The 144,179-nt window shown below is 46.0% G+C and overlaps 1 protein-coding gene, 1 long non-coding RNA gene and 1 pseudogene across 5 annotated transcripts in view; 2 read left to right on the forward strand and 1 right to left on the reverse strand.

Annotated features, from left to right (window-relative positions):
* Nucleotides 1–15,046: 15,046 nt before the first annotated feature.
* Nucleotides 15,047–18,152, reverse strand: LOC125513518 (10 kDa chaperonin 1, chloroplastic). Its single transcript, XM_048678651.2, has 6 exons — nucleotides 17,835–18,152; nucleotides 17,664–17,714; nucleotides 16,916–16,981; nucleotides 16,789–16,836; nucleotides 15,487–15,516; nucleotides 15,047–15,375 (listed from the first exon to the last, which is right to left on the reverse strand). The coding sequence occupies exons 1-6, from the start codon at nucleotides 17,985–17,987 to the stop codon at nucleotides 15,307–15,309; spliced, it is 417 nt and encodes a 138-aa protein (XP_048534608.1). The 5' UTR covers nucleotides 17,988–18,152; the 3' UTR covers nucleotides 15,047–15,306.
* Nucleotides 18,153–19,507: 1,355 nt separating this feature from the next.
* On the forward strand, nucleotides 19,508–94,061 carry LOC125532873 (UDP-glucose 6-dehydrogenase 2-like; annotated as a pseudogene).
* A 49,362-nt stretch (nucleotides 94,062–143,423) lies between these two features.
* The window catches only part of LOC125513525 (uncharacterized), a 4,383-nt gene continuing 3,627 nt past the window's right edge, over nucleotides 143,424–144,179 (forward strand). For all 4 annotated transcript variants that reach the window (XR_007285973.2, XR_007285995.2, XR_007285988.2 and 1 more), the window contains exons 1-2: nucleotides 143,424–143,714; nucleotides 144,160–144,179. The exon at nucleotides 144,160–144,179 is cut by the window's right edge. This is a non-coding gene — a long non-coding RNA (uncharacterized LOC125513525). The remainder of the gene's footprint in view (nucleotides 143,715–144,159) is intronic.

Below are 144,179 nucleotides of genomic sequence, written 5' to 3' on the forward strand. Positions count from 1 at the left end.
CCTCCGGTGGTCCCGGTACATTACCGGTGACGCCCGAAACACTTCTGGTGGTCGAAACCTTACTTTCTATATATTATACTTTACCTTCGGACTATTCTAAAACTCCTCGTGACGTCCGGGATCTCATCCGGGACTCCGAACAACATTCGGTAACCACGTACAAACTTTCCCTATAACCCTAGCGTCATCGAACCTTAAGTGTGTAGACCCTACGGGTTCGGGAGGCATGCAGACATGACCGAGACATCTCTCTGGTCAATAACCAATAGCGGGATCTGGATACCCATGTTGGCTCCTACATGTTCCACGATGATCTTATCGGATGAACCACGATGTCGAGGATTCAATCAATCCCGTATACAATTCCCTTTGTCTACCGGTATGATACTTGCCTGAGATTCGATCGTCGGTATTCCTATACCTTGTTCAATCTCGTTACCGGCAAGTCTCCTTTTCTCGATCCATAACACATCATCCCGTGATCAACTCCTTGATCACATTGAGCTCATTATGATGATGTCCTACCGAGTGGGCCCAGAGATACCTCTCCGTCACACGGAGCGACAAATCCCAGTCTCGATTCGTACCAACCCAACAGACACTTTCGGAGATACCCGTAGCGCACCTTTATAGCCACCCAGTTACGTTGTGATGTTTGGCACACCCAAAGCATCCCTACGGTATCCGGGAGTTGCACAATCTCATCGTCTAAGTAAATGATACTTGACATTAGAAAAGCTTTAGCAGACGAACTACACGATCTTGTGCTATGCTTAGGATTGGGTCTTTTCCATCACATCATTCTCCTAATGATGTGATCCCTTTATCAATGACATCCAATGTCCATGGTCAGGAAACCGTAACCATCTATTGATCAACGAGCTAGTCAACTAGAGGCTCACTAGGGACATGTTGTGGTCTATGTATTCACACATGTATTACGATTTCCGGATAACACAATTATAGCATGAACAATAGACAATTATCATGAACAAGGAAATATAATAATAACCATTTTATTATTGCCTCTAGAGCATATTTCCAACAGTCTCCCACTTGCACTAGAGTCAATAATCTAGTTACATTGTGATGAATCGAACACCCATAGAGTTCTGGTGTTGATCATGTTTTGCTCGTGGAAGAGGTTTAGTCGACGGATCTGCGACATTCAGGTCCGTATGCACTTTACAAATATCTATGTCTCCATCTTGAACATTTTCACGAATGGAGTTGAAGAGACGCTTGATATGCCTGGTCTTCTTGTGAAACCTGGGCTCCTTGGTAAGGGCAATGGCTCCAGTGTTGTCACAGAAGAGAGTCATCAGGCCCGACGCATTGGGAATAACTCCTAGGTCGGTACTGAACTCCTTCATCCAGATTGCTTCATGTGCTGCCTCCGAGGCTGCCATGTACTCCGCTTCACATGTAGATCCCGCCACGACGCTTTGCTTGCAACTGCACCAGTTGACTGCCCCACCATTCAAAATATACACGTATCCGGTTTGTGACTTGGAGTCATCCAGATCTATGTCGAAGCTAGCATCAACATAACCCTTTACGACGAGCTCTTCGTCACCTCCATAAACGAGAAACATATCCTTAGTCCTTTTCAGGTACTTCAGGATGTTCTTGACCGATGTCCAGTGTTCCATGCCAGGATTACTTTGGTACCTTCCTACCAAACTTACGGCAAGGTTCACATCAGGTCTGGTACACAGCATGGCATACATAATAGACCTTATGGCTGAGGCATAGGGGGTGACACTCATCTTTTCTCTATCTTCTGTCATGGCCGGGCATTGAGCCGTGCTCAATCTCACACCTTGCAATACAGGCAAGAACCCCTTCTTGGACTGATCCATATTGAACTTCTTCAATATCTTGTCAAGGTATGTGCTTTGTGAAAGACCAATGAGGCGTCTCGATCTATCTCTATAGATCTTGATGCCTAATATGTAAGCAGCTTCTCCAAGGTCATTCATTGAAAAACATTTATTCAAGTAGGCCTTTATGCTTTGAATTCTATATCATTTCCCATCAATAGTATGTCATCCACATATAATATGAGAAATGCCACAGAGCTCCCACTCACTTTCTTGTAAACACAGGCTTCTCCATAAGTCTATGTAAACCCAAACGCTTTGATCATCTCATCAAAGCGAATGTTCCAACTCCGAGATGCTTGCACCAGCCCATAGATTGAGCGCTGGAGCTTGCACACCTTGTCAGCATTCTTAGGATCGACAAAACCTTCCGGCTACATCATATATAATTATTCCTTAAGGAAACCATTAAGGAATGCCGTTTTGACGTCCATCTGCCATATCTCATAATCACAGAATGCAGCAATTGCTAACATGATCCGCACGGACTTCAGCTTCGCTACGGGTGAGAAGGTCTCATCGTAGTCAACCCCTTGAACTTGTCAGTAACCCTTAGCAACAAGCCAAGCCTTATAGATGGTCACATTACCATCCGTGTCTGTCTTCTTCTTAAAGATCCATTTATTTTCTATGGCTCGCCGATCATCGGGCAAGTCAGTCAAAGTCCACACTTTGTTTTCATACATGGATCCTATCTCAGACTTCATGGCTTCAAGCCATTTGTTGGAATCCGGGCCCGCCATCGCTTCTTCATAGTACGAAGGTTCACCGTTGTCTATCAACATGATTTCCAGGACAGGGTTGTCGTACCACTCTAGTGCGGAATGTGTCCTCGTGGACCTACGAAGTTCAGTAGTACCTTGATCCGAAGTTTCATGATCATTATCATTAAATCCCTCTCTAATCGGTGCAGGCACCACAGAAACATTTTCTTGAGCTGCGCTACTTTCCGGTTCAAGAGGCAATAACTCATCAAGTTCTACTTTCCTCCCACTTACTTCTTTCGAGAGAAACTCTTTCTCTAGAAAGGATCCATTCTTGGCAACAAAGATCTTTCCTTCGGATCTGAGGTAGAAGGTATACCCAATAGTTTCCTTAGGGTATCCTATCAAGACGCAGTTTTCCGACTTGGGTTCGAGCTTTTCAGGTTGAAGTTTCTTGACATAAGCATCACATCCCCAAACTTTCAGAAACGGCAGCTTAGGTTTCTTTCCAAACCATAATTCATACGGTGTCATCTCAACGGATTTCGATGAAGCCCTATTTAAAGTGAATGCGGCAGTCTCTAAACCATAACCCCAAAATGATAGCGGTAGATCGGTAAGAGACATCATAGATCACACCATATCCAATAGAGTGCCATTATGACGTTCGGACACACCATTACGCTGAGGTGTTCCAGGCGGCGTGAGTTGTGAAACAATTCCACATTTCCTTAAGTGCGTACCAAATTCGTGACTCAAATATTCTCCCCCACGATCTGATCGTAAGAACTTTATTTTCCTGTCACGTTGATTCTCTACCTTATTCTGAAATTCCTTGAACTTTTCAAAGGTCTCAGACTTGTGTTTCATTAAGTAGACATACCCATATCTACTCAAACCATCAGATAGGGTGAGAACATAACGATAGCCACCGCGAGCCTCAACGCTCATTGGACCGCACACATCAGTATGTATGATTTCCAATAAGTTGGTTGCTTTCTCCATTGTTCCGGAGAACGGAGTCTTGGTCTTTTTGCCCATGAGGCATGGTTCGCACGTGTCAAATGATTCATAATCAAGAGACTCCAAAAGTCCATCTGCATGGAGTTTCTTCATGCGTTTGACACCAATGTGACCAAGGCGACAGTGCCACAAGTATGTGGGACTATCATTATCAACCTTACACTTCTTGGCACTCACACTGTGAATATGTGTAACATCACGTTCGAGATTCAATAAGAATAAACCACTGACCAGCGGGGCATGACCATAAAACATATCTCTCATATAAATAGAACAACCATTATTCTCAGATTTAAATGAGTAGCCATCTCGCATTAAACGAGATCCAGATACAATGTTCATGCTCAAAGCTGGCACTAAATAACAATTATTGAGGTTTAAAACTAATCTCGTAGGTAAATGTAGAGGTAGCGTGTCGATGGCGATCACATCGACCTTGGAACCATTCCCGACGCGCATCGTCACCTCGTCCTTCGCCAGTCTCCGCTTATTCCGCAGCTCCTATTTTGAGTTACAAATATGAGCAACCGCACCGGTATCAAATACCCAGGATCTACTACGAGTGATGGTTAGGTACACATCAATAACATGTATATCACATATACCTTTGGTATTGCCGGCCTTCTTATCCGCTACATACTTGGGGCAGTTCCGCTTCCAGTGACTGTTTCCCTTGCAATAAAAGCACTCAGTCTCATGCTTGGGTCCATTTTTTGGCTTCTTCCCAGCAGCTTGCTCACCGGGCGCGGCAACTCCCTTGCCGTCCTTCTTGAAGTTCTTTTTACCCTTGCCTTTCTTGAACTTAGTGGTTTTATTCACCATCAACACTTGATGTTCCTTTTTGATCTCCACCTCCGCTGATTTCAGCATTGAATATACCTCAGGAATGGTCTTTTCCATCCCCCGCATATTGAAGTTCATCACCAAGCTCTTGTACCTAGGTGGAAGCGACTGAAGGATTCTGTCAACGACCGCGTCATCCGGGAGATTGACTCCCAGCTGAGAAAAGCGGTTGTGCAACCCAGACATTTTGAGTATGTGCTCACTGACAGAACTGTTCTCCTCCATCTTACAACTGTAGAACTTGTCGGAGACTTCATATCTCTCGACTTGGGCATGAGCTTGGAAAACCATTTTCAGCTCTTGCAACATCTCATATGCTCCGTGTTGCTCAAAACGCTTTTGGAACCTCGGTTCTAAGCTGTAAAGCATGCCGCACTGAACCAGGGAGTAATCATCACTACGCGACTGCCAGGCGTTCATAACGTCTTGAGTTGCTGGGAAAACAGGTGCGTCACCTAGCGGTGCTTCAAAGACATATGCTTTCTTGGCAGCTATGAGGATAATCCTCAGGTTACGGACCCAGTCCGTGTAGTTGCTGCCATTGCCTTTCAGCTTGGTTTTCTCTAGGAACGCATTGAAGTTGAGGGCAACATTAGCGTGGGCCATTTGATCTACAAGACATATTATAAAGATTTTAGACTAAGTTCATGATAATTAAGTTCATCTAATCAAATTATTCAATGAACTCCCACTCAGATAGACATCCCTCTAGTCATCTAAGTGATACATGATCCGAGTCAACTAGGTCGTGTCCGATAATCACGTGAGACAGACTAGTCATCATCGGTGAACATCTTCATGTTGATCATATCTTCTATACGACTCATGCTCTACCTTTTGGTCTTCTGTGTTCCGAGGCCATGTCTGTACATGCTAGGCTCGTCAAGTCAACCTAAGTGTATTGCATGTGTAAATCTAGCTTACACCCGTTGTATGCGAACGTTAGAATCTATCACACCCAATCATCATGTGGTGCTTCGAAACAACGAACCTTTGCAACGGTGCACAGTTAGGGGGAACATTTTCTTGAAATTATAGTGAGGGATCATCTTATTTAAGCTACCGTCGTTCTAAGCAAATAAGATGTAAAAACATGATAAACATCACATGCAATCAAATAGTGACATGATATGGCCAATATCATTTTGCTCCTTTTGATCTCCATCTTCGGGGCGCCATGTGTTGGGGAACGTAGTAATTTCAAAAAAATTCCTACACACATGCAAGATCATGGTGATGCACAACAACGAGAGGGGAGAGTGTTGTCTACGTACCCTCATAGACCGGAAGCGGAAGCGTTATAACAACGCGGTTGATGTAGTCGTACGTCTTCACGGCCCGACCGATCAAGCACCGAAACTACGGCACCTCCGAGTTTTTGCACACGTTCAGCTCGATGACGATCCCCGGACTCCGATCCAGCAAAGTGTCGGGGATGAGTTCCGTCAGCACGACGGCGTGGTGACGATCTTGATGTTCTACTGTCGCAGGGATTCGCCTAAGCACCGCTACAATATTATCGAGGATTATCGTGGAGGGGGCACCGCACATGGCTAAGAGATCAATGATCAATTGTTGTGTCTCTGGGGTGCCCCCCTGCCCCCGTATATAAAGGAGTGGAGGAGGGGGCCGGCCAAGGAGGGTGGCGCGCCCACCGGGAGTAGGACTCCCCTTTTTCCTATTAGGAGTAGGAGAGGGAAGGAAGAGGAAGGAGGGAGGAAGGAAAGGGGGGCCGGCCCCCCTCCCAATTCGGATTGGGCTTGTGGGGGGGGCGCCCTCTCCCTTGCTCCTTTCCCCTCCTTTCCACTAAGGCCCAATAAGGCCCATATACCTCCCGGGGGGTTCCGATAACCTCCCGGTGATCCGGTATTGTCCCAATCTTACCCAGAACCTTTCCGGTGTCCAAATATAGTCGTCCAATATATTGATCTTTATGTCTCGACCATTTCGAGACTCCTCGTCAAGTCCGTGATCACATCCGGGACTCCGAACAACTTTCGGTACATCAAAATATATAAACTCATAATGAAACTGTCATCGTAACGTTAAGCGTGCGGACCCTACGGGTTCGAGAACAATGTAGACATGACCGAGACACATCTCCGGTCAATAACCAATAGTGGAACCTGGATGCTCATATTGGCTCCTACATATTCTACGAAGATCTTTATCGGTTAGACCGCATAACAACATATGTTGTTCCCTTTGTCATTGGTATGTTACTTGCCCGAGATTCGATCGTCGGTATCTCAATACCTAGTTCAATATCGTTACCGGCAAGTCTCTTTACTCGTTCCGTAATACATCATCTTGCAACTAACTTATTAGTTGCATTGCTTGCAAGGCTTAAGTGATGTGTATTACCGAGAGGGCCCAGAGATACCTCTCCGACAATCGGAGCGACAAATCCTAATCTCGAAATACGCCAACCCAACATGTACCTTTGGAGACACCTGTAGAGCACCTTTATAATCACCCAGTTACGTTGTGACGTTTGGTAGCACAAAAAGTGTTCCTCCGGTAAACGGGAGTTGCATAATCTCATAGTCATAAGAACATGTATAAGTCATGAAGAAAGCAATAGCAACATACTAAACGATCGGGTGCTAAGCTAATGGAATGGGTCATGTCAATCACATCATTCTCCTAATGATGTGATCCCGTTAATCAAATGACAACTCATGTCTATGGTTAGGAAACATAACCATCTTCGATTAACGAGCTAGTCAAGTAGAGGCATACTAGTGACACTTTGTTTGTCTATGTATTCACACAAGTATTACGTTTCCGGTTAATACAATTCTAGCATGAATAATAAACATTTATCATGATATAAGGAAATAAATAATAACTTTATTATTGCCTCTAGGGCATATTTCCTTCACCATGATCATCATCGTCACCGGCATGACACCATGATCTCCATCATCGTGTCTTCATGAAGTTGCCTCGCCAACTATTACTTCTACTACTATGGCTAACGGTTAGCAATAAAGTAAAGTAATTACATGGCATTTTCATTGACACGCAGGTCATATAATAAATTAAGACAACTCCTATGGCCCCTGCCGGTTGTCATACTCATCAACATGCAAGTCGTGATTCCTATTACAAGAACATGATCAATCTCATACATCACATATATCATTCATCAGATCCTTTTGGCCATATCACATCACACGGCATATGCTGCAAGAACAAGTTAGACGTCCTCTAATTGTTGTTGCAAGTTTTTACGTGGCTGCTATAGGTCTCTAGCAAGAACGTTTCTTACCTACGCCAAAACCACAACGTGATATGCCAATTTCTATTTACCCTTCATAAGGACCCTTTTCATCGAATCCGATCCGACTAAAGTGGGAGAGATATACACCCACTAGCCACCTTATGCAACCAGTGCATGTCAGTCGGTGGAACCAGACTCATGTAAGCGTACGTGTAAGGTCGGTCTGGGCCGCTTCATCCCACGATGCCACCGAATCAAGATAAGAGTAGTAACGGAAAGTAAATTGACAAAGTCAACGGCCACATCATCTTGTGTTCTACTCGTGCATAGAAACTACGCATAGACCTAGCTCATGATGCCACTGTTGGGGATCGTTGCAGAAATTAAAAAAATTCTACGCATCACCAAGATCAATCTATGGAGAGACTAGCAACGAGAGAGAGGGGAGTGCATCTTCATACCCTTGAAGATCGCGATGCGGAAGCGTTGAAAGAACGCGGTTGGAGGAGTCGTACACGCATCGATTTAGATCGCTGTCGATTCCGATCTAAGCGCCGAACAACGGCGCCTCCGCGTTCAACACACGTGCAGCCCGGTGACGTCTCCCGCGCCTTGATCCAGTAAGGAGAAGGGAGAGGTTGGGGAAGACAACTCTAGCAGCAGCACGACGTCGTGGTGGTGGTGGAGCAGCTTGGTTTCCAGTAGGGCTTCGCCAAGCACTACGGAGAACGAGGATGTGGAGAGGTAGGGCTGCGCCGAGAGAGAGAGAGAGACTCGCGTCTTTGGCAGCCCCCAAAACCCCACTATTTATAGGAGGAGGGGAGGAGGGTGTGCCCCCTCTAGGGTTCCCACCCCTAGGGGGCAGCAGCCTTAGATGGGATGGAGGGGGCGGCCAAGAGGGGGAGAGAGGGGGCGCCCTAGGATGGGCCTTAGGCCCATCTGCGCCTAGGGTTTCCCCCTTTCCCCTCCTAGCTGCACCTTGGGCCCTGGTGGGAGGCGCACCAGCCCACTCAGGGGCTGGTCCCTTCCCACTCTTGGCCCATGCAAGCCTCCGGGGCTAGTGGCCCCTCCCGATGGACCCCCGGAACCCTCCGGTGGTCCCGGTACATTACCGGTGACGCCCGAAACACTTCCGGTGGTCAAAACCTCACTTTCTATATATTATTTTTTACCTCTGGACCATTCTGGAACTCCTCGTGACGTCCGGAATCTCATCCGGGACTCCAAACAACATTCGGTAACCACGTACAAACTTTCCCTATAACCCTAGCGTCATCGAACCTTAAGTGTGTAGACCCTACGGGTTCGGGAGGCATGCAGACATGACCGAGACATCTCTCTGGTCAATAACCAACAGCGTGATCTGGATACCTATGTTAGCTCCTACATGTTCCACGATGATCTTATCGGATGAACCACGATGTCAAGGATTCAATCAATCCCGTATACAATTCCCTTTGTCTACCGGTATGATACTTGCCTGAGATTCGATCGTCGGTATTCCTATACCTTGTTCAATCTCATTACCGGCAAGTCTCCTTTTCTTGATCCATAACACATCATCCCGTGATCAACTCCTTGATCACATTGAGCTCATTATGATGATGTCCTACCGAGTGGGCCCAGAGATACCTCTCCGTCACACGGAGCGACAAATCCCAGTCTCGATTCGTACCAACCCAACAGACACTTTCGGAGATACCCGTAGCGCACCTTTATAGCCACCCAGTTACGTTGTGACGTTTGGCACACCAAAGCATCCCTATGGTATCCGGGAGTTGCACAATCTCATGGTCTAAGGAAATGATACTTGACATTAGAAAAGCTTTAGCAGACGAACTACACGATTTTGTGCTATGCTTAGGATTGGGTCTTGTCCATCACATCATTCTCCTAATGATGTGATCCCGTTATCAATGACATCCAATGTCCATGGTCAGGAAACCGTAACCATCTATTGATCAATGAGCTAGTCAACTAGAGGCTCACTAGGGACATGTTGTGGTCTATGTATTCACACATGTATTACGATTTCCGGATAACACAATTATAGCATGAACAATAGCCAATTATCATGAACAAGGAAATATAATAATAACCATTTTATTATTGCCTCTAGGGCATATTTCCAACATTTAGCTCCCTCCTCTCACCGCGCAAAGTCCGGTCACCCTTCTCCCCCCTTTCGAGCTTTCCCGCCGACGCACATCGGCACTGACGAGCAGGTAAGCGGCGCTCCTTCACCGGCCTGCGGTCCACGACGGTAGCGACTCCTATCCTCAACTTCTCTGACCATTCCCGCATCCACCTCGAGTTGCAACCATGGCCTCTGTGGGTTAAATCACCCTCTTCTCTCTATTCGTTGTAGCTAGATCTGAGAGCATGTGATCATAGGGTTTGATGTGCAAGCATGTGGTAAGGTTGATTCGTCCAGTTCGTGTGCTATGCTTACTGTAAATGCGGTAGATTGTGATGTTGCATTAGATATTGGTGGTGGATTTTTAGCACGGTAGAGTAGTATGATAGTGATGAACACAATGGATTCATAGATAGTTGTCATGTGTGCTCCTCCTTTCATAGATCGTTCGGTACTGTGTGTGTTATGCTCACTGTCAATGTGTGCTACGATTATAAGACATGACCATGCAGACCCAAGATCTTAGTCAGGCCCTTGTTCTGTCTGACAACCAGTACGGTACGTCATATGTCAAGGACTCCTAGCCCTCCCTCGATGGGCAGATGCCTCCCGATTCAGATGTGTTCGAGGTATCACCTGCTGGTTTTCTTTTTGTACCCGTTGTGCTCGTTGAGCCAACTGTTGATGCCACTACATTGACGGCAGCCACAAAGGCAAAGAAGGATGATATGGGGAACAATATGAAGTGGCAGCCGTTCATGTCCACGTTCATGCTGAACAAGATATGTGAGCTCATCTCTAGTGGGGTTAGGACTGACAAGGGCTTCAAGGAGGTGCGCTTGAACACGGTTGCGAACAGGTGTTCGAGTTCTGTGGCCAGGAGGTGACTAACACCCAGGTGTACAACCACCTCAAGAAGTGGAGAGCTCGATGGATCCAAGTGTCCAAGCTCAAAGACCTTAGCGGCGCCTCATGGAATCAGAACACTTGCTCGATCGTTCTGGAGATAGAGCACTACACCAGCCATGTCACGGTTAGCTCACCGCCCCCTTGTTTTTCACACTGACTAGCATTGCCTACTCGCAACTGACAACATTTGTGCTTCTTTCTTAGGACCATCCCAAAGACGCTGAGCTCCTCAACACACCCATCCAGAACTACAACTAGATGCAACACATCTTCTCCTTCGGGCTGACAACTGGCAAGCATGCCATGGGCTCCGGTGAGCCTCTCGGTTCTCCCATGCAGGAGTTCCCAGAAACCACGGACGTAGAGGCAGTATTTGATGGCCCTGGCAAGCCATTTGAGCATGTCCCTATGCTCGATAGGAAGAGGAAGAGGGTCGGCCTGATGGAGAAGGAGATCAGTGTCTTCACCAGCATGACTGAAGCCGTGAAGAAGGTGGAAAAAACCATCAGGGAGAGCAAGTCCATCGACGTCCACTCTGACCTGTATAGTACTGTCATGGAGCAAGGTGGCTTCACTGATGAGGCGCTCATGGCAGCTCTAAGCCACCTACTGGACAACAAGGCCCAGGGTGTTGGTTTTGTTCCCATGGCAGACGCCCACAGGGTGCTCTGGCTCAGGAGCTGGCTGGGCAAGCACTACTACTAGAGCTTGCTGCTTGGTTACCGCGTGCATGATCCTCGACGACGATGGCGATAGCGATGGCGACAAGGACGATGATGACGATGACGATGTATATTTTGTGTAGCTAGGGCTTGAAAACAATTTGATGGTCTGTATATTTTGGTGAGGTGGTATATACTAACCCCTCACGGTGATCCTCGGGGTGATCAAGAACTTACGGTGGTAGAACGACACCCTCTTTTGGATGTGGTGGTGGTAGGATGACACCATAGTAGTGCTAGGTTGAACTTGCTATGCCATATGATCATGCATGCTTACTAGTTCTCTACTTCTACATTGCTTGTTGTTTGTGTGCTTCATTGCTTGATGCTTGAACTCTTGCTCTCCGTGCACTGCTAGGACAAGTGGTATGCGGTGTTTGTCGAGAGGGCACCAGGGGTTTACGGTTCATGGAAAGCTTGCAACCAACACGTTTCAGGGTCCAGCGACAACAGCCACAGAGGGTTTAAGACTAGGCAGGCGGAAAAAAAATGCTTACACCAAGTTTGTGCGAAAGCAGGCATGCAAGGTTGAAGTTGGCAAGGCGGCGCCACACTTTGGGGTGAAGACTTTGATCATCATCGTGCAGTTCGTCGCCATTGCAGTGTTGTGGTGTTGGTGTGGTAGCTGTGATCGTGTGTAAGGTAACCTCGCCACATAGGGTACAAGGTTAGCACACCTTGCACCCTATGTGCAACCCAACATCATGCTTATGTGTGAGTTGAGACAATGCAGGCAACCAAACAACTTGCGCAAAGCTATCCCCTAATGCAGGTAAGCAAGATGCACGCAACCAAACAAGTTATAGATGTTGGTTTTTAGGCTGTTTCTACTAAGCCGGGCTTCATTGAGTCAGGCTGGGGTGGAACGGCAATCAAACATGCCCTATGCACACATTGAGTCTCTACATCACTAAGATGCATGTAATCAATGATCACGTTGTAACGAGTAAAGTCGCCTAAGACCAAAGTTATGTCTAGGCGGAAGAAAAAGGGTAGGGAAAAGGAAAAAAGTTTACAATGATCCACCCTAGTAGTTGCAAACCCAATGGCGATGATGCAAGCAAACACGATCTAGAAGTGGACATAACAAAAACCGTGCACACTCCAGGTAAGCAGCCTACCACCAAGAGTCGTCTATGAAGCCAAGAACATTTGTCAAGGATCAAACTGGCAAGAAAAGACGATACCACCAAAATCTCATATTGGAGACGCTTCGGCGATCCCACTCCTCTGACTCAAGTGTATGTCGGTGGTAAATCTAGCATTGTCCACCAGTCCTAGCCAATACACCACGAGCCGTCACTGCGCTACCAGGTCCATGATCTATCGCCACAAATGACATCCGGGCATCCATGGCCTGACCATCTACACCACCTTGTCAACGCCACACCAGCGTGATGGATCGCCACTACCCACCACCTCCATGCCTCAAACACCCAAAGTAGGGAAACATCTAGACAAGGCATCGGCGTCTGCAACTTCAGCCTCACAACCAACGTGCATCCATAAGCCCTGACACCATCACCGCCATCTTCACAAGTTGTCTTACCGACGCCCCCAAGGAGATAGACGATGTGAAAGAGTCTCCATCGTCTGATCGCGTGGATCTAAGGTTACCCTCGAAGATGCAAAGGAGAGCATCGCCTCGATGATACCATCAAGAAGGGAACGATACTCGAGAACGTCATCGTCACTAGCGCCGGCAACGGCTAGATGCTAGAATAGCACACAACAAGAGCTGCCTGGAAGGTCGCAGCCAACCAGGCCGAACACTACCTAGTCTCCTTGCCGCAAAAAATGCCTTTCCCACGTCTGCGCCATGCTAGAAGTTGAAGCTATCATAGTCCACCACACACCATCCACCACGGGGGCGTGCACCACAGTGAGGTCACATGAGGCCTAGTCCTGCCGCTGTCCGGCTTCGCCCGCAATGGGGGGGGGGGGGGGGGGGGACATGGTTAGTTATGTGCCTCCTGGCTTACCCGAACCCTTTAGAATATGGGCACTACTTCATCATACACCAAATTTGATCCTCGGGGAAAAAAATAGGAAAACTCCCGCGCATGGGTCCTTATGGCAATTGAACCCTGGTAGGCATGGGTCAAGCCATTGTTCGCTAGTTCTAATACTATGCTCTGTAGTAATAGTACTTTATCGTTTTTTAATGTTGTTAACCGCTTGTTGCCTGTTACTTGCCTCAAAAAAAAACTTGTTACCTGTTACTCACACCTCTATTTACATATCTCTACGATTTGATCTACTCGATCGAGGTACTTCACATCAGCCAGTTATCACTGGAGTACAAGACAACTGACCGGCGTCAGTTCATCCAAAGGCTTGAGTTTTATTATGCAAATCAGCAGCAAGTAAACCCAATGTCAGCAAGCACACTGGAAAAACTAGGAAACTGACTAAACAGGCTGCAGGTCAATTAGATGGGCCACACACCGTTTCAATGAACTTGATCTCCTGTTGCCGGATATGCATATGCCATGCCCATGCCCATCATTGACCACTTTCTCCACAGTATGTTACTTACCCATGCTTCTCTCTTTTTTTGTTGGGGTTACTTATGCTTCTTAATCAAGGAAGACTGTATTCACTTTTCAATCACCGGCCTCATTGGTTGAAACCAATTCAACTAGCTAAAATGAGCTAATCATTTGACCCATGTACGCGTAAGATCCGCAAATGAAGGAATGCCGAATTGATGATAACAGCGTGCGCCCTCGGCATAATTCCCCAGCAAGATCTACAGCCAGTTCATCAAATCAGGCAGAAACATGTGCACCGCCTCTGAAATCCGCAGGCTTTGGTGGTGGGCGTAGTACTTGGCTCAATAGATTAAACGGAACACTTGGCTAAACTATTCGGCCGAGTCAAATGGTTACATGCGCGCGCCGATGGATTCCGCGCCCCGGGTGCAACATGTGGTGAAACGGTGGCTGGGCATGTGCCCGGATTCGAACACGAACTGGACTTTCCCATGCAACAACCCCTTACAGTATGTGCATCCCAAAGAGTCTAGGGCAGGCCTGCCTCCCTGTATCTGTCACTGCTATTTGTTGCGGTGAGTTAAGGCTTGGTCAGTTCGTCCTCTGCAGTTCAGCTGTTCAACGTGCCAAGGTCACCAGCCACATCCATACTCCATAGGATGCTGAAGTAGCTGCAACAAACTATGATGTATGTGAGACCACGTTTGGAACACTATGATTTAAATTTTTTGCCACTTGCTGTCGTTTGAGACGCTGTAATTTGATTTTGCGCAGAAGTTTGGCTCATCCGGGTTATGCCTGCCATGTTTTCTGGCCGGGTGGTTTCTACTGCGTGAATTGACTTGCGACATGCCTAAAGCTAACCAAACATTCCAGTCCTTAGGTCAGACGAGATCGTGAGCACATCTGGACTGCACACGGTCATGTGCCCATGATGATGCCTCAGCCCACTGAACTTCCGGATCTGGCTAGAAAGTCACAAGTCAATCCATGAGCCAATTAGCATGGCAAGCTAGCTTAGCTAGGAAAAAGGCTTCATGTGCAGCCATGGCACGGGGTCTCACACTCACATGCCAAGGTATTACGTACCAGCAACGCATCTCGTCTCACATTCCAAATATCGTTTTGCATTAAGGTCAGGGTTTCAGGGTACCATTACTAGAGGGAAAATGCACGTGGGTATGAGTAAAATTAAATCACCGTGCCCCCGGTCTTTTGGCAACAAATGAAGCACCTGTATCTAAAACTCATCAATCACTCAACCCATGATCATCAAAAGAAAGAGTTCAAGCTAGCAAAAGCTTGCGCAACTGAGATAAGGCATTTGGAGCATGTGTGCACCACACTAGAATTTAAGAGTAGGCTCATGCGACGACAGCCAAGAGATCCGACTCCCGGCAGAAGCAGTGCTTCTCTTCTGTTCCCAGGTCCACCTGTAGGAATGGATCAACACAATGAACAGTCACATAACAATGAACCAGGAGGCGTTGCCGCCATGACAAACCCACAAAAAACATTCAGTTACACGGGAGACACTAGTTTACCTCGTAAGCGTTTATGTCAGAGAAGAGAACCTGCACCAATCACAAGCAGAACATGGTCAGAAAATCGCAGGTGCTAAATACTAATATTAGTATAAAGGAATATATACATGAAACACCTATGTTAGCCATCGAAGCTGATAGAAGAAAATTGTAAGTAACGTGTGGCAAGTGTGAGAGCAGGAAGCATTGCAGATACTCCCTCCGTTCCTAAATATTTGTCTTTTTAGAGATTTCAAATGCACTACCACATACGGATGTATATGGACATACTTTAGAGTGTAGATTCACTCATTTTGCTCCGTATGTAGTCACTTGTTGAAATCTCTAGAAAGACAAATATTTAGGAACGGAGGGAGTACATAATAATAAACTAACAGACAGAAAATTGAACAACCAAGCAGAGGTGTTATCAGATATATGCAGCATACTGTTTTCATATCATCTCACAGGAGGATAAAAACAGCAAAAAAGAACAACATGCACTGCTGTATTTCTTCAAAACCATACTTAGTTTAACATGACATTGATCAGAAAACATAAACACGTTTGGCATTCAAAGCATCCCTGTTCAATGCACACACAAAAAATATGCATGTCAGTTTCTTTCCTAGAAGGCTCAACACACCTTGTCCTATAATATAGGCAAACCTTGCATGTGCTAGTTGCGTAACTAAAGAAAGATATGCATACACCACCAAGTCAATAAAAGGAAAGCGAATTTCTCATGTAGGAAGCTTTGAGAAGGCTTCACTGATCATGGAGGTCATTTTCAGCTAATTTGAGGCAACTATTCTTCACGGTATATGGTGTTGAACATAAAAATATAGTGTGATTGCTTGGTGGTTGCGCCTTGCAGGTTACCATGAGCGCTTTTTTCAGACAACAAGCCTTGTTTATATTTCAACATGGTTATGCTAGCCCAGCAATGGCCACTAGCTCACTTTTTAGCCACTAAAGGGCAGTATCTAGACATGGAGCGCATTTTCTTATAGATGAAGTGTGTTGTCACATCTATAACTTGTGTTGGTAAATACAGGCAAAAGCAAGCAACCCAAACTGAAAATAACCACCATTCGTTTTATGCAACACTAACATCCCAACTCCCAATTTTCATTAACATAATTCCAGAATCCAAAAGAAGCAGCACTGCAGGAAGATTATATGGATGCTATATTAACAGCACAAGGACCAACGTGCAAAGCATACACTTGCTTCGTGTGCAAGCATTCGGTGCTCCTTTGTTTGTGAAAAGCTTGGACAGGCATTAAAAGGAGGCCCTTGAGAGAAAAAAAATCCGCTCACCTTCTTTCCAGCTTCAACTTCACTAACATCAACACCGACCGATAAAATCTGCCTCAACAGAGAAAGATTGTGAGTGTAACCTGATAAAGTTACTACAGCAGAAGCTTATAGTGACCTAAAATGTTACCTCGCCCATCAAATATCTCTCGAATTTAACAGCAGATTTTGGTAGCAGGACTCCCCCAGCAGATTTCTGCAGTTCAAACAGTTCCCTTAAAACAATCAGCCAGACGTGGAAAAAAAATCTCCTATAAACTTTACTCGTAACATAAAATAGAAAGCACGTTAAATCACCAAAATATGCAGTGATATAGCCTAGGCAAAGAAAATATTGCTTCTATACAAGTAGACAAACAGTGATACTGATTTAGTGCTACTCTCTAAGAAATGGAATTTTCCAGCCTACTGGATCCACAGCATGTCCAACTACTTACACGTACGTATAAGCATTACGAAACACCCGATTATTATTTCTTACTATCCCAAGGGTATAGGGCTCGATGGTCGTATCACCACAAGGTTATGTATTTTTGTATAAGCTCCGTGCATATACGATCCAAGTTCCAGCTTAACTGAATTGAAACAAGTTCAGAAGTGGGGAAACACTACAAATTGTGAAGGATATAGCTGGAGCCCAAATTTAGCGTTTCACTATCTCAAAGCGTGACCACTTATGACAGCTTTTTTTTTACAATTTCGGTGTCATTTGTTCACCAGTGTGCAGCGCTATAGTTGGAAGGATTCATTCGACTAGAAATCTAGAAGCACTGCAGGTGGGAAATACACACCACCAACCAGCAAGCAACCAATGGGAACAAACAAATAAACAAAGTAAATTCGGCAAACCAAAAGACACTGGTTCGCAGCGGAGAGACCTCTGGGATAGTCTCGAGACGGACGAGCACCCGGTCGGACTGCGGCTCCACCTGACAAAACGAAGACCAGGAGAATCAGCAGAGGGTCAGACCTCTGAACCACAGATCCTACCAGAAAGGTAAATGATTAGTTGAGCAGACGCGACTCCACGGCGGCGCGGCGGCGTTCACCTTGGAAGGGTCGCACTTGATGGCGGCGTGCACGCGCACGGAGGATGCGGCGCGGCGACCGGAGGCGACCGGCCTGCGGCTGGCGCTTCCGGCGGCGCCGTGGAGGAGGAAGGGCGAGGCGGAGGCGGCGGCGGCGAGGAGGGAGGGGGCCATTGGGAGGAGGATGCTGGTGGATGCGCCCGGAAGGTTCTAGGGGGGGAAGGGGAGGGTTTTGCTCGGTTGCTTCGCTCAGCGGGGAGATGGGGGAGAGGTTCCTCTTATCTGCTTTCCTTTCGCAGGAGGAAGACGGCAACGGATGGGTTGTTTCTTCTCGACGGTTCCGCCGAGGTTTAACGGGCCGTCGTGTTAAGTATCGTTCCTATCAGATTCATGGCCCTTGTGCTGAAAAAGATCAAATTCATGGCCCGGTTGTAGCACCAGGATTCGAACTGGGTCTCCCCGATCCCGATGGCAATCCTATTTGAGCTGCAGGCGCCGGTTATCACTGTTTCTGCAATCCGGGGTCCTCACGGTGATTAGCGTGATGCACTAACCACCCCACCGTCTAGTCTAAGTTGCTCAGCTACAGCTTCTTCACCTTTTCTACTTACGTCCTTTTTTTTCTATTTCTTTTTTCGTCTTTCTTTTTTTTAATCTGAACGGTCTTGTTCTTTTTTATTCTTTTTCCTTTTTTGTTTTTTCTTTGGAATGGTTTTGTTTGGTTTTTTATTCTTTTTACTTCTTTCAATTGCTAATTTGAACGATTTTTTTTAAAATTGATGAACCTTTTTCCAAATCGATGAACTTTTTTCACAATCGTTGAACTCTTTTCATAGTTCATAAACTCTTTTAAAATTCGATGAACTCTTTCCAAAATCGATGAACTTTTTTTCAAAAATAATTACTTTTTTTCCAAAATCAGTGAAATATTTTTAAAATTCAATGAACTTTTCTAAAATGAATGATCTTATTTTCAAATTTACCTTTTCAAAGTAATTTATATTGATTATACATTGGGCAGTTTTCTTGTAGTATACAAGAGTTAGGATGGTCTAGTCATTATTGCGTTAGGCCTCGGATGTTGAGGTGTTGGGTTTGAATCCCAACGATGCCATATTTTGATTAGTTCCCTTTTTTCGCGTTTCCTTATTGAGTAGTTGGTGGGCCGGCCCACTAGGCGTCGCTTGCGAGCGCCGGTAGTGCCATCAGGCGCCTGCAGAGCTCCCCTGGCATTCGGTTCCCCCGAACCGATCGGTTCGGTGCTTCGGGTTGTCTAAAGATTCGATTTTCAGATTTTGTTGACCGAACGGTTTCCTAGAAAAATACTAACCGAGAGTTTCGGTACTGTAGACTTCGGTTCCGGTCTCAGTTATGACCGATAAGCGCCAGACTTGAGATTTGGCTCAAAAACAAAACAGAATCAGTCTCGAGCACAACTGACAAAAAGAAAATTGTGCAAGCAACAGAGATCCAGGCGGCCAGCACATATGACATCGCCGAATATCGATTATAGGAAAAATACACTCTAATTACAAGCAGCAATTCATGCGCCGCCTCCGTTACCTCATCCATATCTGCCCCTGCTCTTGAAAATCAGATCCCCAAATCTGTGAGACCGTGCGGCTCCCCGCTCTCGTCTTTCCACCGTCCGTCACATACATCTCGAATCTGCACATCGGGCTTCAATTGAGGAGATGGTCGGCGCCTCGCCGGTCATCTTCCATCTTCACGAGCAGCAGTACCGCTGTCGTCAGCGGGGTGGAGAGGCCAAGAGGTGGATGTGGAGCACGCCGTCGGCCGCGGGGATGTGTAGAAGTAGAAGGTAGGGGGCGGCGGTGGAGAGAGTAGCGAGCGGCAGCTAGGTTACGGTCGTGGCCTCGTGGGTCGAGGTGCCAATGCGGAATTGCGGTGCTACAGGGATTGCGAGAAAGATTTATCATTCTCCAGGCCCAGTAGTTGGGCTGTGTGGGCTGTTGCTACGTGGGTTTCTCAAGAGTCGATTGATTTCTTCGGTACTTCGGTGTATTCGGTTACTCAATACGTACTCCCAAATTGACCTAAGGAAGTTCGGTTTTCCAAATTGGCTGACGAATTTATGACTAAAGAATTCGGTTCGGTGCCTTCGGGTTCGGTCACAGTTATTTCGGTTCGGTACTTCGGTCATCGGTTTATATGCCCATCCCTACCCGATGGTGTGTATTGAGGCGTTCACGTTTAGTACCAGGGTGCAATCTAATTATAGGGAAAAAAGTCGGTTTTTTATTTCTTTTTCCAGGGTTTTTGTTTTCCTTTTTTTCATTGTTTATTCTTCATTTCATTCTACATTTTTACTGATTTGTTCTTTCTTTCATTTTCTCCATTTCTTATGTTTTCTTCGGTTTCTATTTCCTTTGTTTTTTTTCTCTTCTCCATTTTTTCTGTTTTATTCAGTTTTCTCCACTTTTTTTGTTTCTATTTTTTCCTTTTCTTGCACTTGTTTCTTCAGTTTTTTTGTTTTATTTTGTTTCTTTTTCATTTTTCATTTCTTTGGTTTTCTTGGGCTTTTGGTTTTCATTATACATTTTTTGTATATGTCAACAACAATGTTCTAATACAAGTTTAACACTTTTTCAATAGAAATTTAACATTTTTCTAATATGTGATCAACATTTTTCCTATACACGTTTTTCAAATGCTTAACTAACATTTTTCAAATAGAAGATTAACATTTTTTTCAATACACAATCAATATTTTTTCTTTGGATTATTTTGTTTATTTTTTGTCTTTCTATTTTTCTTTGATTTTTTGTTTCTCATTCTACATTCTTATATACTTGTTCAGCATTTTTCAAATACCTGTTCAACATGTTCTCAAATACTTTTTCAATATTTTTATATACATAATCAACATTTTTTAAATATTTTTTCAACATTTTTCAAAAAAATTATACATGATCAACATTTTTTTGAAATAACATTTTTTCATATACTTGTTCAATATTTTTCGAGTACTTGTTCAACATGTTTCAAATTTTTTTTGAAGATTATTTTTGTGATATATATATTTAAAATATTTTAAAGTATGAACACAATTAAAAAAGAAAGCAAAAAAGGTGAAAAAAAACAGGGAACAGGCTGGTGTTTTCCGCGTGCGTGACCTGGCCCAACTGGCTGTTCCCTTCAGCGATGGGTTCGCTCCTGGGTGCTTGCCCTAATCTTTCACCGTCGCGTAATCTTTCATAACGTTTGCGTGTTGTGTCCACTTCGTTTTTTGTTCCTTCTGTTCATCTTGGTCTTTCCCGGTACGTGGAAGTCCCCTCTCAACGTGGCCTTTTAGACTAGTCACAATGGGTAACTTAGACTAGTAACATGCATATGTTACTAGTCTATGTTACTACCTCTGTAGTGGAGAGTAACATATGTGTGTTGTTATGCAACACTTCTTTTATTAGGTTATAAATTTATCTTGTCTTGATATGTGTGATACAGTAACTAGCTATGTTACCACATACCTTTCTTTTTTCATTAATTACTTGTCACATCATCTGTTTTGTCTAGAGATGTGTGATGTTACCATCTATATTACTCCCACTGTGGATAGTCTTAGTGTAGTCCAACTAATAATTGTAGTCCAACTCTTCGTCCCACGCCTCCTCTAATTTCTCTCGTAAACATCGGTTTAATACACATCTCCAAGGCACAAATCGCCGGCTGCAATAGTGACAGGCTCCCCATCTACGCCCCCGACCTTCATGACATCGCCAAGTAGTGTCGCGACCGCAACCTCTTCTTCATCACCGGAGTGCAGCACAACGTCGGTGAGGCGGACCAGACTGGACGACATCATCAAGCAGTGCCGCGGCCGCAACCTATTCTTCAGCACCGACGTAGGCGAGGCGGATTTCGTCTCCGTCTCCATCAACACCCCTCCCCCTCCCACCAAAAGTCGCGGCCTCGGCACCGGCAAGGCCAATGATCTCACCTGTTGGGTGAGCGCCGCACGCATGATCAGCAACATCTCCCACTCCAACAAGATCATGTTCAAGAAGTTCACCGTGCCCGTCAAGACCGCCAAGGCCATCGAGAAGATCCTCGCCCACACTGGCCGTGGCGTCCTGTCCAGCCCGGAGTTCCTCGCTGAGAGTACCGCAGTGTAGGATCTACACGCGCTCCACCTCTTCCTCATCGGTGACCGGGAGAAGCCCGACGGGGCAGGCCGCCGGGAAGGTCCTCAAGGACGTATACGCTCACAGGGGGCCCGAGGACCGCATCATCACCACCAACCTCTGGTCGTCCGATCTGTTCAAGCTCGCTGCCAATGCCTTCCTCGCGCAGCGCATCCCCTCGGTGAGCGCCATCTCCGCATTGTGCGAGGCCATCAGCACCGACGTCACGGAGGTGGCCTAGTCCATCGGAAGGACTCGCGCATCGGCTCGCGCTTCCTGCCTTCCTCTCGGCCTGTGTCGGCTTGAGCAGCTCGTGCTTCCTGAAGGACATCCTCAACCTCGTCTACATCTACGAGTGCTACGGCCTCCCCTAGGTGGCGGATTACTAGAGGCAGGTCATCGGCATCAACGATTGCCAGAAGAGCTGGTTCATCAACCGCGTCATCTCCTCCATGTTCAACACCGTGCCAGAGGATCCCGTCGAACAAGAGCGTTTTCAATGCAGGCTTATGGCCACGGCAAGAAGCCTCAAGAAAAAACAGCAACAGCTTAAAGCTGATCAAGATCGGCTAGTCGATAGATGGACTGAAGTCCTTGCGGCCGAAGAGCATAAACCCTAACGCCCCTCCAAGTGCTACCCAAAGCGTAGGTTGCTATCCCGATTAGAGGAGGAAGCACTCGACGCGGTCAACAGGCCACCTCGTGGCCGCGACGGAGAGGCCTCATGGCCCTCCACCCAAGCCGCACCTCGTACCAAGGCACGGGAATATGCGCCGGACTTGCGCGACATGTTGGAGGACAAGGCAAGGCAAACAAGATCGATCTATGGATCGCGTGGGCGCCCCACGGCTCGAGACGGTAACCGTCACGCCGGCCACAAATTCGGCAGGGCCGAACTCAGTAGACAAAGCTCATTGGAGCTACGTCATGATATAGCCCAGTACAGAGGGGCCGCACACCCATTGTGCTTCACAGACGAAATAATGGATCATCAAATCCCCGAGGGTTTCAAACCCGTAAACATCGAATCATATGATGGCTCAACAGATCCCGCGGTATGGATCGAGGATTATCTCCTTCGTATCCACATGGCCCGCGGCGATGATTTCCACGCCATCAAATACCTCCCACTCAAGCTTAAAGGACCAACCCGGCAGTGGCTTACCAGCCTGCCAACAGGGTCAATCAACTGTTGGGAGGACCTGGAAGACGCATTCCTCGACAATTTCCAGGGCACTTATGTGCGACCCCCAGAGCTGACGACCTAAGCCACGTAATTCAGCAGCCAGACGAATCGGCCAGGCAATTCTGGACACGATTCCTAACAAAGAAAAATCAAATACTCGACTGTCCGGACGCAGAGGCCTTAGCAGCCTTCAAGCATAATATCCGTGACGAGTGCTTGCCCGGCACCTAGGACAAGAGAAGCCGAAATCTATGGCAGCACTCACGGCACTCATGACCCGCTTTTGCGCGGGAGAAGACAGCTGGCTTGCTCGTAGCAACAATATGACCAAGAACCCTGGTCGTTCGGACACCAGGGACATTAGTGGCAGGTCGCGTTGCAACCAGCAGAAGCGCCGCATCAACGGCGACAATGCTAAGGATACGGCAGTTAATGCCGGATTCAGAGGCTCTAAATCCGGTCAGCGGAAAAAGTCATTCAAAAGGAATCCTAGGGGCCCGTCCATCTTGGACCGAATACTCGACCGCTTGTGCCAAATACATGGCACCCCCGAAAAGCCGGCCAATCACACCAACAGGGACTGTTGGGTGTTCAAGCAGGCAGGCAGATTAAGCGCCGACAACGAAGACAAGGGGTTGCATAGCGATGACGACGAGGAGCCCCGGCCGCCGAACAACAATGGACAGAAGGGTTTTCCCCCACAAGTGCGGACGGTGAACATGATATACGCCACCCACGTCCCCAAAAGGGAGCGGAAGCGCGCGTTAAGGGACGTATACGCGGTAGAGCCAGTCGCCCCAAAGTTCAACCCATGGTCCTCCTGCCCGATCACCTTTGATCGAAGAGACCATCCCACTAGCATCCGTCATGGAGGATTCGCCGCATTGGTTCTCGACCCAATTATTGATGGATTTCATCTCACCAGAGTCCTTATGGACAGCGGCAGTAGCCTGAACCTGCTTTACCAGGATACAGTGCGGAAAATGGGCATAGATCCCTCAAGGATTAAGCCCACCAAAACGACCTTTAAAGGCGTAATACCAGGTGTAGAGGCCAGCTGCACAGGCTCAGTCACACTTGAAGTGGTCTTTGGATCTCCGGATAATTTCTGAAGCGAGGAGTTAATCTTCAACATAGTCCCGTTCCGCAGTGGTTATCATGCACTGCTCGGGCGAACCGCATTCGCCAAGTTCAATGCGGTCCCGCACTATGCATACGTTAAGCTCAAGATGCCAGGCCCTCAAGGAGTAATTACGGTCAATGGAAACACCGAACGCTCCCTCCAAACGGAGAAGCACACGGCGGCCCTTGTAGCGGAAGTACAAAGCAGCCTCTCCAGGCAATTCCCCAGTCCGGCCATTAAACGTCCGGACACCGTCAAGCGCGCCCGGAGTAATCTACAACAAGACCGCCTGGCACGTCCCGAGCAGGCGTAGCAATGCGGCCCCAACCCCAACCCTCGCAAAAAGGCGACGCCAGTACTTCGCGTCCATAACTACGCTCTGGAAATACCATGGGCATAGGGGGAGGGGCACCATCACGGCACGCCCAAAACACGGCTTAAACCCCACCAGGGGCTGCCGATTTTTTACTTTTCTCTTACTTTCAGGACTCTACTCTTCGGAAGGCCTGTTCGGTAGTGCAACTGCCGCACAAAACGATGCAAGAACCAGAGAAGCAGACGAGCCATGCCGCATTACGGAAATCCCAGGTGGTCTCTATCACGAGCAGTATACCTGTTCCGCATACTATTCCGTAGCTTGCCCCTGGAGCAGACATGTTAAATAGTCCAACTTTTCGTTTATCACATTACTTGTATCGCTCTGCTTTGATCGCAGCTATTTTAATGACCAATGCATAGATTTTGTCCATTTTTTGCATTACCTTTATATATATATATATGTTCCCTAATGACATGTCGCACCCGTACACTTGGGTACGGGCAAAATACGCCAGGGGCTTCAGTACCCCTCAACATGGTGTGAGAAGTCCGAACACTTTCACAAGTGCGGCACCCAGAACTTATAGCATTATATGCATCGGCTCCGAATCATGTCTTGGGTCAATAGTTGGGTTTGCCCGACTCCTATGTTTTGGTGCCTTACATTCCGCTATATCGGCTAAGGTAGCACTAGGAGAACCATTGCGATTGTGCCCAGTTGAGCTGGGCCGAGCACCTCAGTGGAGAAAGCTAAAATTGACCGTCATGATGAGGCGAGAGCTGGTCGCTGTTCGAGAGGTCTTTTCGAGTCCTTAAAGACTTATGCCGCTTAGGGCGAGGAGTCGGCTCTGTCCGGCCAAGGCGTGGATAGCGCCCCGAACTCGGTCTTCCGAATACTAGGGGCTTCGCCGAAATTTAAAATTATAGAATTCTATGGCTAAGTGAGAGTGTTCACGCATTATAGTCCGATTGCCTCGTTCGTTGGGCTGAGCGCCTCCCTCGAATGACCCAAATATGGGAAAAAGAGCACCCAGGTTTATCCCCGAACACCCCAGCACTAGCGGCAAGGGGGCAGAAGCCGACGACTCGCCATCTCTTAGTATTGATAAACAGCCGCACAGAAGGTAATATTTTAAATTCAAGCAGCATTGCTTAGCGCATATGAACAAGTTTTCAGCGCACAGGATAACACGAGCGGGTTTTACTCAAAAAATACATCCTTGGTACATTCATCCGCAACAAGGCGGGCACCCTTCAGAACATCCTTATAATAATTCTCGGGCTTGTGATGCTCTTTCCCCGTCGGTGGCCCGTCCTTCACAAGCTTCTCCGCATCCAGCTTGCCCCGGTGCACCTTAGCACGGGCAAGGGCTCTACGGGCACCTTCAATGCAGACGGAGCGCTTGATGTCTTCAAGCCTTGGACAGGCCACCACCAGCCGCCGCACCAGCCTGAAATAGCTCCCAAGCAGGGCCTCTCCAGGCCACAGCCGAACTAGGAGGCCCTTCATGGCCAGTTCGGCCGCCTTGTGGAGCTCGAGCAGTTGCTTCAGCTGGTCGCTCAGGGGCACAGGGTGTCCGGCCTCAGCATACTAAGACCAGAACACCTTCTTCGTCGAGCTGCCCTCCTCGGCTCGATAGAATGCGGCTGCATCGGATACACTCTGGGGAAGATCTGCAAATGCCCCTGGAGAGCTCCGGATTCGGGTAAGTATCAAGTAACTCATGTTTATATGTTTACTTTGCATAAAAAATGCCTTACCCGTCGCTATCTTCTTCACCTCATCCAACTCCTGGAGGGTCTTCTGGGACTCGGTCTTGGCAGACTTGGCATTTTCTATAGCTGCCGCGAGCTCGGACGCTCGCATCTTCGAGTCAAGCTCCAAACTCTCATGTTTCTTCATGAGAACCTGGAGCTCTTGCCGCACCTTGCCAACCTCAGCCTCATACCTCTCCCACTCGGTGCGCTCCGCGGCCGCACTCTTCTCGGCCTCGAGCAGCGCTTGCTTAAGGGTCACCACCTCGGACGTGGCCCCTACAATAGCCATGTCAATCCTGTCATTTTTTGCAATTGCGCCTTTTTTATATACATATTCAAACAGGGTATTTCTTACCTTCCTTCTCCTCGAGCTGCTTCTTGGCATGCCCGAGCTCTTGCTCGGACTTCTCGGGGCTCTGCTTCAGCATGTCCACTTCCGCAGTCAGTGCGGCAGACGCTAGCAGAGAAGCCTGCATACGCATATTGACTCCTTTTGTTAGACTCCTGCGAATTCTTTGATCCTCTATTCGGCTTTTCTTCCCGAAAGCCCAACAGAGCATCACGGGCTACTGTCTATGCGGCAACATTATTTAAACATCATTTACTTACCTCAAAGCCTGTTAAAAGGCTAGTGCAAGCTTCAGTCAGTCCGCTCTTGGCGGATTGAACCTTTTGGATCACCGCACTCATAATAGTGCGGTGCCCCTCGTCGATGGAGGCACCTTGGAGCGCCTCCAACATATTGTCCGGCGCCTCCGGTTGGACGGGGGTCACAGGCACGGTGGGCTTGCTCCTCTTGGAAGGAGGTCGCCCGCCGGACTCTAGAACCTTTGAAGGTTCCGGAGCGGCGTCCGGCCTTGAGCCGGACTTAGAGCCCTGGGGGGTTTCATCCCCTTTACTCCTGGAGTCCGGGAGGTCGCCTTGCGACGCCTCCAGGACCACCTCCTCCCGGCTTGGAACCTGTTGGGACAACACTTCGGTGTCGTCCGCAGGGCAGGGGGATGAAGCCGTCGGAAGCGAGTTCACCTCCGACGGGTCCAGTGAGCCGCTCGATGATGCGTCGAGCCGGTCTTTGGGTGGGCTGCATAAACATATTCGACATAAGGGAAAGCTGTGCAAAAAACAAATACTATGAATTACTCCGGTATCCGGACACTTACGATTTCGCCAAGGGCTTGGCCCTGGGCTGCCACTCCTCTTCGTCGTCGTCGACGTCGGTGGAGCAGTCTGGAGGAAGGGTTTTCCCCTTCTTGGACCCTCCGACCTCCTTAGAGAGGGCGGCCTTCCTTTTCTTCTCTCCTCCCGCTGGAGGGGGAGAGGTCTCTTCTTCTTCCTCCTCGTCCTCACAAGAGGAAGGCGCTTCGGGACCGTCGGATGACGAATCCGACACCTCCTGGCGCCGGGCACTCCTTCGAGTCCCCGCGGCCTTCTTGTCCTTCTTCTCCGACACCACGTAGGGTGCCGGAACCAGTAGCTTCGCCAAATGGGCGTCCGCTGGGCCTTCGGGCAAAGGAGCCGGATAGTTGATATGTCCGGACGTCACCTCCCAATCCTATCAAAGATAAGGGAACTCAGATCCCGCATAGAGTCAAACTATGAAAAACTGATACCCTGTAAAAGGACAAAAACAGCTTACCGCATGAGCATGATGCTGAGTACTGAATCCGCGATCCTCGGCAGCGGATGCGGGAGCCTCGGCGCCCTTGAAAAGCATCCTCTAGGCATCTTCATACGTCATGTCGAAGAGCCTGTTAAGAGTTTGATGCTGCGCCGGGTCGAACTCCCAAAGGTTGAAGGCCCGTCGTTGACACGGGAGGATCAGGCGGACGAGCATAACCTGGACTACGTTGACAAGCTTGAGCTTCTTGTCCACTAGGGTTTGGATGCATGTTTGGAGTCCGGTCAGCTCTCCTTTTTTACCCCAAGATAGGCCTGTCTCCTTCCAGGAGGTGAGCCGCGTGGGGGGGGGGGCCGGATCGGAACTCAGCGGGTGCGACCCATTCGGCGTCGCGCGGCTCGGTGATGTAAAACCACCCTGATTGCCAGCCCTTCAGGGTCTCCACAAAGGAGCCCTCGAGCCACATGACGTTGGCCATCTTGCCAACCATGGCGCCGCCGCACTCTGCCTGGCTGCCGCGCACCACGTTCGGCTTGACGTTGAAGGTCTTTAGCCATAAGCCGAAATGGGGGCGGATGCGGAGGAAAGCCTCGCACACGATGATAAACGCCGAGATGTTGAGGACGAAGTTCGGGGCCAGATCGTGGAAATCCAGGCCATAGTAGAACATGAGCCCCTGGACAAATGGATGCAGAGGGAAGCCCAGTCCGCGAAGGAAATGGGGGAGAAATACCACCCTCTCATGGGGCCTAGGAGTGGGGATGAGCTGCCCCTTTTCGGGGAGCCGGTGCGCGATGTCACTGGCCAGATATCCGACCTTCCTCAGCTTTTATGTGTCCCTCTGTGGCGGAGGAGACCATCCACTTGCCTCCCGCTCCGGACATGACTGGAGAAGGTTGAGGTGGTAGTGCGGACTTGGGCGCTGGAGCTCGGGTGCGCAAGAATGGATAGGCAGAGGAGGAAGAAGGCATGGGTGAAAAGGTGGATCCTTATCCCCTTATATGGGTGGACGCGACTACATGTCCCCACCAGCCTGGTAAAACTTGCTTATCTCCAAGCACCGTAATCAAAGGCGTGGTTGGGTTACCCATGCCCGTATTGATGAGAATCCCGAAATGAGGGGACACGATCTCTGCTTCAACAAGACGTGCCAAGGAAACCGCCTCGCACAACGCGCTGAGGTGGGATAATTAAATGGATAAAGGCTTGGCCGTAGCGTGTCGCACCACGGAATACGTCAGCAGATTAGATTTGTGTTAATATTATTATTCTCTCTATGGCAATATGTGGAAACTTATTTTGCAGAGCTGGACACTATCTTTGTGTTCAAAATCTTCTATGAAGTACTTGGAGGAGGAACCCGCCTTGCAATGCCGAAGACAATCTGCGCGCCGTACTCGTCGTCATTGAAGCCTGGTTCAGGGGCTACTGAGGGAGTCCTGGATTAGGGGGTGTTCGGATAGCCGAACTATACTTTCAAGCCGGACTCCTGGACTATGAAGATACAAGATTGAAGACTCCGTCCCGTGTCCGGAAGGGACTTTCCTTGGCGTGGAAGGCAAGCTTGGCGATACGGATGTTCAGATCTCCTACCATTGTAACCGACTCTATGTAACCCTAACCCTCTCCGGTGTCTATATAAACCGGAGGGTTCTAGTCCGTAGGACAACATACACATCAACAATCATACCATAGGCTAGCTTCTAGGGTTTAGCCTCTCTGATCTCGTGGTAGATCAACTCTTGTAATACCCATATCATCAATATTAATCAAGCAGGACGTAGGGTTTTACCTCCCTCGAGAGGGCCCGAACCTGGGTAAAACTTCGTGTCCCCTGCCTCTTGTTACCATCCGGCCTAGACGCACAGTTCGGGACCCCCTACCCGAGATCCGCCGGTTTTGACACCAACAGGTTGGATGAGATTTATCATGTAATCGAGTTGGTTTTGTTAGGTTTTGATCCCTAGTATCCATTATGTTCTGAGATTAGTATTGCTATGACTTTGCTATGCTTAATGCTTGTCACTAGGGCCCGAGTGCCATGATTTCAGATCTGAACCTATTATGTTTTCATGAATATATGTGAGTTCTTGATCCTATCTTGTGATACGTCCATTTTGCATCATGCTTTTATATCGATATTTATTGCATTATGGACGTTATTACACATTATGTCACAATACTTATGCCTATTCTCTCTTATTTTACAAGGTTTACATGAAGAGGGGGAATGCTAGCAGCTGGAATTCTAGGATGGAAACAGAGAAAATATTAGAGACCTATTCTGCACATATCCAAAAGTCCTAAAACTCCACGGGAGTTATTTCCAGAATCTAAAAAAAATATTGAGCGAAGAAAATACCAGAGGGGGCCCACACCCTGGCCACGAGGGTGGGGGGCGCACCCCCCTGCCTCGTGGGCCCCCTGGTGGCCCTCTGATGCCCATCTGCTACTATATGAGGTCTTTCGTTCGAGAAAAAATCACAAGCAAGCTTTCGGGGAGAAACTCCGCCTCCACGAGGCGGAACCAATCTAGGGCTCCGGCGGAGCTGTTCTGTCAGGGAAACTTCCCTCCGGGAGGGGAAATCATCACCAACGTCATCACCAATGATCCTCTCATCGGGAGGGGATCAATCTCCATCAACATCTTCACCAGCACCATCTCATCTCAAACCCTAGTTCATCTCTTGTATCCAATCTTTGTATCCAAACCTCAGATTGGTACCTGTGGGTTGTCAGTAGTGTTGATTACTCCTTGTAGTTGATGCTAGTTGGTTTACTTGGTGGAAGATCATATGTTCAAATCCATTATTCATATTAATACCCCTCTGATTATGAACATGAATATGCTTTGTGAGTAGTTACGTTTTTTCCTGAGGACATGTGAGAAGTCTTGCTATTAGTAGTCATGTGAATTTGGTATTCGTTCGATATTTTGATGAGATGTATGTTGTATTTCCTCTAGTGGTTTCATGTGAACGTCAACTACATGACACTTCACCATTGTTTGGGCCTAGAGGAGGGCATTGGGAAGTAATAAGTAGATGATGGGTTGCTAGAGTGACAGAAGCTTAAACCCTAGTTTATGCGTTGCTTCGTAAGGGGCTGATTTGGATCCATATGTTTCATGCTATGGTTAGGTTTACCTTAATACTTCTGTTGTAGTTGCGGATGCTTGCAATAGGGGTTAATCATAAGTGGGATGCTTTTCCAAGTAAGGACAGCACCCAAACACCGGTCCACCCACATATCAAATTATCGAAGTACCGAACGCAAATCATATGATCATGATGAAAACTAGCTTGACGATAATTCCCACGTGTCCTCGGGAGAACTTTCCTTCATATAAGAGTTTTCCAGGCTTGTCCTTTGCTACAAAAAGGATTGGGCCATCTTGCTGCACCTTATTTACTTTCATTACTTGTTACCCGTTACATATTACCTTATCACAAAACTATCTGTTACCGGTAATTTCTGTGCTTGCAGAGAATACCTTGCTGAAAACCGCTTATCATTTCCTTCTGCTCCTCGTTGGATTCGACACTCTTACTTATCGAAAGGACTACGATAGATCCCCTATACTTGTGGGTCATCAAGACTCTTTGCTGGCGCCGTTTCCGGGGAGCGAAGCGCCTTTGGTAGGTGGAATTTGGTAAGGAAAAATGTATATAGTGTGCTGAAATTTACTGTCACTTGTTACTATGGAACATAAACCTTTGAGGGGCTTGTTCGGGGTATCTTAGCCCGACCAGTAGAGCAAAGAGTTGCTCCTCAACCTACTGAACCTACTGAAAATGTTTACTTTGAAATTCCTTCGGGTATGATAGAGAAACTGCTAGCTAATCCTTTTACAGGAGATGGAACATTGCATCCTGATTTACACTTAATCTATGTGGATGAAGTTTGTGGATTATTTTAGCTTGCAGGTATGCCCGATGATGTTATCAAGAAGAAGGTCTTCCCTTTATATTTGATGAAGGGAGATGCATTGACATGGTATAGGCTATGTGATGATATGGGATCATGGGACTAAAAGCGATTGAAATTGGAATTTCACCAGAAGTTTTATCCTATGCATTTTGTTCATCGTGATCGTAATTATATATATAATTTTTGGCCTCGCGAAGGAGAAAGCATCGCTCAAGCTTGGGGGAGGCTTAAGTCAATGTTATATTCATGCCCCAATCATGAGCTCTCAAGATAAATGATTATTCAAAAAATTTATGCTCGGCTTTCTCGTAATAATCAAACCATGCTCGATACTTCTTGCACTGGCTCTTTTATGACGAAGACTATTGAATGCAAATGGGATTTATTGGAAATAATTAAACGCAACTCTGAAGATTGGGACCTCGACGAAGGTAAGGAGTCAGGTATGACACCTAAGTTTGATTGTGTTAAATCTTTTATGGATACCGATGTTTTCCGTGAATTTAGCACTAAATATGGACTTGACTCTGAGATAGTAGCTTCTTTCTGTGAATCCTTTGCTACTCATGTTGATCTCCCTAAGGAGAAGTGGTTTAAATATAATCCTCCGATTGAAGTAAAAGTAGTTGCACCTATTAAAGTTGAAGAAAAGACTATCACTTATGATGATCATGTTGTTCCTACTGCTTATGTTGAGAAACCACCTTTCCCAATTAGAATAAAGGATCATGCTAAAGCTTCAACTGTTGTCAAGAAAAGTAATATTAGGACACACAAACCCCCTGAGAAAGTTAAAGTTGAACCTAATATTGCTATGGTTAAAGATCTCTTGGCTGATAATATCGATGGGCATGTTATTTACTTCTACGATGAGACTGCTAGAATTGCTAAACCTGGTGCTAAAGGTAAACATAGACCTGTGGTAGGCATGCCTGTTATTTCTGTTGAAATAGGAGATCATTGTTATCATGGCTTATGTGATATGGGTGCCAGTGCTAGTGCAATACCTCATACCTTATACAAAGAAATTATGCATGATATTGCACCTGCTGAGATAAAAGATATAGATGTTACAATTAAACTTGGCAATAGAGATACTATATCACCGATTGGGACTGTTAGAGATGTTGAAGTCTTGTGTGGGAAGGTTAAATATCCTGCTGATTTTCTTGTTCTTGGTTCCTCACAAGATAGCTTTTGTCCCATTATATTTGGTAGACCCTTCTTGAATACTGTCAATGCTAGGATAGACTACGAAAAGGATGTTGTTACTATTGGATTGGGTGATATGTCTCATGAGTTTAATTTGTCTAAATTTCGTAGACAACCCCACGATGAGGAATTGCCTAGTAAGGATGAAATTATTGGTCTAGCTTCTATTGCCGTGCCTCCTAATGATCCTTTAGAACAATATTTGCTAGACCATGAAAATGATATGTTTATGAATGAAAGAAGGGAAATAGATGAAGTATTCTTTAAACAGGGACCTATTATGAAACACAACTTGCCTGTTGAAATCCTAGGGGATCCTCCTCCACCCAAGGGTGATCCCGTGTTTGAGCTTAAACCATTGCCTGATACTCTTAAATATGCTTATCTTGATGAAAAGAAGATATGTCCTGTTATTATTAGTGCTAACCTTTCAGAGCATGAAGAAGAGAAATTATTGAAAACTCTGAAGAAGCACCGTGCTGCTATTGGATATACTCTTGATGATCTTAAGGGCATTAGTCCCACTCCATGTCAACACAAAATAAATTTGGAGAAAGATGCCAAACCAGTTATTGATCACCAACGACGGCTAAATCCTAAGATGAAAGAAGTGGTAAGAAAGGAAATATTAAAGCTCCTTGAAGCAGGTATAATTAATCCCTTTGCTGATAGTCAGTGGGTAAGTCCTATTCATTGTGTCTCTATGAAGGGGGGGTATTACTGTCGTACCTAATGATAAAGATGAATTGATCCCACAAAGAATTATTACAGGTTATAGGATGGTAATTGATTTCCACAAATTAAATAAAGCTACTAAAAAAGATCATTACCCTTTGCCTTTCATTGATCAAATGCTAGAAAGATTATCCAAACATACACATTTTTGCTTTCTAGATGGTTACTCTGGTTTCTCTCAAATACCTGTGTGAGCTGATGATCAAGAGAGGACCACTTTTACTTGCCCTTTCGGTACCTTTGCTTATAGACATATGCCTTTTGGTTTATGTAATGCTCCTGCTACCTTCCAAAGATGCATGATGGCTATATTCTCTGATTTTTGTGAAAAGATTTGTGAGGTTTTCATGGATGATTTCTCCGTTTATGGATCCTCTTTTGAGGATTGCTTGAGCAACCTTGCTCAAGTTTTGCAGAGATGTGTAGAAACTAACCTTGTCTTGAACTGGGAGAAATGCCGGCCACTTTATGGTTAATGAAGGTATTGTCTTGGGGCATAAAATTTCTGAAAGAGGTATTGAAGTTGATAAAGCTAAAGTTGATGCTATTGAAATATGCCGTGTCCCAAGGACATCAAAGGTATAAGAAGTTTCCGTGGCCATGCCGGTTTTTATAGGAGGTTCATTAAGGACTTCTCAAAAATTTCTTGGCCTCTGACTAATCTCTTATAAAAATATATTCCTTTTGTCTTTGATGATGATTGTGTAGAAGCATTTGAAATACTTAAGAAAGCTTTGATTTCTGCACCTATCGTTCAGCCACCTGATTGGAATTTACCTTTTGAAATTATGTGTGATGCTAGTGATTATGCTGTAGGTGCTGTTCTAGGAAAAAGAGTTGATAAGAAATTAAATGTTATCCAATATGCTAGTAAAACTCTAGACAATGCCCAGAGAAATTATGCTATTATTGAAAAAGAATTTTTAGCGGTTGTATTTGCTTGTGATAAGTTCAGACCTTATATTGTTGATACTAAAGTAACTATTCACACTGATCATGCTGCTATTAAATATCTTATGGAAAAGAAAGATGTTAAACCTACACTTATTAGATGGGATCTCTTTGCTACAAAAATTTGATTTGCATATTATTGATAGAAAGGGAGCTGAGAACCCCGTTGTAGACAACTTGTCTAGGTTAGAGAATGTTCTTGATGAACCACTACCTATTGATGATAGCTTTCCTGATGAACAATTAGCTATCATATATTCTTCTCGTACTGCTCCATGGTATGGTGATTATGCTAATTACATTGTTGCTAAATTTATACCACCTAGTTTCACATACCAGCAAAAGAAAAAGTTATTCTATGATTTAAGACATTAGTTCTGGGATGACCCACATCTTTATAAAGAAGGAGTAGATGGTGTTATTAGATGTTGTGTACCTGAGCATGAATAGGAACAGATCCTATGCAAGTGTCACTCCGAGGCTTATGGAGGACACCATGCTGGAGATAGAACTGCACATAAGGTATTGCAATCCGGTTTTTATTGGCCTACTCTCTTCAAAGATGCCCGTAAGTTTGTCTTATCCTGTGATGAATGTCAAAGAATTGGCAATATTAGTAGACGTCAAGAAATGCCTATGAATTATTCACTTGTTATTGAACCATTTGATGTTTGGGGCTTTGATTATATGGGACCGTTTCCTTCCTCTAATGGGTATACACATATTCTAGTTGCTGTTGATTACGTTACTCAGTGGGTAGAAGCTATTCCAAGTAGTAGTGCTGATTATAACACCTCTATCAAGATTCTTAAAGAAGTTATTTTTCAGAGGTTTGGAGTCACTAGATATTTAATGACTGATGGTGGTTCATATTTTATTCATGGTGCCTTTCGTAAAATGCTTGCTAAGTATGATGTTAATCATAGAATTGCATCTCCATATCACCCACGGTCTAGTGGTCAAGTAGAACTTAGTAATAGAGAGCTCAAATTAATTTTGCAAAAGACTGTTAATAGATCTAGAAAGAATTGGTCCAAGAAACTTGATGATGCATTATGGGCTTATAGAACTGCATATAAAAACCCTATGGGTATGTCTCCGTATAAAATGGTTTACGGAAAAGCATGTCACTTACCTCTCGAATTAGAACATAAGGCATATTGGGCTATTAAAGAGCTCAATTATGATTTCAAACTTGCCGGTGAGAAGAGGCTTTTTGACATTAGCTCACTTGACGAATGGAGAACCAAGGCCTATGAAAATGCCAAACTGTTTAAGGAAAAAAATTAAAAGATGGCATGACAAAAGGATACAAAAGCGTGAGTTTAATGTAGGTGATTATGTATTGCTATACAACTCTCGTTTAAGATTTTTTGCAGGAAAAATTCTCTCTAAATGGGAAGGTCCTTACGTTATCGAGGAGGTCTATCATTCCGGTGCCATAAAAATCAACAACTTCGAAGGCACAAATCCGAGGGTAGTGAACGGTCAAAGAATCAAACATTATATCTCAGGTAACCCCATAAATGTTGAAACCAACGTTATTGAAACCGTGACCCCGGAGGAATACATAAGGGATATGTCGGTGTCAAAACCGACGGATCTCGGGTAGGGGGTCCCGAACTGTGCGTCTAAGGCGGATGGTAACAGGAGGTAGGGGACACGATGTTTTACCCAGGTTCGGGCCCTCTCGATAGAGGTAAAACCCTACGTCCTGCTTGATTGTTCTTGATGATATGAGTATTACAAGAGTAGATCTACCATGAGATCAGAGAAGCTAAACCCTAGAAGCTAGCCTATGGTATGATTGTATGTTGTCCTACGGACTAAAACCCTCTGGTTTATATAGACACCGGAGGAGGCTAGGGTTACACAAGGTCGGTTACAAAGGAGGAGATATACATATCTGTATTGCCTAGCTTGCCTTCCACGCCAAGTAGAGTCCCATCCGGACACGGGACGAAGTCTTCAATCTTGTATCTTCATAGTCCAACAGTCCGGCCAAAGGATATAGTCCGGCTGTCCGGAGACCCCCTAATCTAGGACTCCCTCAGTAGCCCCTGAACCAGGCTTCAATGACGATGATTCCGGCGCGCACTATTGTCTTCGGCATTGCAAGGCGGGTTCCTCCTCCGAATACACCACGGAAGAGTTTGAATACAAGGATAGTGTCCGACCCTGCAAAATAAGTTCCACATACCACCGTAGAGAGAATAATATTTCCACAAATCCGATCTGCTGACACATTTTGATAGTATGACATCACTTCATGGTCCGGTTATTATTTGAATCGCTTTTCTCAACCAGCTCCGCACACATCACGAGGCGGTTTTCTCGATACGTCTTGTCAAAGCAGAGACCGTGTTCCCCTTATCACGGGATTCTCATCAATACGTACGTGGGTAACCCAACCGCGCCATCAATTACGGCGCCTGGGGAATAAGAGGTTTTGCCAGGCAAGTGGGGAGATCTGTTGGAAATATGCCCTAGAGGCAATAATAAAATGATTATTATTATATTTCCTTGTTCATGATAATTGTCTATTATTCATGCTATAATTGTGTTATCCGGAAATCATAATACATGTGTGAATACATAGACCATAACATGTCCCTAGTGAGCCTCTAGTTAACTAGCTCGTTGATCAATATATAGTCATGGTTTCCTGACTATGGACATTGGATGTCATTGATAACGGGATCACATCATTAGGAGAATGATGCGATGGAAAAGACCCAATCCTAAGCATAGCACAAGATCGTGTACTTCGTTTGCTAGAGCTTTTCCAATGTCAAGTATCATTTCCTTAGACCATGAGATCGTGTAACTCCCGGATGCCGTAGGAGTGCTTTGGGTGTACCAAACGTCACATGGGTGACTATAAAGGTATACTACAGGTATCCCCGAAAGTATCTGTTGGGTTGACACGGATCGAGACTGGAATTTGTCACTCCGTATGACGGAGAGGTATCTCTGGGCCCACTCGGTAATGCATCATCATAATGAGCTCAATGTGACCAAGTGTTTGGTCACGGGATCATGCATTACGGTACGAGTAAAGTGACTTGCCGGTAACGAGATTGAACGAGGTATTGGGATACCGACTATCAAATCTTGGGCAAGTAACGTACCGATTGACAAAGGGAATTGAATACGGGATTGATTGAATCCTCGACATCGTGGTTCATCCGATGAGATCATCGTGGAACATGTGGGAGCCAACATGGGTATTCAGATCCTACTCTTGGTTATTGACCGGAGAGTCGTCTCGGTCATGTCTGTGTGTCTCCCGAACCCGTAGGGTCTACACACTTAATGTTCGGTGACGCTAGGGTTGTAGAGATATTAGTATGCGGTAACCTGAAAGTAGTTCGGAGTCCCGATGAGATCCTGGACGTCACGAGGAGTTCCGGAATGGTCCGAAGGTGAAGATTTATATATAGGAAGTCCAGTTTCGGCCATCGGGAAGGTTTCGGGGGTAATCGGTATTGTACCGGGACCACCTGAAGGGTCCCGGGGGTCCACCAGGTGGGGCCACCTATCCCGGAGGGCCCCATGGGCTGAAGTGGGAGGGGAACCAGCCCCTGGTGGGCTGGTGCACCCCCCATGGGCCTCCCCCTACGCCTAGGGTTGGAAACCCTAGGGGTGGGGGCGCCCCACTTGACTTGGGGGGCAAGTCCCCCCTTGGCCGCCGCCCCCCTTTGGAGATGGGATCTCCTAGGGCCGGCGCCCCCCTAGGGGCCCTATATATAGTGGGGGGAGGGAGGGCAGCCGTACGCAAGTCCCTGGCGCCTCCCTCTCCCCTCGTAACACCTCTCCCTCTCATTGGAGCTTGGCGAAGCCCTGCCGAGATCACCGCTGTTTCCACCACCACGCCGTTGTGCTGCTGGATCTCCATCAACCTCTCCTTCCCTTTGCTGGATCAAGAAGGAGGAGACGTCTTCCCCAACCATACGTGTGTTGAACGCGGAGGTGCCGTCCGTTCGGCGCTCGGTCATCGGTGAATTGGATCACGGCGAGTACGACTCCATCAACCCCGTTCTCTTGAACGCTTCCGCTCGCGATCTACAAGGGTATGTAGATGCACTCCCCTCTCCCTCGTTGTTAGATGACTCCATAGATTGATCTTGGTGATGCGTAGAAAATTTTAAAATTCTGCTACGTTCCCCAACAGTGGTATCAGAGCTAGGTCTATGCGTAGTTTCTATGCACGAGTAGAACACAAGTTGTTGTGGGCGTTGATTTTGTCAATTTGCTTGCCGTTACTAGTCTTGTCTTGATTCGGCGGCATCGTGGGATGAAGCGACCCGGACCGACCTTACACGTACGCTTACGTGAGACTGGTTCCACCGACTGACATGCACTAGTTGCATAAGGTGGCTAGCGGGTGTCTGTCTCTCCCACTTTAGTCGGATCGGATTCGATGAAAAGGGTCCTTATGAAGGGTAAATAGAAATTGGCATATCACGTTGTGGTTTTGGTGTAGGTAAGAAACATTCTTGCTAAGAAACCTATAGCAGCCACGTAAAAATTTGCAACAACAATTAGAGGACGTCTAACTTGTTTTTGCAGCATGTGCCGTGTGATGTGATATGGCCAAAAGGATGTGATGAATGATATATGTGATGTATGAGACTGATCATGTTCTTGTAATAGGAATCACGACTTGCATGTCGATGAGTATGAAAACCGGTAGGAGCCGTAGGAGTTGTCTTAATTTATTTATGACCTGCGTGTCAACATAAACGTCATGTAATTACTTTACTTTATTGCTAAACCATTAGCCATAGTAGTAGAAGTAATAGATGACGAGACAACTTCATGAAGACACGATGATGGAGATCATGGTGTCATGCCGGTGACGATGATGATCATGGCGCCCCGAAGATGGAGATCAAAAGGAGCAAAATGATATTGGCCATATCATGTCACTTTTTGATTGCATGTGATGTTTATCATGTTTTACACATTATTTGCTTAGAACGACGGTAGCTTAAATAAGATGATCCCTCACAATAATTTCAAGAAAGTGTTCCCCCTAACTGTGCACCGTTGCGAAGGTTCGTTGTTTCGAAGCACCACGTGATGATCGGGTGTGATAGATTCTAATGTTCGAATACAACGGGTGTAAGCCAGATTTACACATGCAATACACTTAGGTTGACTTGACGAGCCTAGCATGTACAGACATGGCCTCGGAACACGGAAGACCGAAAGGTCGAACATGAGTCGTATAGAAGATACGATCAACATGAAGATGTTCACCGATGATGACTAGTCCGTCTCACGTGATGATCGGACACGACCTAGTTGACTCGGATCATGTATCACTTAGATGACTAGAGGGATCGATGTCTGTCTGAGTGGGAGTTCATTAAATAATTTGATTAGATGAACTTAATTATCATGAACTTAGTCTAAAAACCTTTGCAAAGTGTCTTGTAGATCAAATGGCCAATGCTCATGTCAACCTCAACTTCAACATGTTCCTAGAGAAAACCAAGATGGAAGATGATGGCAGCAACTATACGGACCGGGTCCGGAACCTGAGGATCATCCTCATAGCTGCCAAGAGAGCATATGTCCTAGAAGCACCGCTAGGTGAAGCACCCATCCCAGAGAACCAAGACGTTATGAACGCTTGGTAGTCGCGTGCTCATGATTACTCCCTCGTTCAGTGCGGCATGCTTTACAGCTTAGAACCGGGGCTCCAAAAGCGTTTTGAGCAACACGGAGCATATGAGATGTTCGAAGAGCTGAAAATGGTTTTCCAAGCTCATGCCCGGGTCGAGAGATATGAAGTCTCCGACAAGTTCTACAGTTGTAAGATGGAGGAAAATAGTTTTGTCAGTGAGCAAATACTCAAAATGTCTGGGCACAACCGCTTGTCCCAGCTGGACTTTAACCTCCCGGACGAGGCGGTCATTGACAGAATCCTTCAGTCGCTCCCACCTAGCTACAAGAGCTTTGTGATGAACTACAATATGCAGGGGATGGTGAAAACTATTCCTGAAGTATTTTCAATGCTGAAATCAGCGGAGGTGGAAATCAAAAAGGAACATCAAGTGTTGATGGTTAATAAAACCACTAGTTTCAAGAAAGGCAAGGGTAAGAAGAACTTCAAGAAGGACGGCAAGGGAGTTGCCAAGGCCAGTAAATCAGTTGCCGGGAAGAAGCCAAAGAATGGACCCAAACCTGAGGCTGAGTGCTTTTATTGCAAGGGAAAGGGACACTGGAAGCGGAACTGCCCCAAATACTTAGCGGACAAGAAGGCCGGCAACACTAAAGGTATATGTGATATACATGTAATTGATGTGTACCTTACCAGTACTCTTAGTAGCTCCTGGGTATTTGATACCGGTGCGGTTGCTCATATTTGTAACTCAAAACAGGAGCTGCGGAATAAGCGGAGACTGGCGAAGGACGAGGTGACGATGCGCGTCGGGAATGGTTCCAAGGTCGATGTGATCGCCATCGGCACGCTACCTCTACATTTACCTACGGGATTAGTTTTAAACCTCAATAATTGTTATTTAGTGCCAGCTTTGAGCATGAACATTGTATCTGGATCTCGTTTAATACGAGATGGCTACTCATTTAAATCCAAGAATAATGGTTGTTCTATTTATATGATAGATATGTTTTATGGTCATGCCCCGCTGGTCAATGGTTTATTCTTAATGAATCTCGAACGTGATGTTACACATATTCATAGTGTGAATACCAAAACATGTAAGATTGATAATTATAGTCCCACATATCTGTGGCACTGCCGCCTTGGTCACATCGGTGTCAAACGCATGAAGAAGCTCCATACAGATGGTCTTTTGGAGTCTCTTGATTTTGAATCATTTGACACGTGCGAACCATGCCTCATGGGTAAAAGGACCAAGACTCCATTCTCCGGAACAATGGAGCGAGCAACCAACTGATTGGAAATTATACATACTGATGTGTGCGGTCCAATGAGCATTGAGGCTCGCGGTGGCTATCGTCATGTTCTCACTCTCGCTGATGACTTAAGTAGATATGGTTATGTCTATTTGATGAAACACAAGTCTAAGACCTTTGAAAAGTTCAAGGAATTTTAGAATGAGGTAGAGAATCAACATGACCGAAAGATAAAATTCTTACGATCAGATCATGGGGGAGAATATTTAAGTCACAAATTTGGTACGCACTTAAGGAAATGTGGAATCGTTTCACAACTCACGCCGCCTGGAACACCTCAGCGTAACGGTGTGTCCGAACGTCGTAATCGCACTCTATTGGATATGGTGCGATCTATGATGTCACTCACTGATTTACCGCTATCATTTTGGGGATACGCTCTAGAGACAGCTACATTCACTTTAAATAGGGCACCGTCTAAATCCGTTGAGACGACACCATATGAATTATGGTTTGGGAAGAAACCTAAGCTGTCGTTTCTAAAAGTTTGGGGATGCGATGCTTATGTCAAGAAACTTCAACCTGAAAAGCTCGAACCCAAGTCGGAAAAATGCGTCTTCATAGGATACCCTAAGGAAACCATTGGGTATACCTTCTACCTCAGATCCGAAGGCAAGATCTTTGTTGCCAAGAACGGGTCCTTTCTGGAGAAAGAGTTTCTCTCGAGAGAAGTAAGTGGGAGGAAAGTAGAACTCGATGAAGTACTGCCTCTTGAACCGGAAAGTCGCGCAGCTCAGGAAGATGTTCCTGTGGTGCCTGCACCGACTAGATAGGAAGTTAATGATGATGATCAAGGTACTTCGGATCAAGTTGCTACTGAACTTCGAAGGTCCACAAGGACACGTTCCACACCAGAATGGTATGGCAACCCTGTCCTGGAAATCATGTTGTTAGACAATGGTGAACCTTCGAGCTATGAAGAAGCAATGGCGGGCCCAGATTCCAACAAATGGCTTGAAGCCATGCAATCCGAGATAGGATCCATGTATGAAAACAAAGTATGGACTTTGACAGACTTGCCCGATGATCGGCGAGCGATAGAGAATAAATGGATCTTTAAGAAGAAGACGGACGTGGATGGTAATGTTACCATCTATAAGGCTCGACTTGTCGCTAAGGGTTATCGACAAGTTCAAGGGGTTGACTATGATGAGACCTTCTCACCCGTAGCGAAGCTGAAGTCCGTTCGAATCATGTTAGCAATTGTCGCATACTATGATTATGAGATATGGCAAATGGACGTCAAAACGGCATTCCTTGACGGCTTTCTTAAGGAAGAATTGTATATGATGCAGCCAGAAGGTTTTGTTGATCCTAAGAATGCTAACAAGGTATGCAAGCTCCAGCGCTCCATCTATGGGTTGGTGCAAGCATCTCGGAGTTGGAACATTCGCTTTCATGAAATGATCAAAGCGTTTGGGTTTATGCAGACTTATGGAGAAGCCTACGTTTACAAGAAAGTGAGTGGGAGCTTTGTAGCATTTCTCATATTATATGTGGATGACATACTTTTGATGGGAAATGATATAGAACTTTTGGACAGTATTAAGGCCTACTTGAATAAGTGTTTTTCAATGAAGGACCTTGGAGAAGCTGCTTACATATTAGGCATCAAGATCTATAGAGATAGATCGAGACGCCTCATAGGTCTTTCACAAAGCACATACCTTGATAAGATATTGAAGAAGTTCAGTATGGATCAGTCCAAGAAGGGGTTCTTGCCTATGTTGCAAGGTGTGAAATTGAGCTCAGCTCAATGTCCGACCACGGGAGAAGATAGAGAAAAGATGAGTGTCGTCCCCTATGCCTCAGCCATAGGGTCTGTCATGTATGCCATGCTGTGTACCAGACCTGATGTAAACCTTGCTGTGAGTTTGGTAGGAAGGTACCAAAGTAATCCCGACATGGAACACTGGACAGCGGTCAAGAACATCCTGAAGTACCTGAAAAGGACCAAGGATATGTTTCTCGTATATGGAGGTGACGAGGATCTCGTCGTAAAGGGTTACGTCGATGCTAGCTTCGACACATATCTGGATGACTCTAAGTCACAAACTGGATACGTGTATATTTTGAATGGTAGGGTAGTCAGCTGGTGCAGTTGCAAGCAAAGCGTCGTGGCGGGATCTACATGTGAAGCGGAGTACATGGCAGCCTCTTAGGCAGCGCATGAAGCAATCTGGATGAAGGAGTTCATCACCGACCTAGGAGTCATACCCAATGCGTCGGGGCCGATCACTCTCTTCTGTGATAACACTGGAGCTATTTCCCTTGCCAAGGAGCCCAGGTTTCACAAGAAGACCGGGCACATCAAGCGTCGCTTCAACTCCATTCGTGAAAATGTTCAAGATGGAGACATAGATATTTGCAAAGTACATACGGATCTGAATGTCGCAGATCCGTTGGCTAAACCTCTTCCGCGAGCAAAACATGATCAACACCAGAACTCTATGGGTGTTCGATTCATCACAATGTAACTAGATTATTGACTCTAGTGCAAGTGGGAGACTATTGGAAATATGCCCTTAGAGGCAATAATAAAATGATTATTATTATATTTCCTTGTTCATGATAATTGTCTAGTATTCATGCTATAATTGTGTTATCCAGAAATCATAATACATGTGTGAATACATAGACCATAACATGCCCCTAGTGAGCCTCTAGTTAACTAGCTCGTTGATCAATAGATAGTCATGGTTTCCTGACTATGGACATTGGATGTCATTGATAACGGGATCACATCATTAGGAGAATGATGTGATGGACAAGACCCAATCCTAAGCATAGCACAAGATTGTGTAGTTCGTTTGCTAGAGCTTTTCCAATGTCAAGTATCATTTCCTTAGACCATGAGATCGTGTAACTCCCGGATGCCGTAGGAGTGCTTTGGGTGTACCAAATGTCACAACGTAACTGGGTGACTATAAAGGTATACTACAGGTATCCCCGAAAGTATCTGTTGGGTTGACACAGATCGAGACTGGAATTTGTCACTCCGTATGACGGAGAGGTATCTCTGGGCCCACTCGGTAATGCATCATCATAATGAGCTCAATGTGACCAAGTGTTTGGTCACGGGATCATGCATTACGGTACGAGTAAAGTGACTTGCTGGTAACAAGATTGAACAAGGTATTGGGATACCGACGATCGAATCTCGGGCAAGTAACGTACCGATTGACAAAGGGAATTGAATACGGGATTGATTGAATCCTCGACATCGTGGTTCATCCGATGAGGTCATCGTGGAACATGTGGGAGCCAACATGGGTATCCAGATCCGGTTGTTGGTTATTGACCAGAGAGTCGTCTCGGTCATGTCTGCGTGTCTCTCGAACCCGTAGGGTCTACACACTTAAGGTTCGGTGACGCTAGGGTTGTAGAGATATTAGTATGCGGTAACCCGAAAGTTGTTCGGAGTCCCGGATGAGATCCCGGACGTCACGAGGAGTTCCGAAATGGTCTGGAGGTGAAGATTTATATATAGGAAGTCTAGTTTCGGCCATCGGGAAGGTTTCGAGGGTAATCGGTATTGTACCGGGACCACCAGAAGGGTCCCGGGGGTCCACCGGGTGCGGCCACCTATCCCGGAGGGCCCCATGGGCTGAAGTGGGAGGGGAACCAGACCTTGGTGGGCTGGTGCGCCCCCCATGGGCCTCCCCCTGCGCCTAGGGTTGGAAACCCTAGGGGTGGGGGGCGCCCCACCTGACTTGGGGGGCAAGTCCCCCCCCCTTGGCCGCCGCCCCCCTTTGGAGATGGGATCTCCTAGGGCTGGCGCCCCACCTAGGGGCCCTATATATAGTGGGGGGAGGGCAGACGCATCCAAGTCCCCGGCGCCTCCCTCTCCCCTCGTAACACCTCTCCCTCTCGTTGGAGCTTGGCGAAGCCCTGCCGAGATCACCGCTGCTTCCACCACCACGCCGTCGTGCTGCTGGATCTCCATCAACCTCTCCTTCCCTTTGCTGGATCAAGAAGGAGGTGACGTCTTCCCCAACCATACGTGTGTTGAACATGGAGGTGCCGTCCGTTCGGCGCTCGGTCATCAGTGATTTGGATCACGACGAGTACAACTCCATCAACCCCGTTCTCTTGAACGCTTCTGCTCGCGATCTACTAGGGTATGTAGATGCACTCCCCTCTCCCTTGTTGCTAGATGACTCCATAGATTGATCTTGGTGATGCATAGAAAATTTTAAAATTCTGCTACGTTCCCCAACAGACTCATCGCCTCCTCCGCCCTTATAAAAGGGACAAAGATCTACTTTTTTCACCTACGCCTTCTTCCTTCTCGCTTTCCCATTCCCGCACGCTCGAGCTCCAACGCCCAAGCTCGCGTTCTTCTTCTCAAACCACTCCACGCATGTTGGGAGCAGGAGGCAAGTGGATGGTCTCACCCGTCATGAAGGAGAACGTCAAAAAATTACGGGAAGCCGGATATCTGGCCGCGAATATCGCGCACCGGCTGCCCGATGTGGGGCAGATCGTCCCAACGCCCGAACCCCGTGAGAGGGTAGTTTTTCTTACCCATTTCATCCGTGGACTGGGATTTCCTCTCCACCCGTTTGTCCGCAGGCTCATGTTCTACTACGGGCTGGATTTCCATGATCTGGCCCCCAACTTTATCCTCAACATCTCGGCGTTTATCGTCGTGTTCGAGGCCTTCCTCCGCATCAGGCCCCACTTTGGCCTATGGCTGAAAACCTTCAATGTCAAACCGAAGGTGGTGGGAGGCCAGCAAGCAGAATGCGGAGGCGCCATGGTGGGCAAGATGCCCAATGTCATCTGGCTCGAGGGAACCTACGTGGATACCGTAAAGGGGTGGCAATCGGGGTGGTTCTACATCAGCGAGCCGCACGACTCCAACTGGGTGGCGGCCCCCAAATTTCGATCCGGAATCCCCACGCGGCTCACCTCCTGGAAAAAGAAGGGCCTGTCCTGGGGTTCTTCAGCAGAGCTAACCGGACTCCAGACCTGTATCCAGAACATGATGAACAAGAAAGTCAAACTTGTCAACATGGTCCAGGTTATGCTCGTCCGCTGGATCCTTTCGTGCCAATGACGAGCATTCAATTTGCGGGAGTTCGACTCGGCCAAGCACCAGATGCTGCGAGAGCTCTACGACATGACGCACAAGGACGTCTGGAGGGTGCTATTCAAGAGCGCCGAGATCCCTCCCCCTCTTACCGAAGACCGCGGACTCAGCGCAAAGCGCCATGCCGGTCCGGTAAGCATTTATATTTCTCGGGGTATTTATTTGCCCAGGTTTAGTTATGTGTAGGATCTAAGCTCCCATGTCACTAACAGGACTGGATAAAGACAGCGGAGCAGCTTGATTGCCCAGCCCCCCTGCCGGAAGATCTAGCAAATGCTCTTTTGACGAAGATGCTCACCCCGGCACCTTACGAGGTGCTGGAAAAGACGGCCAAGAAGAAGGCCGCGGGGACCCGAAAGGGTCTGCGGCGCAAGATGGTTCTGTTGGACTCGTCATCCGATGAGTCCGACGCGCCCTCCTCCCACAGAAATGAGGGGGAGGAGAAAAGTTCTCCCCCCAGCCGGGGAAGACAAGAAAAGGAAGGATGACCGTTCGGGGAGGCCGAAGGGTCCAAGAAGGGAAATACCCTCCCTCCGGACTATGCCATGACGGCCCGACAGTGGTGACGAGTGGCTACCCAGGGACAAGCCCCTGGCGAAATTGTAAGTGTCCGAACACCATAGTATTTCATGGTATGTTTTATTGTTCTGTCGTTGCTCATGCCGAACCTGATTATGCAGTCCGGCCCGAGCTCATCTCGACGTACCCTCGTTGAGCGGCTCTTTGAGCTCGTCGGATATAAACAACGGTTCTCCTCCGACGGCTTGCACCCCTCGCCCTATGGACAAGGGGAGGCGGTCCTGGGGGTGCCTCACGACGACCTCCCGGACCCTGGATACCAAGGGTGCGAGGCTCCTACGGGCTTCGAGTTCGGGCCCCAGCCAGACACCGCGCCGGAGCCTTCAGTGGTTCCGGACTTCAGCAGGCGGTCCCCCATTAAGGGGGGCCAACCATCTGTGCCGGTGTCGTCTGTCCAACCAGAGGCACCGGACAACTTGCTGGAAGCGCTTCACAGCGCTTCCCTTGATGAAGAACACCGCACTATCATGAGTGCGGTGGTTAAGAAGGTTCAGTCCGCCAAGAACGGGCTGACCGAAGCTTGCACCAGCCTCCTAACAGGCTTTGAGGTAAGCATTCGAAATATAAAGATATTACCGCATAGATAGTATCCCCTGATGCTCTGTTCGGTGTTCGCGAAGAAAAGCCGAATAGAGTATCAAATGATAACTCAGGAGTCTAATCAGAGTATGTCTATGTGTATGTGCAGGCTTCCCTGCTGGCCGCTGCAGCACGTACTGCAGAGTTCTCTGCGCTGAAGCAGGCCCTGAAGCGGTCTGAGGACGAGCTCGGCCTTACCAAGGGGCAGCTCGAAGAGAGCAAAGGTAAGATATACCCCATTTTATATAGTTAAAAAAGGTACTATGCAAAGTAATAGGATCATCATGAATTTGTCAGGGGCCACGGCTGAGGTGGAGACCCCGAGGAAGGCGTTGTCTGCGGCCGAAGACAAAACGGCCAAAGAACGTATTGAGCGTGAGAAACAAGAAGCCCGAGTGGGCGAGGTGCAGCAAGAGCTCGAGGCTCTTGCCAAGAAGCATGAGTCCTTGGAGCTTGACTCCAAGACGCGGGAGTCCGAGCTCACGCAGGCGCTTGAAAGCGTCCGGAGCGCTAAGGCTGAAGCCCACAAGGCCCTCCAGGAGATTGATGCGGTAAAGAAGATAGCAGCGGGTAAGGCATTCAATATGCAAAGCAAGCATGTGAAGGAGACTTTCCTTTTTCTTACCTGAGTTCGGAGCTCTCCAGGAGCGTTTGCAGATCTTCCCCGCAGCGTGCTGGATGCTGCAGAGTTTTACCAGGCTGAGGAGGGGAGCTCAGCGAGAAGTTGTTCTGGTCTCAGTATACGGGGACCAAACACCCCGTAGCCTTGAGCGACCAGCTGAAGCAGTTGGTCGAACTTCACAAGGCGGCCGAACAGGCCATGAGGGGCCTTATAGTCTGGATGTGGCCTGGCGAGCCCCTATCCGGCAGCTACTTCGGTCTGGTGCGACGGCTGGTGGAAGCCTGCCCACGGCTTGAGGTCATCAAGCGGTCCGTCTGCATCGAAGGTGCGCGCAGGGCTTTTGCCCTGGCGAAGGTGCACTGGGCGAAGCTGGACGTTGTGAAGCTTGTGAAGGAGGGGCCGCCGGAGGGCAAGGAACATCGCCGCCCCGAGAATTATTATGAGGGTCTCCTGGAGGGATCCTGCCTAGTGGCAGATGAGTGTGCCAAGGATGTAATTTTTGAATGAACATGCTCATGTGATCCTGTAATGTGAAACGAGTTTATTTGCGCCATGCGACACTTTCTTAATTTAAAATATTACCTTCTATGCGGACGTTTATAAAATCTGAGAGTTGGCCAGTCGTCGGCTTCTGCCTCCATGTAACTAGTACCGGGGTGTTCGGGATAAACCTAAACACTCTTTACCCCAATTTTGGGTCCTCCAAGGGAGGTGTTCAGCACAACGAACCAGGCAATCGGACTATAATGCTTTATCACTCTCACTTAGCCATAGAAGTCTATGATTTCAAATTTTTGGCGAAGCCCCTGGTATTCGGAGGGCCGAATTTGGGGCGCTATACACGCCTAAGCCGGGGAAGGCCGAATCCTCGCCCGAAGCGGAAAAAGTCTTTAAGGACTTGAGACCTCTCGAACAGCGTCCAGTCTCTCGCCTTATCATGACAGTCAGTTTTTGGATTTCTCTACTGAGGTGCTCGTCCGGAAGAACCGGGGCACAATCGCAGTAGTTCTCCCACCGCTACCTTAGCCGATATAGCGGAACGTAAGGTACCAAAGCATGGGAGCCGGGCAACCCAACATTTGACCCAAGACATGATTCGGAGCTGATGCATATAATGCTATAAGTTCGGGGTGCCGCATTATCGAAAGTGTTCGGACTTCTTGCGCCGTATTACGGGGTGAACGAGAGCCCCTGGCGTACCGACCGTACCCGAGCGTGCAAGTGCGGAATGTCGTAAATGGACATATAAGAGAAAGAGAAAAACTTAAATAATGCAATAACAGATTAATAATATGCATTGTTATTTGAGTAATGCGTCGAAGCGCACTGGTACAAGTAGTGCAATAAGTGTAAGGTAGGACAATTCGAAATGTTCTATCCAAGGCAAGCTACGCAATAATAGTGAAAAACGGGTATATCAAGTATTACTAGAGACCACCTGGCGGTTCCTGTGTTCATCTTAGCTTCTTGCCGCCTTGGTTGTTGCTTCCGGAATGTGTCCGGCTGTCGAATTGCCGGAAAGGCCTTCCAAAGAATTATGCCATGAAAGAGAGAGGGAATGTCAAAGGAATACAACCCTGGTGTGGTTAAGCCACAATGCGGGGCGTGTCCTGATTGTGTCCCTGCCTGTGTCCATGGTATTTTCAATGCGTAGTTATGTATGTGCGGCACGAATTTCGTCGCTGCACTGGGACTGGGACGGGGGCCGAATTGCTAGGCGAGCGTAGATCACGCCAGGCGATCCTGTTGCAGATTATTCCGGTCGCGCTTGAAGGTGTCCGGGGGCTGTAACACCGAATGAGTGGTCTGTGTGAACAGGCTGCTTTGTGCCTCCGCTGCAAGGGCCACAGTGTGCTCTTCCATACGGAGCGAGCGTTCTGTGTTTCCATTTACTATTATGACCCCGTGAGGTCCTGGCATCTTGAGCTTGAGGTATGCGTAATGCGGCACTGCATTGAATTTTGCAAATGCTATCCGTCCGAGAGTGCGTGATAGCCACTGCGAAACGGGACGATGTCGAAGATTAACTCTTCGCTTCGGAAGTTATCCGGTGATTCGAAGACCACTTCCAGTGTGATTGAGCCTGTGCAATGGGCCTCTACACCTGGGATGACACCTTTGAAGGTGGTTTTGCTGGGTTTGATCCTTGAGGGATCGATACCCATTTTTTGCACTATATCATGATAAAGCAGGTTCAGGCTGCTGCCGCCGTCCATAAGGACTCAAGTGAGATGAAATCCGTCAATGATGGGGTCTAGGACCAGTGCGGCAGATCCGCCATGACGGATGCTAGTGGGGTGGTCCCTGCGATCGAAGGTGATCGGACAAGCAGACCATGGGTTGAATTTCGAGGCGATGGGCTCCATCGCGTAGACGTCCCTTAGTGCGCGCTTCCGCTCCCTCTTGGGAATGTGGGTTGCGTATATCATGTTTACTGTCTTTACTTGTGGAGGAAACCCCTTCTGTCCCCCTAGGTTCTGCGGCCCGGGCTCCTCCTCGTCATCGCTATGCAGCCCCTTGTCTTTATTTTTGGCATTTAACTTGCCGACCTGCTTGAACACCCAGCATTCTCTGTTGGTGTGATTGGCTAGCTTTTCAGGGGTGCCGTGGATTTGACACGAGCGATCTAGTATGCGATCCAGACTGGACGGAGCCGGAGTGTTTCTTTTCAATGGCTTTTTCCGCTGACCGGATCTAGAGCCTTTGAATCCGATGTTGACTGTCGTATCTTCGTTGTTATCGCTGTTATTGCGGCGCTTTGGTCTATTACGACGCTGCCTACCGTTAACGTCTTTGGTATCCGAGGTATCCGGATTCCTTGATGTATTGTTGCTGCGAGCCAGCCAGTTGTCCTCGCCCGCGCAAAAGCGGGTCATGAGTGTTGTGAGGGCTGCCATAGATTTCGGCTTCTCCTGGCCGAGGTGGCGGGCGAGCCACTCGTCGTGGATGTTATGTTTGAATTCCGCTAGGGCTTCTGCATCCGAACAGTCTACGATTTGGTTTTTCATGGTCAGGAACCGTGTCCAGAATTGTCTGGTCAATTCCCCTGGCTACTGGGTTATGTGGCTCAAGTCATCAGCATCCGGTGGCTGCACATAAGTGCCCTGGAAGTTGTCAAGAAATGCATCTTCTAAATCCTCCCAACTGCCGACAGAATCTACTGGCAAGCTATTCAGCCAATGCCGAGCTAGTCCTTTGAGTTTTAGTGGGAGGTACTTGATGGCATGTAGATCGTCACCGCGAGCCATGTGGATATGAAGGAGGAAATCCTCAATCCATACAGCGGGATCTGTTGTGCCGTCATATGATTCGATATTTATGGGTTTAAAACCCTCCGGGAATTCATGATTCATAACTTCATCAGTGAAGCATAAGGGGTGTGCGGCGCCTCTGTGCCGGGCTATATCCCGACGTAGTTCGTATGAGTCTTGTCTGTTGTATTCGGCCCGGCCGGGTTTACTCTTGGTGTATCCGATGCGACGATCATCGTCCCGTGTGGGCGCACGTGTTCGTGTCCCATATATTGAACTTGCGATTTTTGCCTTGCTGTCCAAGATGTCTCGCAGGTCCTCTCTGTTGCCCCGGGCCTTAGTATCTTTGACTGAGTGGCGACAGGGTGCGGGCTGAACTTTGGGCTGAAACGCCTCTCTGGCTCGGCCGCGTAGTGGCCGGTCAGCCGCATTGTACACTGGTGAATGAGGTTTGAATGCTTCCTCCTCGAGGTGAGGTAGCAACCTGCGTTTTGGGTAACACTTGGACGGGCGCTCGAGTTCATGTTCCTTGGCCGCAAGGACTTCGGTCCACCTGTCTGCTAGCAAGTCTTGATCAGCTTGAAGTTGTTGCTGTTTCGTCTTTAGGCTATTTGCCGTGGCTATAAGCCGGCGCTTGAAGCGCTCTTGCTCGACGGGGTCCTCAGGCACGATGAATTCGTCGTCACCGAGGCTCGCTTCGTCTTTGGAGAGAGGCATGTAATTGTCCTCCTCTGGTTCTCCATTTGTTGCCTGCTCTGGGGGACTAGCTTGTTCGTCCTCCAGCTCTTCGCCGTGCTGGAGGGGATTGTTGTTGTCTTCGGCGCTATCCGGAGTGTTATTATCTCCTGTGCCGGTATCACTGCTCTTACTGTGGCGGGACTTAGAGCGGCGCCGCTGACGTCGGCGCTTGGGTTGCTTCTTGGAGGGGTCATCCTCCGCTTTCTCCTCGCCATTGGCTTCTTTGGGGGTGTCCACCATATATATATATATATCATATGATGAGGTGGCAGTCCAGTGCCCCGAGGGCAGTGGATCCTGTTCATCTCCGGCTTCGTCGTCTATACCGTCGAAGTGTTTAGAGCCGAAGTCGAGCATGTCGGTTAAGTAATCGACAGTGGCTACTAAGTGGGTGGTGGGTGGACAGCGAATTTCTTCGTCGTCAGCATCCCATTCTAGCCGGACATAGTTCGGCCAAGGTTCTGCTGACAGGGAGAGATACCTTAATGATTTTAGCACATCTCCAAAAGGTGAGTGCTGAAAGATATCCGCGTAGGTAAACTCCATGATCGGCACCCAGTCGGACTCGACGGGCACGGATACGAGCGGCTCGGAGTCCATGGCCGAGGATGAATCCAGTGGTTTGGCAACACGGCTCTCGTAAGGGGTGAAGTCAGTATCCGAATCCATCGCCACTGAGAGTGCGGCCTCCATGGCGGGGTCCATCCCTCCGCTCTCGGATGGCGTGACTTGCTCCGGATTAAAGGCCGGAGTAGCTGCGGACGCGATCTCCCAAACACTGTCCGACGGCAGAGTTACGTCATGCTCATCGCGACTACGTAGCATGTCCGTCATGGGCTCGAATCCGTCGAAGATCAAGTCTCCGCGGATATCGGCCATGTAGTTCAAATTTCCGAATCTTACCTGATGGCCAGGGGCGTAGCTCTCAACCTGCTCCAGATGGCCAAGCGAATTGGCCCGCATTGCAAAGCCGCCGAATATGAAGATCTGTCCGGGGAGGAAAACCTCACCCTGGACCGCATCGCTAGCGATGATCGAAGGAGCCATCGAGCCTTATGGTGACGACATAGTGGAACTCTCAATGAAAGCACCAATGTCGGTGTCAAAACCAGCGGATCTCGGGTAGGGGGTCCTGAATTGTACGTCTAAGGCGGATGGTAACAGGAGGCAGGGGACACAATGTTTTACCCACATTCGGGCCCTCTTGATAGAGTTAAAACCCTATGTCCTGCTTGATTGTTCTTGATGATATGAGTATTACAAGAGTAGATCTACCACGAGATCAGAGAGGCTAAACCCTAGAAGCTAGCCTATGGAATGATTGTATGTTGTCTTATGGACTAAAACCCTCCAGTTTATATAGACACTGGAGGGGGCTAGGGTTACACAAGGTCGGTTACAAAGGAGGAGATATACATATCCGTATTGCCTAGATTGCCTTCCACACCAAGTAGAGTCCCATCCGTACATGGGACGAAGTCTTCAATCTTGTATATTCATAGTCCAACAGTCCGGCTGTCCGGAGACCCCCTAATCCAGGACTCCCTCAGGATACTTTCCAGAATGTTTCAGACTCCGAAAAGGAATAGGTACGTGGTACGATAAGTAAACCGACTCCAAAACAGTTCTAATGGAAATTTTTCTCCGTTTTGGAATATATAAGAAAATAGGAAAATAAGAAGCAGACCGGAAAGGACATGAGGCTTCCACAAGGGTGGAGGGCGCGCCCCCTGCCTCGTGGGCACCTCGTGTGCTCTCCGGACTCTGTTTTCGTGCATGATACTCCTTTTGGTCGGTAAAAATTCATTATATAATCTCGTGAAGGTTTTGACCCCTGTATCACGCAAATATCTCCTGTCTTTGTTTCGAGCTATTTTTCTGACAGATCTAGATCGCCATGGTCTCTTCAAGTGCCCCCAAGGACAAGTTCTTCGAGAAGGTCATCAACCCTACCTCGCGGAAGTGCTGCAACACCCTCAAACCATTAAGATGCCTGATGGGTTGTTGCACATCCGCGATGTGGAGGGACCGAGGAGGATCGGAAGCGTGGAGACAAGGCTCGAGGCGGTGGAGCAACAAGTTTTCAAGTGTCGGGAGATGGTGGAGCGTGGACTCAACTCCAATCACATAATGATCACGGAGTTCACCAACAACCACAAGTTGGACGCCAAGGACATTGGGGAGGCCATCTTCAAACTTCACGAGAAAATCGAGCGCCTCCAAGCCCAGATCTATGACCTGCAAAACCAAAACTATGAGTATGAATATAGATTCAAGAGGATGAGTTTGGCTACAGATTTGAGGATTCCGGAGACTCGATCATACTTCTATGATGGTGAGCCTATGCCTTGGAAGATGGATGACAAGCCTACATCATCAACAACTCCTTCATCACCACCTCAGAGGAAGGAGACATAATCACATGGGTATGGGCACTCCCCTTGGCAACTGCCAAGCTTGGGGGTGTGCCCCGGTATCGTATCACTATCGCAACTTTTATCTTTACCGTTTTTCCTAGTTCGATCCTTTTGTTAATATCTTGATCTAGTAGCATAAAGTTTTAGTATGATCTAGTTGTGAGTTTTGCTTTTATGATCCTTCTATGTAATTGAGTCCGTGAGCTATATAATAAAGATTAGTCTTGAGTCAAGGGCTTGATTACCTTGCTATGATCTTGAGGGAATAAAATAAAAGAGAAAGAATAAAAATAAATAAAGAGATCATATGGATCTTATGGAGAGTAATGAATTCACTTATAAAGAGTATGATGAATAAAAGTTGTTGAAACTTGACAAACATAGTTTTGGTCATCGTTGCAATTAATAGGAAGTAATAAAGAAAGAGAGGTTTTCACATATAGATATACTATCTTGGACATCTTTTAAGATTGTGAGCACTCATTAAAATATGACATGCTAAAGAGTTGACGTTGGATAAGGAAGACAACATAATGGGTTATGTTTTCTTACATCTGAGATAAATTACATTGTCATGGATCATCCAACATGTTGAGCTTGCCTTTCCCTCTAATGCTAGCCAAGTTCTTTGCACCAAGCAGAAATACTACTTGTGCTTCCAAATATCCTTACAGTTTTGCCATGAGATTCCACCATACCTGCCTATGGATTGAGTAAGATCCTTCAAGTAAGTTGTCATCGGTGCATGCAATAAAAATTGCTCTGTAAATATGTATGACTTATTAATGTGGAGAAAATAAGCTTTATACGATCTTGTGATGTGGAAGAAATAAAAGCGACGGACTGCATAATAAAGGTCCATATCACAAGTGGCAATATAAAGTGACGTTCTTTTGCATTAAGATTTTGTGCATCCAACCATAAAAGTGCATGACAACCTCTGCTTCCCTCTACGAAGGGCCTATCTTTTACTTTTATCTTCTACCTTATATAAGAGTCATGGTGATCTTCACCTTTCCTTTTTTACATTTTATCCTTTGGCAAGCACAATGTGTTGGAAAGATCCATATTATATATATATATATATAGGGAAAAGCCATCCTACCACCTAGTGGTAGTTACCCCACATGTCTCATATACTACCTTATGGTATTATATATATTACTTTATCATTTTAAATATGTTCATATACAATATATAAGATAATTCAAAGTGAGTTACATGGAAAAATTGTAAGTTGACCCATTGTTTTTCTTATATTTGTGAAATACATATATATTTGTATGTAAAATGAAGCATACTGAAAATACGATGGATACTACCTAAAAAGTACTATATATACTACTTAAACTTTCTTATATACTACATACTACGCGTACATATTCTCCGATTTGATAGATACTACATACAACATACAAATCTCAAGTGGTGGTAACTACCACTGGTGGTAGATAAAATTTGTCCTATATATATAGCTAATTGGATGTGAGTTTTCATGAACTATTATTGTTGACATTACCCTTGAGGTAAAAGGTTGGGAGGCAAAACCATAAGCCCCTATCTTTCTCTGTGTCGGGCTAAAACTTTATAACCATAAGTATCGCGTGAGTCTTAGCAATTGCGGAAGACTAAATGATAGTTGAGTATGTGGACTTGCTGAAAAGCTCTTATTGACTCTTTCTGATGTTATGATAAATTGCAATTGCTTCAATGACTGATATTGTAGTTTGTTAGTTTTCAATGAAGTTTATGATTCATACTTGAAATTGTGATTGAATTGTTACTTTAGCATAAGAGATCATATGACAATATATATATATATATATGTTGCTGTTCTAAGAATGATCATGATGCCCTCATGTCCGTATTTTATTTTTATCGACACCTCTATCTCCAAACATGTGGACATATTTTTCGATTTCGGCTTTTGCTTGAGGACAAGCGAGGTCTAAGCTTGGGGGAGTTGATACGTCCATTTTGCATCATGCTTTTATATCAATATTTATTGCATTATGGACTGTAATTACACATTATGTCACAATACTTATGTCTATTCTCTCTTATTTTACAAGGTTTACATGAAGAGGGGGAATGCCGGCAGCTGGAATTCTGGGATGGAAAAGGAGAAAATATTAGAGACCTATTATGCACATCTCCAAAAGTCCTGAAACTCCACGGAATTTATTTCCATAATATATAAAAAATGCTGAGCGAAGAAAATACCAGAGGGGGCCCACACCCTGGCCATGAGGGCGGGGGCGCGCCCCCTGCCTCATGGGCCCCTAGTGGCCCTCTGATGCCCATCTTCTGGTATATGAGGTCTTTCGTCCGAGAAAAAATCACAAGCAAGCTTTCGGGAAGAAACTCTGCGGCCACGAGGCGAAACCAATCTAGGGCTCCGGCGGATCTGCTCTGCCGGGGAAACTTCCCTCCGGGAGGGGGAAATCATCACCATTGTCATCACCAACGATCCTATCATCAGGAGGGAGTCAATCTCCATCAATATCTTCACTAGCACCATCTCATCTCAAACCCTAGTTCATCTCTTGTATCCAGTCTTTGTATCCAAACCTCAGATTGGTACCTGTGGGTTGCTAGTAGTGTTGATTACTCCTTGTAGTTGATGCTAGTTGGTTTACTTGGTGGAAGATCATATGTTCAGATCCATTATGCATATTAATACCCCTCTGATTTTGAACATGAATATGCTTTGTGAGTAGTTACATTTGTTCCTGAGGACATGGGAGAAGTCTTGCTATTAGTAGTCATGTGAATTTGGTATTCGTTCGATATTTTGATGACATGTATGTTGCCTTTCCTCTAGTGGTGTCATGTGAACGTCGACTACATGGCACTTCACCATTTTTTGGTCCTAGAGGAGGGCATTGGGAAGTAATAAGTAGATGATGGGTTGCTAGAGTGACAGAAGCTTAAACCCTAGTTTATGCGTTGCTTCATAAGGGGCTGATTTGGATCCATATGTTTCATGCTATGGTCACGTTTACCTTGATACTTCTGTTGTAGTTGTGGATGCTTGCAATAGGGGTTAATCATAAGTGGGATGCTTGTCCAAGTAAGGACAGCACCCAAGCACCGGTCCACCCACATATCAAATTATCAAAGTACCGAACGCAAATCATATGATCATGATGAAAACTAGCTTGACGATAATTCACATGTGTCCTCGGGAGCGCTTTCCTTCATATAAAAGTTTGTCCAGGCTTGTCCTTTGCTAAAAAAGGATTGGGCCATCTTTCTGCACCTTATTTACTTTCATTACTTGTTACCCGTTACAAATTACCTTATCACAAAACTATATATTACCGATAATTTTAGTGCTTGCAAAGAATACCTTGCTGAAAACTGCTTATCATTTCCTTCTGCTCCTCATTGGGTTCGACACTCTTACTTATTGAAAGAACTATGATAGATCCCCTATACTTGTGGGTCATCATCTGGCAAGTCAAAAGTCACCTATTATGTGTTATGACCCGTTAACCCCGAAGTGACAATAATCGGGACAATTACCGGTGATGACCATAGTTTGAGGAGTTCATGTATTCACTAAATGTTAATACTTTGTTATTCTTGTTATTCCCGAGGACGATAGTATGTCTATTATTCTTGGTAGACCCTTTTTGAATACTGCAGGGGCTGTTATTGATTTCAACAAAGGCAATATCACTTTTCATGTTAATGGTAATCAGCATACGGTACACTTTCGAAGGAAACAACCTCAAGTCCACAGTATCAATTCTATTGGAAATATTTCGAGGATTATTATTGGAGGTTTTGAATTCCCTCTTCCTACTGTCAAGAATAAATATGATATTCTTATTCTTGGGGACATACATATACCCGTTGGGGTAACATAGTGTTATTCGAAAATTCTCCGGTTTCATGTTATTCGGAAAGAGTTTGTTAACAAGACTTGATCAACCTTTTTAGTGGATTCCTTTTGATGAGCATGAGATTGATGAATTTAGAAACCACAACTCTCTGTACCCTCCTTTTACTTTCTGTTATTTAGATTAAATAAAGAAAAAAAAAGTATTTTCTCTCTGTTTTCTGAATTATCCATGCAATAAAAAATACCCCGAAAATAAAAGTTCTCCAAACGTCCTGACAATGAAATATGATTTTTTTTGTAGAATATTTAAGAATTATTGGTACTAAGAACACACCTGGGGGCCACACCACCTGGCCACGAGGGTCCAGGGCACGCCCCCTACCTCGTGGACCCCACGTGGACCCCCTCCACTTATTCCAGCACCCATTCACTTCTTCTTCCTCTAGAAAAAATCCTCCCATAGCTCAAACCCGTGTTCTAGCTCTTCTTGCTGCCATTTTCGATCTCCTTGCTCAAAGCTCCATTCACAAAACTGTTTGGGGAGATTGTTCTTCGGTATGTGACTCCTCCAATGGTCCAATTAGTTTTTGTTCTAGTGCTTTATTTATTGGAAATTTTTGCTGCTAAGGTGACCCTGTTCTTGAGCTTGCATATCAAATTTATATGGTCCCAAGTAGTTCTAATGCATGATATAGTCTTTAGGCACTTGTGGGAGTAGTTGCTATTAATTTTGTTGAGTTTGGTTCACTTTTACTTTGAGTCACTAAAAAATTCAGAAATTTTTCAGAGGAAGAAAAATGTTCAGGAAAATGTACCAAGGAAGTTCCTCAAGGAAGCAAGGACCGAGGCTCGCGATACATGAGTCGAATTATGAACCACCGAGGGAAGCTCAAGTGCGGGCTTGTGAATTGCCTTCAGAGGAGTTTATGGTCCGGGCAGGCATCAAGGATGAATTTGATGCATATGTGCGTAATGTTGATCTTGAGGGATTCGTGTCAGATAAGTGCCCGCAATACCAGTACCTAAATGATTCCTTTGTGAGAAGGTTTAAATTTACATCCTCACGGTAAAGATGAGGCTTGTCACATGTGCGTTCTACATCTTAGTGTCCTCAAAAGTGCGGTGTTAGGTGATAAACAATATAACTTGGGGTCCATTGTAGCACGGAGGTTGCATCACAACAGTATTATAATGCTATGGTTCGACATCAGTTTGTTCAGAGGAATGAGCAATTCCTCCAGTACCGATTAATCTTTGACAGACGTCGCGCTGTCCATATAGCTCTCTCTGCTTCGACTTTCTTTGATTTTCAGGCAAAAAGGAGATATGTTATAACTAGGGAGGAGGCGAACGAGTATGAAAGGAGGACGGAGGCACCTCGTCAGGCACTAGCTGTTGCATCTCAGTACGACCCCAGCTACAACTTTGGATATCCGCTAGGCCAGTGGTGGCCATAGACCAACTTAGGCTAAAAGCCTAAGCTTGGGGGAGTACATATTTCTCACCGACATTACATTCATGTTCACACACTCATTCTACTTGTTGGTGCTCATACTTTTTCATTGTACTATCCATGCTAGTTTATTTTCTTTTTCTAAGCCTTCTTCTTGTGTGTTTGAATAACCTTAAGAAAAACAAAAAAATAGTTGTAGCTCTTAGCTAGTTTACTTTCCATGCCTGTAGTAGTAGTAATTAAAAGAAATCTCAAAAACATTTCTCGTTCTTCTTTTTCTTGTTGGGAGCTTTCCCGTGTAAATAGTTTTATTTCTTTTCTTGTTCTTTGGGGGTCGAGAGGAGAAGACCATGATGAAAATATTGAGTGGCGCTTATATGCATTATTGTTGATTTAACCAAGAGCCCATTGTCGGTGTCAAAACCGGCGGATCTCGGGTAGGGGGTACCGAACTGTGCGGCTAGGCCGGATGGTAATAGGAGGCAAGGGACATGAAGTTTTACCCAGGTTCGGGCCCTCTTGATGGCGGTAAAACCCTACGTCCTGCTTGATTAATATTGATGGTATGGGTAGTACAAGAGTAGATCTACCACGAGATCAGAGAGGCTAAACCCTAGAAGCTAGCCTATGGTATGATTGTTGTTCTGTATGTTGTCCTACGGACTAAAACCCTCTGGTTTATATAGACACCGGAGAGGGTTAGGGTTACACAAAGTCGGTTACAATGGTAGGAGATCTACATATCCGTATCGCCAAGCTTGCCTTCCACGCCAAGGAAAGTCCCTTCCGGACACGGGACGAAGTCTTCAATCTTTTATCTTCATAGTCCAGGAGTCCGGCTGAAGGTATAATCCGGCCATTCGGACACCCCCTAATCCAGGACTCCCTCAGTAGCTCCTGAACCAGGCTTCAATGACGACGAGTCCGGCACGCAGATTGTCTTCGGCATTGCAAGGCGGGTTCCTCCTCCAAGTACTTGATAGAAGATTTTGAACACAAAGATAGTGTCTGGCTCTGCAAAATAAGTTTCCACATATTGCCATAGAGAGAATAATATTTACACAAATCTAATCTGATGACGTATTCCGTAGCGTGACATCGCACCATGGCCAAGCCTTTATTCGAATCGTTTTATTATCCCACCGCAGCGTGCCATGCGAGGCGGTTTCCTTGGCACGTCTCGTCGAAGCAGAGATCGTGTCCCCTTATTTTGGGATTCTCATCAATACGGGCGTGGGTAACCCAACCGCTTCTAGGACTCCTAGACTATAGGCAAGTCCAAACGACCACGGAGAGGACGCTTGATATTCACCCTCTTTATAAAGGGACAAGGCTTTTATTTTTTCCCTCCCGTGCTCAATCGAATCCTTCCCCCACCTCAAGCTCAAACACCCAAAGTTCAAGTCAGGTGCTCCGAACCTTCAATCATGTCCGGATCTAGCCTTCAAGGCCGATGGGTGCCTTCCTTTGTCACGGAAGAAGACATCAAAAAGTTGAGGGAGGCCAGATATCTGACCGCCGAGGTTTTGCATCGACTGCCTGCCCGAGGGCAGGCCGTCCCCTCCCCCGAACCCAATGAGAACGTCGTGTTTGTCTCCCACTTCCTCTGAGGTCTAGGCCTTGCTCTGGATCCTTTCGTCAGGGGTTTGATGTTTTATTACGGCCTAGATTTCCATGATCTAGCTCCGGACTCCTTTCTTCATATCACGACATTTATTGTCGTGTGTGAGGCCTTCCTCCGGGTTACCCCTCACTTTGGCCTGTGGCTCAAGACCTTTGAAGTAAAGCCGAAGATGATCGAGGGGCAACATGCAGCGTGTGGAGGTGCCTCAATATGCAAGATGACGGGAGCTCCATGGCCCAAAGGTTCCATTCCAGAGGTGTCTGAATTGTGGCAACAGGAGTGGTTCTACATCACGGCTCCTAGAAATGCCAAGTGGGAGGCCGCCCCTATTTTCCGCTCGGGCCCTCCACCACAACTGATGTCATGGATCAGCAGAGGTCTGAGCTGGGGTCCAGCCAAGGACGTGCCTATACTGCAAAGCCGCATTCAAGATCTCTTCAATGGAGATTTTAGTTTGGTTGCGGTAATACAAGTTAGGCTGGTTCGTCAAGTCCAGCCTTGCAAACGCCGCCCCCTTCGCTTGTGGGAGTTCAATCCCGAGGGACCGCGTGTCATTCAAAATTTCCTCGGCCTAACGCACGAGGAGATGTACAAGTCATTCTTCGGACCTCAGGTAGAGTGTCCGGAAATCACCGAGGATGTGGGCCTGAGCAGTAACCGCACCGCCGAACAGGTAAGGAATCTTCCGGCCGAACATACTATCTCTCATTTGTTACGAAGTTATTTCTGAGAGTTCACTTTTTGACCAGGACTGGCTAACAAAGGTGAAGTTGATTCGGTGTTCGGCCCCCCTCCCTGAGGTTTTGGACAATCCGGTATTGGAAAAGATGCTCCAGGTCGCACCTTGCCCGGAGCCCTTGAAGGAAGATACTGGGGAGGATAATACGGGCGGACGCGGGCCCCCAACGCTGCCCATTCTAACCGAGGGAGCGAGCGTCTCCATGAAGGAAGACGACCGGAGGAGGAAAAGGACTGTGCCCGGGGATTTGGAAGCTGAAGCTTCCAAACGGGAGAAGAAGTCTCCCACAGAGGGTCCTACCTTGGGGGGTGCTTTTGCCACACAAAGTCCGCGGGGGGATCAATTCTCCTGCGAGTCGTAAGTGACCCGAAATACTTTAATAGTACAGGTATGCCATCTTTTTCTTCTGAGAAAATAACCACCGCATATATCTTTGTAGTTCGGGCCTTAGCCCCTCTCAAATGAGCTCGTCTTCGGGGGATCTTCTTCCAGAGATGATGGAGAGCGAAACGCCTCCTCCGGACTCCTCCGCTCCGAAAGCGGGCGACCCCGAAGTGTCGTCGCGGAGGGCCTCTTCGAGTCCGGTGAGGCCAGAAGATAATCCCATTGACCCCTGAAGCTCCCAGTGTCCGGCTCCCGAAGAGAGCGGAAAAAAGAGTCCGGCACCGTCTGGTGTGCGATCGGATGTTCTGAGGGAGTTGGCGGGGCGAGCGGCCACCTCAGATGAACACCGTGTGCTGATGAATACGGTGATGGAGAGAATCTCGTCCGCCGAAAGCGGATTGCATGAAGCTTTTATGAGTCTACTGACAGGCTTTGAGGTACGTAAAATAATGTATGATAGTCCTGCACATGCTAGGTGTGCCCTGTGTAGATAGTAGCCCCTGAGACTCTGGTAGTCGTCGGAAACAACGACGAACAGAGGATCATATTCCCAGGTAATAACCATACTGCCTCTATGTGCAGGTGATGGAAGCTCCGGTGGCTAGCCGGACTAACGAGTTTTCCCATTTAAAACGGTAATTGGATGCGGCAGACGCCGACATCGAGCTTGTTAACAAAAGGCTTGACGAGGCACAGGGTATGTGGTATTATCTGGTAAACGCCACATAGTAACAGTAGCATGATGCCAGTATCTTTAATATGTTGTGACTGCAGATGGAGCTGCCACTGTTGAAGCCTTGCGAGCAGAACTTGCCCGAGCCAAGGAACAAGCGAGGTTTGGTAATGCGGCTGCTTTGAAGGCGGCCGAAGAGTTGAAAGTCGAGAAGGCCACGCATGGTGAGAGCCGAGATAAGATGGCCAAGATGGCCATAGAATTAAAAGCCGCCGCCGACCGTTGCCGGGTTCTTGAAAAGGAAAACCTAGCGAAGGCATCGGACCTTGAGAAGGCTGCTGCGACGAGAAAAGACATCCTCTCTGCTATGAGGGCGAAGAAGGAGGAGCTGCGGGAAGCCGGGGATATTGTAGCTGGGAAATCCTTTATGTTGCGGAGGAAGTTCGGAGATACACGGTATGCCTCTCTGGATCGGCTGTGGAGTTCGGAGGATGTGTATATGGATTTGGCGGCGAGCGCTGCCGATGCGGCCAAGTACTTCCAGGGTCAGACGGACCGTGAAGTGGACCAGCTATTTTGGACACAATTCCATTCTCCCGAGCGTCCGCTTTCATTGACTGACCAAATAGCCGAATGGGCCGAACTGAATAGGTTGTCCGGACTCGCCATGAGGTCTGTTGTGGATCAGCTATGGCCGGAAAGGCCAAAACTGAATAACTATTTCAGCTTGGTGCAGCAGTTCCTTGACGTGGTGCCGCACATTAATGCGATGAAGAGGTCGGCGTGCATAGAGGGCTCATGGATGGCCTTTGCCCGTGTTAAAGCATACTGGGCTGAGATGGATGCTACCACTGTTGCAGCGTGGGATCCGACCATAGGCCGAATGACTGCTGAGCACTACTTTGAAGAAGTTCTTGAGGGTGCTCATTTGATAGAGACCCAGTGCTCAAAAAATATTATGTTTGAGTGATATGTAATCTCATTGTAAGCGAATGCTTTTATAAATTTTTATAAGGCTATTTTTATACTTTTGCCTGAAAGTAATATGATGCCTCCTGGGCGGCCGTTTATGTATACATGTGTATAACCTGAAAGATTGCAGCCGTCGGCTTCAACCCCCACGCATATAATGCGGAGGTGCTCGCAAAAAACACGCGTTCACACTTAACCCAACGTCTTGGTCCTATTAAGGAGGTGATAGCGGAGCGAGCGAGGCAACCGGACTATAATGCTTTAGCACTTTCACTTAGCCATAGGAGTTTGACAGTGGGGCTACTAGATAGCCCCTGGTGGCTCTGCACTCTCCCGATCCTGGGGTGCGTACGTGCCTGGCCGGGAAACAGCCCTTCGTTAAGGCGGAGGAATTCTAACATTCCAACAGGTCATCGAGTGGTTGACCAGTCTCACGCTATATCATGACAGTCAGTTTTCGGCTTTCTCTACTGAGGTGCTCGTCCAGATGAACTAGGGCACAATCGCAGTAGTTCTCCTAGTGCTACCTTAGCCGGTAAAGCGGAACGTAAGGCACCTAAACACAGGAGCCGGGCAAACCCAACATTTGACCAAAGACAATGATTCGGAGCTGATGCATATAGGGCCAAACTCACGACGCCGAACACTCCCTAAGGTATTCGGTCTTTGTGGTATAAACCGGGCCTAAATAATGGCCTTTGTAAGAAGCCCCTTGTGTCCAGGTACGTTAATTTTTCTGGCGTGGCCACATGCCAAGACGTCAGCATCCTTCTCAACGGTGGATATGTATCAACAAGAGACAGTAAAAAAGGTTTACGCAGGGTCTTAATCTAAAAAGAATCCTTGGAGCGGGTCCCTGCTGCACGTCTGCGCCTGTGTCTCCGTTGTGCCGTATCCTGGATGGGTGTAGCACGATGATCGTCTATAAAAGAGAGGAATTTAGGTGAAAAAGTTGTCGTGCAAAAAGATAGTTTTTAAAGAAACCATGTATAATTCAAGATGAGAAAAAATTGCCACTTGTCTGCGCGCGTTGAGCCCCTTGTATTGACAAATAGGGGTGTGACCATTTATTCAGTATAAATAGCGGTGCCGGACTTGATTAGTTGTGTCTGAGGTCTTAACGACCTATTGGATGCTTTCGCTGGTCCGGGCGCCTTTAGTGTGCGGCTGCCAAGGCAGCCGCACTCTCTTCGGCGCGCAGAGATCGCTTGATATTTCCGTTCACTGAAATGATGCGACGTGGACCGAGCATCTTGAGTGTGAGGGAGGCGTAGTGTGGTATTGCATTAAAGCGAGCGAAAGCTTCGTGTCCGAGCAGTGCTTGATAGCCACTTTGGAACGGAGCGATGTGGAAGGTTAAATGCTCGCGATGGAAGTTATCGGGGGAGCCGAATATAACTTGTAGTAGGAGGGAGCCCGTACAACGAGCCCCTGGGCCTGGCGTTACTCCTTTAAAGGTAGTATTGCTATGGCGAATTTTTGTTGGGTCTAACCCCATCCCGTGGATTGTATCCTGATATATTAGGTTTAGATTATTGCCACCGTCCATCAATACTCGTGTGACGTCATATCCGCCAATTACTGGGTCTAATACCAGGGTAGCCCATCCTGCGCGTCGGATACTTGCTGAGTAATCGTGATGGTCGAAAGTGATCGGTTGAGACGACCAGTGGCAGGACTTCGCGGTGACAGGCACTTGGGTATATTTTCCTGGGAGTGCCGCGTTGTTTTTTCCCTTGATCACGTGTAACACGTTTACTGTTTTGACTTCTGGTGGAAATTTCTTTTGTTCCCCAGTGTCTTGCTTGGGAGGCTCGTCCTCGTCTTCACTTGGTGTATCCTCCCCCTTGTGTACGGCGTTGAGCTTGCCGAACTACTTGAAGACCCAACATTCTCTATGGGTATGATTAGCAGGTTTACCAGGGGTACTATGGATCTGACATACTTGGTCCAGAATTTTGTTGAGGCTGGACAGTTCATCCCTGGTGCCTTTAGAGGGCGGCTTTTGCTGACCTGGCCGAGAGCTTTTGAATCCGGCGTTTACTATCGTTCCCTTCATGTTGTCTTCTTTATTTCGGTGTTTGTTATTGCTGTTGCACCGTGATTTCCCGTTTCCATCGCTAACTTCAGATGTACTGGGGTTGCTGGTGCTGCATTTGGCTAGCCAGCTGTCCTCACCCGCGCAAAAGCGGGTCATGAGGCTTGTTAATGCAGCCATCGTTCTCGGCTTATTTTGGCTGAGGTGTCTGGCAAGCCATTCGTCACGGACGCTATGCTTAAAAGCTGCCAAGGCTTCGGCGTCCGGACAGTCGACAATCTGATTCTTTTTAGTAAGAAACCTATTCCAAAGCTTTCGGGCTGACTCTCCGGGCTGTTGAGTTATATGACTCAAATCGTCTGCATCCGGAGGTCGGACATAAGTCCCTTGAAAATTTGCCCGAAAGGCGTCTTCGAGCTCTTCCCAACTTCCAATGGAGCTTTCGGGGAGGCCTTTAAGCCAGTGATGAGCTGGCCCCTTGAGCTTGAGGGGTAAGTACTTGATGGCGTGGAGATCGTCTCCTTGAGCCATATGGATATGAAGGATGTAGTCCTCAATCCAGACCCCAGGGTCTGTTGTTCCGTCGTATGTCTCTATGTTTACGGGTTTGAATCCCTCTGGAAATTCATGGTCCAGCACCTCATCGGTGAAACATAGGGGGTGTGCGGCAAACCTGTAGCTGGGTGTACCGCGTTGTTCGGATGTTTGTTGTGTTGCATTGTATGCTGGGGTGCGCTTGCGTGGTCCATAGATGGATCTTGTTGCGCCATCCTTTGGGTGCGAGCCCTCGCATGGGTCGCGTGTTGTATTGTGAGTGGCGTTGTATGCCGCTCTGTGTTGGTAGAGGGGTCGCCTATCCGGCCAGGTGGCTGCTTTGATATTTGGTTGTGGGGGGTCTGAGGCCTCCTCATCGAATTCAGGTAGCAGCTTCCGCTTTGGGTAGCTCTTGGAGGGGCGATTGCCGCTGTACCTCGCTGCTGTGTTGAGTATTTTACTCCATCTGATTTGGAGTGTGTCCTGCGCAGCCTTGAGCCTTTGCTTCTGCTTTTTAAGACTCCTCGCGGTGGCAACAAGCCTTTTACGGGTGTTCTGCTGCTCCGGGTGCCTATCCGGCGTTATGTCGTCCGGACCATTATCCTTGATAGAATTTGTTTGTTCAGTTTGATTATCCGGATTGCCGTTGTCCGGCAGCGGTTCGCCCTGCTCCAGCGCTGGCTCTGTGTGATCGTTATTTCTGTCGAGGCGGGATTTGGGGCGGCGCTTGCGTCGCCGCTTTGACTGCTTTTCAAGGGAACAAGCCTTCAGTGCGTCCTTCCGCTCTTTGTCGTCATCTTTTGGTGCGTCCACCATGCATACGTCATATGACGAGGTGGCTTTCCAGGGCCCAATAGGCGCTGGTTCTTCATCGTCTCCTTCATCAGCGTCCATGCCGTTGATGTCTTCGGAGTCGAAGTCGAGCATGTCAGTTAAATTGTCGATAGTGGCTACAAAGTGGTGGTGGGTGGGCTTTGAATTTCTTCATCGTCCGTATCCCAACCTTGCTGACCATAGTCCAGCCAGGGCTCTCCTGATAAAGAGAGAGACTTTAGTGTCTTCAGAATATCGCCGAAAGGCGAGTGCTGAAAGATGTCCGCGGCAGTAAACTCCATGATCGGCGCCCAATCGGATTCGATCGGCAGGGGCGCGGAGGGTTTGGAGTCCGGAGAGGAGTCCGGCTCCTTGGCGTCACGAGTCTCGCAGAGTGCGGGGCTGGTGTTCGGCTCGATCGCCGTTGGGATCGCAGCCCCCAAGGCGGCGTCCAACCACCCATCCTCGATCGGCGCAGTTGGCTCCGAATTAAGGGTCGAAGCCGATGCGGGTGCGGCCTCCAGGACACTGTTCGGCGACAGAGCTAGATCATGCTCAGTGCGGCGCGCTCGGCAGTGGCTCGAATCCGTCAATGATCAAGTCCCTGCGGATGTCAGCCGTGTAGTTTAAACTTCCAAATCTGACCTGACGGCCAGGGGCATAGCTTTCGATCTGCTCCAGATGGCCAAGTGAATTGGCCCGCAGTGCGAAGCCGCCGAAGACGAAGATCTGTCCGGGGAGGAAGTCTCACCCTGGACTGCATCGCTATTGATGATCGTAGGAGCCATCAAGCCTAACGGCGACGACACAGAGGAACTCTCAATGAAAGCACCAATGTCGGTGTCAAAACCGGCGGATCTCGGGTAGGGGGTCCCAAACTGTGCGTCAGGCCGGATGGTAACAGGAGGCAAGGGACACGAAGTTTTACCCAGGTTCGGGCCCTCTTGATGGAGGTAAAATCCTACCTCCTGCTTGATTAATATTGATGATATGGGTAGTACAAGAGTAGATCTACCACGAGATCGGAGAGGCTAAACCCTAGAAGCTAGCCTATGGTATGATTGTTGTTCTGTATGTTGTCCTACGGACTAAAACCCTCCGGTTTATATAGACACCAGAGAGGGTTAGGGTTACACAAAGTCGGTTACAATGGTAGGAGATCTACATATCCGTATCGCCAAGCTTGCCTTCCACGCCAAGGAAAGTCCCTTCCGGACACGGGACAAAGTCTTCAATCTTGTATCTTCATAGTCCAGGAGTCCGGCTGAAGGTATAGTCCGGCCATCCGGACACCCCCTAATCCAGGACTCCCTCACCCATATTGCCTTGTCTTTTCCCTTGAATTAAATGCTTGCAGATTCTAGCTTAGTCCAATGCACGTGCACTATTATTATTATCCACACCGTTCGGTCATGCAAGTGAAAGGCAATAATGACAATATATATGGACTAATTGAGATGAGAGAAGCTGGTATGAACTTGACCTATCTTGTTTTTGTAAATATGATTAGTTCATCGTTCCTGATTCAGCCTATTATGAATGAAACATGTTTGCAATGACAATTAGAGATTATAGTTGCTCATGCCATGCTTAATTAGCTAGGAGTCTATAATGGTTTACCTTGCATGCCAACATGCTATTAAAATGGTTGTCATGTGGTATGATCGGGTGGTATCCTCCTTTCAACGATTCGAGTGGCTGACTTGACACATGTTCATGCATGTAGTTGAAACATAATCAACATAGCCTCTACGATATCTATGTTCATGGTGAATTATATCCTACTCATGCTTGCACTCGGTGTTGATTAATTTTAATGCATGTTCATGGCTGTTGTTGCTCTCTAGCTGGTCGCTTCCCAGTCTCTTTCTAGCCTTCACTTGTACTAAGCGAGAATACTGCTTGTGCATCCACTTCCATAAACACCAAAGTTATTCCATATGAGTCCACCATACCTACCTATATGTGGTATCTACCTGCCGTTCCAAGTAAATTTGTATGTGCCAAACTCTAAACCTTCAAATGAAATTCTGTTTTGTATGCTCGAATAGCTCATGTATCAACTAGGGCTGTCTATATCTTCCATGCTAGGTGGGTTATTCTCAAGATGAGTGGACTCCGCTCATCATTCATGAGAAAATGGCTGGTAACAGGGATGCCCAGTCCCATGCTTAAATCAAAATAATTGCAAACAAAACTCCCCCAGGATTGTTGTTATTTGGAGGCACCCGTTGTTTCGGACAAGCCATAGATTGATGTTTGTTGGTGGTGGGGGAGTATAAACTTTACCATTCTGTTTGGGAACCGCCTATAATGTGTGTAGCATGGAAGATATCGACATCTCTCGGTTGTTATGTTGATAATGAAAGTATGCCACGCAAAATGTTATTTATCTCTGTTTCAAAACTCGAGCTCTGGCACCTCTACAAATCCCTGCTTCCCTCTGCGAAGGGCCTATCTATTTACTTTTATGTTGAGTCATCATCCTCTTATTAAGAAGCACCGATTGGAGAGCACCGTTGTCATTTGCATGCATTACTATTAGTTTACATTGAGTATGACTGTGACTGGATCTCTTTTACCATGAATTACAATTTCCAGTCAGTCCTTGATCTTTAGAGGTGCTCTGCATTTATGTTTTGCGGTCTCAGAAAGGGCTAGCGAGATACCATCTTGTTATATCATCTTATGATTGTTTTGAGAAAGTGTTGTCATCTGAGATTTATTATTATTGCTCGTTAGTTGATTATGCCATTGATATGAGTAAATGTGAGACCTAAATGTTATTGTGAATATGGTTGGTTCATAATCTTTGCTGAAAACTTGAATGCTGGCTTTACATATTTACAACAACAAGAGCAAACAGAGTTTGTTAAAGTTTTTCTTTATCACTTTCAGTTTGTCAACTCAATTGCTTGAGGACAAGCAAAGGTTTAAGCTTAGGGGAGTTGATACGTATCCAACGTATCTATTTTTCCAAACACTTTTGCCCTTGTTTTGGACTCTAACTTGCATGATTTAAATGGAACTAACCCGGACTGACGTTGTTTTCAGCAGAATTGCCATGGTGTTATTTTTGTGCAGAAATAGAAGTTCTCGGAATGATTTGAAAATCAACGGAGAATATTTTTGAATTAATAAAAAATTCTGGTGAAAGAATCAACACCAGGGGGCCCACACCCTGTCCACAAGGGTGGGGGGCGCGCCCCCTGTCTCGTGGGCCCCTTGAGGCTCCACCGACCTCAACTCCAACTCTATATAGTCACGTTCAGGGAGAAAAAATGAGAGAGAAGGATTCATCGCGTTTTACGATACAGAGCTGCCGCCAAGCCCTAATCTCTCTCGGGAGGGCTGATCTGGAGTCCATTCGGGGCTTCGGAGAGGGGAATCCATCGCCATCGTCATCATCAACCTTCCTCCATCACCAATTTCATGATGCTCACCGCCGTGCGTGAGTAATTCCATCGTAGGCTTGCTGGACGGTGATGGGTTGGATGAGATTTATCATGTAATCGAGTTAATTTTGTTAGGGTTTGATCCCTAGTATCCATTATGTTTTGAGATTGATGTTGCTACGACTTTGCTATGCTTAATGCTTGTCACTAGGGCCCGAGTGCCATGATTTCAAATCTGAACCTATTATGTTTTTATGAATATATGTGAATTATTGATCCTATCTTGCAAGTCAATAGTCACCTACTATGTGTTATGATCTGGTAACCCCAAAGTGACAATAATCGGGACCAAGCCCGGTGATGACCGTAGTTTGAGGAGTTCATGTATTCACTAAGTGTTAATGCTTTGGTCCGGTACTCTATTAAAAGGATGCCTTAATATCCCTCAGTTTCTAATAGGACCCCGCTGCCACGGGAGGGTAGGACAAAAGATGTCATGCAAGTTCTTTTCCATAAGCACATATGGCTATATTCGGAATACATGCCTACATTACATTGATGAACTGGAGCTAGTTTTGTGTCACCCTATGTTATAACTGTTGCATGAGGACTCGTATCCGACATAATTATCCATCACTGATCCAATGCCTATGAGCTTTTCACATATTGATCTTTGCTTAGTTACTTTTCCGTTGCCATTGTTACGATTACTACAAAACTGCTACTGTTACTTTTGCCACCGTTACCGCTACTTCCATATTACTTTGCTACTAAATACTTTGCTGCAGATATTAACTCTTTCAGGTGCGGTTGAATTGACAACTCAATTGTTAATACTTGAGAATATTCTTTGGCTCCCCTTGTGTCGAATCAATAGATTTGGGTTGAATACTCTACCCTCGAAAACTGTTGCGATCCCCTGTACTTGTGGGTTATCAAGACTATTTTCTGGCATCGTTGCCGGGGAGCATAGCCCTATTCTTTAAGTCACTTGGGATTTATATTTGCTGATCACTATGAGGAACTTGAAAGACGGAAGAACCAAGATTTATCCCTCAACTATGAGAGGAGGTAAGGAACTGCCATCTAGCTCTGCACTTGATTCACCTTCCGTTTTGAGTAAACTTGCGACACCTACACCTGCTATTGATTCTGATATGTCGCATGTTATTGATGATGCCACTTTTGCTATGCATGATGCTTATGATGAAACTACTTCTATGCTTGATAATACTGTGCCACTAGGTGAATTTCTGGATGAACAACTTGCTAGGGTTAGAGAGAATGAAATTATTGAAACTGATAATACTGGTGAAAGTGATGATGAAGATTCCCCCTAGATATGAATTGCCTGATGTTCCTGAGGGTTATGTTATGGATGAAGAAACTGCTAGAGATCTTTTAGCTTGCAAAGATAGATATGACCTTAAGAAATTATTAGCTAAGCTGAAAGAAAAGTCTTTGTAGAATGAAATATGACCCTGCTTTTGCTACTTCACCTATCTGTATTTCCGATAAGGATTATGGTTTCTCTGTCATTCCTAAGTTAATTACTTTGGTTGAATCTGATCCTTTTTATGGCTATGAAACTGAAACTGTTTTGGCACATCTTACTAAATTGAATGATATAGCCACCCTATTCACTAATGACGAAAAGATTCGTTACTACTGTATCCTTAAGTTATTTCCGTTCTCATTAAAGGGTGATGCTAAAACATGGTTTAATTCTCTTGATCCTGGTAGTGTGCGTAGTCTCCGGGATATGATTTATTACTTCTCTGCTAAATATTTCCCCTCTCATAAGAAACAAGTTGCTTTAAGGGAAATATATAATTTTGTGCAAATTGAAGAAGAGAGTCTCCCACAAGCTTGGGGGAGGCTTCTCCGGTTACTTAATGCTTTGCCTGATCATCCTCTCAAGAAAAATGAAATACTTTATATCTTTACCTAATAATAATAAAGCACGGATTGAGTCTCCGGGTTCACCGTTGCAGTGTTTTTACACAAAGGTCCCTATGCTTTTTAGGAACTAACCCGCCGTCCAAGTCAAACCGGTACGAAGGAAAAAAAGAAAACGCAACCACGCTATCCCTCGAGCACTCCGCCCCGCCTACCTCACCCCACACGCCGCCGGCCTCCTCCGATCCCCTTTATCCTCCCCACGCACGATCCCCTTCATCCTGCTACGCACGAGCGGGCGCGCCGCTGCCTTCCTCGCCGAGTCCGCGGCCAAATTCCACGCCGGGAGCAGTGGTCTCCATCTCTCCAGCTCCTCCCTCTCCCTCGATCTTCGACCTCCCCGGCAGCCTTCTTCCCATTCCAATTCCAGGAGATGCATGGGGACAGTAGCGGCGGTGACGCGTCTCGCGCGCGCGGACCACGCCACTCGACGCACCAAGGCCAGATCGCGGCTTTCTGGGCAGATTCATGGCATCCGCAACAGGGAGAGAAGAAGGGGGCGGCCTAGGAAGGATCTCACCGGAGCCAGGCGCAGAGACGGAGGGTTCCGGCGCGGCAGCGCAAAGTCCTTGCAGGTGGGGGCTCGCCTCCATGGCTGGCAGGGAGACCTCCAAGGCCATAGCGGGGCAGATCAGCGAGTCGATGTTGCTGCCCACGCGGTGACGGATCCTCTTCATGCTTCAGCAATTGGTCATGCTCCTGCTCGGCGGATCCTCTCCGTGCTCAACCGTTGGTGCTGCTCCTGCTCTTTCGCAGGCCCGGACCTGGCGCGAGGCCGCCATACGGCACTCGCAGTAGGCGGGACGGGAGTACCAGCTCATCTCCACCACGCACAGTGAGATCTCTTCATGCCGTACTGGTGGCCACACACCCTTTCCTCGACCAACAAGCCCAGGTGAGAGAGATTCACCTCAAAGAAAAATCAAAGGAGGAACAGAAAAGACATTCATCAGTACCTTGTGGTCTTTCTATGCATCACTCGCCTGCCGTATTCATTCGAGTGGATGGCCTGCTCGAGTAGTGCTTGTGCAGCAGGTTTGTGGCATGGTTTGTACCCCTGGCGGCCATCGCCACTCCGTAACTGTTCTTTTTATTCTTCGGCCTTTCATCATGCATAGCCCAGTTTGTGTTTTTATTAACAAAAGATACATCAATGTAGTTTCTGCAACGCCAGTTCGCTCGAAGAATAGTAGACAAAAAGAAAATGTGAAGTAATAAATCTAAAATTCAATGGGGAGAACAGGCGTTCAACTGTGGGGCAGCAAAGAAGGCTAGGTTCATCTTTGTATTGAAGCCTGCCTCACCATGTTCAGTGTCCTATCTATCTGTAGGCTTTTGAATCTGAAGAATTCTGAACCATCCGCCCACCCGTCCATCAGGATGGTGACTCAATAATGAACAGTCCTTCACGTATGTGCTATCCTCATCCTGAAAAATATATTTGGTGTATAGAATTCAGTCTTGTCCTTGAATACATTTTCATGATTCACTAACTGCAGTAGTGAGTACAAATATATAGAAGTATGTGACAATGTTTTGTAAATTTTTATGTCCGCCGTGCGCCCCGACAATTCCACCGGTATCGACCCTCCCCTGCCCTGCCGTGGACCATAGTATCAGCGGTCTCCTTGGAGTCCTGAAGCAGCTCGAGGGCATCATCCTCGGTGCGCCTCCTCAAGGCTTGATGATTTCTACAGGGAAAATGGTTCCTTTCTTTGAGATAAGAAAAATTACTTCCCTTTCTACATGAAAAGATGGTTCTGTTAGATAAATGTCTTCCCAAGCTAAAGGCCCATGGCTCTGAAGTACTAATATTCTGTGAGCTACTGATTCTCTCTGTTACTCATGCACCTAGCTTGGTTGCATCAGAAAGCATCATGACTATGATAAAAATATGATAGCAATATGAGTTACAGAAATTCTGCTTGTGAGGTGATTTTGTGTCCATGCTCACATTCTATCTTGAGTTTTGTGACCCATCTTATATGGTTATCCCGTATTTTCTTATGTATGCCTGCCATTTCAGTATTTTATCACAGTTGTGTATCCTGCAGATGACCCATCTTTTACACATCTTGGGAGATTATCAAACATACAGAGGGTATTAGTATTGCTAGATTGATCGCAAAACTGGTGGCGGTGATCGTGATCCTTTTATTTAAGCTTTCAACAAGCCAGAGAGTGAAAAGTTCATCTTCTTGCTTTCAACTAGGGAAAGTGGTGGGATCAATCTCTCCACTGTTAATATTGCAGTTCTTTGTGATAGTGACTGGTATAGTCTTCTCAAATAGTATTTTCTTTACAGAATGCACTACCAAGTGATGCTACATCCGCACGATACTCGCAGTTCGACATGTCATGCCACCATCATCTGCACATGCTTTCAGATGTACGGTAGACACAACAACAAGATGGTCAGACGTTAAACTGCCAGCACATCCATGCGATAGTTCCCTTTTATTATTGTTACCATGGTGTTTTGGGTTGAATTCTTCTGTTTCTTAGGAACACTCGAGTGGGTTTGCAAGGTGAAGACCGTGCATATAGAACTTGTAACAAAAAAGTTCATGTCTTTCCGCTTTTGCACCGAGGTTCTTAATTTCTATTTGGAAATAGAAGGGTAGCGGTATGTTTTACTTGTGCCATATAGAAAATGTTCCATTGTAGTATTACTATTGAGGCAAAAGTAATCGAGAGAGCATATAAGAAGCTTGACTTAGATGCTTTGGTCATTCAACAAGATTGATTGCCAGAACAGAAAAGTTGCTTTTGTTTCTTCTCACTGCATGTAATGTAATTTTTTTTATGTTAAAGTGGAACAAGTATTAATGTGCTTTTGTTGTTGTGTTCTTTATTAGCTGCCAATAAGAATGAGCTGATGGTGAGATTTGTTGCTGAAATGGTATCCAGTTCTAAGGAGAAGATATTGACCACATTATTGCTAGAGGAGAAGAGACAACATCACAACTTGATGGGAAAAAAGTGCTCACATTAGTTTTCCTGCTTTAAGATTTGGCTGCTGTAGAAGTTATATTCTGTCATGCAAACATAATTTTTATTTTCTTAGATGAAAGTAAGATTGTCCATATATATATATATTATCCTCATGTTACATTTGGGTGGTTGTGGCGCATGGATATCACAATGCTGTCTGTTGCTACTTTGTTTGTGCCATCCGTTTGGATTATTGGATGCTTAAAACATCTAGCTTAGGCTCAGCAGTGCAGTAACCATATGCTGATCAATCAGCTCCTGCTGTGTTAAGTGCACACATGAATTGTTTGCTCTTGTTACAAGATGCGTGAGTCTGATGCTTATTTTTGTGTTCCTTTTCTAATATAGGTCTGCACAAACTTTGTGCGAAATTGTGAAGTCATGGCATCATTAAACCTGAACAAGCCGCACGGAGCCTTGCCATGCCTTTGCATGAATGCGGGGATGGAGGAGGGAGAGTCCGAAGAAGCTAGAGAATATTATGATGTGTTGTAGCCGTCCTCGTGTGATAAAGACAAGATCAAAGTAAACAGGGGGAAAGAAGAGAGGAAAAGAAGGCGAGTTGTTCACTCCAGATTGCTACATGACAATCTTCCTGTCTTTGATTTGATCGATATTCGACTATACAAAATAAATCTGAATGTTCCCAGTTATTAATATTCTTATGAGCTGTCTCTGAGTTGGGAGCACGTAGTATTCAACCAGAACAACAATTCAATTCTCGCAAGAAGATTTTTAAGAGAATTTTAGCGATTACGAAAGGACCTATGACATCAGCAGCAAACATGTGAAGTTTGCACATATTTGTGAGAACGTGGCATAAGTGAGAGATGGACAAACGTGCAAAATAAATGTTGGAATCTACTCGATGTTAATATAAATTAATGAAAGCTTTATTAACATTCCTGCCCCCAATAGAGAAGAAATCACTTCTATGGCTGTCAATTAATTTTCTGAACTGTGATACTTGAATTTATCCCTTTATCTCCGGTTAATCTTCAGCACTGAATTAAATCAATTTAAGAGTTATAAATGATATTTTTGTTCAGAATATACCATGTAAAAAAATTGCCTTGATTGTCAAAATTTATAATGTGAAGTTTTTGTTGTTCACCCGTTGCAACGCACGGGCACTTTTGGTAGTCTTTTATAATGGACTAACCTATGCTTCCAGAGACCACCTGGATAGTTGTGCCGGTTGTGTTTTCACGGAAAGAACTGCTGAGTAAGCTGAATTGCTATTGAATAATATATTGAGTAATGATAATGATTGGACACTTCCTGAACCAACTCCTAAGCCAACTCCGAAGAAAAGGGGTATTCTATTTCTCAGTCCTGAAGATATGCAAGAGGCAAAGAAATCTATGAAAGAAAAGGGTATTAAAGTTAAAGATGTTAAGAATTTACCGACTATTGAAGAAATGCATGGTCTTGATAACCCGACATAGGTAGTAGAGGTAAATTCTCTCTATAGATTTGATAAGGGTGAAATCCCTTCTACTAAGTTTGCTAGCCAATGCTAGGATGAGTTTGATAATTTTATTGTTAAACAAGAAAATTTCAATGCTTATGTTGGTAGACAATTGAAACGAAATGCTTATATGATTGAACACTTGAGTGATTATATGTCTAGAGTTAAAGGTGAACTTAAACTTATTAGTAAACATGCTTCTATGGTTACCACTCAAGTAGAACAAGTGCTTAAGGCTCAAAAAGATTTGCTCAATGAATTAAACAATAAGAAAAATGATAATGCTGTTAAGGTTGTGACTAGAGGAGGTAAAATGACTCAGGAACCTTTGTATCCCGAGGGCCATCCTAAGAGAATTGAGCAAGATTCTGAGAGAACTAATGTGAATGCACCTAGTCCTTCTAAGAGGAAGAAAAAGAAAAATGATAGGACTTTGCATGCTTCTAGTGAACCTATTGTTGACACACCTGAGAATCCCAATGATATTTCTATTTCTGATGCTGAAACACAATCTGGTAATGAACATGAACCTAGTGATAATGTTAATGATGATGTTCATGTCGATGCTCAACCTAGCAATAACAATGATGTAGAGATTGAACCTGTTGTTGATCTTGATAACCTACAATCAAAGAATCAATGTTATGATAAGAGAGACTTCGTTGCTAAGAAGCACGGTAAAGAAAGATAACCATGGGTTGACAAACCCATGCCTTTTCCTCCTAAACCATCCAAGAAAAAGGATGATGAGGATTTTGAGCGCTTTGCTGAAATGATTAGACCTATCTTTTTGCGTATGCGTTTGACTGATATGCTTAAACTGAATCCTTATGCTAAGTATATGGAAGATATTGTTACAAATAAAAGAAAGATACCGGAAGCTAAAATTTCCACCATGCTTGCTAATTATACTTTTAAGGGTGGAATACCAAAGAAACTTGGAGATCCAGGAGTACCAACTATACCATGCTCCATTAAAAGAAACTATGTTAAAATTGCTTTATGTGATCTTGGAGCCGGTGATAGTGTTATGCCTCTCTCTTTATATCGTAGACTTGATTTGGATAAGTTGACACCTACTGAAATATCTTTGCAAATGGCCGATAAATCAACTGCTATACCTATCGGTATTTGTGAGGATGTGCTTGTTGTGGTTGCAAGCATTACTATTTTAATGGACTTTGTTATTCTTGATATTCCTAAGGACGATAGTATGTCTATTATTCTTGGTAGACCCTTTTTGAATATCGCAGGGGCTGTTATTGATTGCAACAAAGGCAATGCCACTTTTCATGTTAATGGTAATCAGCATACGGTACACTTTCTGAGGAAACAACCTCAAGTCCACAGTATCAATTCTATTGGAAAATTTTAAACGATTATTATTGGAGGTTTTGAATTCCCTCTTCCTACTGTCAAGAAGAAATATGATATTCTTATTGTTGGGGACATACATATCCCCGTTGAGGTGACATAGTGTTATTCGAAAATTCCCCGGTTTCATGTTATTCGGAAAGAGTTTGTTAACAAGACTTGATCAACCTTGTTAGTAGATTACTTTTGATGAGCATGAGATGGATGAATTTAGATAGTACAACTCTATGTACCCTCCTTTTACTTTATGTTATTTAGATTAAATAAAGCAAAAATAGTATTTTCTGTCTGTTTTCTGAATTATCCATCCAATAAAAAATACCCCGAAAATAAAAGTTCTCCAAACGTCCTGAAAATGAAATATGATTTTTGTAGAATATTTAAGAATTATTGGCACTGAGAACACACTTGGGGGCCACACCACGTGGCCACGAGGGTCCAGGGCGCGCCCACCCCCTAGGGCGTGCCCCCTGCCTCATGGACCCCACGTGGACCCCCTCCACTTATTCCAGCACCCATTCACTTCTTCTTCCTCCAGGAAAAAAAATCCTCCCATAGCTCAAACCCGTGTTCTAGCTCTTCTTGCTGCCATTTCGATCTCCTTGCTCAAAGCTTCATTCATAAAACTGTTTGGGGGAGATTGTTCTTCGGTATGTGACTCCTCCAATGGACCAATTAGTTTTTGTTCTAGTGCTTTATTTATTGCAAATTTTTTCTTCTAAGGTGACCATGTTCTTGAGCTTGCATGTCAAATTTATATGGTCCCAAGTAGTTCTAATGCATGATATAGTCTCTAGGCACTTGTGGGAGTAGTTGCTATCAATTTCGTTGAGTTTGGTTCACTTTTCCTTTGAGTCACTTAAAATTTCAGGAAAATGTACCAAGGTCGTTCCTCAAGGAAGCAAGGACCGAGGCTCGCGATACGTGAGACGGATTATGAACCACCGAGGGAAGCTCAAGTGTGGGCTTGTGAATGGCCTTCAGAGGAGTTTATGGCCCGGGCAGGCATCAAGGATGAATTTGACGCGTATGTGCGTAATGCTGATCTTGAGGGCTTCATGTCAGATAAGTGCCCGCAATACCACTACCTAACTGATTCCTTTGTGAGAAGGTTTAAATTTACATCCTCGTGCAACTCTCACACTGTTTTATTTGATTTATATGATAAATCATATACCATGGACCTAGAAGATTTTAATACTGCTTGTAAACTCCCGCAATGGGGTAATGTTAGTGAACCTCGCAAATCCGAATATAAAGACTTTCTTGCTAGTATCACTGTGGGGGAATCTAGAGAAATCACACAAGCTACCATAGGGAGCATTCATTTTCCTTCCATACATTATTTTGCTCTCTATATAGGTAGATGTATTAACGATAAAGATGAGGCTTGTCACATGTGCGTTCCAGATCTTAGTGTCCTCAAAAGTGCGGTGATAGGTGATAAACAATATAACTTGGGGGGCATTGTTGCACGAAGGTTGCATCACAGCAGTATTATAATGCTATGGTTCGACATCAGTTTGTTGAGAGGAATGAGAAATTCCTCCGGTACCGACTAATCTTCGACAGACGTCGCGCTGTCGATATTGCTCTCCCTGCTCCTACTTTCTTTGATTTTCAGGCAAAAATGAGATATGTTATAACCAGGGAGGAGGCGAACGAGTATGAAAGGAGGACGGAGGCAGCTCGCTTCCAAGAGGCAGCTCGTCATGCAGTAGCTGCTGCATCTTAGTACGACCCTAGCTACAACTTTGGATATCCGCCAGGCTAGTGGTGGCCATAGACCAACTTAGGCCAAAAGCCTATGCTTGGGGGAGTACGTATTTCTCACCGACATTACATTCATGTTCACACACTCATTCTAGTTGGCGATGCTCATACTTTTTCATTGTACTATCCATGCTAGTTTATTTTCTTTTTCTAAGCCTTCTTATTGTGTGTTTGAATAACCTTAAGAAAAACCAAAAAAATTAGTTGTAGCTTTTAGCTAGTTTACTTTCCATGCCTGTAGTAGTAGTAATTAAAAGAAAACTCAAAATCATTTCTTGTTCTTCTTTTGCTTGTTGGGAGCTTTCCCGTGTAAATAGTGTTATGTCTTGTTCTTGTTATTTGGGGGTCGAGAGGAGAAGACCATGATGAAAATTTTGAGTGGCTCTTATATGCATTATTGTTGATTTAACCAAGAGCCCATATTACCTTGTCTTCTCCCTTGTATTAAATGCTTGCAGATTCCAGCTTAGTCCAATGCACATGCACTATTATTATTATCCACATCGTTCAGTCGTGCAAGTGAAAGGCAATAATGACAGTATATGATGGACTAACTGAGATGAGAGAAGCTGGTATGAACTCGACCTATCTTTTTTTTGTAAATATGATTAGTTCATCGTTCTTGATTCAGCCTATTATGAATGAAACATGTTTGCAATGACAATTAGAGATTATAGTTGCTCATGCCATGCTTAATTAGCTAGGAGTCTATAATGGTTTACCTTGCGTGCCAACATGCTATTAAAATGGTTGTGATGTGGTATGATAGGGTGGTATCCTCCTTTGAACGATTCGAGTGGCTGACTTGACACATGTTCAGGTATGTAGTTGAAACAAAATCAACATAGCCTCTACGATATTTATGTTCATGGTGAATTATATCCTACTCATGCTTGCACTCAGTGTTGATTAATTTTAATGCATGTTCATGGCTGTTGTTGCTCTCTAGCTGGTCGCTTCCCAGTCTCTTTCTAGCCTTCACTTGTACTAAGCGGGAGTACTGCTTGTGCATCCAGTTCCATAAACCCCAAAATTATTCCATATGAGTACACCATACCTACCTATATGCGGTATCTACCCGTCGTTCCAAGTAAATTTGTATGTGCCAAACTCTAAACCTTCAAATGAAATTCCGTTTTGTATGCTCGAATAGCTCATGTATCAACTAGGGATGTCTATATCTTCCATCCTAGGTGGGTTATTCTCAAGATGAGTGGACTCCGCTCATCATTCATGAGAAAATGGCTGGTAACCAGGATGCCCAGTCCCATGCTTAAATCAAAATAATTGCAAACAAAAGTCCCCCAGGATTGTTGTTAGTTGGAGGCACCCATTGTGTCGGACAAGCCATGGAATTGATGTTTGTTGGAGGTGGGGGTATAAACTTTACCATTTTGTTTGGGAACCGCCTATAATGTGTGTAGCATGGAAGATATCGAGATCTCTCGGTTGTTATGTTGACAATGAAAGTATGCCACTCAAAATGTTATTTATCTCTGTTTCAAAACTCAAGCTCTCGCACCTCTACAATTCCCTGCTTCCCTCTTCAAAGGCCTATCTATTTACTTTTATGTTGAGTCATCATCCTCTTATTAAAAAGCAGCAGTTGGAGAGCACCGCTGTCATTTGCATGCATTACTATTAGTTTACATTGAGTATGACTGTGACTGGATCTCTTTTACCATGAATTATAATTTCCAGTCAGTCCTTTATCTTCAGAGGTGCTCTGCATTTATGTTTTGCAGTCTCAGAAAGGGCTAGCGAGATACCATCTTGTTATATTATATTATGATTGTTTTGAGAAAGTGTTGTCATCCAAGATTTATTATTACTGCTCGCTAGTTTATTATGCCATTGATATGAGTAAATGTGAAACCTAAATGTTATTGTGAATATGGTTGGTTCACAATCTTTGCTGAAAACTTGAATGCTGGCTTTACATATTTACAACAACAAGAGCAAACAGAGTTTGTAAAAGTTTTTCTTTATCACTTTCAGTTTGTCAACTGAATTGCTTGAGGACAAGCAAAGGTTTAAGCTTGGGGGAGTTGATATGTCTCCAACGTATCTACTTTTCCAAACACTTCTGCCCTTGTTTTGGACTCTAACTTGCATGATTTGAATGGAACTAACCCGAACTGAGGTTGTTTTCAGCAGAATTGTCATGGTGTTATTTTTGTGCAGAAATAGAAGTTCTCGGAATGACCTAAAAATCAACGGAGAATATTTTTGGAATTAATAAAAATTTCTGGCGAAAGAATCAACACTAGGGGGCCCACACCCTGTCCACGAGGGTGGGGGCGCGCCCCCTATCTCGTGGGCCCCTGAGGCTCCACCAACCTCAACTCCAACTCTATATATTCATGTTCGGGAGAAAAAAATGAGAGAGAAGGATTCATCGCGTTTTATGATACAGAGCCGCCGCCAAGCCCTAATCTCTCTCGGGAGGGCTGATCTCGAGTCCGTTCGGGGCTCCGGAGAGGGGAATCTGTCACCATCATCATCATCAACTTTCCTCCATCACCAATTTCATGATGCTCACCGCCGTGCGTGAGTAATTCCATCATAGGCTTGCTGGATGGTGATGGGTTGGATGAGATTTATCATGTAACCGAGTTAGTGTTGTTAGGGTTTGATCCCTAGTATCCATTATGTTCTGAGATTGATGTTGCTATGACTTTGCTATGCTTAATGCTTGTCACTAGGGCCCGAGTACCATGATTTCAAATCTAAACCTATTATGTTTTTATGAATATATGTGAGTTCTTGATTCTATCTTGCAAGTCAATAGTCTCCTACTATGTGTTATGATCCGGTAACCCCGAAGTGACAATAATTGGGACCACTCCTGGTGACGACATTAGTTTAAGGAGTTCATGTATTCACTAAGTATTAATGCTTTGGTCTGGTACTCTATTAAAAGGAGGCCTTAATATCACTTAGTTTCCAATAGGACCCTGCTGTCACGGGAGGGTAGGACAAAAGATGTCATGCAAGTTCTTTTCCATAAGCACGCATGACTATATTCGGAATACATGCCTACATTACATTGATGAACTCGAGCTAGTTCTGTGTCACCCTATGTTATAACTGTTGCATGAGGAATCACATCCGACATAATTATCCATTGTTGATCCAATGCCTACGAGCTTTTCACATATTGATCTTTGCTTAGTTACTTTTCCCTTGCCATTGTTACCATTACTACAAAACTGCTACTGTTAATTTTGCCACCGTTACCGCTACTTCCATATTACTTTGCTACTAAATACTTCGCTGCAGATATTAAGTCTTTTAGGTGCGGTTGAATTGACAACTCAACTGTTAATACTTGAGAATATTCTTTGGTTCCCCTTGTGTCGAATCAATAAATTTGGGTTGAATACTCTACCCAAGAAAACGGTTGCGATCCCCTATACTTGTGGGTTATCAGCGGCCTCATCCACTTCCACTACCGTCCACATCTAGCCGCCCCCACGTACTTCCTCATTGGCGACAACCAAACCCTAGCCATGGGGTTCTTTAGTGGCTTTATACGTCTCCAACGTATCTATAATTTTTGATTGTTCCATGCTATTATATTATCTGTTTTGGATGTTTAATGGGCTTTAATATACCTTTTTATATTACTTTTGGGACAAACCTACTAACCAAAGGCCGAGTGCAAATTGCTATTTTTTTCCTATTTCAGTGTGACGCGGAAAAGGAATATCAAACGGAATCCAAATGGAATGAATCCTTTGGGAGAGTTATTTTTGGAACAAACGTGATCCAGGAGACTTGGAGTGGACGTCAAGAAAGAAGCAAGGAGGCCACAATGCAGGAGGGCGCGCCCAGGGGGGTAGGCGTGCCCCACCCTCATGGGCACCTCACAGCTCCACCGATGTACTTCTTCCTCCTATATATACCCATATACCCCGAAAACATCCAGGAGCACCACGAAACCCTATTTCCACCGCCGCAACCTTCTGTACCCGTGAGATCCCATCTTGGGGCCTTTTCCGGCGCTCTACCGGCGGGGCATCGACCACGGAGGGCTTCTACATCAACACCATAGCCTCTCCGATGATGTGTGAGTAGTTTACCACAGACCTTTGGGTCCATAGTTATTAGCTAGATGGCTTCTTGTCTCTCTTTGGATCTCAATACAAAGTTCTCCTCGATTCTCTTGGAGATCTATTCGATGTAATTCTTTTTGCGGTGTGTTTGTCGAGATCCAATGAATTGTGGGTTTATGATCAAGATTATCTATGAACAATATTTGATTCTTCTCTGAAATCTTTTATGCATGATTTAAATATCTTTGCAAGTCTCTTCGAATTATCAGTTTGGTTTGGCCTACTAGATTGATCTTTCTTGCAATGGGAGAAGTGCTTAGCTTTGGATTCAATCTTGCTGTGTCCTTTCCCAGTGACAGCAGGGGCAGCAAGGCACGTATTGTATTATTGCCATCAAGGATAAAAATATGGGGTTTATATCATATTGCTTGAGTTTATCCCTCTACATCATGTCATCTTGCCTAATGCGTTACTCGGTTCTTATGAACTTAATACTCTAAATGCATGTTGGATAGCGGTCGATGTGTGGAGTAATAGTAGTAGATGCCTAATCGTTTCGGTCTACTTGTCGCAGACGTGATGCCTATATACATGATCATTCCTAGATATTCTCATAAGTATTCACTTTTCTATCAATTGCTCGATAGTAATTTGTTCACCCACCGTAGAATTTGCTATCTTGAGAGAAGCCACTAGTGAAACCTATGGCTCCCGGGTCGATCTTCCATCATATTATTTTCATATCAACTTACTATTTCTATTACCGTTTTTTTGCAATCTTTATTTTCCAATCTATATCATAAAAATACCAAAATTATTTATCTTATTATCTCTATCAGATCTCACTTTCGTAAGTGACCGTGAAGGGATTGACAATGCCTTTATCGCGTTGGTTGTGAGGTTCTTGTTTGTTTGTGCAGGTACTATGTGACTTGTGTGTTACCTCCTACTGGATTGATACCTTGGTTCTCAAAAACTGAGGGAAATACTTATGCTACTGTGCTGCATCACCCTTTCCTCTTCAAGGGAAAACCAACGCATGCTCAAGAGGTATCATGGCTCCGACAAGAGCAAGGGGAAGTTCACCCTCGGCACTTCCTCCTCCTGCGCTCTTCCTCCGCCGCCGGCGGCACCTGCCCACCCCACGAGGCAGTGGCTGCACATCTCGGTGCACCAAGCGTGGTGGCACTAGGAGTTCATGCAGTCACTATCATACCCGTCCGTCATGTTGCGGCACCATTGGCATCTCGATCCGCAACGGATCCCTATGACAGTTGTGCCGTGGTCATAGCGGGCGCATGCCGAGGAGGTGCACAGGCATCCGACACTGCTCACGCTGAAGCAGCGACGGATGCCGAAGTATACGGCAGACTCTCCCCATTGGGAGGTCTGGTTTTCCCTCGAGCACGAGGAGCAATGGAGGATCGGCATGCAGTACCACCACGCCAACCCCCCGCCCCCAATCGTCAATCCAGAGGAGCAAGAGGGAGGAGGCTGCCTACCAGGCGGCGCTAGCGGGGGCCTTGGAGACCTCCATCAAGGGGGAGTGGCTGAAGGTAGACTACCATGCGAGGCTGGAAGAGGCCATCGCCCTCTCTACGGCCGGCGACTGCGTGGTGCCACTGTCCCTGTCGCCGCCGCCGCGCAGCCCCCACCCCCGTTTGGCACTGCGCGACACCGGCGCGGGAGGCATGTTGGGGAACGCAGTAATTTCAAAAAAATTCCTATGCACACGCAAGATCATGGTGATGCATAGCAACGAGAGGGGAGAGTATCGTCTACATACCCTTGTAGACCGTAAGAGAAAGCGTTATGACAACGCGGTTGATGTAGCCGTACGTCTTCACGATCGACCGATCTAGTACCGAAGACACGACACCTCCACGATCTGCAAATCAGCTCAGTGACGTCCCGCGAACTCACGATCTAGTAGAGCTTTGTGGGAGAGTTTCATCAGCACGACGGCGTGATGATGGTGATGATGTTGCTACCGGAACAGGGCTTTGCCTAAGCGCCGCTACGATATAACCGAGGTGGATTATGGTGGAGGGGGGCACCGCACACGGCTAAAGATCAATGATCAACTTGTGTGTCTATGGGGTGCCCCCCTCCCCCGTATATAAAGGAGTGGAGGAGGGGGAGGGCCGACCCTCTCTATGGCGCGCCCTAGGGGAGTCCTACTCCCGGTGCCCCCCTTCCAAGTAGGAGTAGGAGAGGAAGGAAGGAGGAGAGAGGGAGGAAGGAAAGGGGGGCCGGACCCCCTCCCAATTCGGATTGGGCTTGGGGGGCGTGCCTCCCTCTTTTCCCTTCCCTCTCCTCTATTCCACTAAAGCCCAATAAGGCACACATACTCCTTGGGGGGTTCCGGTAACCTCCCGGTACTCCGGAAAAAATGTCCGAACCACTCGGAACCATTCCGATGTCCAAATATAGGCTTCCAATATATCGATCTTTACGTATCGACCATTTTGAGACTCCTCTTCATGTCCATGATCAAATTCGAGACTCCGAACTACCTTCGGTACATCAAAACACATAAACCCGTAGTACCGATCGTCACCGAATGTTAAGCGTGCGGACCCTACGGGTTCGAGAACTATGTAGACATGACCGAGACTCATCTCCGGTCAATAACCAATAGCAGATTCTGCATGCTCATATTGGTTCCTACATATTCTACGAAGATCTTTATCGGTCAAACCGCATAACGGTATATGTTGTTCCCTTTGTCATCGGTATGTTACTTGCCCGAGATTCGATCGTCGGTATCTCAATACCTAGTTCAATCTCGTTACCGGCAAGTGTCTTTACTTGTTCCGTAATGCTACATCCCGTAACTAACTCATTAGCTACATTTCTTGCAAGGCTTATAGTGATGTACATTACCGAGAGGGCCCAGAGATACCTCTCCGACAATCGGAGTGACAAATCCTAATATTGATCCATGCCAACTGAACAAACACCATCGGAGACACCTGTAGAGCACCTTTATAATCACCCAGTTATGTTATGAAATTTGGTAGCACACAAAGTGTTCCTCCGGTATTCGGGAGTTGCATGATCTCATAGTCATAGGAACATGTATAGTTATGGAGAAAGCAATAGCAACAAAACTAAACGATCATCGTGCTAAGCTAACGGATGGGTCAAGTCAATCACATCATTCTCTAATGATGTGATCCCGTTAATCAAATGAAAACTCATGTCTATGGTTAGGAAACATAACCATCATTGATTCAATGAGCTAGTCAAGTAGAGGCAAACTAGATACAGTCTATTTGTCTATGTATTCACACATGTACTAAGTTTCCGGTTAATAAAATTCTAGCATGAATAATAAACATTTATCATGATATAAGGAAATATAAATAACAACTTTATTATTGCCTCTAGGGCATATTTCCTCCAGTCTCCCACTTGCACTAGAGTCAATAATCTAGATTACATTGTAATGATTCTAACACCCATCGAGTCTTGGTGCTGATCATGTTTTGCTCGTGAGAGAGGCTTAGTCAACGAGTTTGCAACATTCAGATCCGTATGTATCTTGAAAATCTCTATGTCTCACTCCTTGACTTGATCGCGGATGGAATTGAAGTGTCTCTTGATGTGCTTGGTTCTCTTGTGAAATCTGGACTCCTTTGCCAAGGCAATTGTACCAGTATCATCACAAAAGATTTTCATTGGACCCGATGCACTAGGTATGACACCTAGATTGGATATGAACTCCTTCATCCAGACTCCTTCATTTGCTGCTTCCGAAGTAGCTATGAATTCCGCTTCACATGTAGATCCCGCCACGACGCTCTGCTTGGAACTGCACCAACTGACAGCTCCACCATTTAATAAAAACACGTATCTGGTTTGTGACTTAGAGTCATCTGGATCAGTGTCAAAGCTTGCATCGACGTAACCATTTGCGACAAGCTCTTTGTCACCTCCATCAATGAGAAACACATCCTTAGTCCTTTTCAGGTATTTCAGGATGTTCTTGACCGCTGTCCAATGATCCACTCCTGGATTACTTTGGTACCTCCCTGCTAAACTAATAGCAAGTCACACATCAGGTCTGGTACACATCATTGCATACATGATAGAGCCTATGGCTGAAGCATAGGGAACAACTTTCATTTTCTCTCTATCTTCTGCAGTGGTCGGGCATTGAGTCTGACTCAACTTCACACCTTGTAACACAGGCAGGAACCCTTTCTTGGCCTGATCCATTTTGAACTTCTTCAAAACTTTATCAAGGTATGTGCTTTGTGAAAGTCCAATCAAGCGTCTTGATCTATCTCTATAGATCTAGATGCCTAATATATAAGCAGCTTCACCGAGGTCTTTCATTGAAAAATTCTTATTCAAGTATCCTTTTATGCTATTCAGAAATTCAGTATCATTTCCGATCAACAATATGTCATCTACATATAAGATCAGAAATGCTACAGAGCTCCCACTCACTTTCTTGTAAATACAAGCTTCTCTAAAAGTCTGTATAAAACCATATGCTTTGATCACACTATCAAAGTGTATATTCCAACTCCGAGAGGCTTGCACCAGTCCATAAATGGATCACTGGAGCTTGCACAGTTTGTTAGCACCTTTTGGATCGACAAAACCTTCTGGTTGCATCATATACAACTCTTCTTTAAGATATCCATTAAGGAATGCAGTTTTGACATCCATTTGCCTGATTTGATAATCATAAAATGTGGGAATTGCTAACATGATTCAAACGGACTTAAGCATCGCTACGGGTGAGAAGGTCTCATCGTAGTCAACTCCTTGAACTTGTCGAAAACCTTTCGCAACAAGTCGAGCTTTGTATACAGTAACATTACCGTCAGCGTCAGTCTTCTTCTTGAAGATCCATTTATTCTATATGGCTTGCCGATCATCAGGCAAGTCAACCAAAGTCCACACTTTGTTCTCATACATGGATCCCATCTCAGATTTCATGGCTTCAAGCCATTTTGCGGAATCTGGGCTCATCATCGCTTCCTCATAGTTCGTAGGTTCGTCATGGTCAAGTAACATGACTTCTAGAACATGATTACCGTACCACTATGGTGCGGATCTTACTCTGGTTGACCTACGATGTTCGGTAGTAACTTGATCAGAAGTTTCATGACCATCATCATTAGCTTCCTCACTTACTGGTGTAGGAATCACTGGAACTGATTTCAATGATGAACTACTTTCCAATAAGTGAGAAGGTACAATTATCTCGTCAAGTTCTACTTTCCTCCCACTCACTTCTTTCGAGAGAAACTCCTTCTCTAGAAAGGATCCATTCTTAGCAACGAATATCTTGCCTTTGGATCTGTGATAGAAGGTGTACCCAACAGTCTCCTTTGGGTATCCTATGAAGACACATTTCTCCGATTTGGGTTCGAGCTTATCAAGTTGAAGCTTTTTCACATAAGCATCGCAGCCCCAAACTTTAAGAAATGACAACTTTGGTTTCTTGCCAAACCACAGTTCATAAGGCGTATTCTCAACGGATTTAGATGGTGCCCTATTTAACGTGAATGCAGCCGTCTCTAAAGCATATTCCCAAAACGATAAGGGTAAATCAGTAAGAGACATCATAGATCGCATCATATCTAGTAAAGTACGATTACGACGTTCGGACACACCATTACATTGTGGTGTTCCGGGTGGCGTGAGTTGCGAAACTATTCCACATTGTTTCAAATGAAGACCAAACTCGTAACTCAAATATTCTCCTCCACGATTAGATCGTAGAAACTTTATTTTCTTGCCACTTCACTCTGAAATTCTTTGAACTTTTCAAATGTTTCAGACTTATGTTTCATCAAGTAGATCTATCCATATCTGCTCAAATCATCTATGAAGGTGAGAAAATAATGATACCCGCCGCGAGCCTCTATATTCATTGGACCACATACATCAGTATGTATGATTTCCAACAAATCTGTTGCTCGGTCCATTGTTCCGGAGAACGGCGTTTTAGTCATGTTGCCCATGAGGCATGATTCGCAAGTACCAAGTGATTCATAACCAAGTGATTCCAAAAGTCCATCGGAATGGAGTTTCTTCATGCACTTTACACCAATATGACATAAACGTCAGTGCCACAAATAAGTTGCACTATCATTATCAACTCTGCATCTTTTGGCTTCAATATTATGAATATGTGTATCACTACTATCGAGATTCATCAAGAATAGACCACTCTTCAAGGGTGCATGACCATAAAAGATAATACTCATATAAATAGAACAACCATTATTCTCAGATTTAAATGAACAACTGTCTCGCATCAAACAAGATCCAGATATAATGTTCATGCTCAACGCTAGCACCAAATAACAATTATTTAGGTCTAATACTAATCCCGAAGGTAGATGTAGAGGTAGCGTGCCGACCGCGATCACATCGACTTTGGAACCATTTCCCACGTGCATTGTCACCTCGTCCTTAGCCAATCTTCGCTTAATCCGTAGTCCCTGTTTCGAGTTGCAAATATTAGCAACAGAACTAGTATCAAATACCCAGGTACTACTGCGAGCATTAGTAAGGTACACATCAATAACATGTATATCACATATACCTGTGTTCACCTTGCCATCCTTCTTATCCACCAAATACTTGGGGCAGTTCCGCTTCCAGTGACCAGTCCCTTTGCAGTAGAAGCACTCGGTCTCGGGCTTAGGTCCAGACTTAGGCTTCTTCACTTGAGCAAAAACTTGCTTGCCGTTCTTCTTGAAGTTCCCCTTCTTCCATTTACCCTTTTTCTTGAAACTGGTGGTCTTGTTAACCATCAACACTTGATGCTCCTTTTTGATTTCTACCTCCACAGCCTTTAGCATCACGAAGAGCTCGGGAATAGTCTTATCCATCCCTTGCATATTATAGTTCATCACGAAGCTCTTGTAGCTTGGTGACAGTGATTGAAGAATTCTGTCAATGACACTATCATCCGGAAGATTAACTCCCAGTTGAGTCAAGTGATTATTATACGCAGACATTTTGAGTATATCTTCACTGACAGAATTATTCTCTTCCATCTTGCAGTTGTAGAACTTATTGGAGACTTCATATCTCTCAATCTGGGCATTTGCTTGAAATATCAACTTCAACTCCTGGAACATGTCATGTGCTCCATGACGTTCAAAACGTTGTTGAAGTCCCGGTTCTAAGTCGTAAAGCATGGCGCACTAAACTATTGAGTAGTCATCAGTTTTGCTCTACCAGAAGTTCATAACATCTGGTGTTGCTCCTGCAGCGGGTTTGGCACCTAGCGGTGCTTCCAGGACGTAATTCTTCTGTGCAGCAATGAGGATAATCCTCAAGTTACGGACCCAGTCCGTGTAATTGCTACCGTCATCTTTCAACTTTGCTTTCTCAAGGAACACATTAAAATTCAATGGAACAATAGCACGGGCCATCTATCTACAACAACATAGACATGCAAAATACTATCAGGTACTAAGTTCATGATAAATTAAAGTTCAATTAATCAAATTACTTAAGAACTCCCACTTAGATAGACATCCCTCTAACCATCTAAGTGATCACGTGATCCACATCAACTAAACCATGTCCGATCATCACGTGAGATGGAGTAGTTTTCAATGGGAACATCACTATGTTGATCATATCTACTATATGATTCACGCTCGACCTTTCGGTCTCAGTGTTCCGAGGCCATATCTGCATATGCTAGGTTCATCAAGTTTAACCCGAGTATTCTGCGTGTGCAAAACTGGTTTGCACCTGTTGTATGTGAACGTAGAGCTTATCACACCCGATCATCACGTGGTGTCTCGGCACGATGAACTGTAGCAATGGTGCATACTTGGGGAGAACACTTATACCTTAAAATTTAGTGAGAGATCATCTTATAATGCTACCATCGAACTAAGAAAAATAAGATGCATAAAGGATAAACATCACATGCAATCAATATAAGTGATATTATATGGCCATCATCATCTTGTGCCCGTGATCTCCATCTCCAAAGCACCATCATGATCACCATCGTCACTGGCTTGACACCTTGACCTCCATCGAAGTATCATTGTCATCTTGCCAACTATTGCCTTCACGACTATTGCTACCGCTTAGTGATAAAGTAAAGCAATTACACGGCGATTGCATTTCATACAATAAAGCGACAACCATATGGCTCCTGCCAGTTGCCGATAACTGTGTTACAAAACATGGTCATCTCATACAATAAAATTTAGCATCATGTCTTGACCATATCACATCTGGGTATGTAGGAGTTGCATGATCTCATAGTCATAGGAACATGTATAGTTATGGAAAAAGTGTTACAAAACATGGTCATCTCATACAATAAAATTTAGCATCATCTCATACAAAGTGTTCCTCCGGTATTCAGGAGTTGCATGATCTCATAGTCATAGGAACATGTATAGTTATGGAAAAAGCAATAGCAACAAACTAAACGATCATCGTGTTAAGCTAACGGATGGGTCAAGTCAATCACATCATTCTCTAATGATGTGATCCCGTTAATCAAATGACAACTCATGTCTATGGTTAGGAAACATAACCATCATTGATTCAACAAGCTAGTCAAGTAGAGGCAAACTAGAGACACTCTGTTTGTCTATGTATTCACACATGTACTAAGTTTCCGGTTAATACAATTCTAGCATGAATAATAAACATCTATCATGATATAAGGAAATATAAATAACAACTTTATTATTGCCTCTAGGGCATATTTCCTTCAAGGTCGCGTACCTCGAGCATTGGAGGCAGCGCGCCCGCCTTGCCGCATTGCCGTTGCAACATCAGGTGTCAGAGGAGGCACCCTGGTGGCCTATCAAGCCACGTTTGGCTGGGCTGGGACGCCTCTCGTCTTCATCGACTTCACCGGCAGCGACGACGATGACAAGGGCAAGGGCAAGGGCATGGCGGACGACTATGGTAGCGTGTAGACGGGTTTTTTCTATGTTTAAGTGAACTTTGGCCGGCGTTGATCGGCCACTTATGTTTAATTAAGTTTTTCTAAATTTATTTCAGCCACACGGGCCAAAAACGAGTATGCCTCTCATTGGACACACCTGCCGACCCAAATTGAAAAGCGGACCTGCACGTCCACCTGGCCAACCCAAACGGATGAAAAGCGAACAAAGTTTTGGAGTTGCTATAAGGTCGAACCATCAATGGTACACATTTATGATCTGATATATCCGATTTTCATCCCTACTCTTCAAATTACACCTCTTCCAAAATGTTTAAGTTTGGCAATGATGCTTGCTAAGTTGACCTAGTATATGGGGATGATCCCGTGCATGTGGCAGGAGTGGCCAGACCGGCTTTGGTGGGTGGCAGAGACTCTGTATGATAGACTCCCCGTGCTTGTTTTCACTTTTATTAAATTGATTTAATACATAGGGATTAGCATTTGTAGTCATGTCTCAAGAATGTATAGGGCTTTGAGAGTAAACCTCGTCAACAGATATTATTGTCGTTGCTATTAATACTTGCCATGCATGAGTAGATTTCTAACATGACAGCATCTCCCTTGTGTGTGTCCCTGGTTAACTTTTGCTCATTTTCCTTCACTCTGTTAACTTTTGCTCATTTTTGCTCACTCCCTTATCCGAAACCCTCAGAATAGGTTACAACAAATGTTGTCGTCGGGTCAATGCCTTTGACCTTTAACTCTGATGAGAGAGGATGCATAGGGCCAGGTACACCTTTGACCGTTACCCGTATAGTTGTTTCGTATGCTGACCGTACACGTATTCGTATACATGGGCGCATGCAACTGACTGCGGTCGTGGGGTAGCACGTGTCCATGGGACATGCCGGAAACATCCCATCGTATAAAGAGGGGCAACCACCTCCATTGCCGCCTACCATTTTCCCCCAAATCCCCTCCCTGTCGCATCGTCTTCCTCTCCCCCACCGGCGTCGTCTCGCTCTCCTCCACTGCCTCGACCGCACCGTCTCACTCGCCCCCACTGCATTCTCTTCCCCACCTTCATCGCCTCCATCTTCTCGGAGATGGCCGAAGCCCGTGGCGACGCTGGCGCAGCGGCCGGAGATGTGGTCGAGCTGCACAGCACGGTGACTGCGGATGTCGGCGGCGTCCACGGCGGTGCGGGGAAACTTGCAATCGCTGCGGATGTGGAGAAGGAGGTGGCGGGCTCCGCCTCAGCGCTGCAGAAGGTGATGGCGTCGAGCGGCGCAGTCAATCCCGATACCCTCGATGTGTAGCTTGGCGAGGAGCAAGAGGTATTTGCACTTGCTTTGCTTTAGGATATTAGCTTGTAGAGTTAGTTGGATTTGTTAGATTGTGGATTCATACCATAGTTCAGATGGTTAGAGTAGTTGGTTTGACGGATGGGCCATGGTTTTCTGTATTGGGGGATGGGGTTTTTTGTACTAGGGTTCGTTGGATAAATTCGTTGCAAAAATGCTAGACAGATCTATTTATTAGATGTGACTCATTGCTGCACAGATGTATGATTATTAGATTTGTTTTTAGTGCTCATAGATTGGAGGTTTTAATGCTACAGACATGTACGCTTATTAGATTGGGCCCCTATTAGATTTGTTTTTGAATGCTACTCAAATTGGGGTTTTGAATGTCATATGCCCAGATGGAATCCATTGATTAAGAAGTTATTTGATTCATTAGTATATAAATTTGTCCACAATATGTAGTTATATTAGCTCTGTTCTTCAATGTGTGTGCATGACCAATGATCAATGTGTTATTTGAATGTCATGTGTATTATATTAGATTTGTTTTTGAATGCTACTCAGGTTGAGGTTTTGAATGTCATATTGGGAGTACATTAGCCCTATGATCAATGTATCATGTGTGCATATCTAAATTTTCAATTGGCTACTAGTGATGGATGTAATTGTATATTCAGGAGGATGATGGTTGAGGGGGGGAGAGGAAGCTGGCTGACTACGACCCGTACGATCCAGAGTTTAGTGACGACAAAGAATATGAGGTAAGCCTATCCCTTGTTCATTTAGTTCCTTTGACATGGTGTATATGAATCTATAATGTATTGATGCAATTCATTCATGTGTGCAGTATGATTCTAGAGATGATGTGTACAAGGGCAACGCCACGTCCTTCACAACCAAGGAGGTGGAGAAGATCAAGGCCAAGGGAGTTGCTTCCTTCTACAACCTCAAGATCAAGAAGTGGCACTGCCCCTACTACACCACCAAGCCAAAGCCAAAGGATGGCCGCTTCGATCACCTTCTGTCTCATGCAGAGGATGTAGTGATCCGCGGGGAGGACTACATGATCAGAGGGCAGCATGCTGCGCTCGCGAAGGCCCTGACTCCGGCGTGAGGTGATGTGATGATGTGATGTTGTGAACTGAATCTTAATCTTTTGGGTTACTTTGGGTCCGGTTACTTTTGGTAAACTGAATGTGACTGTTTATGGTGTGAACTGAATCTATGGTGATGCTAGTAATGTATTATTCTATCTATATTTGTCTGTCCTTATATTTGCCTGTGGTGTATGGTTAGTTCTGTCTAGATGTTGTGAAGTATGAATTTAGGTGTTGCAATGATCACACATGTTGTTTCACTGATCACACATGTTGTTTCAGTGTTGCTTCACTGATCACTTCAGTGTTGCTTCACTGATCACACATGTTGTTTCAGTGTTGCTTCACTGATCACACATGTTATTGGTCTCATGTTTATTAATCAAATCAAATGCATGCTTTTTCCAACCAGCATGTTTCATTATCCGATGTTTTGAACTGACATTCGACAGGACAGTATAAATTCAAGAAAATGCAAAAAAATAAAACCTTGGCAAACTATGGGTGTTTGTGTAGGAGATCATGTGTGCAAAATTTGAGGTGATTTAGAGGAGGTCAAAGAGATTTGAACTTGAGAAATGTGCTCCGAATGACCTCCCAGGCTAGGGTAAACAACCCATTTGTAATCAAGTTTTTTTGGACTTACTCCAAATGAGCCAAATGTTTTTTATTAACACCTATTCAATCTATATAGTGTAGATTCGAAGTCTCACTATTTTTTGAATTAATCTTCATATTTTTACATTTTATTTTGAAAAATATGCTTTAATATAAAAACTATTAAAAACACGTTTAAATAAAACCTTGGCAAACTATGGATGTTTGTGTAGGAGATCATGTGTGAAAAATTTGAGGTGATTTAGAGGAGGTCAAAGAGATTTGAACTTGAGAAATGTGCTCCAAATGACCTCCCAGGCTAGGGTAAACAACCCATTTGTAATCAAGTTTTTTTGGACTTACTCCAAATGAGCCAAATGTTTTTTATTAACACCTATTCAATCTATATAGTGTAGATTCGAAGTCTCACTATTTTTTGAATTAATCTTCATACTTTTACATTTTATTTTGAAAAATATGCTTTAATATAAAAACTATTAAAAACACGTTTAAATATGAAAATGGAAAACTTTGTTCAGATCCTTCTTATTCACTTTGAAATAAAGGTTTGGTGATTTTTTGATTTTTTTAATATTTTTTTCAAAAATAGAAGGTAACCCTACCTCATCTCCTTGAACTCTATGAAATCTTGTAGGTGATAGCTCATATGTGTGAAAGTTTTCTCATGAAAATGACCATAGACCAAGTTTATGATTTTTGGTTGGTAACATGTCACATAAGACAACATTGTGTGCAGATTTCATATTTTTTTGATTCTTTTTTAAATTAATGGTGCTCATTTGACTTCGATCGTGCCAACTAGGGTTTTTTCATGAAAATGACCATAAAACAAGTTTAGTATTTTTTTCTCATTAGTGTATCTTATGAAACGATGAACGGCGAAGGTTTCATATTTTTTGATTTTTTTAATTAGTTATGCTCAGTTAAAGCTTTTGTAAGCTCGTTGACCAGCTCAAAACCCCTCTAAACCCCACGGGGTTTCGCCTAACCCTAGCTCCGAACGTCAGTCGTCCGGTCATACCTTGGCGCCAAGCGACAATCCTCAGATGTGGTCTTCTAGAAGGAATTCGATGGGCAGGCTGTGTACAGGCTTTGGGCCGTTGGATCACAAGGACGGCTCCACATCGTTGTATCGTGGGGCGATCCGCGAGAGGCGATCCTGTTGGTTGTGTGATACGTCTCCAACGTATCTATAATTTTTGATTGCTCCATGCTATATTATCTACTGTTTTGGACTATATTGGGCTTTATTTTCCACTTTTATATTATTTTTGGGACTAACCTATTAACCGGAGGCCCAGCCCAGAATTGTTGTTTTTTTTGCCTATTTCAGTGTTTCGAAGAAACGGAATATCAAACGGAGTCCAAACGGAATAAAATCTACGAGAACGTTATTTTCTCACCGAACGTGATCCAGGAGACTTGGACCCTGCTCCAAGGAACAAAAGAGGCAGTCACAAGGATGGGGGGCGCCCCCCCTAGGGCGCGCCCCCTGCCTCGTGGGCCCCTTGTTGCTCCTCCGGCGTACTTCTTCCTCCTATATATACACACGTACCCCCAAACGATCAGAACAGGAGCCAAAAATCTAATTCCACCACCGCAACTTTCTGTATCCACGAGATCCCATCTTGGGGCCTGTTCCGGAGCTCCGCCGAAAGAGGGCCGTCATCACGGAGGGCTTGTACATCATGATAGCCTCTCCGATGAAGTGTGAGTAGTTTACCTCTGACCTTCGGGTCCATAGTTAGTAGCTAGATGGCTTCTTCTCTCTCTTTGAATCTCAATACAAAGTTCTCCCCCTCTCTCGTGGAGATCTATTCGATGTAATCTTCTTTTTGTGGTGTGTTTGTTGAGACCAATGAATTGTGGATTTATGATCAAGTCTATCTATGAATAATATTTGAATCTTCTCTGAATTATTTTATGTATGATTGGTTATCTTTGCAAGTCTCTTCGAATTATCCGTTTGGTTTGGCCAACTAGATTGGTAGTTCTTGCCATGGGAGAAGTGCTTAGCTTTGGGTTCGATCTTGCGGTGTCCTTACCCAGTGATAGAAGGGGCAGCAAGGCACGTATTGTATCGTTGCCATCGAGGATAACAAGATGGGGTTTATTTCATATTGCATGAATTTATCTCTCTACATCATGTCATCTTGCTTAAGGTGTTACTCTGTTTTTAACTTAATAGTCTAGATGCATGCTGGATAGCGGTCGATGGGTGGAGTAATAGTAGTAGATGCAGAATCGTTTCGGTCTACTTGTCACGGACGTGATGCCTATATACATGATCATGCCTAGATATTCTCATAATTATGCACAATTCTATCAATTGCTCAATAGTAGTTTGTTCACCCATCGTAGAATACTTATGCTCTTGAGAGAAGCCACTAGTGAAACCTATGGCCCCCGGGTCTATTCTCATCATATCAATCATTTTGCTATTTACTTTGCCTTTACTTTTTACTTTGCATCTTTATATCAAAAATACCAAAAATATTTTATCTATCAGATCTCACTCTTGTAAGTGACCGTGAAGGGCTTGACAACCCCTAATCGCGTTGGTTGCGAGTAGCTATCGCTTTGTGCAGGTACGAAGGACTTGAGTGTGGGCTCCTACTGGATTGATACCTTGGTTCTCAAAAACTGAGGGAAATACTTACGCTACTCTGCTGCATCATCCCTTCCTCTTCGGGGAAAACCAACGCAAGCTCAAGACGTAGCAAGAAGGATTTCTGGCACCGTTGCCAGGGAGTCTATGCAAAAAGTCAATATACCAAGTACCCATCACAATCCCTATCTCTCGCATTACATTATTTGCCATTTGCCTCTCGTTTTCCTCTCCCCCCCCCAATTCACCCTTGCCGTTTTATTTGCCCTCTCTCTCTATCCTCTCTCTCTCTCTGTTTGCCTATTTTCCCTCGCCATGTCATAACCAAAAAGAGTTGGTGGTTTTCTCCCAAGTTCTAGTGCTTTAGATAATCCTGCTATCTTATCTAAACTTATAAATCAGAATGCTATAGAACAACTTGTCGGAGTTATCAATGAGACCCTTTGTAATTTTGATGAAGATGACTCTGGAATTTTCCGTTATTTACTTGATGAATCTTTGAAAGATGCTTGGGATAGGCTGTTAAGGATTCGGGCTAGCTATGTACCCCAATATCAAATTGAGGTTTACTTAAAAAGCTTTTATGTTGGGCTGCCCGCTTCGTTCAAACAAGTTTTAGATTCTATTTTCGAGGGGGGTTTTCTTGAAGGGGACCCCATAGATACCTATGAGAGGATGAAAACTATATTTGTGCACCCCATTAATGAGAAAACTGAAATCACATCTCTCTTGCTCTCTTATCAAAACGAATCTATTAAAGAGATAAAAGCTAGCCTAGATGCCAATTTCCGCAACATTCTTAATCTTTCTTCTACCATTAATGGACATGTACTCTGTCAAAATAGAAAGATTAATTCCATAGATAACAAGTTTACTCTCTTTTTCCCTAAAACCAAAGATGACAATACCTAGATCTATCCTTGCTTGTTATGCCTAGCTAGGGGCGTTAAACGATAGCGCTTGTTGGGAGGCAACCCAATTTTATTTTTATTCCTTGTTATTTTATCCTGTTTAGTAATAAATAAATTATTTAGCCTCTATTTAGTTTGTGTTTTTTGTGTTTAATTAGCGTTTGTGCCAAGTAGAACCGTTGGGAAGACTTGGGGAAAGTCTTGTTGAACTTGGTGTAAAAAACATAAACTTTAGCGCTCACGAGAACTGCTGTCATTTTTATTTGAAGAGTGCTATTTAGTTAATTATTTTTGCAGATGATTAATAGATAAATTCCTCACGTCCATAAATTTATTTTAGAATTTTTGGGGTTCCAGATCTTGCGCTAGCTTCAGATTACTACAGACTGTTTCATTTTTGACAGATTCTGTTTTTCGTGTTTTGTTTGCTTATTTTGATGAATCTATGGCTAGTAAAATAGTTTATAATCCATAGATAAGTTGTAATACAGTAGGTTTAACACCAATATAAATAAAGAATGAGTTTATTACAGTACCTTGAAGTGGTCTTTTGTTTTCTTTCGCTAACGGAGCTCACGAGTTTTCTATTTTGAGTTTTGTGTTGTGAAGTTTTCAAGTTTTGGGTGAATTCTTTTGATGGATCATGGAACAAGGAGTGGCAAGAGCCTAAGCTTGGGGATGCCCATGGCACCCCCAAGATAATCCACGAACACCAAAAAGTTAAAGCTTGGGGATGCCCCGGAAGGCATCCCCTCTTTTCGTCCACTTCCATCAGTAGTTTACTTGGAGCTATATTTTTATTCACCAACATGATATGTGTTTTGCTTGGAGTGTCTTGTATTATTTGTGTCTTTGTTTGCTATTATACCACAATCATCCTTGCTATACACACCTTTTGAGAGAGCCATACATGAATTAAAATTTGATAGAATACTCTATGTGCTTCACTTATATCTTTTGAGCTAGATAATTTTGCTCTATGTGCTTCACTTATATCTTTTGAGCTAGATAATTTTGCTCTATGTGCTTCACTTATATCCTTTGAGCTAGATAATTTTGCTCTATGTGCTTCACTTATATCCTTTGAGCTAGATAACTTTGCTCTATGTGCTTCACTTAGATCTTTTAGAGCACGATGGTGGATTCGTTTTAAAGAAACTATTGATCTCTCATGCTTCACTTAAATTAATTTGAGAGTCTCTTAATAGCATGGTACTTTTCCTAATAATAATATGATTGGTATTCAAGATTTGCGAAACTTTTCTTTTGAGTGAGTTGAATACTAAGAAAAGATTGAAGCATGATAATTGTTTTGAGATATGGAGGTGATAATATTAAAATCATGCTAGTTGAGTAGTTGTGAATTTAAAGAATACTTGTGTTGAAGTTTGTGATTCCCGTAGCATGCACATATGGTGAACCGTTATGTGATGAAGTCGGAGCATGATTTATTTATTGATTGTCTTCCTTATGAGTGGCGGTCGGGGACGAGCGATGGTCTTTTCCTACCAATCTATCCCCCTAGGAGCATGCGCATAGTACTTTGCTTTGATGGCTTCTAAATTTTTGTAATAAGTATATGAGTTCTTTATGACTAATGTTGAGTCCATTGATTATACGCACTCTCACCCTTCCACCTTTGCTAGCCTCTCTAATACCGCGCAATTTTCGTCGGTATCATACACCTACCATATACCTTCCTCAAAACAGCCACCATACCTACCTATTATGGCATTTCCATAGCCATTCCGAGATATATAGCCATGCAACTTTCCACCATCTAGTTCATCATGACACATCCATCATTGTCATACTGCATATCCCGGTACACCGCCGGATGCATTCACATAGAGTCATATTTTGTTCTAAGTATCGAGTTGTAATTGTTGAGTTGTAAGAAAAATAAAAGTGTGATGATCATCATTATTGGAGCATTGTCCCAGTGAGGAAAGAATGATGGAGACTATGATTCCCCCACAAGTCGGGATGAGACTCCGGACGAAAAATAAAAAAAGGCCAAAGAAGCCCAAATAAAAAAAAGAGAAAGGCCATAAAAAATATAAATAAAAAAATGAGAGAAAAAGAGAGAAGGGACAATGTTACTATCCTTTTACCACACTTGTGCTTCAAAGTAGCACCATGATCTTCATAGTAGAGAGTCTCTCATGTTATCACTTTCTTATACTAGTGGGAATCTTTCATTATAGAACTTGGCTTGTATATTCCAATGATGGGCTTCCTCAAATTGCCCTAGGTATTCATGAGGAAGCAAGTTGGATGCACACCCACTAGTTTCTTTTGTTGAGCTTTCATATATTTATAGCTCTAGTGCATCCGTTGCATGGCAATCCCTACTCACTCACATTGATATCTATTAATGGGCATCTCCATAGCCCGTTGATACGCCTAGTTGATGTGAGACTATCTTCTCCCTTTTTGTCTTCTCCACAACCACCATTCTATTCCACCTATAGTGCTATATCCATGGCTCACGCTCATGTATTGCGTGAAGATTGAAAAAGTTTTGAAAAAGTTAGAGTATGAAACAATTGCTTGGCTTGTCATCGGGGTTGTGCATGATTTAAATACTTTGTGTGGGGAAGATGGAGCATAGCCAGACTATATGATTTGGTAGGGATAACTTTCTTTAGCCATGTTATCTTGAGAAGGCATAATTGCTTTGTTAGTATGCTTGAAGTATTATTATTTTCTATGTCAATATAAACCTTTGTCTTGAATCTTTCTAATGTGAATATTCATACCACAATTAAGAAGATTTGCATTGAAATTATGCCAAGTAGCACTCCGCATCAAAAATTCTCTTTTTATCATTAACTACTCGAGGACGAGCAGGAATTAAGCCTGGGGATGCCTGATACGTCTCCAACGTATCTATAATTTTTGATTGCTCCATGCTATATTATCTACTGTTTTGGACTATATTGGGCTTTATTTTCCACTTTTATATTATTTTTGGGACTAACCTATTAACTGGAGGCCCAGCCCAGAATTGCTGTTTTTTTGCCTATTTCAGTGTTTCAAAGAAACGGAATATCAAACGGAGTCCACACGGAATAAAATCTTCGGGAACGTGATTTTCTCACCGAGCGTGATCTAGGAGACTTGGACCCTGCTCCAAGGAACAAAAGAGGCGGTCACGAGGGTGGGGGGCGCCCCCCCTAGGGCGCGTCCCCTGCCTCGTGGGCCCCTCGTTGCTCCTCCGGCGTACTTCTTCCTCCTATATATACACACGTACCCCCAAACGATCAGAACAGGAGCCAAAAACCTAATTCCACCGCCACAACTTTCTGTATCCACGAGATCCCATCTTGGGGCCTATTCCGGAGCTCCACCGGAAGAGGGACGTCATCACGGAGGGCTTCTACATCATCATAGCCTCTCTGATGAAGTGTGAGTAGTTTACCTCAGACCTTCGGGTCCATAGTTAGTAGCTAGATGGCTTCTTCTCTCTCTTTGAATCTCAATACAAAGTTCTCCCCCCCTCTCGTGGAGATCTATTCGATGTAATCTTCTTTTTCCGGTGTGTTTGTTGAGACCGATGAATTGTGGGTTTATGATCAAGTCTATCTATGAATAATATTTGAATCTTCTCTGAATTCTTTTATGCATGATTGGTTATCTTTGCAAGTCTCTTCGAATTATCCGTTTGGTTTTGGCAACTAGATTGGTAGTTCTTGCCATGGGAGAAGTGCTTAGCTTTGGGTTCGATCTTGCGGTGTCCTTACCCAGTGACAGAAGGGGCAGCAAGGCACGTATTGTATCGTTGCCATCGAGGATAACAAGATGGGGTTTTATTTCATATTGCATGAATTTATCTCTCTACATCATATCATCTTTCTTAAGGCGTTACTTTGTTTTTAACTTAATACTCTAGATGCATTCTGGATAGCGGTCGATGGGTGGAGTAATAGTAGTAGATGCAGAATCGTTTCGGTCTACTTGTCACGGACGTGATGCCTATATACATGATCATGCCTAGATATTCTCATAATTATGCACAATTCTATCAATTTCTCACCAGTAATTTGTTCACCCACCGTAGAATACGTATGCTCTTGAGAGAAGCCACTAGTGAAACCTATGGCCCCCGGGTCTATTCTCATCATATCAATCTCCATCACTTTTATATTGTTTTGCTATTTACTTTGCCTTTACTTTTTACTTTGCATCTTTATATCAAAAATACCAAAAATATTTTATCTATCAGATCTCACTCTCGTAAGTGACCGTGAAGGGCTTGACAACCCCTAATCGCGTTGGTTGCGAGTAGCTATCGCTTTGTGCAGGTACGAGGGACTTGAGCGTGGGCTCCTACTGGATTGATACCTTGGTTCTCAAAAACTGAGGGAAATACTTACGCTACTCTGCTGCATCATCCCTTCCTCTTCGGGGAAAACCAATGCAAGCTCAAGACGTAGCATTGTGCTCGGCTGCTCGCCCACCACTGACTCCACGAAAAAAACATTGTTATCGGGCCCAAAAGGAAAGCAAGCTCTGGTTGGGCCGTCGAATTGCGTCGTTTTTTTGTGAACATGCTGGCTCTATTTTTTTTGCATAATTTGAAATTACACAACAATTGACATTGCATAGAAAATTTAGTTCTTTTTGTTCTATACAAATGCAAAATGACCAAATTTATAAGAGCCAAATTTATTTTTATCATGCAAAATGGCCACAAGCCCTTAAAAATTGTCTCTTTTTGTTCATATAATATATATATATAACCACGGATTCCCATGCGTGCAATTAGCTTCTTTTTCTTCTCTTTTCAAACCATCGTTTCCCGCGCATGTACACTCCCAATGCTGCGGTGGGTTTGAAAACGGACTACTAACTTCACCCCCGTTATTGCCACGGCCAAATAACATGTAGCGCTACGGCTATTTAAGCCACCCTCTACCTATGCCATCTCCCACGCTCTCCCTCTGCCATCCCTCATCCATTTTCCCTTCTTGCTCTTCGACCCATTCTCCTTCTTCTACACATCCCTCAGCCATGCAGTACACCGGAACAACCTACCGCTTCTGTAATGTTATATTTATGTATTGTGTGAAGTGGCGATTGTAAGCCAACTCTTTATCCCTCTCTTATTCAGTACATGGGATGTGTAAAGATTACCCCTCTTGCGACATGCCTACTATGCGGTTATGCCTCTAAGTCGTGCTTCGACACGTGGGAGATATAGCCGCATCGTGGGTGTTACAGCTTCCCACCCATCGTGCCGGAGAGGCTCTACCCTACCGGCGTGTACGTTGATCGCACACTACGTGTGTGGGTGATATCAAGGCCGAGGATCGCAAGGAACTTCACCGAGTTCTTCCTCGTGTCCGGCTACCACCACTCCCGAGGGGATCTCCAACGATGTTCCGCGTCGAGGAGGTCATCCAAAACCGGGTGGTGGTTGCTTTCCTTGCCCACTTCACCAATACATTCGACGCCTTCTACCTCCTCGGCCGGGTGTTTTGGTGTGGCTCCAAGTTCATCGCTTTCACCACCCACAACAGGTTCACAGAGTACACCAACATCTTCCCCACCGCGATGCACATGCACACTCTTCCGTACCCCATTGACAACGCCCCAGAGCAGCAGTGAAAAGGGCGCCTGGAGGAGGAGCGAGGTGGAGAAGGCGACAGCTAGGGTTCTAAACCCTCTATCTTTTTTGGTCTATGTTATGTTAAGTTGTAATTGAACTATGTTGGAGTTGCTATGGGCTTCCTGGCCCTTTTCTTAAGTTCTATTATTAAGTTTTCTATCTATTCTATTATTAAGTTCTTCCTAGTTTGAACTATGTGATCGTGATATGGGTTTGTTGGCCCTATCTACATATTGGGACTACATATTTGTTGATTGTTTTCTTAGAGAGCTCGGCTTGTTAGTAGGGTTCCCTTGTTAGTAACCACCTAGTGCATGCAAGCAAGCTTTGTTAGTAGGGATGAATGAGTAGAGCTAAGCAAGGGAGTGGCTCTTTTTTTACACAAGCCACAAATATGTAGCCACCTAGGTAGAAGAGAGGAACCATCGACAGTGACCGTTGCTGCATCCCTGGCGGTTGGCATGCAAGAAAGTTGCTCAGTCAGTGCATCGTGGCGGACGCATCGGCATGCAGGCTCAGTCAGCGCATGCAGACTCGATCGGCGCATCGTGGGATCGTGACATCGGTGCATGCAAGCTCGATCGACGCATGCAGACAGGCTTTGCTTGGTGCATGCATAGCAAGCTTCTGTCCTAGCGGCACGCGCAGATGTTTAATGCAAGGGACGGCCCAACGAAACCATGGCCCAACGGTCGAACAACGACACCACCCAACGCGGCCCCACTTGTCAGGTCGAACGGACGACACGGTCCAGCGTGGCCCCATTAGTCAGAGTTAACGATCAAGCCTTTGACTCGACGACAACGTACATTGTGACCAATTATGAGGGTTTCTGGCAAAGGAGTGGAGAAAATTGAGCAAAAGTTAAGAGCGCGGGGATAAATGAGTAGAGCTAAGGAACCAGGGGCACATATGTAAAAAACCTTTGAAAGAAAGACAAACAAGATCAACAACCTATGGATGGAAAAATTGTTCTATCATCATCATCGTGACATGATGTTACAAGATAATATCAATTAACCTTCATCGTATCAATAGAAAACAAACTTATTGTATTCAACTTCTAAACTAATTCAGTGACAAAAATATCCATACTTGGGATTTCACATCTATAAAGATACTCACTTTACCTACATGCCTGTTTATTAAATTTAGGCAAGTCAATTTTCTGACCATTGATGTTTTGTCAAGATTCGTGCTATCTTTCCCCTTGTGTTGTTTCTTCACTTCTTGGGCTGAAATTTTGGCTTGCCTTTTTGGGGGTCACTCAATTTTCTTAGTGGCCTTGAAGCCTGTTACCAGTTACCTGTTTGTTCGGTCCTTTGTTTCTATGCGTTTTTGCTATTTTAATTCGTTTGTTAGTATTTTTGGGATGTTGGAATACCGTAAATGTATACATGCAAGTACTATACAGTATGCATGTAAATTATAGTAGAGTGATAAAATTGCATTATTATATGGTTATTCTATTCATATTACAAATATGCAATTTTAGTGCAGCGTTGTGGACAAGTTTATTTTTATCTTCTCAAAGAGTAATGCCAATGCCATAAATTCCTTCTTACTTAAAAAGTTCAATTGTTTTTTTAGTTTTTATTTCATATGTTCTTTATTTAAGGGTAATACCAGCAGCATCAGCACCAGAGGCGGGAGTGGCCAGAATTGTCCATGGCGTCGGCGGCCAAAGCGGACGAAATCGAGGTGCAGGTGGGCGTCCGTGGGAGGCGAACGTCAACGGGGACGGCGGCACAGGTACAGGCGGGCGCCAACGCAGGTCGCCTTCGTGGTGGTCAACGCAGGTGGGAAGCCGTGGCACAGGTCCAGGCGGGCGCCAGAGCAGGTTGCCTTCATAGCGGGTGATGCATGTTTATAAGCGTATGCGCAGGTCCAGGGCAGCTGCGCTGGTGTTGGTCACGCGCTGGGCGGTGGCACTGGTGCTAGTCGTGGCGCGGGTACAGGTAGGCGGGCGACGTAGGTGGTATGTCGAGGGTGCGAGGCGCGGGCGAGGGGACAGGAGGAAGGAAGGAGATGGAGTTCCTCATGATGGATTTAAAACTCTGCGGTTTTTTCCGGAAAAAAGCAAATACACTGCCTTGATGATATCCTTTCGGACGGAGGGAGTATTGCAAAATTGAAGGCACGGTGATATTTGCTCAACTGTTTCCCTAGCATCTATTAATGGACGAATCCATGTTTCTGTTTTCCGGTCTAAGTATTAATCCTTGATGATTTTTCAATCATTAGTGCTTTTATTTTAATAACATGATTTCTTTTTTTGTCTCAATTAATTAAAAGATCGAATACAACCGTTCATTACAACATTCATCATGCAGTGCAGAAAATTATTACATAGAAGGACGTCCGACCTATTATCAAAACTAAACTTAGCTATCTGATGAGCCATCTTGTTTGCCTATCTTCTGATCTTCGCTAGCTTAAAGTTTGGAAGAAGCTTGGTAAGGGCTAAGGCTTCCTTCTTGAGATCCACCAGAGCCAATCTATCAAGGTTATCATGTGCAAGAAAAGAAACCACAAAAGAGCAGTCTGCTTCTAAAATAACAAGCTTATGGAGAGCGATATCGATATATAGTCCCGCTAGACACGCCCGGACTTCCGCTTCATCAATACTGGTCCATGAATCAATATAATCCCAAGAGGAAATGACAACGTCGCCAACCGAATTCCTGGCCACAACTCCCACACTCGCAGAACAAATGCTCTCCACAAAACTAGCATCCACGTTGATCTTAATATAATAACGATAAAGGGTTTCTCCCGCTTTATATTATAAAGCAAACATATGATACATCCAGCTCGCTGGGGCTGCAGCACAGAGAAGCCCAAAAGAAAAACAAGAAAAAGAAAGAGAAATAAATGTCGATACCAGCAGATCAATGAAGAAAGGAAGACCGGCAACCACTGCACCCTCCGAAGAAGTACCACCACGTTCCCAGGATCCTAAAGTGTCACACACCAAGCAACACCTTCATGAAGGAATGCGTGATGACGCTGCTATTCCCCGAACAAGTTCTAGGGCTTCCCCCAGTACACGAGGGATAGTGGGGAAGGGATATACCCGACGCCCCTCAGGAAGGTCCGACAGCGCCCGCAAGCGTCATCTCGTCGGTGCCAGACAGACCGGCAGGAGTTTCTCCCGAACCACAACCACCACCACCACCCCAGTTATTTCGAAATGCACCACCCCATCAACCGCCCACCAGCCTGTGCCACCACGATTACCAAACAACCCTCGCCGCCTCACTGGAGCTGCCAACACGAGATCTCAAGAAGGAAAGGAGACACTGGCCACGGGAGCGACCACAACTCGACTAGAGGGAAGGGACAACCTCCCCCCGTCGTAGCGGAGCCGGCCGGACATGGCAACGAGGACTTGCCGGTCCCCAACGGCCCGGTCAGCCCCACTTGGACCCGCATAGTCCTATCACCACGCTGCAGCTCGCCGATCGACGAAGTCCTCACCGACCGAGGCTGCCGCCACCACGCCACCATCAAGGAACGTCACCGCCGAACGCCGAGCCATCGGCCCACCTCAACCCATATGGGGCCCAAAAGGGCCCAGATCTGGGCTGGCGGGTGCCGCCAGCCACCGTACCACCGCGATGCCTCACGCCCAACGGCCGCACCGTCGTGTCAAGAGCCACCGTGGCCCGTGGCACCATCACCGACGCTGACCGAGGAGCACCGCTGCCAGCCACCACCGTCCGAGCAGGGGGGCCGTGCGTGGGGAAAGGAAGGCCCGCCACAGCCAGCACCACGCGCCCGAGGCCCGATGGCGGTCACCGGTGGCGGAGGGAGGAGGGAGGGGCGAGGGAGGAGTGCTGGAGGGGAGCGGGGGAGGGTCCCCCGGTCGCCTCGCTCGGGAAGGCGACGCGGGGGGTACAGGGAAGGGAGGGGGAGGGGTAGGGAGCGGTAGATGGCTAGCGGTGACAGCGGGCTCCGGCGGCAGCGGTGGCTCCGTGTTGGGGAGCCGGCGGTGTGGGAAACCTGCTAGGAGCGGGGCAGGGAAGGGAGTTCTTCAGCTCGTGAGAAGATAATGCAGTCCATCTTAATACAATCAAAAGGCGGGGCACCATACCTCACAGATATTCGGTGGGGAAGTACGAGACTACAACCCCACCTCAGATCCTTACCTTTGACTCCTGTGACGGTTTTTGCATGATAGCAAGATGAGAACTTCGCCCAATAGTTATCCCCAAAATTAGCCGAGTTTGAAACAGACTCTTTCAAACAACAATAACAACAACAAAGCCTTTAGTCCCAAACAAGTTGGGGTAGGCTAGAAGTGAAACTCATAAGATCTCGCAACCAACTCATGGATCTGGCACATGGATAGCAAGCTTTCACGCACCCCTGTCCATAGCTAGCTCTTTGGTGATACTCCAATCCTTCAGGTCTCTCTTAACGGACTCCTCCCATGTCAAATTTGGTCTACCCCGCCCTCTCTTGACATTCTCCACACGCTTTAGCCGTCCGCTATGCACTGGAGCTTCTGGAGGCCTGCGCTGAATATGCCCAAACCATCTCAGACGATGTTGGACAAGCTTCTCTTCAATTGGTGCTACCCCAACTCTATCTTGTATATCATCATTCCGGACTCGATCCTTTCTCGTGTGGCCACACATCCATCTCAACATACGCATCTCCGCCACACCTAACTGTTGAACATGTCACCTTTTAGTTGGCCAACACTCAACGACATATGACATTGCGAGTCGAACCGCCGTCCTCTAGAACTTGCCTTTTAGCTTTTGTGGCACTCTCTTGTCACAGAGAATGCCAAAAGCTTGGCGCCACTTCATCCATCCGGCTTTGATTCGATGGTTCACATCTTCATCAATACCCCCATCCTCCTGCAACATTGACCTCAAATACCGAAAGGTGTCCTTCTAGGGTACCACCTCGCCATCAAGGCTAACCTCCTCCTCGTCACACCTAGTAGTACTAAAACCGCACATCATGTACTCGGTTTTAGTTCTACTAAGCCTAAACCCTTTCGATTCCAAGGTTTGTCTCCATAACTCTAACTTTCTATTTACCCCCGTCCGACTATCGTGAACTAGCACCACATCATCTGCAAAGAGCATACACCATGGGATATCTCCTTGTATATCCCTTGTGATGTCATCCATCACCAATGCAAAAAGATAAGGGCTCAAAGCTGACCCCTGATGCAATCCTATCTTAATCGGGAAGTCATCAGTGTCGACATCACTTGTTCGAACACTTATCATAACATTATCGTACATGTCCTTGATGAGGGTAATGTACTTTGCTGGGACTTTGTGTTTCTCCAAGGCCCACCACATGACATTCCGCGGTATCTTATCATAGGCGTTCTCCAAGTCAATGAACACCATATGCAAGTCCTTCTTTTGCTCCCTATATCTCTCCATAAGTTGTCGTACCAAGAAAATGGCTTCCATGGTCGACCTCCCAGGCATGAAACCAAACTGATTTTTGGTCACGCTTGTCATTCTTCTTAAGCAGTGCTCAATGACTCTCTCCCATAGCTTCATTGTATGGCTCATCAGCTTAATTCCACGGTAATTAGTACAACTCTGAACATCCCCCTTGTTCTTGAAGATTGGTATTAATATACTCCGTCTCCATTCTTCTGGCATCTTGTTTGCCCGAAAAATGAGGTTGAAAAGCTTGGTTAGTCATACTATCGCTATGTCCCCGAGACCTTTCCACACCTCAATGGGGATACAATCAGGGCCCATCGCCTTGCCTCCTTTCATCCTTTTTAAAGCCTCCTTGACCTCAGACTCCTAGATTCACCGCACAAAACGCATGCTAGTCTCATCAAAGGAGTCGTCTAGTTCAATGGTAGAACTATCATTCTCCCCATTGAACAACTTGTCGAAGTACTCCCGCCATCTATGCTTAATCTCCTCGTCCTTCATCAAGAGTTGGCTTGCTCCATCCTTGATGCATTTGACTTGGCCAATATCCCTCGTCTTCCTTTCTCGGATCTTGGACATCTTATAGACGTCCCTTTCGCCTTCCTTCATGCCTAACCATTGGTAGAGGTCCTCATATGCCTGACCCCTTGCTTCACCAACAGCTCGCTTTGCAGCCTTCTTCGCCATCTTGTACTTCTCTATGTTGTCTGCACTCCTATCCAGGTATAAGCGTCTGAAGCAATCTTTCTTCTCTTTAATCGCCTTCTTGACATCATCATTCCTCCACCAAGTATCCTTATCTTCGCTTCTCCTTCCCCTAGACACTCCAAACTCCTCCGAGGCCACCTTACGAATGCAAGTCGCCATCTTCATCCACACATTGTCCGCATCCCCTCCTTCCTCCGAAGGGCCCTCCTTAATGACCCTCTCCTTGAATGCCTGAGCTACCTCCCCCTTGAGCTTCCACCACTTCGTTCTAGCGACTTTGGCACGCTTATCCCGCTGGACACGAATCTGAAAGCAGAAGTCAGCAACCACCAGCTTATGCTAGGGTACAACACTCTCTCCAGGTATCACCTTACAGTCTAGGCACACACACACCTATCTTCTCTTCTAGAGAGGATGAACTCAATATGGCTAGAGTGTTGGCCACTACTAAAAGTCACCAAATGTGATTCTCTCTTTCTAAAGAGGGTGTTAGCTACAGTCATGTGGTAGGTTAGAGCAAAGCTTAAGACATCTTCTCCTTCTTGATTCCTGTTGCCATAGCCAAAGCCCCCATGCGCCCCTTCAAAACCTGTGTTAGATGTACCCACGTGGCCATTGAGGTCTCCTCCTATGAAGAGCTTCTCACCAATCGGTACACTCCTAACCATGTCTTCCAGGCCTTCCCAAAACTCCCTCTTGCTGTTCTCATTGTGGCCTACTTGCGGGGCATACGCGCTGATAACATTGAGAACCAAGTCCCCAACTACCAGCTTGACCAGGATAATTTGGTCCCCGCATCTCTTGACTTCTACCACTCCATACTTGAGGCGCTTGTTGATCAATATACCTACGCCATTTCTATTTGCAGCCGTCCCCGTATACCACAGCTTGAAGCCGGTATCCTCCACCTCCTTCGCCTTCTGTCCTCTCCATTTGGTTTCTTGTACGCAGAGGATATCAACACCTCTCGTCACTTCTGCATCAACTAGCTCCCGAAGCTTCCTTGTCAGAGACCCTACATTCCAGCTACCTAAGCGAATCCTCCTAGACTCGGCTAGCTTCCTTACTGTTCGCACTCGTCGAGTCAAATGCGAAGACCCTTGCTCATTTTTCACTACATCCGGGCGCCGATGTAGCGCGCCACTAAGGATGCGACGACCCAATCCTCGCTCACTTGCCACTGTATCCGGATCAAGATACGGCGCGCCACCTGGGGGGGCGGCCCGGCCCTTGCCCATTTTCCACCACACCCGGGTTCAGATGTGGCGCGTCGCTCACAGGGTTACGCCCCAACGAAAATCTTTTGGGTTTCATCTTCATGAGAGTGGCTGAGTTTTTACGTTGGCTCGCCAAGCCTATCACAATCCTCCTCCTTTACCCGGACTTGGGACCGGCTATGTTGAGACAACATAGGCGAAGTTGAAACAGACTCTTTCCCTTTGGCAAAAATAAGATCATTGCGTAAGTGCCGAGCTCTCCAGAATATGAATAAGATTTGCTCATGAACAGTAGTGGTTAATTGGTCCAACAAAATAAGCATCCAATCGGGTCCTGAGCAACTGAACACTTCTTCTCTGGGAATATTCCACACCCCCCTCAACTCCATGCGTAGAGCTCTCACCTTCGGACATGTCGCCAAAGCATGAAACACACTTTCATCCTCCATACCACAAATAGAGCACAATCCCGAAGTAGAATGATGGTGCTTAACTCTATTAACATGTACCGCTAGGTTATTAGAAGCCGCCTGCCACGCAAAAATTCTGATCTTTTGAGGGACATTGGCTTTCCAAACGAAAATCGAAAGCTTCCTATCCCCATTCACGCCTCCACTAGATTGCCCTTACTCTTCCTTCCCCTCCTTGAGACTAAGAGCCGGATTATATGCACTTTTTACTTTGAACAAATAACTCTTCTCATAGTGCCAAGCAATAAAATCACCCTCACCCTAGGACTGGATACGCAACTTGAAAATCTCATCAGCGTCATGGGGAAAGAACAAGTGATTGACTAAATCCACATCCCATCTCCTTGACCCAGACAAGAATAACTCTGAGACCCATTTAATCCCGGTTCTATTCATCTCCACTCCTATGAAAATCTGAGTTGGTGATGATGGTGTGCTTGCCATCTTTCACCAATAGCCGTCGAATTTAGATCTGACGCATACAAAGCAAACTGCTACAGTTTTTGCAAAAAGATGTCCACACTTGTTTCCATATTTACAAACTCCTTGTCTATCACAATCAGCCTTATCTCTTCCCCACCACATCTAGAAGGCCATGGAACAATCTTGGTGTTCTGTGCAATGCATGGGCATCTTACTAGTTTTAGCTGAAATTTTAAGTACAGACATCCTAGGTAGTCAGTTGTCTCTCCAAATATTTATAATAGGTCCATCAAAAACTCTCCAGATAACCCCCTTTTGAGAAGGTCAAGACCATGCATTATACCTTGCCAAGTCGTCGAAGTTGACTGCGAAAAAACCGTATCAAGAAGTTGTCCTTGAGGGTAATACTTTGCTTTCACTAGCTTTGTGCAAAGTGACTCTGGATTTATCAACAATCACCAAGCTTGTTTAGCCAATAAAGCCTGATTAAAAAGCCTAATATCACGAAAACGCATACCTCCTTCTCCTGTTGGTCTTCTTAATTTGTCCCAAGCCAGCCAATGGGTTTTTCTTCTGTTCTCTCCATCTCCTCACCAAAAAATCCTAACAATCTAGGACAAGTCCTCAAAAAGAGAGGCCAGAAATTTAAAGATTCCCATTGCAAAGACAGGAAGGGCTTGAATAACAGATTTAATCAGGATTTCGGTCACCCCACTTGAAGTATATTTTTTAATCCAATCACAAAGCTTTGCCTTTGGTCGATTGAAACTTACCAGCCTTCATTCTTCCTTCTGGAACAGCTAAGCCCAAATATTTGTCATCGAAATTGTCAGTCGTAAATTTAAAATAACCATAGTGGATACTTGATTTTCCATACTACAACTCTTCCCAAACAAAATGGAGCACTTGTCAGGACTCAACAACTGACATGTTCAATCTTCATAAATATTCAGAATGTTTTTAATGACCAAAGTTTGATCAATGGTCCCCTTAAAGAAGACCAGACAATCGTTAGAGAACAACAAATGGGATATACCTGAAGCCTGCCTGTTGAGATGAAAATTCCGAAGGGTCCCATTATCACACGCATTCTTAAACAATAACAATAAGACCTCTCCCACAAACAAGATATGGAGATAAGGGATCCCCTTGCCTGAGGCCACGAGAAGAAGAAAAAGAATCCAACAACTGGCCGTTAAAACGTACCGAGAATTTTACTGATGTAACACAAGTCATAATCCAGTTGATCCAGACCGGCGCAAAACCAAAAGCGCCAAGCATACTTTTCAAGAAATTCCTATCCAGACGATCATATGCTTTAGCCAGGTCTAACTTATAGGCACAAAATTTCAATCCACTCAATAACATGCTTTCGTGTTTTCTTTGTGTCAAGCAGTGATATATCTGTGTGGTGGTTCCGGTGCGGATGGGAGCTTTTTGGTATCTGGTGACGACGGCTTGGATGGAAAAGTATGAATCTTGTTGTAAAATGTACTAATATATTCAAACCATGTTTTCCTAATTTTCTAATCTTTTTTTCTGTGGCTATCATAATTTTCTAATCTAACCAGTATATTTTGTATGATTAATGTGCGTAGTACATCCAAAGGCTGCAGCCGGGTACGCCTACGTGCGAGTAGCTTGCGGCGATGTAGAGGGTTACGGCGACTTTGACCCTTCCGCCGGACTAGTGGACGTGCTGCTCATCAAGGACGAGAGGGACGTTGGGGCGATGCGTGCTCGGGTGTGAGTGCGTTGCTTAGAGCAGCTTTAGCCGTGTCCTCAACAAGACCCTTTAAGTGATATTACGGCTGTCGGCGTTGAAAAATCGGCCTAGTCGCATCTTCAAAGACTTTTTTTTCGTCCGGACTGACAAGTCTGGTCAGCGCTTCATCAACTTCGTCTTCGTCCGTCTACGCATGCCCGGTGCTGGCAACATGGTGCGTACCTTCGTCCACAATGTGTCTTCGGGCTTGGCAAACCCGCCGCAACGCGTCGTCAACCACATCTTCTTCCCGGCGCACCACTACTTCGACACCACTGCGCCCATGCTAACTTAGCACCCCCTTGCGCCTGCGGCTCCACATCGACTTTCTCGACACCGGCCACCCCAACTCGACATCGACCACGGTATTCTTCACACGGCTACCTCGATAATGGCTCCACCACTCACGCTCTTGACTACATCGACAAACGGCACAAAGGGCTACCGTCTGCTTGAGCAACCTCGTTGGTTTCCACTCCAACCACGACTCCGTGATGCGTCGACCGTTACGACTGTGGGGGGGGGGGGGGGGGGGGGTCCGTCGGCTTGCCTTCGGATTCTTCTTCAGTCTCACCGTCTGCGTCGCTACCGTTGTGACTGCGGGGGATGTTGAGTATAATGTTTATTAGGAAAGACAGGATATACTAGGATTTGTTCTGACTTGTCTTGTACTCCAAGTAGATGATTGTACTCCTATATATATGCCCACGAGGCTCAAGCAATACAACAAACTATTCCACCAATCCCTCTCTCCCTTCTAACACACCCCACTTGAAGTATATTTTTCAATCCAATCACAAAGCTTTGTCTTTGGTCGATTGAAACTTACCCGCCTTCATTCTTCCTACTGGAACAGGTAAGCCCAAATATTTGTCATCGAAACCGTCAATCATAAATTTTAAAATAACCATAGTGGATACTTGATTTTCCACACTACAACTCTTCCCAAACATAATGGAGCACTTGTCAGGACTCCACAACTGACCTGTGCCCTCTTCATAAATATGTAGAATGATTTTAATCGCCAAAGTTTGATCAATGGTCCCCTTAAAGAAAAGCAGACAGTCGTCAGAGAACAACAAATGGGATATATGTGAAGTCTGCCTGTTGAGATGAAAATTCTGAAGGGTCCCATTATCACACATATTCTTAAACAAAAACGATAAGGCCTCCCACACAAACAAGAACAGATATGGAGATAAGGGATCCCGTTGCCTGAGGCCACGAGAAAGAGAAAAAGAATCCAACAACCGGCCGTTAAAACGTATCGAGAATTTTACTGATGTAACATAAGTCATAATCCAGTTGATCCAGACCGGCGCAAAACCAAAAGCTTCAAGCATACTCTTTAAAAAATTCCAATCCACATGATCATAAGCTTTAGCCAGGTCTAACTTATAGGCACAAAATTCCAATCCACTCAATAACATGCTTTCGTGTTTTCTTTGCGTCAAGCAGTGTGGATGGGAGCTCTTTGGTATCTGGTGACGACGGCTTGGATGGAAAAGTATGAATCTTGTTGTAAAATGTACTAATATATTCAAACCATGTTTTCCTAAGTTTCTAATCTTACTTTTTTTTTTGCGGCCATCCTAATTTTCCAATCTAACCAGTATATTTTGTACGATTAATGTGTACATCCAAAGGCTGCAGCCGGGTACGCCTACGTGCGAGTAGCTTGTGGCGATGTAGAGGGTTACATCGACTTTGACCCTTCAGCCGGACTAGTGGACATGCAGCTCATCAAAGACGAAAGCGACGTTGCATTGCTTGCCATTTTTTTCTTGAGCGAACGTTGCTTGCCATTGGGTCTGGGAGAGCGAGGGGGAGAGGACGAAGTGGACAGCCGTGCCAACAAGCGTATTAAGCTGGAGTAAGACAGATGGTGTGGATGAAACGTGTTTGTCATTTCATTAGTGTTTAATCGATTTCCCTTTGTATTAACTCAGTGCTGTTGTAGTCACAACTTGTGACACAGATATTGTGACAAATCAAGTCTTTGAATGATATTTATCTTGCAACCATGCAGTGTATTAAAAAAATACCTACATTTAGAAAGAAAAAATTGGTGGAAGCAAACTTGATGTAATGATTGATTTACTTATATTGGAATTCATTTTGTATTTGGTTTTGCTATTCTTCGGTTGTAAGCAAAAAAAATAAGTGCAAAACATTTGCAACACAAATGATTCACCAAAATATACGAGAGATTTTGTGTTCGTGGTTCAACTGCACCTTAGCTCCATCCTGAAGCCTTACAAAGTCGTTTCCGTCATCGTCGAACGTTCTTCTTGTCTCTACCCCTTTACTTCACAGGTTTCTTCCATGGATGAAGAACTAGCCCTTCGATATATGCGTATGTCCATAACCATGCAATCCTTAATGTGACAGAGCTTTGCTGTGAGTAACACGGCAATAAGGCCAACTCCACCGCGTGACCCTATCCTGTCCGCACGCGTTTGTTTGGGTAAAACGAACGAATAGCGCGGCCCAGCGCACGGCCGTAAACGGACAAATGTTCGGATTCCGTTCGTTTTCAATCCATCTCCGGCCCAAACTTACGCTCGGTTTGGGATGAAACGGACGCGTGCGGATGGCCTGGACGCACGCCCTTGTCCCTCCCCTGGCCCGCATGTCAGGGACACTAGCAGTCCCTTCGCTCCCAACGCTTCCACCCCTTCCTCCCGCCCCGCCCCGCCGCCGGCGCCGCCGCTATTCTCCGGCCACCTCCTCACCACGCAGCCCCTGGCCGTTCCTACCAAACCACATCTCGACATGGCCGTCACCATGCCCGCGCTTTGGCCGTAGTTTTGGCCGTCGATCGGAGGAGGTTTGGCCGTTGCCGTCTTTGCCGGTCGTAGAGGGGACACGACCGCCGGCGACGTACCACGGCGGCCTCGGCAGCTTCCGACGAGAGCTCCAGAGCGGCCAGTAGCCGGCCGACAACCACCTCTGCTGTGTCGAGGTGATCATCGCGGCCTCTTCGCCAGCACGACCGCAAGGTGTTCGACATTTTGCCCACAAAGGTATGGACAGTGGACGATTCGTCGTCGGATGATGAAGATCTTATGGTGGCTGCACTGGTCGTTCACGACCACATTCAACGACAACTTCCTCGATACAGGGGGTCAGTCCCTGGCCGTGCTCCCAACCTGAACCGCAACAGGGAGAGGGGCCACGTCCTGCTCTATGCCGATTACTTTGCGAACACCTTGCTTTTCAAGCCGGATAAATTTCGTCGCCGTTTTCGTATGGCAAGTCATATTTTCAATCGTATCCGAGAAGGAGTGGTTTCTCATGACCCATACTTCGAGTGCAAGACGGATGCCCTTGGCAAGTTTGGATTCTCCTCTTACCAGAAATGCACCGCGGCCATCCGCATACTTGCATATGGAATTCCAAGCGATCTGGTGGATGAGTATGTGCGTATGAGTGAGACAACATGTCTGATGTCAATGTACAAGTTTTGCCAGGCTGTGATCGAGGTGTTTGGCCCAGAGTACTTGAGGCAGCCAACAGCCGCTGATACAAAGAGATTGTTGGCGACCAACGCAGCTAGAGGCTTTCCAGGCATGCTTGGCAGCATAGATTGTATGCACTGGGAGTGAAAGAACTGTCCATTTGCTTGGCAGGGCTAGTACAAGGGGCATGTCAACGCGTGCACTGTCATATTAGAAGCGATGGCTTCGCGAGATCTTTGGATATGCCATTCTTTCTTTGGCATGGCAACGTGCTGCAGTGCTCTCCAGTCTTCGCAAGGCTTGCAGAAGGCCACTCCCCACCTGTCAACTTTGAGATCAACGGCCACCAGTACAACAAGGGATACTATCTAGCTGATGGTATATCCTCAGTGGTCAGCTTTTGTGAAGACAATCTCGAAACCCCAAGGTGAGAAGAGAAAGAGATTGTGTGAGTTAATTCCTTGTGCAATAAATTAGAAGGAATTTTCAAACATATTGGTCTCACGAGACGGACACATGAATACGTATGCATGGAGTGACATGGCATTTTAATTCAAAAAATAGAAAAATGATGAGAAACACATGGAACCTTTGTTGATGTAATGTCATGCCATCAAGATGATGTCGTAAAGAAATTGGCATGTTTGACGAACGTTTGGACACGCACCCCTCACAAACTGGAGCAACTCACTAGAAGCTTCGTTGTTCCGAGAGGGAACAATGCATGTTTGATGACGAACGGGAGATAGCTTCCTCTTACGGCCTTCAATTTTTTCCTACATTTAACATGCACTAATATAACTGTCTTGTGAAAATTTGGTAATTTCAGGGGTCATTTGACCTTTTAAAGACATTTAAGTGATTTTCTAACCATTTAATGGCTGTAATTCAAATTTGAACTACATCTACATGCAACGCCTAACCATAACATGTTGAAAAATCATATATGTGTACTTTTGTGTGAGTTAATTCCTTGTGCAATAAATTAGAAGGAATTTTCAAACATATTGGTCTCACGACACGGACACATGAATACGTATGCATGGAGTGACATGGCATTTTAATTCAAAAAATAGAAAAATGATGAGAAACACATGAAAGCTTGGTTGATGTAATGTCATGCCACCAAGATGATGTGGTAAGGAAATTGGCATGTTTGACGAACATTTGGACATGCACCCCTCACAAACCGGAGCAACTCACTAGAAGCTTCGTTGTCCCGAGAGGGAACAATGCATGTTTGATGACGAACGGGAGATAGCTTCCTCTTACGGCCTTTAATTTTTTTCCTACGTTTAACATGCACTAATATAACTGTCTTGTGAAAATTTGGTAAATTTCAGGGGTCATTTGACCTTTTAAAGACATTTAAGTAATTTTATAACCATTTAATGGCCGTAATTCAAATTTGAACTACATCTATATGCAACGCCTAACCATAACATTTTGAAAAATCATATATGTGTACTTGTGTGTAAGTTAATTCCATGTGCAATAAATTAGAAGGAATTTTCAAACATATTGGTCTCACGACACAGACACATGAATACGTGTGCATGGAGTGACATGGCATTTTAATTCAAAAAATAGAAACATGATGAGAAACACATGAATCCTTGGTTGATGCAATGTCATGCCACCAAGATTGCCGGGGTTTCTGATCCACGGGGACCTATGGGACCGGCGAACCGGGTCCCTTTTGGTTCGGCGGGGAGCGGAGGTTGCGCAAAGAGCAGATCGAGGCGAAGCAAGCGGGCGGTTGGTCGTGCGAGGGGTAAATCGAGGACGAAGCACGCGAGCGATTTACCCAGGTTCGGGCCGCAAGGATGCGTAAAACCCTACTCCTGCTTTGTGGATTGGTATTGATTTCTAGCTCGGGAGCGAGCGTGAGTGTGTGGAATTGCTGAACCTCGTGAGAGCTCTCGAGGTGGCCGACCCCCTCTACGTTGCACACGGGCCTCCTTTTATACTCAAGGGGTTACCGACATAGAGCAACGGGGGCCAAGGGCAAAAATGGAAAGGGTGCCGTGGGTAGGCATGGCTAGGTGCTGTAGTAGGCACAGCTAGCTGCTACAGTGTTATCATACCTAACCCCGATGGCAGGGGACAAGGGCATTAAATGCCTGTCTGTATCGCCTAGACGGCACCAAAAGGGACCGCTAGGGACGCCACCGTCTTGCCATGACGGTTGTCTTGTCAGCGCCTGCGTGCCACCGCACGCCCCTAGCTGCACAGCCTCCTGCCACGTGCGCTCGGGAGGGGCCCCGGAGCGACATGTGGGTGGATGTGCTGGAGCGCGGGCGTGGAGTGGGGGCTTGCCGCGGCCATCGACTTGTCGCTTCCGGGAGCTTGTCGCTCGCCGGGCCTTGTCGGGGCGCGTAGCGCGCCGCGGCAAGTTCCTTGGAATGCCTCGGACGGCCTTCCCGGCAAGCGCCTCTTGCCGGGGTCTTGGGACGCTTCTGATGGCCTTCCCGGCAAGCCCCTCTTGCCGGGGTCTTGCCTTCTTCCCGGCAAGCTCCTCTTGCCGGGGTCTTGTCTTGAGTACTTTGTTCTTGAATGGTCTTCAGAGGGACCACAAGGAATCTTGGCGGTGACCTGGCAGGCCTTGCCGTGGGACGCTGCGACTTCCCGTGCACAAGTTCGGGGTACAAGGGTACCTCTACTCTGGTACACCGACAGGAGCCCCCGAGCCTGGGCCAGACACGGTGCCGAGCGCTGTTGGGCCAGGCCCAAAACAGTGCACGGGCACGCGCGGCCTAGGTCACGCCGCATATCTCTCCGCTTCCATCGTGCACGCCCGTAACGGCGCGCGTCGAACGCGGCGTCGTGGGTGGCGCGGGCGGCACGCGCGCGTGGGGCTAAGCCCCGCGAGCATGCGTCAAGCCATGATGAAGGTGAACGGCCCACGCCCTCTTCTCCACACGGAGGTAGGCGTGGGGGCGTGGCGTATTTACTGGACGGGGCCGGTGCGCGATTTCTGAAGCGCCCACTCCCCGAGATCACGGGGTAGGGTGAGGCCGCCCCATCCGTCGCCTCAGTTCTGCATCTCCGCCACGCGGCTCCCATGCATTTGGGATCGCGGACGGCGGGAGCGGGGACCCGGGCCGTTGCGAGCAGAGGGGACGGGTCGGCCCGCCTCCCTGCTCTTCCTGTGCCTTGATTCGCTGAGCGGGGCGGCTGGGCTCCCACTTCGCTCCTTTATAAGGAGCGGGAAGGGAGCACCGAAGCCTGCACTCTCCCGCCTCCTCCTTTCTTCAGCTTCTACTCCCCTTTCTCTCATTCGCCATGGAGAAAGGGAATCCTGGGCCTTCATCGGTGGCGGCGAGGGTCGCCGCCAGACAGCGCACCCTCCCCTTTTCGCCTGCTTGTTCTACCTCCTGAAGAGAGGGACAGGAAAAGGATTATGGGCACCTTATCTTTTTAATTGTAAGCCTTCGGGCCTTTAGCTGTATCTTGTAATCCTCTCTTTCATGTTTTTCATCCTCTATGGACTGTACCTGTATGGGATGTTTTTTAATGAAAAGGGGATGTTTGCCGGGTTATTTGCCTCGCGGGTCGAACCCACGCCAAGGAGCAAATCCTTGGTATCTCTCGGACAGGCATTCCATTCCCTGACAACAAGCCCCGCCGCCTTCCCACGCCGCTCGACCTTTCTCACGCCTTTGACGGAGGTGGGAACGAGGTGGGCGCGGCCTCCTCGTTTCGTCCATTCTGCTGCCGCGACTACGACCAAACTTGGCCCCGGGAACGCGCTCCAGGGCCTAGAGCCGGGGGAGCATGGCAGTTTCCGGGAAGAAACGGGGTTTCGCATTCCCCAGTCCATAAGAGGATACATGAAGTGGGATAAAAGACTTATCTGATATTGCAGTCCCCGGCAACTCTGGCTTGCCGGGGGGGGGGACATCTTGGCATTCGCAGCCCTCGGCGTTCTTGCCGGGGCCCAGGTGCCGGCACGCCCTTCTCCTCCTTTTCGCCTCCAGGTGGCCTGGCCAGGACGTGCGAGCCCTGCGAACGAAGGAAAAGCAAAGGGACGGACACTCGACCTCTAAGCTAGGGGTTAACCGCTGTTAGGGACTATCGACCCTAACCAAGGACGAGACTCAGACTCAATCTAGCATGCATGCTATAGCCCCCGGGGTATGCAGCGCTTCATTTTCTGGTGCCAGGGTCTGCGCCTGGCTCTGTACAGAGGTTTACATGCAACAGCGGCAAGACTCGCACAGAGAGGTGGTTGCCGGACGGGGTCCGACAACCGCGCCTTACGAACGAAACTTGCGAAGAGGCTCGATGTCCCAGGAGTTGCTCACTGGCATGCCATCTTCGGTCTCCAGGCGGACAGCGCCAGGCCTGGTGACTCGTTTCACCCGGTAAGGGCCTTCCCACTTCGGCGTCGACTTGTTTGGATCTTGGCCGACTGAACGCGCCAAAGAACAAGGTCGCCTTCCTCGAAGCTTCTGGCACGGGCTGGGAGCGACGGCTCGCACAGCGGCCTGAAGACGATCTTCCTCAAGGAGCAGCGCGTCATCTTGCCGCAGCCGCTCTTGCTCAAGCTCATCATGAGCGAGCACTCGAGGTGACCCATATACGAGTTCCGTGAGGATATCTGTTTCTGCGCCAGGGTCTGCGCCTGGCTCTGTACAAAGGATTACATGCAGCAGCGGCAAGACTTGCACAGAGAGGTGGTTGCCGGACGGGGTCCGACAACCGCGCCTTACGGGTAAAACTTGCGAAGATGCTCGATGTTCCAGGAGTTGCTCACTAGAATACCGTCTTCGGTCTCCAGGCGGACAGCACCAGGCCTGGTGACTCGTCTCACCCGGTAAGGGCCTTCCCACTTCGGCGTCAACTTGTTGGAATTCTTGGCGGACTGAGCGCGCCGAAGAACAAGGTCGCCTTCCTCGAGACTCCTGTTATTGACTCTGCGGCTGTGGTAGCGGCGCAGAGCTTGCTGGTAGCGAGCAGCTCGCACAGCAGCCTGGAGACGGTCTTCCTCAAGGAGCAGCGCGTCCTCTTGCCGCAGCCGCTCTTGCTCAAGCTCATCATAAGCGAGCACTCAAGGTGACCCGTATACGAGTTCCGTGGGGGTAACTGCCTCTGCTCCATAGACTAGAGCAAAGGGTGTCTGTCCAGTGGCTCGATTTGGCGTCGTTCTGATCGACCAAAGAACCACCGGTAGCTCCTCGATCCAGTTTCTTCCACACTTGTGCAGCCTATCGAAAGTTCTGGTCTTGAGCCCACGCAGCACCTCGGCGTTTGCCCTCTCCGCTTGACCGTTGCTCCTTGGGTGAGCAACAGAGGCGAAGCAGACTTTGGCGCCGAGATCTTGGATGTACTGCATGAAGGCGTGGCTCGTGAACTGTGTGCCATTGTCGGTGATTACCCGGTTAGGGATCCCGAAGCGGCAAACAATCGACCTGAAGAACTTGACGGCTGACTGTGCGGTCACCTTCCTCACTGGTTCCACTTCCGGCCACTTTGTGAACTTGTCGATTGCGACGTACAAGTACTCAAAGCCCCCGACAGCTCGGGGGAAGGGGCCGAGGATGTCGAGCCCCCAGACCGAAAATGGCCAGGATAAAGGGATCGTCTGGAGAGCTTGAGCTGGCTGGTGTATCTGCTTGGAATGGAACTGGCACGCTTCACACTTGGTTACTTGTGCAGTTGCATCCTGGAGGGCTGTTGGCCAGAAGAAACCTTGCCGGAATGCTTTGCCGACGAGTGCTCTTGTGCCAATGTGGTGACCACATATGCCTCCGTGTATCTCTGCCAACAGCTTCTGTCCGTCTTCCCGGGGGATGCACCTCAATTTCACACCGTTGAGTCTTCTTCTGTACAGCGTCTTGTCGACGAACTGGTACATACTTGACTGCCGGGCTACTCTTTCGGCTTCTTCTTGCTCTTCGGGAAGTTCTCCTGTCTGAAGGAAACGGACAATCTGCTGCGCCCATGTTGGAGCCTGTGGCTCGACAACAAGGACTAAAGGCAACTCTGCTGCTGCGGGAACGTCCGCTTCTACGGCGAGAAGCTGTGTCTCTGCCGGAGCTTGACGTTCCGCGACAAGCTTGCCGGGAGCTTCAGCTTCAACGGAACAAACCCTAGGGCTTGCCGGAGCATCTGGTTCACCGGCGCTCTTGGCGTTGATCTTGGAGGTTGCTGCGGGAATATCTGCTTCGACGGCGAGAAGTTGTGTCTCTGCCGGAGCGTGACATCCCGCGACAAGCTTGCCGGGAGCTTCAGCTTCAACGGAACAAACCCTAGGGCTTGTCGGAGCATCTGGCTCACCAGCGCCTTCGGTGTTGATCTTGGGGACCTTCTTGGCGGCAGCTTCGGGAAGCTCTGCCGGCAGGTAGTCACCAGGAATCAACTTCCTCTTCTTGGTTTGTCCAGTTGATGGTGTTACGGACGGTTGAGTCAGCTTGAGCACAAAGGTCCCTGGTTCCACAGGTAACTTAAGTGCGGCGCACTTTGACAGGCCATCAGCAATGGCGTTCTGAGTTCTCGGAACGTGCTCCATTTGCAGGCCGTCAAAGCGCTCTTCTAGCTTTCTCACTTCGTCGACGTAAGCTTCCATCAACGGACTCTGATAATTCTTGTTTACTTGGCGGACGACAAGCTGTGAGTCACCCCTGACAATGAGCTTCTTAATCCCAAGGTCTGCCGCGATCCTGAGACCGGCAAGCAATCCTTCATACTCTGCAGTATTGTTTGTTGCTTGCTCCTTGGGAAAGTGCATCTGGACTATGTACTTGAGGTGCTCTCCGGTGGGCGCGATAAGCAGCACACCGGCGCCGGCGCCTTGCAGCGAGAAAGCACCATCAAAGTACATCAGCCACTCTTTGCTTGCTTCTTTGTCGGGGATGCTCGTCTCCGGGATTTCTTCGTCCGGAGTTGGCGTCCATTCCGCTATGAATTCTGCCAATGCTCTGCTCTGGATAGTTGAAGTGCTTTCAAACCTGAGACCAAAGCTTGACAGTTCCAGTGCTCACTCAACAATCCTGCCTGTCGCTTCAGGATTCTGCAGTATCCTCTTCAGCGGAAAGCGAGTGACCACTGTGATCTCATGTGCTTGGAAGTAATGGCGCAGCTTTCTCGAGGCCATGAGAAGGCCGAAAAGCAGTTTCTGCACACCAGAGTACCTTGACCTAGCCCCCTGCAAGAGGGAACTGACAAAGTAAACTGGGCGCTGCACCGTTTTCTTCCGTATCTCCTCGTGTATCAACGCGGGTTCATCTTTGTCGGGACCAGAGCTTGTCGGGGAAGCCCCCTGCTTGTCGCTGGATGCGCTTGCCGCGGTTGCTGGCTCATCATCTGCCTCCCTCTCTGCCACTAGCGCAGCACTAACCACTTGATTGGTTGCCGCTATGTACAGCAGCAACTTCTCTTGTGGCTTAGGCGCGACAAGTATTGGAGGGGAGGACAGGTATCTCTTCAGGTCTTGCAGTGCAGCCTCCGCGTCCGGAGTCCATTTCATTGGACCTGCCTTTTTCAATAGTTTGAAAAACGGCAGGGCACGCTCAGCAGACCGAGAGATAAACCTGCTGAGAGCAGCCACGCAACCGGCAAGTTTCTGAACATCTTTGACGCGCTTCGGGGCTTCAATCTGCTCAACGGCCCTGATCTTGTCGGGGTTGGCTTCAATTCCCCGCTGAGACATGAAGAACCCGAGAAGCTTGCCGGAGGGAACTCCGAACACGCACTTCTCTGGATTGAGCTTGAGGCTGATCTTGCGCAGATTTGCAAAAGTCTCGTCCAAGTCTGGGATCAGGGTTGCTCTGTCCTTGCTCTTGACCACTATATCATCCATGTAGGCTTCCACATTTCTGTGTATTTGTGGCTCAAGAGCAATATGGACTACTCTTGCAAATGTTGAACCGGCATTTTTAATCCGAAAGGCATTCGTACAAAGCAGTACGTGCCACATGGAGTAATAAATGCGGTCTTCTCTTCATCCTCCTCTGCCATGAAGATCTGATGATACCCGGAGTATGCATCAAGAAATGAAAGCAAATCACACCCAGCTGTGGAGTCAACAATCTGGTCAATGCGCGGCAAAGGAAATGGGTCTTTGGGACAAGCTTTGTTAACATCGGTGAATCGATGCAAAGCCTCCATTTCCCGTTTGCCTTGCGCACGACTACAGGATTGGCCAACCACGTGGGATGGAGCACTCCTCTGACGAGGCCTGCTGCTTCCAGTTTCTTGATTTCCTCCGCAATGAATTCTTGGCGCTCCACCGCCTGCTTCCGGACTTTCTGCTTGACGGGCCGCGCATGAGGACAGACGGCAAGGTGGTGCTCAATCACTTTCCTGGGAACACCGGGGATGTCAGACGGTTGCCATGCAAACACGTCGACGTTCGCCCGCAGGAAAGCAACGAGCGCGCTTTCCTATTTAGGGTCAAGCGTGGCGCTGATGGTGAAGGTACCACCAGCGCCATCCTCCTTGGCGGACACCTTCTTCGTCTCTGGCGGAGCCGCCATCGTCTTCTTGTGCTTGCCGGCGGAGCTCGATGGTGCGCCCTCGACGGCAGCGCAGCACTCCGAAGAGGCGCGCTTGCCGGAGTGGGCACCAGAGCTTTTGCCGGACTCGGTCTTCTTGCCGGTGGAGCTTGATGGTGCGTCCTCGACGGCAGCGCAGCACTCCGAAGAGGTGCGCTTGCCGGAGTGGGCACCAGAGTCCCTGCCGGACTTGGTCTTCTTGGTCCCGGGAGCTTCAGCGGCAAGTGGATCACGGTCTGCAGTGGCTGCTGCTTCTCGGTAGATCTTGTCGGCACAGATAAGAGCGTCCTTCTTGTCGCCAGGGACAGAAATGACGCTTATCGGGCCTGGCATCTTCAGCATGTTATACGCGTAGTGAGAGGCCGCCATGAACTTGGTGAGCGCTGGACGGCCAAGTATCCCATTGTAAGGCAACGGGATATCGACAACGTCGAACGTGACCCTCTCAGTCCTGAAGTTTAACTCGCTGCCAAATGTTACCGGCAGCGTGACCTTCCCCTTCGGCTTGCTCCTTCCCGGGTTGATTCCTTGGAATGTGTCGGTCTCTTCGAGCTCGCCGTCAGGGATCTGGAGTTTTCGGAGCACAGCGGAGGAGATCAGGTTTAAGCCGGCCCCGCCGTCGACTAGCATCTTGGTGACCTTGAGGTTGCGGATGGTTGGTGAAACCAACATCGGCAGACACCCGACCGCGGTTGTGCGATCAGGGTGGTCCTCAATGTCAAAGATGATAGGCGTGCTGGACCACTTCAGAAGCTTGCGCGATTCGATGGGTGGCTCCGCTGCATTGACTTCCTGCACCCACTGTTTGAGTTGGCGGTGCGAGGTATGCAGGGAAGCACCCCCGTCAACGCACAAGACCTCTGTGGCTTTCTGAAACTCTTGCTCACTGGTCTCAACGTCATCCATGTCTTCATCCTCGCCGTCGTCGTCGTCGTTGTCGCGACCGCGGGGAGGTCTGTCTCCTTGCCGCTGCTTGGCCTTGCCACGGCGTCCTTCCTGGCCGGTGCGCTTCTGGCCAGGTTTCTCGGCACCCCCTTGGGCTCTCTCTTTGTCGCGCCGCTCGTACTCAGCCCTCTGTTGCTGGACGAGCTGCTCGACCTTCTTGCAGTTCTGGAGGTCATGGCCCTTGGTGCGGTGAATCTTACAGTATCTCTTGCCGGAGCCGTCCCGCTTGTCGGCGACCGCCACGGCCTGACAGTTGGTGCATGCGGCAACTTCCTTGCCGGAGCTACCAACTGTAGCCTTCGTGGCGTCACCTTCATTGCCGGACTGCTCAACGACCAGCACCTCGTTGTTCTGCTTCTTCCTATTGTTGCGCCGCCGGCTTCTCTTTGCCGGGGCGGCATCCTCACTGTCAGATCCTCCTGCTCCAGTGCTTTCTCCGGGGAATTTCCTCCCCTCCTCAGCGCGTGCACATCTGTCGGCCAGGGCATAAAGCTCGCTGACGTCCCGAATCTTGCACATCGCCAGCTCCTCCCGCATCCTGCGGTTACGCAGGTTCTGATGGAACGCGCTGATTACCGCAGCGGGGTGGATATTTGGGATGTTGTGGTGTACACGGCTGAACCTCTGGATGTACTGGCGCAGGGGCTCTCCTTCCTTCTGGACGAGCAGATGAAGATCGCTCTCTTGGCCATGAGGTTTGTGGCCGCCTGTGAAGGCGCCAACAAACTGATGACACAGCTCAGCCCAAGAGGATATGGAGTTGTCCGGCAAGTGCATGAGCCAGGACCTGACGTTGGGCTTGAGTACCAGCGGGAAGTAGTTGGCAAGGATCTTGTCATCTCGCCCCCCAGCAGCCTGCACCGCGATGGTGTAGATGCTGAGGAACTCCGACGGATGCAACTTGCCGTCGTACTTCTCTGGTACGTCGGGCTTGAAGTTCTTCGTACTGGGCCACTGGACTTGCCGCAGCTCACGAGTGAACGCAGGGCAACCTACCGGGTACGGCAGGTCACCTGGTTCCCCTGGTGCATGCATGTCGACAGAGGGTCCAGCGCGCTGGTCTGACTGACGTCGCGCTTCTCTCCGGCGCTCGATGCGTGTACGAGTGTCTTCCCGCTGCCGTTCTTGAAGAACTTGTCGTTGGTCGCGACGAGCTCGCGGATCCGACGACGCGGTGGAGTCGCTGTCGTGGTGGATCCGGCGGGTCGGCGATCTTGGCCTTCGGGGTGGGGAGTGCACAGTAGTTGCACCCCCACCAGTCTTGTCTCCACCGGTTCGTGCCTGGCTGACTCGCTGCGGCTGCAACGTGCTCGGCTGCCGAGGAGTGTCGCCGTTGGCGAAGTCGATGAGACTCTGGATAGTGGCCCTCCAGTCGTCGATCTTGTCCGCCGCTGGAGGGTAGTCTAGGAGCAGCTGAGCTCGTGCCAGAGCTTCCGCTGCGGTGGCGGGCGGCGGTAGCGAACGGTGCGAGGAGCGGGATACGCTCGGACTCCTAACCACGTTAGAAGGAGCAGTATCCCGTCCAGGCGACCGTGCCTCGCTCGCGTCGGCTTATTGACGCGCATGGTGGTCCTGGGCGCTCCGGGATCCACCAGCTCGATCTTGATCCAGCGAGCGCATGGTACCGTGAGTACCATGACGCTGCCGGTCCCGCGCCTCCTGAGATGGGCGCGGTGCATGCACGGACGCCGAGGTCTTGGAGGGCGCTCGGTCGTTGTGGGAGCCGGCCACGCCGCCGATGGGCAGCGCAGCCTTGCCCTGGGACCTGGCAGCACCAAGAGTTCCCTCGTCGATGCGTGCCCTCCCGCCGGCGCCTGCCCCACCGTCCGTTTGCTCCGGCGGTGGGTGGCTCGGCGCGGACGGGGCAGCTGCCTCCGAAACTTTCTTCTTCGGCGGCATGTTGATGAAGATGGTGAAGATCGATGAAGAAGATGAAGATCTAGCCCGCAAGAACGCCGGATCTGATTTGCACAACTTCGACGCCCCCTACCTGGCGCGCCAGAGATGTCGGGGTTTCTGATCCACGGGCACCTATGGGACCGGCGAACCGGGTCCCTTTTGGTTCGGCGGGGAGCGGAGGTTGCGCAAAGAGCAGATCGAGGCAAAGCAAGCGGGCGGTTGGTCGTGCGAGGGGTAAATCGAGGACGAAGCACGCGAGCGATTTACCCAGGTTCGGGCCGCAAGGATGCGTAAAACCCTACTCCTGCTTTGTGGATTGGTATTGATTTCTAGCTCGGGAACGAGCGTGAGTGTGTATGAATTGCTGAACCTCACGAGAGCTCTCGAGGTGGCCGACCCCCTCTACGTTGCACACGGGCCTCCTTTTATACTCAAGGGGTTACCGACATAGAGCAATGGGGCCAAGGGCAAAAATGGAAAGGGTGCCGTGGGTAGGCATGGCTAGGTGCTGTAGTAGGCACAGCTAGCTGCTACAGTGTTATCATACCTAACCCCGATGGCAGGGGACAAGGGCATTAAATGCCCGTCTGTATCGCCTAGACGGCACCGAAAGGGACCGCTAGGGACGCCACCGTCTTGCCACGACGGTTGTCTTGTCAGCGCCTGCGTGCCACCGCACGCCCCTAGCTGCACAGCCTCCTGCCACGTGCGCTCGGGAGGGGCCCCGGAGCGACACGTGGGTGGATGTGCTGGAGCGCGGGCGTGGAGTGGGGGCTTGCCGCGGCAAGCGCCTTGCCGCGGCCGTCGACTTGTCGCTTCCGGGAGCTTGTCACTCGCCGGGCCTTGTCGGGGCGCGTAGCGCGCCGCGGCAAGTTCCTTGGAATGCCTCGGATGGCCTTCCCGGCAAGCGCCTCTTGCCGGGGTCTTGGGACGCTTCTGATGGCCTTCCCGACAAGCTCCTCTTGCCGGGGTTTTGCCTTCTTCCCGGCAAGCTCCTCTTGCCGTGGTCTTGTCTTGAGTACTTTGTTCTTGAATGGTCTTCAGAGGGACCACAAGGAATCTTGGCGGTGACCTGGCAGGCCTTGCCGCGGGATGCTGCGACTGCCCGTGCACAAGTTCGGGGTACAAGGGTACCCCTACTCTAGTACACCGACAAAGATGATGTCGTAAAGAAATTGGCATGTTTGACGAACGTTTGGACACGCACCCCTCACAAACCGGAGCAACTCGCTAGAAGCTTCGTGGTTCCGAGAGGGAACAATGCATGTTTGATGACAAATGGGAGATAGCTTGCTCTTACGGCTTTCAAATTTTCCTACGTTTAACATGCACTAATACAACTGTCATGTGAAAAATTTGTAAATTTCAGGGGTCATTTGACCTTTTAAACACATTTAAGTGATTTTCTAACCATTTAATGGCCGTAATTCAAATTTGAACTACATCTACATGCAACGCCTAACCATAACATTTTGAAAAATCATATATGTGTTCTTGTGTGTGAGTTAATTCCTTGTGCAATAAATTAGAAGGAATTTTCAAACATATTGGTCTCAAGACACGGACACATGAATACGTATGCATGGAGTGACATGGCATTTTAATTCAAAAAATAGAAAAATGATGAGAAACACATGGAACCTTGGTTGACGTAATGTCATGCCACCAAGATGATGTCGTAAAGAAATTGGCATGTTTGACGAACATTTCGACATGCACCCCTCACAAACCAGAGCAACTCACTAGAAGCTTCGTTGTTCTGAGAGGGAACAATGCATGTTTGATGACGAAAGGGAGATAGCTTCCTCTTAGGGCCTTCAATTTTTTTCCTACATTTAACATGCACTAATACAACTGTCTTGTGAAAAATTGGTAAATTTCACGGGTCTTTTGACCTTTTAAAGACATTTAAGTGATTTTCTAACCATTTAATGGCCGTAATTCAAATTTGAACTATATCTACATGCAACGCCTAACCATAACATTTTGAAAAATCATATATGTGTACTTGTGTGTGAGTTAATTCCTTGTGCAATAAATTAGAAGGATTTTTCAAACATATTGGTCTCACGACACGGACACATGAATACGTATGCATGGAGTGACATGGCATTTTAATTCAAAAAATAGAAAAATGATGAGAAACACATGAAACCTTGGTTGATGTAATGTCATGCCATCAAGATGATGTCGTAAAGAAATTGGCATGTTTGACGAACGTTTGGACACGCACCCCTCACAAACCGGAGCAACTCACTAGAAGCTTCGTTGTTTCGAGAGGGAACAATGCATGTTTGATGACGAACGGGAGATAGCTTCCTCTTATGGCCTTCAATTTTTTCCTACATTTAACATCCACTAATATAACCGTCTTGTGAAAATTTGGTAAATTTCAGGGGTCATTTGACCTTTTAAAGACATTTAAGTGATTTTCTAACCATTTAATGGCCGTAATTCAAATTTGAACTACATCTACATGCAACGCCTAACCATAACATGTTGAAAAATCATATATGTGTACTTTTGTGTGAGTTAATTCCTTGTGCAATAAATTAGAAGGAATTTTCAAACATATTGGTCTCACGACACGGACACATGAATACGTATGCATGGAGTGACATGGCATTTTAATTCAAAAAATAGAAAAATGATGAGAAACACATGAAAGCTTGGTTGATGTATTGTCATGCCACCAAGATTATGTGGTAAAGAAATTGGCATGTTTGACGAACGTTTCGACACGCACCCCTCACAAACCGGAGCAACTCACTAGAAGCTTCGTTGTTCCGAGAGGGAACAATGCATGTTTGATGACGAACGGGAGATAACTTCCTCTTACGGCCTTCAATTTTTTTCCTACGTTTAACATGCACTAATATAACTGTCTTGTGAAAATTTGGTAAATTTCAGGGGTCATTTGAACCTTTTAAAGACATTTAAGTGATTTTATAACCATTTAATGGCCGTAATTCAAATTTGAACTACATCTACATGCAACGCCTAACCATAACATTTTGAAAAATCATATATGTGTACTTGTGTGTGAGTTAATTCCATGTGCAATAAATTAGAAGGAATTTTCAAACATATTGGTCTCACGACACAGACACATGAATACGTGTGCATGGAGTGACATGGCATTTTAATTCAAAAAATAAAAACATGATGAGAAACACATGAATCCTTGGTTGATGCAATGTCATGCCACCAAGATGATGTCGTAAAGAAATTGGCATGTTTGACGAACGTTTGGACACGCACCCCTCACAAACCGGAGCAACTCGCTAGAAGCTTCGTGGTTCCGAGAGGGAACAATGCATGTTTGATGACGAACGGTAGATAGCTTCCTCTTACGGCTTTCAAATTTTCCTACGTTTAACATGCACTAATACAACTGTCATGTGAAAAATTTGTAAATTTCAGGGGTCATTTGACCTTTTAAACACATTTAAGTGATTTTCTAACCATTTAATGGCCGTAATTCAAATTTGAACTACATCTACATGCAACGCCTAACCATAACATTTTGAAAAATCATATATGTGTTCTTGTGTGTGAGTTAATTCCTTGTGCAATAAATTAGAAGGAATTTTCAAACATATTGGTCTCAAGACACGGACACATGAATACGTATGCATGGAGTGACATGGCATTTTAATTCAAAAAATAGAAAAATGATGAGAAACACATGGAACCTTGGTTGACGTAATGTCATGCCACCAAGATGATGTCGTAAAGAAATGGGCATGTTTGACGAACGTTTGGACATGCACCCCTCACAAACCAGAGAAACTCACTAGAAGCTTCGTTGTTCTGAGAGGGAACAATGCATGTTTGATGACGAACGGGAGATAGCTTCCTCTTAGGGCCTTCAATTTTTTTCCTACATTTAACATGCACTAATACAACTATCTTGTGAAAAATTGGTAAATTTCACGGGTCTTTTGTCCTTTTAAAGACATTTAAGTGATTTTCTAACCATTTAATGGCCGTAATTCAAATTTGAACTATATCTACATGCAACGACTAACCATAACATTTTGAAAAATCATATATGTGTACTTGTGTGGGAGTTAATTCCTTGTGCAATAAATTAGAACGAATTTTCAAACATATTGGTCTCACGACACGGACACATGAATACGTATGCATGGCGTGACATGGCATTTTAATTCAAAAAATAGAAAAATTATGAGAAACACATGAAACCTTGGTTGATGTAATGTCATGCAATCAAGATGATGTCGTAAAGAAATTGGCATTTTTGACGAACGTTTGGACACGCACCCCTCACAAATCGGAGCAACTCACTAGAAGCTTCGTTGTTCCGAGAGGGAACAATGCATGTTTGATGACGAACGGGAGATAGCTTCCTCTTACGGCCTTCAATTTTTTCCTACATTTAACATGCACTAATATAACTGTCTTGTGAAAATTTGGTAAATTTCAGGGGTCATTTGACCTTTTAAAGACATTTAAGTGATTTTCTAACTATTTAATGGCCGTAATTCAAATTTGAACTACATCTACATGCAACGCCTAACCATAACATGTTGAAAAATCATATATGTGTACTTTTGTGTGAGTTAATTCCTTGTGCAATAAATTAGAAGGAATTTTCAAACATATTGGTCTCACGACATGGACACATGAATACGTATGCATGGAGTGACATGGCATTTTAATTCAAAAAATAGAAAAATGATGAGAAACACATGAAAGCTTGGTTGATGTAATGTCATGCCACCAAGATGATGTGGTAAAGAAATTGGCATGTTTGACGAACGTTTGGACACGCACTCCTCACAAACCGGAGCAACTCACTAGAAGCTTCGTTGTTCCGAGAGGGAACAATGCATGTTTGATGACGAACGGGAGATAGCTTCCTCTTACGGCCTTCAATTTTTCTCCTACATTTAACATGCACTAATATAACTGTCTTGTGAAAATTTGGTAAATTTCAGGGGCCATTTGACCTTTTAAAGACATTTAAGTGATTTTATAACCATTTAATGGCCGTAATTCAAATTTGAACTACATCTACATGCAACGCCTAACCATAACATTTTGAAAAATCATATATGTGTACTTGTGTGTGAGTTAATTCCATGTGCAATAAATTAGAAGGAATTTTCAAACATATTGGTCTCACGACACGGACACATGAATACGTGTGCATGGAGTGACATGGCATTTTAATTCAAAAAATAGAAACGTGATGAGAAACACATGAATCCTTGGTTGATGCAATGTCATGCCACCAAGATGATGTCGTAAAGAAATTGGCATGTTTGACGAACGTTTCGACACGCACCCCTCACAAACCTGAGCAACTCGCTAGAAGCTTCGTGGTTCCGAGAGGGAACAATGCATGTTTGATGACGAACGGGAGATAGCTTCCTCTTACGGCCTTCAATTTTTTCCTACGTTTAACATGCACTAATACAACTGTCTTGTGAAAATTTGGTAAATTTCATGGGTCATTTGAACCTTTTAAAGACATTTAAGTGATTTTCTAACCATTTAATGGACGTAATTCAAATTTGAACTACATCTACATGCAACGCCTAACCATAACGGTTTGAAAAATCATATTTTTGTGTACTTGTGTGCGAGTTAATCCCATGTGCAGTAAATTCGAAGGAATTTTCAGACATAATGGTGTCAAGGAATGCGCACATGTCGTGGAGTACATGCCATGGCATTTTAATTCCAAAAAAATGACCAGAAAAACATGAAGCCTTGCTTCATTTAATGTCATGCCACCAAGATGATGTGCTAAAGAAATTGGCATGCTTGCCGAAAGTTTGGACACACATCCCTCACAAATGGAGCAACTCGCTGGAAGGTTCGCGGTTTCGAGAGGAAACAATGCATGTTTGATGACGAACAGGAGATTGCTTCCTCTTACGATCTTGAAATTTTTTCAATGTCTAACGTGCACTACTACAACTGTAATGTGAAATTTTAGAAAATTCTATGGATCATTTGACCTTTTGAAGACATTTAAGTGATTTTCTAAGCATTTAATGACCGTAATTCAAATTTGAACTACATCTACATGCAACGCCTAACCAAAACATTTTGAAAAACCATATATGTGTACTTGTGTGTGAGTTAATTCCATGTGCAATAAATTAGAAGGAATTGTCAAACATATTGGTCTCACGACACAGACACATGAATACGTATGCATGGAGTGACATGGCATTTTAATTCAAAAAATAGAAAAAGGATGAGAAACACATGAAAGCTTGGTTGATGTAATGTCATGCCACCAAGATGATGTGGTAAAGAAATTGGCATGTTTGACGAACGTTTGGACACGCACCCCTCACAAACTGGAGTAACTCGCTAGAAGCTTCGTGGTTCCGAGAGGGAACAATGCATGTTTGATGACGAACGGGAGATAGCTCCCTCTTACCGCCTTCAAATTTTTCCTACATTTAACATGCACTAATACAACTGTCATGTGGAAATTTGTTAAATTTCAGGGGTCATTTGACCTTTTAAAGACATTTAAGTGATTTTCTAACCATTTAATGGCCGTAATTCAATTTTGAACTACATCTACATGCAACGCCTAACCATAACATTTTGAAAATTCATATATGTGTACTTGTGTGTGAGTTAATTCCATGTGCAATAAATTAGAAGGAATTTTCAAACATATTGGTCTCACGACACGGACACATGAATACGTCTGCATGGAGTGACATGGCATTTTAATTCAAAAAATAGAAAAATGATGAGAAACACATGAAACCTTGGTTGATGTAATGTCATGCCACCAAGATGATGTCGTAAAGAAATTGACATGTTTGACGAACGTTTGGACATGCACCCCTCACAAACCGGAGCAACTCGCTAGAAGCTTCATGGTTCCGAGAGGGAACAATGCATGTTCGATGACGAACGGGAGATAGCTTCCTCTTACGGCCTTCAATTTTTTCCTACGTTTAACATGCACTACTATAACTGTCTTGTGAAAATTTGGTAAATTTCAGGGGTCATTTGACCTTTTAAAGACATTTAAGTGATTTTCTAACCATTTAATGGATGTAATTCAAATTTGAACTACATCTACATGCAACGCCTAACCATAACGGTTTGAAAAGTCATATTTTTGTGTACTTGTGTGCGAGTTAATTCCATGTGCAGTAAATTCGAAGGAATTTTCAGACATATTGGTGTCAAGGCATGCGCACATGCATGGAGTACATGCCATGGCATTTTAATTCCAAAAAAATAAAAAAATGACCAAAAAAACATGAAACCTTGCTTCATTTAATGTCATGCCACCAAGATGATGTGCTAAAGAAATTGGCATGCTTGCCGAAAGTTTGGACACACATCCCTCACAAATCGGAGCAACTCGCTAGAAGGTTCGCGGTTTCGAGAGGAAACAATGCATGTTTGATGACGAACGGGAGATTGCTTCCTCTTACAGTCTTGAAACTTTTTTTCAACGTCTAACATGCACTACTACAACTGTAATGTGAAATTTTGGAAAATTCTAGGGATCATTTGACCTTTTAAAGACATTTAAGTGATTTTCTAACCATTTAATGGCCGTAATTCTAATTTGAACTACATCTACATGCAACACCTAACCAAAACATTTTGAAAAATCATATATGTGTACTTGTGTGTGAGTTAATTCCCTGTGCAATAAATTAGAAAGAATTGTCAAACATATTTGTTTCACGACACGGACACATGAATACGTATGCATGGAGTGACATGGCATTTTAATTCAAAAAAATAGAAAAATGATGAGAAACACATGAAACCTTGGTTGATATAATGTCATGCCACCAAGATAATGTGGTAAAGAAATTGGCATGTTTGATGAACGTTTGGACACGCACCCCTCACAAACCGGAGCAACTCACTAGAAGCTTCGTTGTTCCGAGAGGGAACAATGCATGTTTGATGACGAACGGGAGATAGCTTCCTCTTACGGCCTTCAATTTTTTTCCTACGTTAAACATGCACTAATACAACTGTCATGTGAAAATTTGGTAAATTTCAGGTGTCATTTGACCTTTTAAAGACATTTAAGTGATTTTCTAACCATTTAATTGTCGTAATTCAAATTTGAACTACATCTACATGCAATGCCTAACCATAACGGTTTCAAAAAATCATATTTTTGTGTACTTGTGTGCGAGTTAATTCCATGTGCAGTAAATTTGAAGGAATTTTCAGACATATTGGTGTCAAGGCATGTGCACATGCATGGAGTACATGCCATGGCATTTTAATTCCAAAAAAATAAAAAATGACCTGAAAAACATGAAACCTTGCTTCATTTAATGTTATGCCACCAAGATGATGTGCTAAAGAAATTGGCATGCTTGCCAAACGTTTGGACACACATCCCTCACAAATCGGAGCAACTCGCTAGAAGGTTCGCGGTTTTGAGAGGAAACAATGCATGTTTGATGACGAACGGGAGATTGCTTCCTCTTACGGTCTTGAATTTTTTTTCAACGTCTAACATGCACTACTACAACTGTAATGTGAAATTTTGGAAAATTCTAGGGATCATTTGACCTTTTAAGGACATTTAAGTGATTTTCTAAGCATTTAATGACCGTAATTCAAATTTGAACTACATCTACATGCAACGCCTAACCAAAACATTTTGAAAAATCACATATGTGTACTTGTGTGTGAGTTAATTCCATGTGCAATAAATTAGAAAGAATTGTCAAACATATTGGTCTCACGACACGGACACATGAATACGTATGCATGGAGTGACATGGCATTTTAATTCAAAAAATAGAAAAATGATGAGAAACACATGAAACCTTGGTTGATATAATGTCATGCCACCAAGTTGATGTGGTAAAGAAATTAGCATGTTTGACGAACGTTTGGACACGCACCCCTCACAAACCGGAGCAACTCACTAGAAGCTTCGTGGTTCCGAGAGGGAACAATGCATGTTTGATGTCAAACGGGAGATAGCTTCCTCTTACGGCCTTCAATTTTTTTCCTACGTTTAACTTGCACTAATACAACTGTCATGTGAAAAATTGGTAAATTTCAGGGGTCATTTGCCCTTTTAAAGACATTTAAGTGATTTTCTAACCATTTAATGGTCGTAATTCAAATTTGAACTACATCTACATGCAATGCCTAAACATAACGGTTTCAAAAATCATATTTTTGTGTACTTGTGTGTGAGTTAATTCCATGTGCAGTAAATTAGAAGGAATTTTCAAACATATTGGTGTCAAGGCATGCGCACATGCATGGAGTACATGCCATGGCATTTTAATTCCAAAAAAATAAGAAATGACCTGAAAAACATGAAACCTTGCTTTATTTGATGTCAATCCACCAAGATGATGTGCTAAAGAAATTGGCATGTTTGCCGAAAGTTTGGACACACACCCTCACAAATTGGAGCAACTCGCTAGAAGGTTCGCGGTTTCAAGAGGAATCAATGCATGTTTGATGACGAACGGGAGATTGCTTCCTCTTACGGCGTTGAAATTTTTTCAACGTCTAACGTGCACTACTACAACTGTAATGTGAAATTTTGGAAAATTCTAGGGATCATTTGACCTTGTAAAGACATTTAAGTGATTTTTTAAGCATGTAATGACCGTAATTCAAATTTGAACTACATCTACATGCAACGCCTAACCAAAACATTTTGAAAAATCATATATGTGTACTTGTGTGTGAGTTAATTCCATGTGCAATAAATTATAAGGAATGTTCAAACATATTGGTCTCACGCCACGGACACATGAATACGTATGCATAGAGTGACATGGCATTTTAATTCAAAAAATAGAAAAACAATGAGAAACACATGAAACCTTGGTTGATGTAATGTCATGCCACCAAGATGATGTCGTAAAGAAATTGGCATGTTTGACGAATGTTTGGACACACACCCCTCACAAACCGGAGCAACTCGGTAGAAGGTTCATGGTTCCGAAAGGGAACAATGCATGTTTGATGATGAACGGGAGATAGCTTCCTCTTATGGCCTTCAAATCTTTTCCTACGTTTAACGTGCACTAATAGAACTGTGATGTGAAAATTTGGTAAATTTCAGGGATCATTTGACCTTTTAAAGACATTTAAGTGATTTTCTAACCATTTAATGATCGTAATTCAAATTTGAACTACATCTACATGCAACGCCTAACCATAACGGTTTGAAAAAAAATCATATATCTGTGTTCTTGTGTGCGAGTTAATTCCATGTGCAATAAATTAGAAGTAATTTTCAAATATATTGGTCTCACAACATGGACATGTCCATATGTATGCATGGAGTGACTTGGCATTTCAATTCAAAAAATATAGAAAAATGATCAGAAACACGTGAAACCTTGGTTGTGTAATGTCATGCCACCAAGATGATGTGGTAAAAAATAGGCATGTTTGACGTACGTTTGGACACACACCCCTCACAAACCGGAGCAACTCGCTAGAAGGTTCGTGGTTCCGAGAGGGAACAATGCATGTTTGATGATGAATGGGAGATAGCTTCCTCTTACGGCCTTCAAATTTCTTCCTACGTTTAACGTGCACTAATACAACTGTCATGTGAAAATTTGGTAAATTTCAGGGATCATTTGACCTTTTAAAGACATTTAAGTGATTTTCTAACCATTTAATGACCGTAATTCAAATTTGAACTACATCTACATGCAACGCCTAACCAAAATGGTTTGAAAAATCGTATTTTTGTGTACTTGTGTGCGAGTTAAAAAATCATCAAACGATGTAAATATCTTGTGCTCAAAAAAGAAAATGTAAAGATCTGGCAAGACAACCGCCCCCCACATGATTGGCAGTCTATCTCGCGGCTCAAGGTTTGGTAGGTGAATAGCGGGGATCTTTAATCAGAGCGGTTCTACATTGGAAACCGTCAGCTATTATGTTCACACATGGATTTTGGCTATTATGTTCACACATGGATTTTCTGTGGGAATTGTGTGTAATTCAAACTACAGTACTTGAAATTCCGGCGACCGACGTGTGTACTGTCCCCGTCGATCTAGATTCCGGCTGACAATAAATACTACCTTGCTCACGTCGTCCTGCCTGCATTCTCATCTACATCCTCCCCTCGCTCTCCCTCTATCTCTCTCTCTCTCTCTCAAATCTCTGCCATGGCGCCGCCGGTCTGCCCATGTGCCGACGAGGAGTCGCCGCCCCCCGAGGACGCTCACTAGATTAGCAACGACGAGGACCCCTACGCGCCGCCTGACGAGGTTGCGCCGGACCCCCAACTTTGGATTGGTTTTGGGGTCAGTACAATCTTTGTCTATGGAAGTTGGTGCCGCCGGCTGAGAAAGCTAGGCAAGTGGTGTTCAAGAAGGAGATGGCGGAGGAGGAAGCCAAGTACCAGGCCGCATGTGAAGCCCGTGATGCCGCCTGGAAAAAGGAGGCATCGAAGCTTTGGGGGAGGGTGCGTCGTCGTGCCGAGGAGGTGTACGAAGATGGGTACTTCGCGAGGAAGGTCATAGGCGCTGGGCGCCTCGTCACTGCGTGGAGGTGGGCCAATAAGCTCTAGTGTGCCACCGACGAGAAGCTCCGATGGGCGCCCAACGAAATGGCAAGATCGTCCGCGCGTGTTCGCCAGCAAGAGGCACATCGGTACGTCAAGCGCTGTGAGACAGAGGAGTCGGAGTACTGCCTCTGCACTGGGAAGACGCCGCGCACCAGGGAGCTGCTGGTGAGGGGCTGCCGGAATACTGGCCCCAGGATGGATTATTAGTTTTAGTATTGTTCATTTTAAATTTTATGCATTGTACCTAGTAGTTAAGTATCATCACGTATATGTGATGATATTATATATATATATATATATCTGGGCTATTCTGTTTCGCGTAACAGAATATTATTCTGTTACCCTACTTGAACTGATGTAGTTTACAGGTTAGACTAACATGGTTTTCTACTTGAACTGATCTTCCTGCGTGTATGATGGGCGGAAACAGGGGATGCAATGTGGAGCTTGCGGGCGTTCTCCGACGTGGTGCTGCGGGCCAATCGTTGGTAGAGGAGACATGTAAGGGGTTCCGCACGTGCGCGCGCTCACCTGGTCGTGTTTTGCGATCTCAAGTCACCGGAGGTAACGGCGTGGGTATTTGGCAGCGGACGTGCACTACTAGGGAAAAGCACATACACAGAAGCTTACCAGTAACGCGGTTTAAAAGGAGGCGCTACTGCTAATTAGTAGTAGCGAGGGGTATAAAACCCGCGCTACTACTAAGTTGATAGTAGTAGCGAGGGGTATAGACCCACGCTACTATTAAGTGGTCTTCACCATGCCTCCCGGGACAGGCCATAATAATAGCGAGGGGTGTAAAACCTGTGCTACTACTAAGTAAGTAGTTATAGCACAGGTAACACCCCGACGCTATTACTAAGCGTGTCCACTGCTGCACCATCCACCCCGGCCCGATCCACTCCCACCCCACCACTCTCTCTCTCTCATCCTCGGTCCACCCCATCCCGGGCGTCTCGCTCACCGGAGGAGTCTCGCTCGGCCTCCCCTCTCCCTGACATAGCCGCCACCTCTCGCCCTCCCATGAACTCCATGACGACGGCTGCCTGATCTCCATCCTCGCTTGCACTGCTGCCTCGCCGCAGCCCTGGTCTTCAAATCGTGGCTGCCCCACTTCAACCTGCCCGCCGCCAGGTCTAGCATACCATCGCCGCCGGCCGGTAGAGGTAGCTACTCCGCCTCCTCCTCCCCTCTTCCTTCCCCTACCTCCCACCTTCCTGCCTCAGCCCGGCGAGCCCCTGCTGCGTGCGTGACTAGGGACAAGCCCTTGATTTTTGTTTAACAAGGGATGAGGCCTGCCAATTTGTTTCTACGGAGAGCCCTTGTTGTTTACAGAGAGCCTACACTTATGTCAATATTTTTTTGTCAACTACTGTATCTATCTTCTGTACGGAGAGCCGTATATGTTTCAGACCAAAAATTTGCTTCTCTATTCCCTTGTGATTATCATGTCTAGGTGGTCAAAACGATTACAGTAGATGGATAGACTTTTTATAGTTGGACCAAATGGACGAGATGCAGTGCCAAACTGGTACCTGTGAATTTTGCCTCAGTTTTGCTTCCTGCTAATCTGAATTTAGGGGAAGCTCTGAATTTTGTTATATTTTGCAGGGAGAGGAATAGACGCTCCA

The sequence above is a fragment of the Triticum urartu genome, chromosome 1A (assembly GCF_056163025.1).
Source record: "Triticum urartu cultivar PI428250 chromosome 1A, HENAU_Tu73, whole genome shotgun sequence".
Taxonomy (NCBI): Eukaryota; Viridiplantae; Streptophyta; class Magnoliopsida; order Poales; family Poaceae; genus Triticum; species Triticum urartu.

Coding starts and splice junctions, on each gene's coding strand:
- LOC125513518 (XM_048678651.2), bottom strand. CDS start 17,987: ATGGCCCCCTCCCTCCTCGCCGCCGCCGCCTCCGCCTCGCCCTTCCTC. Junction 16,837..16,915: donor AGAGATATTTGATGGGCGAG/GTAACATTTTAG, acceptor CTGTTGAGGCAG/ATTTTATCGGTCGGTGTTGA. Junction 15,376..15,486: donor CTGACATAAACGCTTACGAG/GTAAACTAGTGT, acceptor CCATTCCTACAG/GTGGACCTGGGAACAGAAGA.